General features: G+C 37.5%; 2 protein-coding genes and 3 long non-coding RNA genes across 6 annotated transcripts; 4 read left to right on the top strand and 1 right to left on the bottom strand.

Moving 5' to 3' along the window:
• Window positions 1-11734: 11734 nt before the first annotated feature.
• LOC125224661 lies at window positions 11735-16882 on the top strand. The gene is made up of 6 exons (XM_048128089.1): window positions 11735-11745; window positions 14888-14932; window positions 15169-15240; window positions 15333-15437; window positions 15546-15656; window positions 15840-16882. Exons 1-6 carry the CDS (start codon window positions 11735-11737, stop codon window positions 16222-16224), a joined length of 729 nt encoding a protein of 242 aa, XP_047984046.1. The 3' UTR covers window positions 16225-16882.
• Window positions 16883-59539: 42657 nt separating this feature from the next.
• On the bottom strand, window positions 59540-98822 carry LOC125224614 (protein timeless homolog). Of its 2 annotated transcripts, none has more exons than XM_048128035.1 (22): window positions 98480-98822; window positions 98211-98394; window positions 96895-97029; window positions 96198-96454; window positions 95604-95801; window positions 90290-90472; window positions 88202-88489; window positions 87861-87979; window positions 86633-86789; window positions 83509-83589; window positions 80509-80618; window positions 79852-79896; window positions 79699-79771; window positions 74610-74808; window positions 73810-73958; window positions 73177-73271; window positions 72605-72814; window positions 64621-64797; window positions 63279-63467; window positions 62901-63097; window positions 60777-61215; window positions 59540-60108 (listed from the first exon to the last, which is right to left on the bottom strand). In XM_048128035.1, exons 1-22 carry the CDS (start codon window positions 98731-98733, stop codon window positions 60020-60022), a joined length of 3828 nt encoding a protein of 1275 aa, XP_047983992.1. In that variant the 5' UTR covers window positions 98734-98822; the 3' UTR covers window positions 59540-60019. The 2 variants fall into 2 exon arrangements, with proteins under 2 accessions (XP_047983992.1, XP_047983993.1); XM_048128036.1 differs by having other exon boundaries at window positions 98629-98747.
• Window positions 98823-105680: 6858 nt separating this feature from the next.
• LOC125224860 lies at window positions 105681-106530 on the top strand. The gene is made up of 2 exons (XR_007176928.1): window positions 105681-105738; window positions 106253-106530. It is a non-coding gene; the product is annotated as an uncharacterized LOC125224860 (long non-coding RNA).
• Window positions 106531-131074: 24544 nt separating this feature from the next.
• LOC125224880 lies at window positions 131075-133728 on the top strand. The gene is made up of 3 exons (XR_007176931.1): window positions 131075-131185; window positions 131672-131725; window positions 133590-133728. It is a non-coding gene; the product is annotated as an uncharacterized LOC125224880 (long non-coding RNA).
• A 4683-nt stretch (window positions 133729-138411) lies between these two features.
• On the top strand, window positions 138412-139973 carry LOC125224881. Its single transcript, XR_007176932.1, has 3 exons — window positions 138412-138517; window positions 139327-139392; window positions 139925-139973. It is a non-coding gene; the product is annotated as an uncharacterized LOC125224881 (long non-coding RNA).
• Window positions 139974-144179: the final 4206 nt, after the last annotated feature.

Raw genomic sequence — 144179 nt, 5'->3', positions numbered from 1 at the left:
ATTTACGGAGATCGATCGCAGCACTAGCTCAGTCGCGGCACGTACGGACGGTACGGAGCTCCAAGACCACTAGTGATGCACTACACTTTTATTGTGCCGGTTTTCGTCGTAAGCCCGGCGTGGCCCGGCCAGGGTATGTAGCCAAAGGCACAAACGCTTACGATAATTTCGTTATCGTAGCTAGGCTCTTACGCGTTGACGCGACAGAGCCAGACTGCACTTTAGATCGGCGTCTAACGTCAACGATTGTCATTCCGGCTAGGCCGTTTGCGCGTAGTCATTGTGATCGGTGGGCGGTCAGCTGCAGTCCGCAACGAAGGTATTTATAGGCATAGGCTAAGCCACGATAACTCAAATACTGGTAGCAAGTAGCAAGATATTTTATTTAAGTCTAGTGCTTTATTTAGTTAGAGGGATATATTAGATGGATGGACACTGTGGATTTGGTTCCATGGATGGGTAATAATCAATTAATCAGACATCGTAACTTTTCCAGTAATTTTGGTGCAGCATCGTCCCTCTAAATGAATATATACCTATGTCCGAAGCTTGTTGACATACTAAAATTAGGATTGATAACAGTAAAATGAGTTATAGGTAATTACTTAGTGATGATCATTTACCTAGAATTCTTTTATTTGTAACATGCTGCAAAGAAATTGCCGGAAAAGTTAAGTAACTTACTAAACTTACCTAGATATGCAAATAATAAAGAATATGTTATGTTAATCCGTGTGGTGACGGGTTAAGAATTTCACCACCCCCTTTCTTCCCGTGGGTGTCGTAGAAGGCGACTGTGGGATATGGGTTAAATTGTGGTGTAGGCGAGAGGCTGGCAACCTGTCACTGCAATGTCACAGTTTCGTTTTCTTTCAACCCCTTATTTGCCAAGAGTGGCACTGAAACCTGAGTAGTTTCATGTGCTCTGCCTACCCTTTCATGGGACACAGGCGTGATTGTATGTATGTATGTTATGTTAATTCAATAAAAATATATTTTTTATAGGAACTGATTTTTAATTACAAGATACGTAGTAGCAAGGTACCGTTTATAAATCGTTCTTCTTCAGAGTGCGTCCGCTGCGATTAGGGTTTCTGATTTCTCGACCTATTAGAAGTCTCGAGTTTCGAGAAATCTCGAGCCCAAAGTCTCGAGTCTTCACGAGTCTCGAGTCTTTTTTTATAAATGGTAAAATTTTGATAAAAGATAAACAACAATATGATTAGTAGTTTTTATTGCACCACACTATTATAAAAAATGCGTAAGAGCAATAAAAATCTTCTTTGAAATAAACATAAATCAAATTTTAACAAGAAAACTACAATTATAGTCTTGAAAATAATACCTAATCCTTTAACTTCCCCGCCTGTGCACGGGTTAAGTAAATTAAAATGTCATGTATTAAATCATAATGTCATTGAAATTAAACGTTTAAAATAACTTCTTCTTCTTCCTCGTTTCCTCATTGCCGAGGATCGCGACCACAAGTAGCGTGTCTCCATTGAACGCGGTCATAAGCCATGTGGACTGCACAGTATACGCTGTCGCCACACGATTTCTTCACACAGTCAGACCATCTCTTACGAGCCCCACCCCAAGAATGTTTACCATTAATTCGCCATATTATGCATTGGTGCTCTCATAATGTGTCCGAAAAATCTGAGGGTCGCTCTTGGCATATTTTGGAGAGCCGTGTGGTGATATTCAGTTCTTGCAAAATAGAGATGTTTGTTAGTTCTTCTAGCTTTTCAAGTTATACTCGTAGCAGTCTTCGCCAGCACCACATCTCAATAGCGTCAATCTTAGCCACATCAAAACTTTTCAGGGTCCAAGTTTAGGCACCATACATAAATATCGAGAAGACAAGAGATCGAAATAATCGCACTTTATTTTGACATCGGATTCCTCTGTTCTTCCAAATCTTGTCGAATTAAGCCATAGCACTCTTCGCAGGTTATCAATGACCCAAGATACATAAACGCGCTGACTTTTTCGTAATGACGAATTGCTTTTAAATAACACGAGGCTGTCAAAACTAGCCAAAGTCGCTGCCAGCTTACGTTGGAATGAGAGGTTAGATCGCTTTATCTCGTTATAATTTATGGCCGCCGTTCGACACCGTCCCCACCGCCTCGCGATGAGACCGGGCAGAAGGTAAAAAGTTGCATTTCACTTCAGGTCGTACTTTACATTCGGGACTCGAGACGTCTCGAGTACCTGTCATTTTTTTCTCGTCTCGAATGAAGCCGAAATTCTCGAGAAGTCTCGAGTTCGAGACTCTCGAGCAGAAACCCTAGCTGCGATGAGCTCTCACAAACTATCTCATATAAGTAAAGTGTTCAAACTTGTCGCTCGTCCATTTTATTTCAATCTAACTAAACCAATCACGAGGGCGGCTTTATATACCCTCACATTAGAAGTACCTAGAATGTTCTACAACATACTAGAATATTATCGAAAACAATTAACTTAAGAAAGGAAATGTATAGAGTTTTGTAGAGTGTGTCATTACTTTTGTGCCAACCCAATACATTTGCACCCGAGTGTAACACAAAACTTTTCCCCTCACTATAGCGAGGAAACTATAACGCAAAAAATGCGTTTATCACTGCTTTCAGTAGTTCCACAGGTGGTAAATCATCTTTATTACTAGATTCACCTACTTTTATCAATTTTAAAGCAGTTAATTTGACTTTATTCAAGCTCAAATTACTTTACCCACTAGTGGATAAAATGCGTTTTTACCCGCTGCTATTAAAGGACAAAACACGTGTTTCCGAGCTAGTGAGGGGAAAAAATTTTTTTCGATTTGTTTTTTTATGACAAAGCCATAGGAGTCCACAAGCTCAGCAAAGCTAATAGTTGAGACGGTGGGGGTATAAATTAGCTTGGTTGTCCTGTGTCGACGCAAAGATGGTAATGGGAGTTCGAGACGAAACTAATGAATGAGCAATTCCCGTTTAGTTTGTACATTTGGATCACGTCTTCGATTTGGATAAAAATTGGTAGGCTGATAGAGTCCGTGATGCTGAGCAAGATCCACTAGGTTTCCCAAAATGTCCTATGTAGTTTGTATGAAACCTTCCTTTTTTGTTACCAGATTTCTATACATTTTCGGTAACAAAAAAGGAAAGTTTCATACAATCAACTTAGGACATTTTGAGAAACCTAGTGGATCTTGCTCAGCATCATGGACTCTATCAGCCTACCAATTTTTATCCAAATCGAAGACGATCCAAATGTACAAACTAAACGGGAATTGCTGGAATATGTATGTCGATACGTATGGTAAAATACTACTGGTTACACAGGAGCATAGGAATAGTACAATATTTAACAAATAAGGATGGAGTAAATGTGGTAACGATATTAAAATATTTGTATTATTATAATCTTTATTTATTTTAAGTCAGGCTAGGCTGTTTATTATCCGTACTTAATATTATAAATGGGAAAGTATGTGTGTCTGTTTGTTTGTCCGTCTTTCACGGCAAATCGGAGCGACGAATTGACGTGATTTTTTAAGTGGCGTGAGTTGAGGGGATGGAGAGTGGGAGGAGGGGGGGGGAAGAGTGCATGTGAATGGGGGACGTTTGTATGCATTCCGCAATGTTCGAATTTAACGCGAGCGAAGCCGCGGGCTAACGCTAGTTATTTATATAATTCGGGCAGGCAGTTGAAAAAACAACTGATATGGCCTGTATCCTGAATTCCTGATATCTTCTTCTAGGTTTATCTCGTATTATTTTGTTTGTTTGTTCTTAAAACTGTTGATGTTGGGTGTTGAGACAACTTCCTCTGGTAGCTTGTTCCAAAGCGTGACTACTCTGTTAGCAAAGAAGTGTCTATGTGGTTGTTGTTTGACATGCAGAGTTTTTGAGTTTTTGTGATTTTTGTAGTAGGTATAATATACTAGAACTTCGCCCAGAATTCAGAATTCGCATTCGCCAAAAACTACTGCACATCGTTACGATTTCATAAAAGTTCACAAATTATAAGCATCTTCCTCTTTCACTCCAAATAAGGCTTAATTATAGTGACAGAGAAGGATACCAATGTGTAACATCAGAACTTTATTGTGAGTCTTGCTAACGCCAATAGATGTTTGGTTAAGTACCTACAGCAGAATCCTTTGATATCATTTTGGTGACCGTGTGCGATATAATTCGCCTCTCACTTGATTTAAAGAGTCTTTGACATGACTTCCATATAAAATTCTTTGTAATCCCACGGAAATATTCCCGGTATTTCCCATCACTAATTACATTGTATTGTAAGGCGTCTGCCCTTTTAATTAGGCTGTCCATTAGTGTCGGGTACAAATAAAACTCGTGTCATACGCGAAGTCGCGTGCCTTGGTTTATATTATCATATCCTTATAGGTTAGCTTTGTGTAGTTTGGGCGTCACCGTGAATGAAACGATCTGTATTATGAGTGGCCCCGGAACTGTTACTATTAATGCGATTGCGATCCCTTGTCATACGTCAGCACTCTCGCCGAATTAAATGGAAATGTGAGTGAGTAGAGACCTTATTCGAAGTTTAATATATGTCAAATATTACGTACTTATTGATAATTTAAAAAATATATATTTAATAGTAATTTACTTCATGATTATCCGTTTCTCCCTACTCTTGCCGTAAGTTTTGTTCTCTGTCTTAGTGCATTTTCACATTATCCTATCCTATATCGGATGTGCGACCAATATCCTATATTAAATGCCATATTCGACATTTGCCAGTTTCCTACATCCGATATCGGATCGGAAAATGTTAAAACGCACTTATATTGTGTTTTTTGGTTTGGGGTATCAAGTACTATTTATAATAATTATGTTTGTTATTCATTTATTTTTAACTAAAGAATTCTTTCGACACTCTTCCCTATTATAACGTTCCAAAATTATGTAGATAGATGTTAAATCTTAAATGTTAACAAAAGCTGAATTACATACTAGGTATATTACCTATCTTTATATTTATTGGCTTTCACTTTACAAGGAACGGATTTGTCTCTTAAAAAAACGTCACTTTTGACGGTGATGTATCCGATCCATAAGATCTTATTTTTGACGTACACCATTGTTCGAATCAGGTCGTGAGTTAGACACTAGTGGAGTATGAAAGGGGCGCATTTGGTTTGTAGTTCAGCCGGGGCCTGCGGCTGTAGCTTTGGGTTATTGGAAATGCACTACCTTAGCGAGATTATAATGAACAGTGTGGCTTATACATTTGAGGATTGGTTTTTGTGGAGTTTTCTGTTTTTTATATACGAGTAATTTGATTGTTATTGAGTGTAATTATAATACAGTCGACTGTGGGATATGGGTTTAATTTAAATTGTGGTGAAAGCCGTGGATTGGCAAATACTGAAATATCATAATTCTGTTTACCTATGTAGGTAGGTTAATTTCCAAAAGTGGCACTGAAACTTGAGAAATTTCATATACTCTGCATACCGCGTTTGGGAATACAGTCGTGATTTCATGTAGATTATGAGAAATTATGGATGAATTCATTGATAAATTCACCATGTACTTTTGCAGCTCACTGTAGTGCAATAAAATTTATCCTTCCCTACAAAACTTTATGAACTGAAAATGTTCATCTCATAAAGTATAGCACATGACATGTCATTCACGAAGACGCATCGTATTGTCACTCCATTAAAGGTTATCGATCATCCTTAAAAGTGCCTACTTTACTGAAATGTGGGTCAGCTCCGAAGTTTCGAGAACATGATGCATATAAAGAGTAGGTACCTACGGTTGGTGCTTGCTCAATATATTGAGTGATGTGACAATGATGTCGGAGCCGAAAACTTTGGGAGACTTCGCTTCCGTACCGTAAAATAGCTAATGCATTGAACGCTTTGTTTTATTAAAAAGAAATAAATTATATTATAAGTTTGTGCCGGTGGCGATTGAGACGGCGGGGCCTTGGGGCTCAGAGGCTCGCTCCTTTGATACAGTGATACAGTGATACAGTAATTTATTGGTAAAAGATAAAATATACATTTACAAGTCATTAATTTCATTTCTTAAATACTATTTACATTCATATTTAATATCTGTAATCATTATATTAATTATATTAATTATAACACATTATACATTGATACAATTAGACATTAGGTACACATTAACATTCAATAAGTAAAAATTTAAGTAATGTAATAGTTACGTCGCTGGGTCAATAGCGCAGCGTTCATCTAAAAATGCATTAATATTATAATACGCCTTATCTAACAGGTACAACTTAAGTTTCTTTTTAAATATTGTGTTAGTTTTAGAGTCTTTTATGACATTTGGTACTGCATTGTATAGGTTTGGTCCCATGATACTGAGAGACCGTCTAGATTTTTCAAGTCGGCGTCTAGGAGCGAGTAGCCTAGGTCGCCTACGCGTTGGACACCCATGTGATTGAGAACTATATTTGTAATTATCAATATTTGATCTCACATACATACATGCAGTGAGTATATGCATGGCAAGGTGAGGATTTTATGTTTTTAATGTGAGGTGAGGATTTTAGGTCTCCATTGCCGTCCAGCGGGGTAATGCAGCGGGAATAATGGGGACTTTTGAGCCAGGTACGATCCAGGGAGGAATATTTTAGTCTTAGTGTATGACCTACCTGATTTATTTTGTATTGATTTAATTTATGTTACTTTTATATCATTGACACCAATAATATTATGTATTTGAATAAAGATTTTTTATAAGTTTCATAAACGAATAAGCATTTATTTTTATTTCCTATGAAAGAAGATTTCACCGTATTGAGATTTGAACTATTTGAAGTAACGAAGTTCTACTGTTATGTCATTGCATTCCGACTATTAATAAGTTCTAATTTTTATATTATTATAGCCATACAGTTTAGGTAACTTCCACCGTCCATACAGTTCACAGGAAAAGAAAGTCGCTTAGGGAATATTTGAATAGTTGCAGACGTTGATTGCGAAATAAGCCATGAAACCTCACAGCTGGCCTAGCCGAAGTGACATTCGTTGGCGTTACGTGGCGATCGAAACGGAGTTTGCTCTCTGTCGCATTACAGAAGAGCGATAGGGTTAGCTAGCTACGAAACGCTACGAAGTGTAAGCGGTTGACGTTGGCTAGGTACCCAGGTCCGCCGGGAGCCTCTTAAGTAAAGTCGCCCGAGTCGGCGGTACATTTCTATTGAGCGCCATTGAATGCCCGACGCGGTGACTTCACCTCCATACTAAAGATGCTGGAATGCTAAACTAAAAATGAATGGTAATGACAAACACGTACCTACTTTTATATATGGAAAGCCTAAGGGGGGTTGTCCGAGTAATGAACTCAACCGGATGAAAATCTCGAACATTTAATTAGTCTATGGTGTTGGTGATCCAACCGATGTGCTTGAGTAACATCCGTTCAAAGAAAAAATGAAAATGAAAATGAAAATGAAATATTTATTTTTCAAGTAGGCATATTACAATGCGCATATGAACGTCAAATAAAGCTACGCCGGCTCTAACCCTACGCCTCAGCCTCGAGAAGATTTCAGTCCCCCCTCAGTTGGGAGGGGGGTATCCACTATGGGACCGGCAAGAAACTCGGCGGGCAACTTCTTTTCAAAACATTACATCTTATAATTAACATGCATTAAATAACAACATACAATTTAACATGCAAAAGTATTCATCAAAGAATATGAACAGACTAGGTACTCTATGGAAATCAATTTCAATAAATTATATTATTGCTTAATAATACGTCGTTCTTCTTCAGAGAAAACATATCAAATTGTCATAGAAGAAAAAGATAATATGAATCTCAATATCATTAAATATGTAATTTACCTACACAACATAAAATATAAAATATTTGATGTGCTTTCTTATCTGAACTGTGTCCTCTATACATAATACAATTATTTTAATTGCTATTCGTTTTTTGTAGTTTCTGGTTCGGGCCATGCATGTTTGTCTGTCAAATAGTCCTCGACTCTGTAATAAGCCTTTAACATCAATGATTTTTTTAAGTAGTTCTTAAGAGCTGGGAGGGGTAATCTCAAAGCAGTGTCAGGTAACTTATTATAAAAATGAATGCATTGCCCAACAAATGACTTCTGTACTTTACGGACACGAAACTTCTTTATGGCAAGCTTATTTTTGTTTCTAGTGTTATAATTATGGATATCAGAATTCTTAGTGAAACAGTCTAAATTCTTAACAACATAAATTATACTATCATAAATGTATTGGGAAGCTACAGTTAAGATATTAATTTCTTTGAAGAGTTCTCTTACTGATTCACGTGTTCCTAAGTTGTAAATAGAACGAATGGCTCTCTTTTGTAATACAAAGATAGTCTGTATGTCAGCTGCTTTGCCCCAAACCAGAATACCGTATGACATTACACTGTGAAAATAACTATGATACACTAGGCGAGCTGTCTCAACATTAGTCAGTTGCCTGATTCTCCTAACGGCGTATGCGGCTGAACTTAATTTGCTTGCTAGTTTCTTTATATGAGGACTCCATTGTAGATTTTTGTCCAATGTTAAACCAAGAAACAGTGTTGTATCTACCATCTCTAAGCATTCATCATTCAAAAGTATTTTTGTATCGATTGGTTTAACATTCGGCAGAGAAAATCGAATACATTTGGTTTTCTTAGAATTAAGAAGTAAATTGTTGACAGTAAACCACTGCAGTACATCAGCTAACGTGCTATTAATTACATTGTAATCCGTAGATTTTCGGTCAACATTAAAAAGCAGTGATGTATCATCAGCAAAAAGTACTATTTCACAAAAGTTTTTCACTATACATGGCAAATCATTTATATAAACCAAAAACAGGAATGGACCTAAAATTGAGCCTTGTGGCACTCCTAATTGGACTACAGTCCCGCTAGAGCGAGTTTTGTTAACAACTACTGTTTGTGTTCTATTGCTAAGGTAAGAAGACATAAAGTTTAGGGCATTTATAGACAAACCATAGTGTTCTAATTTCAAAATGAGCGTTCCATGATCCACACAATCAAAGGCTTTTGAAAGATCACAAAATATGCCAATTGCATCACAAGAATTTTCCCAAAAATTATATATATGTTTAATGAGTACCGAAGCAGCATCGGTCGTGGAACGGCCCCTTGTGAAACCGAACTGTTTGCTTGTAAGTAATCTATGTCTGTTGAAGTGTCCCAGTAGATCATTTAACATTAGCTTCTCAAAGACTTTACTTAGTACAGGAAGTATTGATATGGGACGGAAATTGGTTATATCACTCGAATCACCCGATTTAAAAAGCGGTATGACTTTGCTACATTTCATAAGATCTGGAAAGGTGCCTTGTGAAATTGAAATATTATATATTACGGCCAAGTAAGGTGGTATTATATCTATGACATGACTAATTACTTTAACTGATGTTCCCCATAAGTCTTCCGTTTTCTTTAAATTGAGTGACTTGAATGTTTTAACAATATTTACAGAGTCTACTTGACTAAATTCAAATGAATTATTACATTTCTTAACATTAGCACAAAGTAATGAATGGGCTTGAGCCGCAGAAGAATGTAAACATTTTGTGGTGTTAACGGCTATATTTGAGAAATAATCTTCGAATGCCGAGGCAACATCGCTGTTCGACACTATTTGTTGATTATCTGATACAATGTTGACTTGACAATCGTGTGATTTACATTTACCAGCTTCTTTATTTATAATACTCCAAGTTGTTTTCACTTTGTTGTCCGACACTTTCAATTTAGAACTAATAAAGATAATATTACATCTCTGAATTTATAGGAATTGACCGAGAGCTGAAGAAGGTAGAGGTTACAATAAATCAGGAATGGCCGCAGAGGTATAGGTGCTATGGAGCCTTACATAGGCCCAGTAAAGAAGAAGAAATATTTGGCCTATTTAATGATTGATAATTGTCTTACGCTATTTACTCATTACGCTCGCTTGCTCGGGAACAAAAAGCAAACGACACAAACTTAAACCTTTTGTGTATTAGAGTGGAATAACAATTTAATAATAGTCACGCCGCATTTTATACATTCTGTCGGGCAAAGCTATTCAGGCAGTACGTGAGAGCACACATGTAACATACGTACAGTAGGCGTTTGACCGTACTTAAATGTAAGAAAATCTGATATAGTTTCTCAAGTCTCACAAAGCATGGTGCGAGCTACTAAGACGTCTGTTCTTCAGACACGGACAATAGAGCTGCATAGCAAACGGGACAGTAAAAAGTCGTAAATCCATGCAGTTTTCCTGCACATAAGGCTAGTAATAACTACGGTAAGTGTTCTTGGCTTGTGAATCTTTTGAGCTCCCTTCAGGCGGATACACGCGAGGTTTCGTGTGCAACTGTCAGTGCTGGGTTGATAACTTGACTTGCGATGCGTTTTGTAACAAATACGATTGCTGTACTCATACTTAGCTGCATGCAAAATTCACGCTTTAAAAATATTTATTTAACGCCACAAGTTATATTCTTCTTTGTTCACCGAATATTGTTCTTAAAACATAACGCTTACGACTCCATGACTTACGATGCATACGACTGCTAATATTCATTAGCAAGTTCTTTACTCGTATGTGTCACTGTGTCATACCATTTATGGGAGACTCTGTATGTAACAGAAAGCAACTGCACGTAAGTCGAAACCGCTTATTTGTACCAAAGTGCATACATTTCAGCTGGCCTAGCCGAAGCGACAATCGTTGACGGTACGTGGCGATCAATACGTAGTCTGGCTCTGTCGCACCACTATAGAAGAGTAATAGAGAGAGCTACGAACACTTTACGAAGCGTAAGGGATTGTGACTTTGGGTAAGTTTCCAGATATTGCCTCACGCCTCGCACGTCATATCGGTTCGTCCCCTGGGCCCCAATTGTGATCGAGCGCACCAATAGATGCAGTCAAACGGTTCGCTCGACTGAGCACGCGTTTGTATCGCTCGCTGGGTGATCACTTGATCAGTTCGAAATTTAATAAAGATGCATGCCGTGTTGTCAGACGTTCGTTCACCGAGAACATTTCCCTACAAACCGATGTGAATTTTAAGATACGGCTAAATATTAGCTCTAAATACGATATAGATCGGATATGTCTGTGTCAAAAAAGACTTTTTGTTGACATGTGAGAACTACAATACTAAGTCAAGTTTCGCCATTCGAAATTTTCCAGGTTGACTGTGATGACGATAATTACGGGGGATCACTACGTCACTTACGCCGGACGCATACATTTAGCATCGAATAAAATGGACAAATAATTATATTTAACACCTTTGTTACCATTAAAATAAAGATGTGTTCCGGTACATTTGGCGCTTGGGTTGTCACAATATATTAGCCGCTGACTGTACCTCCGACTGACGGATTAAGTTAATTTGTTTAAGTTCAGAGAACTCACGAGTACGACGTCGGAAATGAGAATTCTTCGCAGCGAAACCGACTGTAAATACCTGCCAGCGTCGACTTTAAAAGATTCCTAGATGTCTGAAGACTAGCTTTTAACTAAATGTTTTTTATTTGCTGCAGTTTAAAGGATTCGCGTTAAAGATGTTCACATTAAAGGGGTGATAATTTTAGCTTCAATAAAGATGGCAATTAGATTTTAATAACGCTGTTTATATTACAAATAGGTAAGATTATTAGATTCAACTAACTATAATACAATATTTCATTTCAGAATTCTATATTACGGCTGATTTCAGTAAATATTTGATTAGAAACATGACTGCACAGTAATTATTATATTATATCGGTGACAATGAAAATGGCGACCAAGCTTATCTTGCCAGCGTGCGTAGCCGAATGCACAAACGCTTACGAAATGAAACGCTCGTAGGTATCTATCTCTTTCGCTCTTGCGTATTGTCGCGACAGAGCCAGACTATCTTTCGCGGCGTTTCGTTTTCGTTTCGCGTCGTAGAAATGCCATTTGGCTACGGGGCCTAATTAGCAGTTACCGTAGCGCAAGGACACCATGGCCTGCAAGTCCTGCAACATCAGAGGTATTATAACTGTTATACATATAATTATTAATTATGTGATTTGTGGTAAGTTGGTAACACCTATTCGAGCTCTCAGGAGTACAAATATTGAGATTAGTAAGGACAGCAATGGCTTTTTGGTCACAGAATGTCGCTACGCCGTAGCAACATAAAACCGTAGCAATCATAAATCTGCCGTAGCACAATGACAAATGCTCGTAGCACTACATTAAATAGAACCAATCCGCATATTATATGTATGTCAAGTACAGTGAAACCTGGCAGGCAAGTATGGACGCGCGATAAATGATAAAATTGATAAAACATTTGATGTATGCACTCGCGCGCGACAAGGCAAGATGTGCTAAAGGGTTTGGATAGGATAAGTCAAAAATCTTTACAGCTGGGACCTAATAAGCGGTCTCGACACTGTATCTACTTGTCTGAAAAGAGACAGATCAATACATCTAGTGCGAATATCACTTGACCCGTATTAGTCCTGAAAGTCAAACAGAAAATACACATTTAAGGTCAGTAGGTGATTATTGGGAGTTTCAAATCAAAGATTTGAAAACTCCCAATATCACTTCATATTTAGGACTCGTACTCAGGTTTATTGGTGATTTAAAACTCCCAATAGGTTTTCAGATGATTTAAAACTCCTAATCGGCTTTCTCATGATTTGAAACTCTCAATAGGTTTTCAGATGATTTAAAACTCCTAATCGGCTTTCTCATGATTTGAAACTCTCAATAGGTTTTCTGATGGTTTAAAAAGCACACAAGGTTTACGATTGCATATTTAGAATTAGAACTTGTGAACTGTAAAAGCGCAATCAGATTTTTAACTTAACATTTCGGATTCGTTCATTTGATTGAAACAGATGAAGTATGGTGTTCGTTGTTAAATGGTCCATTTCGAAAATGTAAGCCGTAAAGTTAAGTTAGGTATGATATTAAATAGCAAAAGCTTAACGCAACACACTCTCCGAGGTGGCCAATCTCAGATGTGGTCTCTCTCAAGCGTTTGCTCGATTGACAGTGGCGTTTACACACAACGTGTCTGATCAGCTCGTCAGCGTCGCAGAACACGAATGGACCCCCAAAGTGTGAACTCTGGTGTAGTCGCGTTTTACATGCATCGATTGAGTTTGACCCCCTCCGGGTATGGGATTCCATATCTATCGACCGCGTAAATACAGAGATCCCCAAGTCTCGAATTCAACACTACATGCCTCGGTTGGCCAAGCCAAGGAATGGTTTACGTGTTGAGGTTGTCGGTCGTCACAACCCGACATACTACACATCACCATTTTTATTTATATGAAACATTGTAAAAACTTTATAAGTGTGATGTAGACCCAGTTATGCTATTGGCTGTTTCGGATTACGTACTCCCACGTCATATCTACTACGAATTTTGTAATATATGGTTTAAAATAACGTATATAAAATATGATCTTCTTTGACACCCATAACAAAGAGTTCAGTATAAATTAAAGGCTAGCGTATGTCATATACTGCACTTTGCAAAGCAGAACTTTTCATAAAGATATAAGGTTCAAATTTTGATTATATTAAAATCATGACATACATTGAACAGTATGCGAAATTGCAATTACTCATTTAGTTGTAATTTGAGTCAGTTTACCTGGTTGCTCACTCGCTATGTTTATCTTATAAAATGATCACGATTTACATGAATTATAAATGGTTTTGATATATAATAGATCTCAGTATACATATTTCAACTATATTGTGAGTGGTAAAACTCTAAAAATAATATCGTATTTATTCTCTATGTTTTAGTATGTTAAAAATAAAACAATTAATTTATTATGAAACCATTTTATTTAAGTAATGAGATATATTACAAGCACGACGACTAACTAAAAAGTAAAGTACATTTTATAACATAAAATTTTCTAATAATTACTCACTTCACTCAACTTTTTTACAATTTTTTCTACCAGACCTTCAGTTGCATTTAATAACTCATCATAGTCATCTTGAACAACATATTGTACTGTAACCCCATTAGATTCGATATTTGATTGCTCCAAATCGGATATACTGATTTTAATCAGACGCTTTCCTTTTGTAACCTTTCTGATGACATGGGAATTTAAACCCATTTCTTTTATTTTCCTCTTTCCTTTCTTAGCGATTTTCTTCTGACTTTTTGCTGGTGTACCTGATAATGGAATTTCTAAAGATGGATTCAGGAGCAAATCCTGGTATTTCAGGTACGCATCCATGTCTTGAGAATAATTGAGCGGATCATTCGGTTTTTCACAAACTTGCGAATAAAATGGTGTGGTTTCAGTCATTTCAGCAGCGTGGTTAATAGGTTGCGAGCCCTGTAAAAAAATATCAAGTTAAATATATTTCAACACCAAATAAAAGTACTCAAAGATACCAGAATATAATAAAAGTAAAATACATACCATTCTGATTTTGAAACTGATAATGCACCCGGCTTGAAATCTCGAACTGTTGTAATTTTAATTTGTTAAATGCTCTATTTATAACTTCGTAGTAACAAAATATAGTATAGCTATTAGCTATTATAGCTTGCACATTGAACGCGGTCTTAACGCGGCGACATTCGTTTGATTAGTGCCGGAACCTTTATGCGGATCTTGTTTCCGACAAAAGAAATATTACACTTTTGTTTTTCAATAATTAGCTGAGTTGAATATTATATTACAGTGATGATCAACCTTTGTATTATATTGGTTTCTTACTGTATTTTTGCAAATGTTGTAGTTTATGTTAGTTATAATTTGCTTTTAGGTTGTTAACTCATGACTTTACATCAGTTTCGTTTTATTAATAAAACCCCTGGCTTATTCATTTCCTGTACTATTTTCTAACAAGTGCAAGTGTTACAGTGCGAGTTTTACGTACACGGAGAAATTCACCTTGAAACAATGTTCGTAAGTTTGTAATATTTTATTTAGCTATAAACTATTCTGAATATGGTGTTGAGTGATGTTTGTTCTCGATTAAATTTACCGATAAGTATCCTTCTAAGCAGCAGTTTTATGCGAGTTAAGTGCGTATTGGTATTAACTTTAACTTAAAATTTATAACCCTCGCTGGAGAGAGGTACAAGTACAACTGTGAAATCTCGTTCGACTGAACATAACAGAATCTTATTTTTTATTTTCAGGTCTGACTTTGAGTACCATGTAATCCAGTCTAAGAAAGACCTCGACTCTGAGGATGAATCTGGATCATTAAAGTATGTATTTTAATTAAATTTAAGATTTTATTGACTTATTATTAATTTTTGTTATTATTAATGATCTGATGGATAATCACTATGTATTGTAGGACTCAGAAGAAAACAACCAAAAGGAAAAACGCTTCTCAGATCCCGAAACGTGACGCGGGCTGGTCGCTGGACAGAAACGTCGTCGAAGAATGTGCTAGTAAAAGGTAATTAATTAAAACTGTGTTTGAAAACTTGTCTACAAATGCGAACTTTTTATTTATTTCTCTTTATTTATGAGAACTGGAAGTAATATAAAGTTTTTAATATTACAGCAAGAAGATCAAACCAAAGAAAACTGTGAAAAAGCACGCATCGTCCGTGTTAATAACTGATACGTTGCAGGACAGTGACACTGACCTTGATGAAGAAGACAAAACTAAAAGGTAATTAATTCAATTCAGTTATTTTATATGTAATACATATATTTACTTAACTAATTGTAATTAGCCTTTGAATCTAAACATTTTAAACCATAGTATTTAAATTCTTAAATGTTAAGTACTTACCTAATTAACTAATTATATTTTGTTGTATTCGATAATATAAATAAGTTTTTAATATTCCAGTACGACAACCAAGTCGAAGAAAGAGACACCTGATTGTAAGCCAGGCTGGTTTTCAAACTGGGGTGACGAAGGACATGTTGAAGCCCAGCGTCGAGCATCCGCTGCCAACTCTCTGTCGTCCGTGCTGATACGTCGCGTCCCAGGCGGCTACGTGCGTCGCACAGCTTCGTTAACCGGTGATCTTTTTATTGATCTTAAACTGTATAACGTAGTAGATATTCAAAACGTTCCATCTGAAGCCCGTTGGGAGAAAGCGCTGGTTAATTTTAAATATCGTGTGGATTCCGTTTCGGATATAGTAGATGGAATAAATAAGATTCTAAATCGTTGTAAGGACGACTTTACAGATGAAGGAACCTTTTTCCCAGATAAAAAAAGCCAATAATCTTTAATCTTTTTTACGTCTAATTTAGTCTATTCCTATGTCAATAGGCAAAATGCCTCATAATAGCTCCATATTTTGTTCAGTGTGTGACATAAGTATTCCAAGTAAAGCCTTTTCTGCTCACTTGCGCACTAACTTGCATAAAAATAATAACTCTGTTCAATTAACTCCTGATATTGAAAAAATAAGCAGCGCTTTCCGTAGTAGAATAGCATCATACAGAGTGCGTGGACCAGAGAGTAGCCTCCATGACTCACCGGTAAAGTTTCTGTGCGCTCTTCGTAGACATATTAAACATATTCTCGAAGCGAGAAGGCTTGCTTTTGGATCTATAAAGGTTAACTTTGAACTGTTTGCTGAATTTGGTTTGCCGAAAAATGAAGCATGTGAAATTAAATCATTCGCTACGCAAAATATCATTTTACATCAAAGTTACGAATTTAAAGAAATATTTTCAACCATTTTGAAGACATTGAGCACGAAAATTGATGAATTTCAAGAACGGGACAGTGGCTGGAGCTTTCTACGAAACTTATATCTCGAGATAAACATAAACAAATATAATCCTCTTAGAGCGTCTAGATTTATAGAATTACCAAAGTTAATAAAACATCGAAGAGCTTGTGTAAATATTAAAAACAATGACAATTTCTGTTTTTTATGGAGCATAATTGCCGCATTATTTCCCGTACAAAACAATCAGGATCGTATAGCGTCTTATCCTCATTTCGATAACTTTCTCAATATAAAAAACATGACCTTCCCTGTTGGCCTCTCTGATATCAAAATATTTGAAAATAATAACCCAAATATAAGCATTAATGTTTATGGATTAAGAAAAAATGAAGTTGTTGGACCATTATACAAAACTAAGACAAAACGCAAACATCATGTTAATTTGTTAATGCTGGAAAAGGGTAACCAATCACATTATTGCTTGATAAAAAATTTAGGTAGACTTTTAAAGACACAGTTAACGAAACATAATGGAAAAATTTATTTTTGTGATGAGTGTTTATTATTTTTTAACAACGAGGATAAATTTAATAAGCATGTTTGTGGTGGTGTTGCAACAGTATTACCCGATCCCGGCACTCACATCCAGTTCAAACATTTTGAACGAATGCAATTAAATCCGTTTGTAATATATGCCGATTTTGAATGTATATTACAACCTAAAACAGATGATGAGCTTAATTCAAAGTGTACTACCACGTTACATAAACACGTTCCGGCTGCCTTTGCGTATTATATTGTGTGTTCTTATGATAGCTCACTCAACAAATATGTTAGTTATAGGGGGCTAGATTGCGTTAGTAAATTTCTCACCTATCTGAAAAGTGATGTAACTAAGATAAAGGAAATATATAATAGCCCTGCTCCATTAAAGCTTACAAAGGACGAAGAAAACCAGTTTAAAAATGCGAAGTATTGTTTTCTTTGTAATAAATTGCTGTTAGACGATGCAGTTAGAGATCATTGTCACCTCACAGGTAGCTTTAGAGGCGCTGCTCATTCGTTTTGCAATATTCAATTTCGTTTACCAAAGTTTATACCGGTATTTTTTCATAATTTATCGGGCTATGATTGTCATTTGTTTATTCGTGAATTAGGAGAAATGACTGGTAGGTTAAAGGTCATAGCAAAAAACAAAGAAAATTATATTTCTTTCACTAAGTTTTTCCACATAAATAAAGACGAGTTTGTGCCTGTACGTTTTGTCGATTCATTCAAGTTTTTAGGAACCAGTTTAGAAAAACTAGCGACTGATTTGAATAATGAAGACTTTGTTCATTTACGAAGTTTCTTTCCTGATCATATTCAATTCGGGCTACTTAGAAGTAAGGGCATTTATCCGTATGAATATATTACCTGCTGGGATATTTACAAAGAAAACAAACTACCACCACAACGTTATTTTTACAGCTCAATATCTGATAGTCCTATTTCTAACTCTGAATATAACCGAGCTAAGCATGTCTGGAACATATTTAATATAAAGACATTGGGTGACTATACCGACCTCTACCTCAAGTCAGATGTGTTGTTATTGGCTGATATATTTGAAAACTTTAGACATACCTCTATGTTAAACTACAAGTTAGACCCCGCATTTTACATGACAACTCCATCTTTAAGCTTTGACGCAATGTTGCTTATTACTAACGTTAAATTAGAACTCATAAATGATCTTGAAATAATTCGAATGATACAAAAAGGAATTCGAGGAGGTGTTTGCCTTTGCTCTACGAGATATGCACGTGCTAATAATAAATACATGACCGATTATGACACATCTGTCCCGGATTCTTTCTTGTTTTATATGGACTGTAACAATCTTTACGGTTTCGCAATGTGCAGTAATTTACCGTATGGCGATTTCAAGTTATTGAGTAAAGATGAAATTGACAAAATAAATTTTCTAGATGTGCCAGATAATAGCCCGTACGGTTTCATATTAGAAGTAGATTTAGAATATCCAGAATACCTACATAACTTACATAATGATATTCCATTTTGCCCACAAAGATTTGTACCCCCCGGTTCGAAAAATCCCAAGCTGATTCCGAACTTGTACGACAAATATGAATATGTTATTCATTATATGCATTTAAAAACTTGTTTGAGTCATGGTTTAAAATTAAAAAAAATACATAGAGTTATCCAATTTAAGCAAAGTCGATTTATACAGCAGTATATTGAATTGAACACGGAGTTGAGAAAAAATGCAAAATCAGAATTTCAGATGAACTTTTATAAACTTCTCAATAACAGTCTTTTCGGTAAAACGTTAGAATCTGTAGAAAATAGGACAAATGTAATGTTAGTTAATCAGTGGGTTGACGACAAGAACAAAACTAAGAAAAAAGCTAGTGCCGAAGTATTAATAGCACGTCCTAATTTTCATAGTGCAAGTGTGTTTACTGAAGATTTAGTCGCCATTCAAATGAATCCTGAACAGATTACGCTCGATAAACCAATTTACATAGGATTTACTGTTTTAGAAATATCTAAATCTCACATGTACAACTTCCACTATTCTCATATGAAGCCGTTTTATGGAGAAAATCTTAGTTTGTGCTATACTGATACCGATTCATTTTTGTATTTAATAAAAACAGATGATTTGTACAGAGATTTAAAGTTACATTTTGGTCGGTACTTAGATACAAGTAATTACCCAGCGGATAATATATACGGCATATGCCAAAAAAAAAAAAGGTGTTAGGGTTATTTAAAGATGAGGTAGGAGGTAAAATAATTGATCAGTTTGTGGGACTTAGGTCGAAATTATACTGCTTCAAAACACAAGAAAAACAGTTCAAGAAAGCAAAGGGCACAAAAAAGCATGCGGTCAGAGATCTTCAATTTAGTGATTATGAACATGTTTTATTCAATAAAGAATTGTTACGAAAAAATAATGCAGTATTTAAGTCTATCAAACACGAAATTTTCACACAATCTCTTAATAAAGTAGCACTATCTTCGAATGATGATAAACGAGTAATATTAAAAGACAATATTCACACACTTGCGTGGGGACATGCTTCATTTTTCTAAATATAGTTATATAGTGATATTTTAAAGGAAACTTTGAACTAATTTGTAAACACCTACTTTACTTTTTAAGTTAGCTATGCCAGTATGTATATTATTATTAAATAAACTTTAAAAAAAAACATTAGTTTTTCTTTTTTAAACCCACCATATTTATGTACAATGTTTAAATCAACTCAGGATACTTATGTTATGATCGTATACCTGTATTATGAGTACAATATCGTATCATGAGTTGATTTAAACATTGTTTTCAGGAGTATAATTTACAGGTTAATAAAATGCGTCTTATTTAGCACATTCATTTATTCAAAGAGGAACGTGATTTTCTAAATACCATTTTTTCATACATATTACATATTTTAATGCACAAGTTTTTTTATGGTACACACAATTAAAAATACAATCATTAATACAATATTTTTTATACAGTTCTTGTAAATTCGGTGCACCCTTTTCACTTAAATCTATAACAGTACAGTTTGAATATAATTCTTTAATCCATTTAATTTTTTCCATACCTTTAACGAATATTATCTTATCTTTAATATGATTATAAATAAGTCTTCTAAATTCTCTATAATCAACATAACCTTCGTGCCACAAAATACCTAAATGTTTTTCAATCCATTTTGTCTGCCTCTCTTCACTTTCCGTCAATTTAGAAAATCGAAAAGGGGGTTTTATTAAGAAAACTTGAGTGTATTCTAGCGTGCTGTATGCAAATTCTTTGATAATAAATTCGTTTTCTTTTGTTTTAAACCCTTGAAGGTCTACAAATATATGCTGCATTACGATACTTTTTTCGTAATATTACTTAAAGGCTTATATTCAAATACACTATCATTTAAAATCAGACAGTAAGCTGCAGTGTTCTTTGGTATATCAGATTCACAATCCAATTCAACTCTCACATCTACTGAACCGGTTTTTAAGGTTTCGTTTTGACGAGAACAGTTGATAACAAATAAAGGAGCTTTATCTTTAAAATCTTTAGGGCTAAGCAACGGCGCTTGTAGACGATTATAATAAGACTGTTGAAATTTCGCATACTGTTCGTATAATATAGCAAACTTTTCACCCGAAAAACTAACATCAAAACTTTCGTACGGAAAGTAAACTGAATTCAAGAAAACTTTAACATCTCTCAAATTACAGTGATCAAAGTGTGATATGTCTTTATTAGCTTCATTTTTTCGTCCCGTTTTCAATCCAATTATAATATAACGCGGCTTTTCAATTGGCGATGAAGTTTTGATAGACCAAGAATGTTTTGACGTCTCAGGCAAGAGCGGATATTCATACAAATCCCAAGTCCTAAATGCTATCTGAACAGCACGATCTCTTTCTAAACATTTGAGTAAATTTAATCTTTCACGATCAGACACTTTAACATGAGGCATGCGCCATACTATTTTAGATATAGTAATATTGTCTATATATTCATTCGCATTTAATTTAACACTATTCAAATTAGTATTGGATCTTAAAAGAATAAGTTCATGCTTGCAATTAATTATGATTTTGCTGTAATCCTCAGCAAACCCGAGAATCTTGTTTAAAGGTACAGACACAGAAAATGTACCTTCCGTGTTTTTTATACCATTGACATCAAATCCCCATAACTTAGACATGGATGCTTCCATCCCATTCATAGATACAAGAGATTTCATAGTTGTTGTAACTCCATGATCCGCTCAATTATTCTCAAGACATGGATGCGTACCTGAAATACCAGGATTTGCTCCTGAATCCATCTTTAGAAATTCCATTATCAGGTACACCAGCAAAAAGTCAGAAGAAAATCGCTAAGAAAGGAAAGAGGAAAATAAAAGAAATGGGTTTAAATTCCCATGTCATCAGAAAGGTTACAAAAGGAAAGCGTCTGATTAAAATCAGTATATCCGATTTGGAGCAATCAAATATCGAATCTAATGGGGTTACAGTACAATATGTTGTTGAAGATGACTATGATGAGTTATTAAATGCAACTGAAGGTCTGGTATAAAAAATTGTAAAAAAGTTGAGTGAAGTGAGTAATTATTAGAAAATTTTATGTTATAAAATGTACTTTACTTTTTAGTTAGTCGTCGTGCTTGTAATATATCTCATTACTTAAATAAAATGGTTTCATGATAAATTAATTGTTTTATTTTTAACATACTAAAACATAGAGAATAAATACGATATTATTTTTAGAGTTTTACCACTCACAATATAGTTGAAATATGTATACTGAGATCTATTATATATCAAAACCATTTATAATTCATGTAAATCGTGATCATTTTATAAGATAAACATAGCGAGTGAGCAACCAGGTAAACTGACTCAAATTACAACTAAATGAGTGATTGCAATTTCGCATACTGTTCAATGTATGTCATGATTTTAATATAATCAAAATTTGAACCTTATATCTTTATGAAAAGTTCTGCTTTGCAAAGTGCAGTATATGACATACGCTAGCCTTTAATTTATACTGAACTCTTTGTTATGGGTGTCAAAGAAGATCATATTTTATATACGTTATTTTAAACCATATATTACAAAATTCGTAGTAGATATGACGTGGGAGTACGTAATCCGAAACAGCCAATAGCATAACTGGGTCTACATCACACTTATAAAGTTTTTACAATGTTTCATATAAATAAAAATGGAGATGTGTAGTATGTCGGGTTGTGACGACCGACAACCTCAACACGTAAACCATTCCTTGGCTTGGCCAACCGAGGCATGTAGTGTTGAATTCGAGACTTGGGGATCTCTGTATTTACGCGGTCGATAGATATGGAATCCCATACCCGGAGGGGGTCAAACTCAATCGATGCATGTAAAACGCGACTACACCAGAGTTCACACTTTGGGGGTCCATTCGTGTTCTGCGACGCTGACGAGCTGATCAGACACGTTGTGTGCAAACGCCACTGTCAATCGAGCAAACGCTTGAGAGAGACCACATCTGAGATTGGCCACCTCGGAGAGTGTGTTGCGTTAAGCTTTTGCTATTTAATATCATACCTAACTTAACTTTACGGCTTACATTTTCGAAATGGACCATTTAACAACGAACACCATACTTCATCTGTTTCAATCAAATGAACGAATCCGAAATGTTAAGTTAAAAATCTGATTGCGCTTTTACAGTTCACAAGTTCTAATTCTAAATATGCAATCGTAAACCTTGTGTGCTTTTTAAACCATCAGAAAACCTATTGAGAGTTTCAAATCATGAGAAAGCCGATTAGGAGTTTTAAATCATCTGAAAACCTATTGAGAGTTTCAAATCATGAGAAAGCCGATTAGGAGTTTTAAATCATCTGAAAACCTATTGGGAGTTTTAAATCACCAATAAACCTGAGTACGAGTCCTAAATATGAAGTGATATTGGGAGTTTTCAAATCTTTGATTTGAAACTCCCAATAATCACCTACTAAGGTCTGCGCAGAAAATATTTTCTTCAAAGCCTCATTTCACTTTCAAAGGCTTTGAGCTTCAGGGAACGGAATTAAGATAGCATTATCAAACAATTGTTAGCCACAAGGTACGGGACAAAGAAATTAGTACTGTAAAAACGGGAATAATATACGTAAAGGGGAAAGGCTTACGCCGGGAGCGATTTATTCAAACGACCAATAAATATTCAAGAGTAATTAACCGGTGGCGCCGATACAGAGTGGGATATTTTTCCGGCGTCGATTATACGGTAATCCCCGAAAAGGTGGATTACCGAAGTGTTGCTAACTCCGTGAAATGCGGTCGGGAAATTCATAAATTAACCCGGAATGAAATAAAAATGATGCTTTAAATATTAATCGGTTTATTTCATTCGGTTTTAAAGTCGTTGGTATTATGCTGAGAATGATTGATTTCTTTTTAATGTTAAAAAAATTATATTTATATTATATTTATTTATTTGGAGATCCAACAGCTATGACATAAGTATATAAAACATAGTAGATACGGGAAGCCAATTACAGGAATTAAAAGCATTTAGACACAAAATACGTTTTGTGTCTAAATGCTTTTAATATGTAGGTATATGTGCTATGTTTTGGTATGGTGTAAAAAATATAGGACGCGAGACACACTCATGTATTATTAAAAAAAATCCAATGAGGAGGCACACTCAAAGGTTATGACAGATGGCGCCACCCTATTACTCCATTGCACTTACTTGCATTGCACTGATAAAGAATTTCATACGTGAGAGCTATAAAATGATATGTTTTTTCTGTCTCTCACATATGAATGACAGTGACATACCTAGACACTTGCACAGGCACCGCCTGGCGGGATAAAATGTCAGTGTGCCTCCTCGTTGCGATTACCCTTTACATTCGCAATTAGCTTAGTAATCGCAATTAGTCTCCACTATCTTCGTTCAGTTGCCACTATAGTACTCGTGATTCTTGGCAGCTTTGATAAATGTAGTGACTTTAAAGTAGCATCACTAAAATATTGTAAGAGCACTTAGTCCTGAACTGCACTTTATTGCTTCTTAGGTACATAAACATTCAGATATCTCAATCGAGTATTTTAAATTGCAAATCTTTCGCTGAGTCAGCGCGAGAATAAATGTAGTTGGCGAACTTTTAGTGTCGAACTGGGACTTATTTGACACGAATTTAACTGTAATGTCGCAACATTGTCAAACCCACAGTAGATATTATCGCAGGTTGATTCTATCAAGTCTTGATTCGATCAAGTCTTGATTCGATCAACTACACAACTACTACGTATTAAAGTATGAATAAACAATGTAACATAAACCAACTTTGTTTTATTACTACTAAGTAGGTATGTGGATATAATAGCTTGGTTTAGTAGTATTACATTCGAGTATCACCTGCCAAAGTAAAACTACATACATATTCGACAGCAAACGCTTTTATTTATCCCACGAAGAATCAATATGAAACTTCAGTTTTGTCATGTCGAAGAAAGTTTCTGAAGTCACAGAAACGAATGCAAAGCGAATTACTTTCGCTGATCCATGGAACTTTTACTATATCGAGGGGTGTTATCCCTTTGATGGTGCACAGACAATGCTATTGGCACACCTCGGACACTGGCGATTAAATATATGAAAGAGGCGCGTTCCTAGCACACAGTCTAAGCTCGTGTAGGTGAACGAGTACTATGCTTGTATGAGTGACATATGACAGGTCGACTGTTCGCGTTTTTGACAGACGGTAACTGTGAGGTAACCGAGAGGGGGTGGGTGGCACTTTCAGCGGGGAGCGGAAGTGGCCATACTGTACGATAATACTCTTTATTATACTGTGCTATTGGGTAGAGATATGACTAGGAATCAGAAACATAGGTCATGTCACTGCAATGCCACAGTTTCGTTTTCTTTCAACCCCTTCTTTGCCAAGAGTGGCACTGAAGCTTTAGTAGTTTCATGTGCTCTGCCTACCCCTTTATGGGATACAGGCGTGATTGTATGTATGTATGTATGTAGGTCATGTCACGAGCTCATGAGTATTTTACAAAAACACCGACCACATTTCATTAACTGTGACATTATGACCATGGTTGTTAGAATATAAAGGCAAGGTATCAAAAAAAACCGGCCAAGAGCGTGTCGGGCCACGCTCAGTGTAGGGTTCCATAGTTTTCCGTATTTTTCTCAAAAACTGCTGAACCTATCAAGTTCAAAACAATTTTCCTAGAAAGTCTTTATTAAGTTCCACTTTTTATTTTACCACTTTGTCGGCGTGATTGATATACATATTGGTACCAAATTTCAGTTTTCTAGTGCTAACGGTTACTGAGATTATCCGCGGACGGACGGACAGACAGACATGGCGAAACTATAAGGGTTCCTAGTTGACTACGGAACCCTAAAAACGCAAGGTATCCTTAAAATATTGTGCAAAAAAGGCAAGGTATGCAGATGCATATCCTTAAAATATTATTTTATTAAATTAGCATTAAAATTAAATAACCACTGGACACCCAGTTTAAAATTGAAAAAAAAAGTGACACATGGAATTAAATCGAGTGGCCCGTTGTACCTTACTATAAAATTCTTGAAACCTTTCTCTTACCTAAGACCGAAATTTCACGATATTTTGCGCTATGCAGCCAGCGTTTCTGATTAATTATTAATTTGAGAGTTCCCGCTCGTTCGCTTCTCACGCAACGCGCGATCAAGAATGTCGTGTCGTGTCCCTGAATATTAGGTTTTCTGTGCAATTTGTAAGTCGACGAGACGGGCAGTTGTGGAGACCTATGGTAATGTTATTGAGCTCATCTTCTCTCAACATATCAACATTGCGCGCTTCTATCAATATTGCATTTTCTAGTATTGGCGAGGGAAAATGTAAAAAGCATTTCCATTTTTTGATGAGTATTACTCATTTCCTGTTTTTGCTCAAAGGAGAAAAAGTCGGATTTTCAGATTAGTTTATGCATTGTGAAAAAAGTACCTTTTTGGTACGGAACCCTAAAAAGCAATAATGTTCAGAAGTATATTGTAATTGAATGACCAGTATAATCACTTACCAGATCTAGTTAATATCGTTTTCACCTACCCACAAGACATATGTCTTAGGTAAGTAAATCCACAATAATCATTAGTGGACGATTAGGCTACGCTGCTATTCGATAGTGTCCACCGTTCTCTCATAATATTATCTTCACCATAAGATACTTACCTACATTTATATTCTTAGGTTTTAAAAGTAGTTTGTGAGATAAATCATTTTAAGATATATGTGACCTATAGAGGTTTCTAATACCTACTACCGAAGCCTACGATTTGTGATGTTTTCTTATAGGAACCTCTAAAAATGTCTCCACGTAATTTTGGGTTGATCCATATTTTGGATATTTTTCAAAATACAGGTTTGCAGGCTAACTTTAAATGCCAATAACACAAAATCAATAAACGAACTAAGTGTTTTCACTTTCACATTTTTTTAGCTTGTCGCGAGTTCTAAATTCACAGCTCACAGAGTCACTATAATATTTTGTAAATACATTAATTCGGTCGGTAAATATCTTTGGCGGGATACGCTATTAACTATTGATGTTGAATTTACCAGCATTAGGTCTCATCGGTAGAATAAATTGATTTTAATGAATGTTGTGGTTATTTTCGATATAGACAAGTACTTAAAATGTTATTTTGCAGCTATGAAAACCAACCAGCGTTAAAACGTCAGTAATAATTAACGGGATAATGCTACCAAAATTAACAACATTATATTACAAACCGCGAGAGTTTATTAATAATTCTCGTCAATATTCTGTTACACAAATAATATAAGTATAATAATACGACTTCCTATGATTTATATATTAATGTTTTCGACGTGGTTGAAGTTCGTGGAACTTAGGTATATATAAATAATTGAGAAGGTATTGTACTAGTATGTATATAAATTAAAGTAGGTACTTAAATGATAATTTAAAACTGAAATAAATTACACGTACCTATGAAAGAAAAATTGACCAAGGCCTCAAGTCCAAATATTTTCATTTAATTTTACTTGTGACAATTATAATTATTCACGTAATTATTCATTAAAATAAGCGCTTCCGCTTTAATGCTTAATTGTTTCTTCCTCCACATTTAGCTCGTCGTAATCATTGAAATAGTCAAAATCATATTATATTAGACACAATTTCTAGCGTGAAACTTCTTGGTCCAAACAACCATAAAAACGAAAGCGCTTGAAAGTCAAGTATGAAAATAATTGATACTAATTGGTAGCTAGCATACACTACAGTGCACCATACAAGTATGCACCGGGACAGCAGACTAATTCAGGCTTTGCGTGTATAAGTGGCGCGTGGCGCCGCGTCGGTGCTGCGTCTTGTTCTTATCGCTTATCGAGCACGGGCGAGTCCATTATAAATAGTCGGTAGCCCACTATTGGCTTTATCCCTTACCTACTTACAGGCATTATTAGGTATAGTAGACCCCCAAATTACTAGAATAAGGCTCCCCATAATGGGGAGCGATCTGTGACAGCCGTAGTGATCACAAGGCGGGTATGGCATTCCTTTCAGGGGGTATCGAACGATATTCATCACTACTACAAGAAATGGGTATTAATGAGGTCAGTATTGACAGTATCAGATGTCAGTCCTGTGCGATGCGTACGAGATATTCGTTCATCAATTAATTGGGTTCTTGCGCACAATTCGACAGTAAATGAGAATGTTAACATAAGTGTGTAGGTACATTACTTTTAAAATACATACATAAACAATTTTATTTTATTTATTCGAATACACAATCTCAAATGAGGACGCTACCAGCTTCCGGATGACGTAGTTTTAACAGAAAAGTGGTACATTATTCACCGAGTAGGTATTTAACTATTTTATTTAAAGATGTAGGCTATGGACTTATGTAAATGCTATATATAGATTATGAATGCATATTGTGTTAATGCGTTATTGTCGATACTAAAATTATATAAGCATAAATTATCCTCATAGAAATACCACTGGAGTTTGTTCTGTAATGCACCTCTTCATTCCAAGCGAATCAGTAAATAAAGGTACAACCGCTACATGAATATCCGTAAAACACATAATGCCTAACAGATATCCCAATTATGAAGGTTATTTCTGAGTAAACAGCTACGGAAGTGTTGGGATCATGAGCCGGGGCCGGCGTGCGGCGCGCGTCGCACTAATGAATCAACTTCGGCCTTCGGCCCTGGCGCGATGCCCGAATTCAACTTTTAATTGATTTGACATTATTCCGTTTGTGGATCCCGAGCGATTGCGACGCCCCTTCAATTATAACTCATCTCCCAATGAAATGATCAAACGAAAATTAATTTACGAAAGTTAAATGAAGTTATTAAAACAATATTAAGGCGTCTGGGAAGATGTCGCACGCCGCGTTCGGTATTCCATATTAATAATAATATTGTCTTTGTTAACACTTTCGAAACCGGGCTCTACGCGGCGCTACGACATTTTCGCTACATACGGGGAAACCCATGTAATCGGCTACGCTTCTACGAGCGGTGTACCCGACAGTCGGGTTCTTGGTAGCGAAAGTGTTAAATCTTGCGGCAATGCTTCATAATTGAAAGCTTATTAATTTTATTAAATATTTTGTTAACATTGAACTTGTGATCTTACCGTATTGAGGATATGGCAATCAGTATTTTATGAAACTTCAATGAGATTATTAATAAATACAAGTACCTTACCTATATTACATAGTATAAACTTATTAAGAGCGATGTTAGCGTAATAGTCCCAATGGCGCAAGCGGAATTTGCTGGATGGGGGTGGGTTCTTGTTGTGTTTCGGTTTTCGTAGTTAAATTTATTGTTAGTTTTAGAATATTTATACCTGTTTTTAACCTAGAATTTTATGTAAGACCTGAAATAACACTTTTTCTACAAACAAGCGATGTAACATTATTAGTTGAAATTGAAATAACCAAATATCCACAGTAGGTACCTAAGTTAAATAACAAATGTAAATATACACACCTTTAAATCAATCATTTCAAACGTTATTAATTGACTTGATTAAGTTTTTAAAACCAGCATTTTATTACACTCTACATACCTGTAAGTTTCCATTTCTGTTTACTTAGGTACTCTATGAGATCAGATACAACCTTAAAACTATCCCAGTATCAAGTACTGGAAAAATAAAACTCACCATTTAATAAGTTTAATTATCCTACGCCGCCTGCACGATATATCCCGCAAGTAGGAGCCACGAAGTTCGCGATAGCTTGCGCGGTTCGCTCCAACTTGTAAATGAAAAGTTAATGCACAACTTTCTGACAGCTGCGGCCGCTAGCGCCGACCTCTTCGCACCGCTGGAATGAGTCGAAACTTTTAATTATTCTACGACAATGCTCCAGATATGTCACAAGGAATACGATGAAGCTTTGGGTTCACAAAGCTTTGTCTATACTAAGCTCATATCTATACTAATAATATAAATGGGAAAGTGTGTGTGTCTGTTTGTTTGCCCGTCTTTCACGGCAGAACGGAGCGACGAATTGACGTGATTTTTTAAGTGGATATACTTAGTTGAAGGGATGGAAAGTGACATAGGCTAATTTTTGTCTCTTATGAAGTAAGTAAAGCCCGTTTAAGTTTTTTTTTAATATTAAGAGTTTTGAATGATTCACGGTTATTTTTATTAGACTTATATTGACCGGGATATAGATCGTGATTACCTTTTTGATTTTTAAATATTGTAAGTAATCCAGTAATTAAAAAAAACCGGCCAAGGATGGCTCTGTACAATTGTAACTTTTTAAATAATTTTTATTAATTCAACTTTTTAAATTTTTGTGTCGTAAAACAATTGCATATTACTCACAAAAAAAAATTGTTCTAGGTCAATTGGAAGTAATGTTTTATATGATATGCACCCGATCATGATTAATATGGAACGAACTCATATCCTATAATTAAATTACAAATACTACAACACGCCCGTAAGTAAGTAAGTACATAGGCGTAAGTAGTACGGAATGGCTGAACAATGAACATCCATGGCGTTAAGTCAATGATTCATGAGGTCCCCTAAGAGCGGTCCTCTTCGAATTATGGTGAGTTTATGGGACAACCTATATATCTAAATCTAAGGAGGGACGAGGTCACCCACTGGCTCGGTTAGGTCGATAAAGAAAGCCAAAAAATTGCTTAGTTCTAGAGTAATTAAGTTTCTTGATAATTATGACATACTCGTATTGGTATGATATTAAGTGAATATCGCCTGAATTGATGAGAAGAGATTAATGATCTTTAAAAAAACACAGGCGCAGAGTACCTATTTTACTTAGGTATATCCTTAAGTACTAATTATTCTAATTAGTTAGGTATTATTTTAGTTCTTATAATAGTGTAGGTACAGTCACCGTGTAACAGAACAAGCGTCTATGACGAGGAAATGGACTCGTTAATACATATAAAACTTACGGCGAATCAACTTTTCCTTGACCAACTTTTTGGTGCATATTTCCTTTGGGATTTCATTGGATATTTTGACAAATAATATCTTTGAAGCTTTATCACATGTTTAGTCATGTCTTCACTCATAAAATTCACTATTATTTGATGCAAAACAGGTTGGAAAAACGTATTTATCAACAAACTACGTTCACATGGACGGAATACTGACACTGACAGTTGTCAGCTGCGTAACGTTCCGATATTATGTCTTGGTTTCATTTACAAGTCAAAGAAATAATAATGACTGATATTGGTTATTATGCTTCCTGAGTATATCGTTTAATGTAACATTTAGTAACAGATAAAGTATTTCATTGCGAAATTACTTACAAAATAAATAAGAATGTTCCACAAAATAATATTTACGTAAAAATATTTGCGAAACGCTCCACTATTTGACTACGTAGGTATCAATATCAATAGCTCTGTCTCTCTCTAAAACACGTGCACTTGGCACCTGTTGATAAGCAAACATCCGTGTGTTAATCGTGAACTCTAATGCATAGGGCATAAGACTTAGTAAACAAAGCACACGATTGAGTAGCCATCTTGTCGGAAGTCGGATGTCGGAAGTCGGATGTCGGAAGTCGGAAGTCGGATGTCGGAAGTCGGAAGTCGGATGTCGGATGTCGGAGGTATAGGTTATAAAAGGGTCGGAGCGACCGACGCGCGTCATTCTTAAAATACTACAAGACTAACAGTGTCTCTGGCTTTCGTGTATTATACTGGTGAGTGAAGTTGTTCTGCTATTGTTTCTCTGTTTGTTTTTACTTGGAAATTATTCTAAGTGATTGTAAACTTTGAAATTGTGTCTCTGTTTGATTGTGCGGGGACAATATCGTCGTACAGTTAAACTTGGACCTGTGGTGGAATTGCTTTACCGTCAGTTGGGGGTTATTTTAGTGTTCTATTTATAGTGTAGTGTTACATTTAAATTAAAGTGTATAGTGAAGTTTTCTGTGCTTTGTTTTATGAGTGCCGTTAATTAAGCAATACAAAGACTGGGTCGATGTATGGCTGGTGTTTGGAGATAAGTCTGTGTTTGGTTTTGTAGGAAGTAATTCTTGCAAAACTAAGCTTAGATTATAGCACGTAAAGGAAACTTCACTCGTTTGTTTAGTTGGTCAGTAAAATTGAACTTAGTAATTTTCTATGGGGTTATTTTATGAGAGTTATAAGCCAGATCATTGTTTATGACAAACTGTTGTCCGGCTAAGCGCTTTATACCTTGCGGCTGTTAAACATAAGGCGTTTAGGAGTCTTTTTGTTCCAAGTGGAGGCTTGGGCGTTTTTTTATATTTGCAAAAGCGTACTTTCTCACCGGTCTCAAAGAGTCCAACTGTTAGATGGAAGTGAGGACTTTCACGATTGACGAAAGACATTAGGAGTAATCCTTGCTCACTGAAGTCGGCAGTATTTGAGGCTGGGGTCCTATATATATATATATATATATATATATATATATATATATATATTTATTTACTCGGTGCTCTGGTTCATGCTGGCGTTGGTCGCTGGGGATTTCGGTTGTGATCGATCCATATCTAAGAAAAGTTTGATCGCAGCTGGGTCTTCCATGTGGCTGGTACTGGTGTGTCCTAGAATACTGAATATATACACGGATAGGGCGATCTACTCTCTGCTACCCTAGCCTGCGGGCAAGAGCAAAGGGGGGGATCTGACCGACACAAGCCTATAGGTTGCCTATCTCAGCTTCGCTGGCTGAACTGTACAGCTCTAGTAGGGATACACTTGTGCATATTCTGAACTCAAGATCTATGGGAAGAGAAGGTCTGTGTTTCTGATATGCTAGAGTAGGGAAAACGATAGGAGTAGGATAGAGTCACACACTATTTCTATGAAAGTAGAGTTCTCTTATGATTGGTCTTAAAATATAATTGGTCAACGTGTATTGTGGAGAAATAATTTAACTACTACTATTTAGATGGTTTAAATGGATTTTAAATGTGGTGTTTACTATCTTAAAATATGTGGTAAAACTGGTAATTTATAAAATCTCTTATTACGTAATTTATCTGAGTGAAATTAATAATTGTGGTAGCAATTTCTGATCTTTTGGTGTGGCGGCGGGACGCTGTGTGTTGCTAACTAGTTTTTCAAGGTAAATTCTATCAAATTGGCTAGGGAAACAAACTGTCTTTGGAATAAAAGGATTTGTTTGTTATAGGGTCCAGTGGCATGCGAGCGCCGTCCACTGATGGAAAGTCAAAAGCTTAGAAGAGTTAATAGACTTACTTAGTTTTCATAAAAGTTAGCGACTGCTCGGTGTTTCGTTAAAACATTAGAAAGATCGAGAAGTTATGGTCTATTAGCAGTATTGGGGAAAAGGGGGGTTTTAGCTAGGGAAAAGAAACAAATAAAAAAGGGGGGTAGTTCGTAGCCCTTCTGGCTTACTAGCTTAGGTTCCCGATAAAGTGGTTTGGTCAGGTCAGGGGTCCTATTCCGCACCGCAAGTTCTCACTCAAGCCAGGACCACTAATAAGGCGTAGCGGTTGATTAGCAAAATATTTTTTAATATTTATTTCATGTATGTTTCACTCACTAACTTCTATTCAAAAATTTCTTCATTTCGTCATTAATTTTCTCACACATAACTTTCTAGGACTAAATCTGATAAAATACTCTTCTATAACACTATATTATTATGCTACAATAACCTTTATTCTTCTTTAAAATATAAATAAATAAAATTTTAAATATTAGTCAAAAATACAGCTGATACTCATTAAAGGATCTAGGTTATCGCGGTTCACATCGAAGGGTTCTACTTATTCAGGCTAGACGACACGAGGCCAAATTTACGGGGTATATTTAATGGGGGGGTTAGCTATACTGTTGGTTAGTCAAGTAAGTAAGTAAATAAGTAAGGTGAGCGGAGGTTTAGTTACAACCGGCAAAAATAAGTGATGATTTCTGTACCTTGTCGCTTTTAATCATTTGACAACTTCGTAGGACATTACAAACAAGATGTTAATGTGACAAGGTACAAAAATCAGCACTTATTTATGCCGGTGACTGTACCTACTAGTCAATTATAATGTTATAACTTCCAGAAGAGTCCAACAGAAATATTACCTATCGGGAAAAAAACTCCACACAACCTTCTTTAAAATACAGTTCCTTTTTATATTATAAAAATATTTTTCACCACACTAACTGGTAAAAGCTTACTTTGCTATTCGAAAACATAGCAAAATTGCATTTTATCCACAAGAGTGCAAAGTAATTTCATACAAATTTTAACTTGATGTCTTAAGCTGGCTGGTAGAATTTACCTATAAATTATGATTTTGAATCATAAATATTTGATTTAGTTTGATGTTTTATAGTCAGTATTTGGTTCGTGTTGGCGTGGTGAAAAATTTTGTGTTTCACTCGGCGGCAAAGTTTGTTTAACCTTCGTGCCTTGAAACCCTCGCAACGCTCAAGATTCCACTTTTTGAACCACTCGCAACGCTCGCGGTTCAGTATTGGAGTCTTTCGCTTGCTCGGGTATCAATATTGGCACGTGCGGTTAAACAACAACTTTGCCACCTTGTAAAACAAATATAACTATTATTAAACCGATTAAGAAAGGAAGAAAAATGAAGACAAATAGGTAATATATTTGATCATGTCACGTTCGATGCAGAAAGCTCAACTCATCATTTAACCACCATCCCGGCCAAATGGACCCCGTAACCGTAACCGTAACCATAATATATAGGTATTCAAACATATTCGTCAATGTACCTATTTATTTAAATCTAATTTTGTTCAAATAAAACGCATAGTTAGCTTATTTTCACAAAGAAAGCTCGACTTTGTCTCAGTCTGTTCATCGTTAGTCAGAATTTTCCATTGAATTCGGAGTTCAACCGCAAAGGAACACGACTGTCTTTTGTGTTTTAAATGTAAAAGATACCTCATTTATACGAGGATTTATTTATTTAACCATATCTGTTGAATATACTTTGTTTAATTAATTAAACATTTCATTAAACTAAAATGTACATATAGTTAATATAATAGTAACCACCTGAAGTAGATTTTAATTGCAAGTGTTCAGAATTTCATCATCCAAGATTCATTCAGAAACAGGGGGCCGATTTTTGAATCTCACGGCATTCGAATTCAGAAAATTGTCACCGAAATTGCCTACTATTTTCAGTGTCAATTTTCTGAATTCGAACGCCGTGAGATTCAAAAATCGGCCCCCTATCAAGATTCATGCGTGACAGTCTTCACGTTTGAACAAGTTCGCAAACGGAATCCGTCAAGCTATGTAGAGTAGAGGTAAAACATTGTATTATTTTGGTCATTCTACTTTTTAGTGCAGGTTTTTGTGTCCCCCAGACAAAAAAATGTCGATCTGCCATTTTCTTAATGAAATAAAAAAAAATTGCGCAACACATGAAACTTCCGTAATATTTCCTTAACTTCTGTTAACATTTATATTTGAATATTTTGCCTATTTTAAGATAATTTAGGGTAACATAGTGGAATTTTATGGTAACATAGTTGTTTTCCATAGTATTGCAAAGTGTCCCCGACCCAATACGCGGACTAACTTAACCAAAAAAAGTATTCTTCTTACAGTGTAGTCCTATGCTTCAAAAATTTATTAAGTTTATTTAATATGTTTGCGTTTTTTATGTAGGCCCCATATATTTTTAAAAGCTTTATTTTTTTTCAAAATAATTACTTTAGTTTTGTCCCTAAGGAAGAAGTGAAATACGGTACTACTGTGTTACTGGTATTTTCAAAAAAATCGTTAGATGTCACTGTACCGTCACTGGTCGGCTCGATTGGGTAGGTTGGGCATTACAAGAGCGGGGTGGAGGGGAATGGCAGTAAGCCGCGTGCCGCCACTTAATCGCCGCCATGTTGTGAATCAAGACGCGTGTGTTTATTTGGTGTGCACTTTGTTACCCGGCGAAAAGGTAAGTTTCAGAACTTTTACGTTATGTTTTAACTATTGATACGTGGCATTTATGTCACTGAATTGTATTCTATTGTTGGATTTGCAAATTATATGGTAATTTCGTAAATATCAGGTAGCATCATGTTATTTTACAACTGTGTTACCGGCCCACTTTGTTACGCTGTGGTAACGCAGTTGTAAAAATGGTAACGCAGTTGTAAGTATACTCTGTCACTGATTCTTTCTAATTTTATTTAGGTTGATTTTTTCGTATCGACCTAATATTGGTTTATATTTTAACAATTTCACATTTGTTACTTTAATTACTGACGGTAAAATTAGTACTGTAATGCCATGTTTTTATCTTTTACAGAAGATCATGTCGCTAACACCAGCCGAAAAACAACGTCGGTACCGAAACAAGCGAAAATTAGACCCTGTTAAAGATGAGGAAGCAAGAAAAAAGGCTCTAGACAGGTACCACAAAACAAAACGCCTCGTCAAAGACTTAGTTTAACATCATACAATTTATGTTTTACAGAGGTGTAAATGATACTGGCAAACTTTTTAAAGCGGTCGAAACAGACACTTGTTGTGAACCTTATGATAACATTGTTGAAGTGGTTTCTGCACCGAAAAAGATTTTTAAAGGGAAACGCGAATACTACGAATTCCCTAATCCTCTGGAAGTGTTTGAACAATGACTGCAATTATTTATTAATTTTTAAGTAATCCAACCTGCATAAGTGCTGTGATTTTGGTAAAACGGATATAATAGTAGGATTAAATTATTATCTTCAACCTTTGTGGTAACTAAGAGACTGATTAGCTATTTTTGTAGAGAAGAGAATTGTCTATTGAAACAACTTTGTTACTGTTGCACAACTGTGTTACCATTATGTCCTTATTTCTAAGTATAGGTTTTTCAATTTGAGTTGTACAATTGGCATAATAAGCTACATTACAGATATATCAGATGCAAGATAGTATTTTTTAATATCAATGTTAAATACGTTGTTAAGATATTTTTACATATATACATTTTATGTCAAATCTTTGTAAACAAAAGTGCACAACGGTAACACAGTTGTCATTTAATGTGATTTATAAATGACTTAATTAATGATAATTTCTTATTATAGTTATGGAAGAGAAAGATTTATGTTCCTAAAATACGTTTTGTTAATTGTTTGTTTGTAATGAGTGACTGAAGCTGCTCAATAAAAATATTTAGATTGGTAACAAAGTGGTTTGATTTTTCTACCTTGGTCTACAAAACCTTCATTTTCAGAAAGAAATATGTACAAAATTCGCTGCTGGCAGTTAATTTCAATTGTCTGGATATAATTACGCATAAAAACAGTTAATTTACTTCATTTATCTCTGATGATAAAATTTTTAAAACCCATTTTTAGCAGTGCAAAAACCTGCACTAAAAAGAATGACCCATTTACACTCGAATGACCCCACATTTATGTAAATAGTGTAGGCGTCTAATTACAGATGTAGTGCGTAAAGATTTGCTTGCGTATTGTTACGGAAACGTACGAACGTGTCATGCTATTTCATTCAGTCTCAGAACAAGATGTAGGTACTGACATTGACTGAATTAGCATGACAAATACGAACGCTTCCGGAAAAATACGAAGGAAACCCTTTTCGCACTACATCTGTACTAGTATTACATACTAAAGTATGTTTTACTTTTCAATGTTTTTGTTGTATCTTACATTCAGATATTTTACTATAACTGCAAAACTGTTCCTTCACGTCATAATAATTATGAAATAGGAAATTAGGAACTTCATTTGTCAAATTATAGCTGGCGAAGTATAATTTTAGTTAGCCAACCGTACAGTATTGGCAGGCAGCTTGTGGTATTTGTTTTATTGTAAGAGCTATTTAAGCATTTGCCTCGGAGGTCATTTCATTTCATTTCATTTCATTTCATTTATTTAACATTCAGACCTTCAAGAAAAGGTAACGCACTTCCAACTCGGGCGGCAGTAATTGCTTACCAGGCGATCAGTCTGCTTGTTTGCCGCCTATATCATAAATATGGGACCAATAGATATGCGAAAAAGATATCAAAATGTAAGAGATGGATTTGATTGAGAGAAATACCTAGTCAAACATTATAAAAAAATGAGATATGTAGGGGGTGTAACCTACCTATTAATTGTTCTATATTAAGCGTGCTGGCACTGAATAAATTATAATTTTTAAGAAAAAAAAACCGCCGCCTTTGGGGTTCTGGTGAAAGCTACTTGCGAATGTTGGATTATGTAGAAATGTGTCGGTAGTTTTGTAAACTGCTTTTAATGCTTTAATTATTTGATGGCAACAAAAAACAATATACGTATACCGTTAAGGTTTGAGGAGTTTCCTGAATTCCTCATGAATCCGATTATAAGAAATCGAAGCTTGACAAAATTTGACTAGAAAACTCAATATGCTTAACAAACATAACTAAATAAATGTTACTGTTCTGAACTTAAATGCATGCTGTTCTTATAAAAATACCAAATTCACTATAAGTGTGCCGTTCAGATGTGAGGAGTTCGGTTCTGACCATCATCAGCACTTCCACTGCACCAAATGTCACTGTTCTGGACGTAAGTGCATGCTGTTCTTATAAAAATACCAAAGTCACTATAAGCGTGCCGTTCAGATTTGAGGAGTTCGGTTCTGACCATCATCAGCACTTCCACTGCACCAAATGTCACTGTTCTGGACGTAAGTGCATGCTGTTCTTATAAAAATACCAAAGTCACTATAAGCGTGCCGTTCAGATTTGAGGAGTTCCGTTCTGACCATCATCAGCAGTTCCACTGCACCAAATGTCACTGTTCGTAAGGGCATGCTGTTTTTATAAAAATACCAAAGTCACTATAAGCGTGCCGTTCAGATTTGAGGAGTTCCGTTCTGACCATCAGGAGTTCCACTGCACCAAATGTCACTGTTCTGGACGTAAGGGCATGCTCTTCTTATAAAAATACCAAAGTCACTATAAGCGTGCCGTTCAGATTTGAGGAGTTCCGTTCTGACCATCATCAGCAGTTCCACTGCACCAAATGTCACTGTTCCGTACGTAAATGCATGATGTTCCTTTAAAAACACAAAAATCACCATATGTATGCCTTTCAGATTTGAGGAGTTCCCTCGATTTCTCCAGGATCCCATCATCAGAACTGGGTTCTGAGAAAAATGGGACCAATCTATATGCATATACTATCAATAAAAAAAAAATACAGACGAATTGAGAACCCCTTCCTTTGAGATTTGAGGCGGCGGTTAATAATATAGTATTTTATGCAACAGGCGTTTACAGGAGGTCAAAAAAGACGAGTAGCGTGGGTAACAATTTGAGGGGAAGCCGAAAATTGTTATTAAAGACGCCACGAGCATTTTTTTACTCAGTTAAACATCGTTGCATACAATACCCAAAGCCATCCCGCGCACGCGCGGAGCATCGTTATAACAATGCGTTGCCATGGTTACAGAGCCTAAGAATGCGTTTACAATTTTTTCGTTACTGCGCGCATGCGCGGGAAGTCGGCGGGGCCGGGCTTTGGGGAATAGACTTTTATGTAGGGTTTTAAAGATCTATGCACGACCCTGTAAATGACGAATAACAGTTCGGGAGTAGAAAAAAATATAAATAGGTGTCATGTCCGTATCTGTACTACATAAACAAATTATTACTTACTTCATGCCATATTCGTATTTGGAAGGCGATAGATCGTAATAATTTCTTGACCAAATCATCTGGCGTCTATCATTCATCATACACAGGTTGAGTGGAGGCTAGACCCCGTTAATCCACCGTAACAGCTCGTGCTCGCGGTCGCAGCCACCGCATAGCTCAAATTAAACACACGCCTAAGACCCCTTATAAAATTACATTAACTTTATAATACCGTAAAGCGCGGTTAGGAGCAGACTCGATTAAAAGGGCCCATATAAAGATAATTATTCCACAGAACAGCGACCTCGTTAGACATGATATCGGTTTATGTCTTTCGCAAGTGGCATGATATAAATTGCCTAAATGGTCGGGCCTGGTAGGGATTTCCAAGCGGTTCCTATTGTGTGACGCCGCCGGTGAAGATATGTTATTTGTAATGGCATATCGTTAAAGCCTATTTATGTCTAATAGTGGTCTTGCCCTGTGGATCTATTGTTGGGCTAGGCTGACATTAAGCAGACGTTTTATATGAATTTAGTGGGCTCTTTACTTGACAGAAGCCTGATTGTATTCGTGTATAGGACGTAAGTAGGCATAGTTCACGTTAAAACCTCAATTGTACAATTCGAAATTATTTGCTATACTTACCTGACTAATATGAACTAAAAATTGTATTTCTAAAATCGCTTAATACCTACAATAATAAAATATACAATGCTACAGTAATAATAAACGTACTTAGGTTCCTATCTACAATCCTAATTTTTAACTAAGTACCACAGATAGATATTGATAAGCATATACTGTAGATGTATAATAATAACTGATTAACAACATTCCTAGTACTTTATCACGCGAATGGAGGACCGGCTTCATAATTCGAGTCACTTCCAAGGCCAGACCGTGTAACAGAACAAGCGTCTATGACGAGAAATGGACTCGTTATTACATATAAAACTTACGGCGAATCAACTTTTCCTTGACCAACTTTCTTGGTGCATATTTTCTTTGGGATTTCATTGGATATTTTAACAAATAATATCTGTGATGTTTAATCACATGTATAGTCACGTCTTCACTCATAAAATTCACTGTTATTCTATGCAAAACAGGTTGGAAAAACGTATTTATCAACAAACTACGTTCACATGGACGGAATACTGACACTGACAGTTGTCAGCTGCGTAACGTTCCGATATTATGTCTTGGTTTCATTTACGAGTCAAACAGGTAATAATCACTGATATTGATTATTATACTTCCTGAATATATCATTCAATGTAACAATTAAGAACAAATGTGATCTTTCATTGCGAAGTCACTTACTAAATTGATTTAAACAATCTTTCACAAAATAATATTTACGTAAAAATATTTACGGAACACTCCACTATTGGACTACATAGGTATCAATACCAATAGCTCTGTCTCTCTCTAAAACAGCTGCAATCTGCACGTGTTAATAGGCAAACATCCGCGTGATGATCGTGAACTTTATTACGTAGGGCGTACGGCTTAGTAAACAAAGTAGTTATGATCTTTTTCTTATCGTATCCCAAGTCCCAGGTTTGTCCCAGTTATATCCCAAGTCCCAGGTTTGTCCCAGTTATATCCCAGGTATGTCCCAGTTATATCCCAGGTATGTCCCAGTTATATCCCAAGTCCCAGGTATGTCCCAGTTATATCCCAAGTCCCAGGTTTGTCCCAGTTATATCCCAGGTATGTCCCAGTTATATCCCAGGTTTGTCCCAGTTATATCCCAGGTGTGTCCCAATTATGTCTCTTATAGAGAATCTATAAAAGGGTCGGAGGGAGCCGACGCGCGTCATTCTTAAAATATCTACAAGACTAACAGTGTCTCTGGCTTTCGTGTGTTACTGGTGAGTGAAGTTGTTCTGCTATTATTTCTCTGTTTGTTTTTACTTGGAAATTATTCTAAGTGATTGTAAACTTTGAAATTGTGTCTCTGTTTGATTGTGCGGGGACAATATCGTCGTACAGTTGAACCTAGACCTGTGGTGGAATTGCTTTACTGTCAGTTGTGGGGTTATTTTAGTGTTCTATTTATAGTGAAGTGTTACATTTAAATTAATGTGTATAGTGAAGTTTTCTGTGCTTTGTTTCATGAGTACTGTTTAGCAATACAAAGACTGGGTCGATGTATGGCTGGTGCTTGGAGATAAGTCTGTGTTTGGTTTTGTAGGGAGTAATTCTTGCAAAACTAAGCTTAGATTATATCACGTAAAGGAAACTTCACTCGTTTGTTTAGTTGGTCAGTAAAATTGAATTTAATAATTTTCTATGGGGTTATTTTGTGAAAGTTATAAGCCAGATCATTGTTTGTGACAGACTGTTGTCCTGCTAAGCGCTTTATACCTTGCGGCTGTTAAACATAAGGCGTTTAGGAGTCTTTTTGTTCCAAGTGGAGGGCTTGGGCGCTTTTATTTACTTACAAAAGCGTATTTTCTCACCGGTCTCAAAGAGTCCAACTGTTAGATGGAAGTGAGGACTTTCACGATTGACGAAAGGCATTAGGAGTAATCCTTGCTCACTGAAGTCGGCAGTATTTGAGGCTGGGGTCCTATATATATATATATTTATTTACTCGGTGTTCTGGTCCATGCTGGCGTTGGTTGCTGGGGATTTCGGTTGTGATCGATCCACATCTAAGTAAAGTTGATCGCAGCTGGGTCTCTCATGTGGCTGGTACTGGTGTGTCCTAGAATACTGGATATATACACGGATAGGGCGATCTACTCTCTGCTACCCTAGCCCGCGGGCAAGAGCAGAGGGGGGGATAAGAACACAAGCCTATAGGTTGCCTATCTCAGCTTCGCTGGCTGAACTGTACAGCTTATGGTAGGGATACACTTGTGCATATTTTGAACACAAGATCTATGGTAAGTGACGGTCTGTGTTTCAGATATGCTAGAATAGGGAAAACGATAGGAATAGGGTAAAGTCACACACTATTTCTATGAAAGTAGAGTTCTGTTATGATTGGTCTTAAATTATAATTGGTCAACGTGTATTGTGGAGAAATAATTTAACTACTACTATTTATATGGTTTAAATGGACTTTAAATGTGGTGTTTACTATCTTAAAATATGTGGTAAAACTGGTAATTTATAAAAACTCTTATTACTTAATTTATTTGAGTGAAATTAATAATTGTGGTAGCAATTTCTGATTTTTCGGTGTGGCTGCGGGACACTTAGTGTTGCTAACTAGTTTTTCAAGGTAAATTCTATCAAATTGGCTAGGGAAACAAACTGTCTTTGGAATAAAAGGATTTGTTTGTTATAGGGCCCAGTGGCATGCGAGCGCCGTCCACTGATGGAAAGTCTAAAGCTTAGAAAAGTTTGACTTACTTATTTCTTATAAAAGTTAGCAACTGCTCGGTGTTTCGATAAAACATTAGAAAGATCGAGAAGTTATGGTCTATTAGCAGTATTGGGGAAAAGGGGGGTTTAGCTAGTGAAAAGAAACAAAATAAAAAAGGGGTTAGTTCGTAGATAGATAGCCCTTCAGGCTTACTTGCTTAGGATGCCCGATAATGTGGTTTGATTGGGCCTAAGGATTCCAGACGGTATCGCAAGTTCTCACCCCAAACCGGAATCGAAAATAGAGCGTAGCCGATGTTTTCTAAAATATTTTTTAATATTTATTTCATGTAAGTTTCACTCACTAACTTTTATTCTAAAATTTCTTCATCACGTCATTAATTTTCTCACATATAACTTTCTAGGCCCAAATCTGATAAAATACTCTTCTATAACACTATATTATTATGCTACAATAACCTTTATTCTTCTTTAAAATATAAATAAATAAAATTTTAAAAATTAGTCAAAAATACAGCTGATACTCATTAAAGGATCTAGGTTATCGCGGTTCTCATCGAAGGGTTCTACTTATTCACGCTAGACGATCACAAGGCCAAATTTACGGGGTATTTTTAAAGGGGGGTTAGTAATACTAATGGTTAGTCAAGTAAGTAAGTAAATAAGTAAAGGTGAGCGGAGATTTAGTTACAACCGGTCATTTGGGTAGGTACTTACTTACCAAGTATTATGTATATAAAATAAGTATCTATTTACTAGTAACATCCTACACTGGCACAAATTATTTCCTCGGCTTGTCGAAACAATTAGCTCTCGTAGTAAAATTCCGCCATGAATGCGTTAAACCACGAGAACATTTGGCATTATTGACGATTTAAAAGTCGAAATCTAAACTCGAAACGTCGGAAATCTTCGCAAATTAAAACTTCCAACATTCAGTGTTTTCGCGTTTACTTTTTCTATTAAACTTTGTTTTTCGTAGGTACGGGATGAGGCAGCTTCGAGATTTATCTACGCGATACCGTCCTATTTGGCTGGGGAAAATTCAATTTGGTTTTTACCTGAGGCGGTAGTGCGAACCCTCGTATCCTCTCCTTAATGTTATGGAATGCCCTCTACCAAAACGCTTTTTAGAGCCGACTTTAAATTATATCTTAGCGTTATCCGTTTGTGAGTTCGGGGGCGCAGAATTTAATTTTGAGATGGCACAATAAGGTACTTTGAGTAAGCTTTTGCAGTAGCGGTAGTCGGTGGCGGTAAAACAAATAAGTTGTGGACAAAACTAAACTGTACTTAAGTACCTATGTTATTCATAATTGAATATGCCCTATAACTGGACAGCGTACGAACAATTCCGACTAAATGGGTCCGAAATTATAGTCATGATTTCAAAATGAAGGTTTTCCGAGCCTTGCTGATTCCCCTCGGCTATGTAAGCCATGTTGATAAACAAAATAATCTAATTACTTTTTTTGTAGGTATTATAAGGCGCATCAGGCGAACGAGCAGGCAAATCGGCTGATAGTAAGCGATTATAGCCGAAACACCAGTGTGCGTAGCAGAATGCAGAAACGCTTCACGAAACGTGAGCGAATCGTGAAGCGTTTGGGCGTTCGGCTACGCAAACAGGGGATGCATGTACGATTGTACGTTGTTGCATTTGAAAGGGAAGCAGCTACGCTCTTTAGAGCATTTTCAGAATTTGGGACCCCCCAATTTAGTAGAGCGGCGAGAGGGTCTCGGAAAAAGTTGATGTGACTGGAGAGTATACTGCTGACAAGTGGTATCGTTGTGATCGGTAGACTTTACTGAGTACGAAATAATGACTTGTCACATTCTCAGACTGTGGGGGGGTTAACTATGACGTCACAAAGATCGCGGTCCCGGGTTTCAATTTTTTGCCAATTTGTCTAGAACCCCTTATCCAATTTTGAAAAATGAGGTGTCGATTGAAAGCGTATAACATGCTGATTAAGATTTGTTATAAGTGAAAAGTATAGTTTTGTTAGTTATTTTTTAATTAACAATAATGCAAAAAATACTTTTTTTACTCTCTTTTTTTATTTTTGTGACTCAAAAAGGCAATGAAAACGGCCACTTAGCTAAAAAATATGTTATATAAATCATTTAGCTACATTATTAAGCTATCTGTTGCTTTTGAAATTTCTACGATCGGATAATAAATAAGCAAACTACAAGCACATACCTGTAGGCGGGGAGTACCGCTTGACGCGCGTTCCCATACATTCGGCGTCTACCAAATTACACCTCGCGCAAAATTCGTTTCAAGCAGATATACCTCTAATCTTATTCATTATAACCTATCAATATTGGTATCATTTGAAAGTACAATTAAAGTACTTTAAGAAACAATGTCAATCATTTTCTTAAAATCAATAATCGCCAGTCTGCGGTGGTTACAAAGGAAAAAAGTGGGTATGGAATTTGGCTGGTTTCCTAAGGTTTGATACCCTAGACGAGTTTAAAAGGGGAGGTAAAGGTGACATATGGGTTGTTCTCTGGCCTAAAAGCTACACAGAGGGTCAGGGGAGAAAAAACTAGGGTTTAAGTTTAGTTTTAAGTTATTTTTTCTTTTATTTGTTGATTTTATTGTGTTTAATTTTTTTTGTAATTTTATCAAGGATACACGTTGGTTTCTTTTGCTGAAAATTCACTTTTTTATGAGAAATGTGATGAATTTCATGGCATTTTTCGATAGAGACTAAAATTAACTTTCAAATAAGGCCACATATACATACTTTTACTTATATAATATTAAGGGTAATACCAAGTAATACCGTTTGAACTCAAACGACTTAGAGGTGCGGTTTTTTGACCCAGTAGGTATTAAAAAGTAATCTTAAAATCAAAACGATTAGACTTCGGTCGTTATACACATTAAATCACTAAAATGAAGTTACCTTTAATGTTTTAGTAATTATAATCATTACTTTTAGCCACTTTTCTCAGAACATAATTATTCAACAGAAGTCAAGATCAAGATAACATTAAGAGCATATTTATTATTAATAATGCGTTATAAACATGAAATAGTTGTTGGGGTACACTTGTTAAGTACATGCAGCTCCTGCAAATACACTCAGTGTCAAAAAAATCACACATCTCAATCGTTTGCGTTGAAGCAGTATTGACCCACATATTAGAGAGCAGGGCGCGCAGGGCACCTCGTAACACTATGTGTGGCACTGAGGAACCAGTGAAGTCAGGTTTATGGATTGCTACACTGCTGTCCCGCTTGCACTACTCCGCCGGGGCTATTTCCCTTAATATTATATAAGTAAAAGTATGACTATGTGGCCTTATTTGAAAGTTAATTTTAGTCTCTATCGGAAAATGCCATGAAATTCATCGATTTTCTCATAAAAAAGGGCATTTTCACAAAAAGAAACCAGCGTGTATTCTTGATAAAATTACAAAAAATTAAACACAATAAAATCAACAAATAAAAGAAAAAATAACTTAAACCCTAGTTTTTCTTCCCCTGGCCCTCTGTGTAGCTTTCAGGCCAGAGAACGACCCATATTTGTCACCTTTACCTCCCCTTTTAAACTCGTCTAGGGTATCAAACCTAGGGAACCAGTCAAATTGAATCCCCGCTTTTTTCTTTGTAACCACCGTAGACTGGCGATTATTGATTTTAAGAAAATGGTTGATATTGTTTCTTAGAGGACTTTAATTGTACTTTCAAATGATACAAATATTGATAGGTTACGATGAATAAGATTAGAGGTATATCTGCTTGAAACGAATTTTGCGCGAGGTGTAATTTGGTAGACGCCGAATGTATGGGAACGCGTGTCAAGCGGTACTCCCCGCCTACAGGTATGTGCTTGTAGTTTGCTTATTTATTATCCGATCGTAGAAATTTCAAAAGCAACAGATAGCTTAATAATGTAGCTAAATGATTTATATAACATATTTTTTAGCTAAGTGGCCGTTTTCATTGCCTTTTTGAGTCACAAAAATAAAAAAAGAGAGTAAAAAAAAGTATTTTTTGCATTATTGTTAATTAAAAAATAAATAACAAAACTATACTTTTCACTTATAACAAATCTTAATCAGCATGTTATACGCTTTCAATCGACACCTCATTTTTCAAAATTGGATAAGGGGTTCTAGACAAATTGGCAAAAAATTGAAACCCGGGACCGCGATCTTTGTGACGTCATAGTTAACCCCCCCACAGTCTGAGAATGTGACAAGTCATTATTTCGTACTCAGTAAAGTCTACCGATCACAACGATACCACTTGTCAGCAGTATACTCTCCAGTCACATCAACTTTAAAACTAGACGACTTTTTTCAATTCCGCCGCCTTACTAATTAGCGTAAATTGTTAACAAAAATTAACTCGCTGTCAGTTTTGTGACGACAATTAAGCATAAAATCTGTCTAAAAATTTACTTTTTTCGCATTCTGAATGCAGATTATCGCTTAAAATTTATGTAATTAACACAAAAATAATATTTGAATTGAAATTACATGCTTAATTATCGTTACAAAACTGACAGTGAGTTAATTTTTGTTAACAACTTAGACCGTTTTCACATTATCCGATCCGATATCGGATGTCGGAAGGACTTCAATAGAAAAATCCAAGATGGCGCCTGTAATGTATGGGATATCGGTCCGACATCCGATATCGGATCGGATAATGTGAAAACGCACTTACGCTAATTGGCGTGTCCCAAATTCTGAAAATGCTCTTTAATACTAATTAACGATGAATCAAAATAATTAGGTAAATTAAGTACCTACAAAATTAGACAATCATAGGATTACTTTTATTATTGTTCGTTGATTCTTTGTATCATTTTAGAATTGTTAAATAATTATGTGTGATGTTTATTGCTTTTTAATTTTGGCTTAGAGGGGGGCTCTGCGCGTGGCTCCATTTATAATAAGTAGAAACTTCTTCCTCGAGAAACTTTTCAAAAAACGCCTAGAATAAATTCATGCGGTGAATTCGCAAGAAGGTTATTATAACTTTGCCTCGTTGTGTACTTACGGAGTTTTTTAAACATTTTTGAATGACGACAATGAAGGAGGAAAGCGGTTGACAAAAGTGATTTTGCTGTTTTCATTTACTTTCCATTATTCTTTCGTCTCGTTTGTCATCCTTTTCTCTCCGCCATCGCGAGTAAAGAAGAAGAATGACACTCGTTTATATTTACGTAGCTAAGTGACTATGCCTTTAGATCGCATTCTCAACCACGTAAACTAAACTGTTATAACTGAGCTAGAAACCCGAGATAACTATATCAAATCAGGGAGCGCCTTTTTACTTTTTTTCTCGCCAGTGCTCGCGTGACTTATTGGAAAAAATCGTCAGAAAAGAAACATTCAGTAAAACGAGCTCGGGCAACTTCTGTTCGTTCCTATATCGAGTTAAAGTTTAAACGTTTGCGCGTAACAAGTTCAGAGTGTGCTCACAATTGCATCGGGTGTTATTCCGGGAACTAGAGATTCAATAACACATGATGCTACTTTGAAATTGATCCGTGCCAATTTGCAAGCTTCACGAGTCAAACAGGTAATCATTTTACCTTTATGCGTATGAGCTTTCGGAATTGCGGGACAAAGAGAATTAAATATTTTTGGAAATACATTTTACCGCCACTGTTGACTGTTGATCACCGAAGTTGACATTAATGACAAATGAAAGTTTTAGTGTGCGAGCTAGGTATTTAAAGTTGTATCATGAATACTAGACGTTTTCGGAGGTTCTACCACTTCAAATGTGAGTTTTTTAGTACTGATGAAATTGTTCGCATAGCTACCTATAACCCTATCAATGCTTATCACGACACGTTAGCGTTCTGCCACTACACTACAACCCATTTTCGCTATATACGGGAAAATCCTTGTATTGTAGGTATCTTGTATTACTGTTTCTGATTTAAAAAAATGTTTGTAAAATTAAAATATTTTCGACCTTGTCATTCTAGTGAAGAAAATATGGACTAATATACATTCTTAAATTACAACCCATGGTAGGTATAGCTACTCGCCTATCATATCAACCAGTACATTTTATACTTGACTGTATATAACAGGTGTAGAATGGAGCATAGTAAACTATATTACTCGTTTGATCCACTTAATTTGTTATGGCGAAAAGCGAAATTTGTTACGAAATCCACTTAGAGATAATCTGCACTGTGCGCGTTCGCTTCATGCATAAAATCAGGTGACCAGTAATTACGTTATACAAAATAGCATATGTGGTAATAATCTAACGTAACATACGATTAAAACAGACGATATTTGGCACGATAACCAGGTAATATCCGTGCGGTTGACGCAGTTTGCTGAATGCGTGATTAAACGGTACCCATGAAATTGTATTACCTGTTCACATTCAACTCTACTGGCATGGAAAATCTGGTTAAAAATGCTCCTGATGAAATTTGCTGACGGAATTATGTGACAAAAATATAATACCAATCTACTTTAGTAGGAACACACAGGGAGATAAATAATGAAGTAAAAAATAGGATACTCTAAAGCAGCATAGAACGATCAGTAGAGTAGGCACTACTAGGTACCGAGAGTAGTGATGTGCAAGTTGCGGAAACTTTCCAAAAAAATCTTAAACTTAAAAAATTCAACGAAACTTTCACGAAAAATAAAGGGAATTTAAATTTATGAAATGGAAAGTTTCCATCCATACAAAGTATGGAAAGTTTCCGAAGTTTTCCAATGTGAAAATTTCCGTCGACACATCAGTAACCGAGAGCATTATATGTATACTTAAAGGAGTTAATTTATAATGACAAAATGAATCTGTGGATTTTAAATATCTGTGACACAACAGGGGCGAAAATGATAAAATGGAAAGTCTCCTCTCAATTTGGGAATTTTAGTTAAATATACTAGTGTTATTAACCAGATTTATCGAAAAAAAAATGTCCATTAAGAACAACTCAGTTAAAAGATATTGCGAAAAAATCTTTAAAATCGAGGTTCCGCTCTCGACTGCTTCCTCCTCCAAAACTTAATCAATCGTAACGAAATTTGAAAATCTGAATAATAATGAAATAATCTGTGTCAGACCGTTTAGTTTTTTTTGGCTAATTGTTACCAATTTTGAATACCACAGCTTTTTTTGCACCATAATCAATAAGGCCGTTTTTGGAAATTTTTGATAGGTTCTAGGCGTCTTCAAAAATAAGAATATAAAAAAAATCAAAACGGTCCGACACTTAAAAATAATAACAATCTGTGTTGCAGTTGAAAAAAATCATTGATCTGTCTTCAAAAACCAGGGAGGAAATAGTCGAGAGCGTTTGTATGGAGAATTGACCCCTCCTGTTGCGTCTTAAATATCCAAGTATAATGTAATAGGTAAGTACTTATGTCATAAATTATCTAAAACCGTTATTTTTATGAAATCGCATCAAGTACTCTCCTTAAAAAGCAAAAAGGAACAGCAAAAGTTTCATGTTTTTCAATTTTATTACAGCTGAACGCCTCCTCGAAAATTTCCGTAGATGCTGCAACTCCCATCGAAATATTTTTAAATATATACTTTATTAGGTAAATCAAACTCAAAATAAACAAAAATAAATCTTTTAAGGTGGCTCGCCTAGGTTACCCGAAGCTCAGGCTGCGTTAGATGGCGTTAATCTGCAAATTACCAGTCTTATTTTTTTTGTGGAGTCGTACAGGCATTTATATACTTTCAATTATGCTTTGCGAACATTTAATATTAAAATTAACGTATTACAACAAACATTCAACTTCTCATTGTAACGTTAATCCCCTTAATGTAAATAAATTTACTATTTACACTATTTTTAAGTACCACTCACACATACAAACAGTGTTTTTGTATTCCTTCTAGTCGATAATTTCACGCGGCGACAGCTTGTTTAAATAGCCTTGCGGTAAATACGTGCCATCGCATGATTTGCATGGAAGTACTGGGTTCGAATCCAGGACTTTTTCTCTTTTTTTTTAAATACTACGTCGGTGGCAAACAAGCATACGGTCCGCCTGATGGAAAGCGGTCACCGTAACCTATGGACGCCTGCAACTCGAAGAGTGTCGCTTGCGCGTTGCCGCCCCATTAGAAACTTGTACACTCCCCTTTGCTGCGTATGCACAGCAAAAAGGAGTGTACAAGTTCAAAGGAGGGTTTGGGTTGCCGACGACTCAAAGGACAATAGACGGAACAAATTAGTTCCGTAAGTCCTCCCGTCGTCAGCACCCCGCACCCTCGTTGAGCTCTGGCAGCCTTACTCACCGGCAGGAACACAACACTATGTGACACTATTTTTTGTTCGTCGAACTCAGAATTTCTAACATAATTATCCTAATCTGATATTTTAAAAAAAATCCAAAAAGTATAGATAAATTTTAGTTTCTAAACTACGATCCGAATGATTTTTTTTCTAATTGTTTATTTTTGATGGATTGGATGGATGGATTCAAATCGCTTTTGAAATCTTAAATTAGTAAATGAAAATGCAATAGTTAACTGAGTAACGTAATGCTTTAAAAACTCAAGTGGACTTTTTTTATCTAAGGAGTGATTTCGATAAAATATTATATTTAGCGAGGGTATTAAAAGTTGTGTTTTATATCTCAACTTAATAAATAGAAAATCAAAATGACAATAAAAAAATCAATATGTTCTCTAAGACAAAATTGATACCTTCGGCTCTCCATTCTTGCTCAGTCAATAAAAAAAACGAAATTTATATCCAAAAAAATACAAAAAGTTTATATAATCCTGGGAATCGAACGCACCTTCACGGCGTGACAGACGATTGTTCCCCAACGACGCCATTACATAACACGCTGTTATCGACGAAATTGGGCTATACATATATGTATAATTATTTAAATATAAATAATAATGTCAAATCCATACTAATATTACAAATGGGAAAGGGTGTGTGTCTGTTTGTTTGTCCGTCTTTCACGGCAAAACCGGAGCGACGAATTGACGTGATTATTTAAGGGGATTTAGTTGCAGGGATGGAGAGTGACATAGGCTACTTTTTGACTCTTTCTTACGCGAGCGAAGCCGCGGTCAAAAGCTAGTTTATTATAAATGGGAAAAGCTGGTTACTCTATAATCTGAAGTGGAAGAATTCGTTGTTTCACCAAAGATAATTTGTGTTTGTTTGTTTGTCCGTCTTTCACGGCCAAACGGAGCGACGGATTGACATGTTTTTTAAGTGGAGATAGTTGAAGGGATGGAGAGTGACATATGCTACTTTTGTCTCTTTCTAACGCAAGCGAAGCCGCGGGCTAAAGTTAGTACAGCACGGGAAGCATGGTCGCGCGATAGACGATCCGTCAGCCGTCCCTGTCGCACTATTAGTAAGTGCGATTATAGGGACGGCCAGATGTTTTATCATTTATCGCGCGGCCATAATTGCCTGCCTGGATCAGATTATATTGATGATAATTATTATTTGTAACCATTTAGTTAATATTGTCTTCAGTTACCGCGATAGTTACTCATGAAATAAAAACTATGAAAACGGATTAAATCGTGTATAATGAATTTACAATTTATCCCGACGTTTCGAACACTACAGTAGGCTTGTGTCGTTCACGAACTATGAACTGTTAGGAATAAAATCACATCAATGACCGAAATGAACTGAATCTTTCCGTGCTCTGTGAATCGGTCTTTGCTCATTTAGTTCAGTATAGGATCGGGCATCGGCGAGCGCGAGCGGTTTGGATCGAGAACGAGTGTCTGACTGCACCGACCGAGAGCGAGTTACTTAGCAGAGCAACACAAAAACGTCAATTTTTCATATTAAGTAGGCTTGTGTCGTTCAAGAACTATGAACTGTTAGGAATAAAATCCCATCAATGACCGAAATGAACTGAATCTTTCCGTGCTCTGTGAATCGGTCTTTGCTCATTTAGTTCAGTATAGGATCGGCGAGCGCGAGCGGTTCGGAACGAGAACGAGTGCGACTGCGCCGACCGGGATCGAGAGCTACTTAGCAGAGCAACACAAAAACGTCAAGTTTTCATATTAGGTTTCGGTTACTTACAACATTTCGGCCCGGAATGTCATTATCTGTTTACTATTCGTATCATTTTGACACTATTCGTTACCATTCGTTCTGATCTTTCCGACCGTAGTGGTCGCTGGTCTGGCTGAACTAAATGAGCAAAAGACCTAAAAGAGCGAACTAGTTCGTGAGAGCGATTGAACGAGATCGGAGCGCTCCGATCAACGAACGAAACGGCACAAGCCTACACTACAGCGTTCGTGGTCTCTGAGCTCAGCGGGTGACTGAGGAAAAATTACAATGTGCAAAAGCTACCCACATACCTACATACATATTCATATATATAACTATTTAGTTGTTGAAGAAAAACATTCACACAACAATAACATAGCTCAGTAAATGTAAGGAAGTCAGCACATTAACTAATACTAATACTATGCCACACTATGACCTATGTACCTGACCTGACGTGTAATATTTTATTTTATCAACAAAGGCATAATAAAGATTGTAATGTATTTTTGTATGAAAATAAAAAATAGGAAAGAAATATTATAGTAAGAGTCTTTTTTAATAGAATATTTATTCTATTTTAGTTTAATATGACAAGTGTTATTAACTAGATTTATCGAAAAAAAATTGTCCATTAAGAACAACTCAGTCAAAAGATATTTCAAAAAATTTAATTTTTATTTAATTTTAAGTTTAATTTTAGATTTAATAGTTTAGTTTTATTGTAAGATAATTTTGTGTCCCTAATGTTTTAAATATAAAATGACGAAATAAAAGCTAAGTGCAAAAAAATCAATTCTCAAATAAATCTTGGTAACAACATAGGAATAAAAACATTTAATTTCAAAAATATTTTTAAAATCGAGATTCCGCTCTCGACTCTTTCCTCCTTCAAAACTTAATTAATCGGAACGAAATTTGAGAATCTGAATAACAATGAAATAATCTATGTCGGACCGTTTATACCGAATTATTCACCGCCTAGCTTTAGCTCGCCTAGCAATAAATTTGCTAGCATTAACAAAAATCTGTAATAATAGATAGAATATTAAGTAAGGGTCGTGCTTAAGATCTCACTATCCAGGAGGGTAGGAATTAATCACTTAGTCAGACAAGCTCAGCAGAGATATCGTTAATTTAACACTTAAAACGTTTTTATTCGACTGGATAATTGTAAGGGGCGGTCGTAATGGGCACGATCGAGCGCCGCAAAGATTGATGATGTGCTGTGTTGAAACATTAAAAAAGCTGACTGAACATTTGAATAAGAAAGCCGCGGCCCGGGGGATTACGCGATCGTTTGTGTTTTTTTTGGAGTGTAAATATATTCAGATTGGTACACGGCTCTCTATTTCGAGTGGTTTTTCAATACCGCCGATAGCTCGCCTTAATACTGTTGTAGGCAACCTATCGAAATCGAACTAGTTTTAAAGTGCAACTCGTACATCATTCGGGATTGGCTAGCATAAGTGAGGCAGAGAGAATTTATGATACTTTAAATCTCCGCAGGCATTCTGAATTTCCAACTGACTCAGCTACTAAAGTTTAATTTTTCCATTTATCTGTCAGGTATGTAAGCATCGTTCCTTTCTGGGAAAATTAATTAAATTAATTTGCTTGCTCGAGGCAATTTAATTTAGGTAATAAGTGAATGGAAACCAAGTTGTTTGTGTGCCTGTGTATGTGTGTAGGTTCTCATATAATTAGATAATTATGTTGGATATTCCGAATGACTGAGATCTGGAATTAGTATTTTAAAAACGACGAGAGCTCTGATTTCGTCCGAATTTTGTTCCCCAACTGTATTTGAATTGGTAAAAATACCTTCTACACTTGAATTTACTTTGGGACCAGTCTATTTACACAAATTTTGCTCTGTGTACAGTAATAATTAGGTAACGTATAGCAAATTATGCGGGGTCCGCAGATTAAATGCAAAGTAGAAATAATTTGAATGTTATTTTAGGCCGGGCCTGTTTATGGAGCTAGATAATGTTAGAAAAACACCGATACATTTCCGGGAGGGTGGTAATCTGATGGCGAGTGAAAAGATTTAGTGTGGGCCGAGCGAAATGAATCTCGGCAAGTTGTATGATAGGTATAATAGGGCTAATCTCTTACGGTACGAGGTCGAGGGGAATTTATTTAATTAGTAATGGGCTGCGCATTGCCGGGGTTAAGGAAACTACATTAATCCGGCAGGATTAAGAGTAGGGTTTCTGATTTCTCGACCTATTAGAAGTCTCGAGTTTCGAGAAATCTCGAGCCCAAAGTCTCGAGTCTTTTTTATAAATGGTAAAATTTTGATAAAACAATAAACAACAATATGATTAGTAGTTTTTATTGCACCACACTATCATAAAAAATGCGTAAGAGCAATAAAAATCTTATTTGAAATAAACATAAATCAAATTTTTACAAGAAAACTACAATTATAGTCTTGAAAATAATACCTAATCCTTTAACTTCCCCGCCTGTGCACGGGTTAAGTAAATTAAAATGTCATGTATTAAATCATAATGTCATTGAAATTAAACGTTTAAAATAACTTCTTCTTCTTCCTCGTTTCCTCATTGCCGAGGTTCGCGACCACAAGTAGCGTGTCTCCATTGAACGCGGTCATAAGCCATGTGGACTGCACAGTATACGCTGTCGCCACACGATTTCTTCACACAGTCAGACCATCTCTTACGAGCCCCACCCCAAGAATGTTTACCATTAATTCGCCATATTATGCATTGGTGCTCTCATAATGTGTCCGAAAAATCTGAGGGTCGCTCTTGGCATATTTTAGAGAGCCGTGTGGTGATATTCAGTTCTTGCAAAATAGTGATGTTTGTTAGTTCTTCTAGCTTTTCAAGTTATACTCGTAGCAGTCTTCGCCAGCACCACATCTGTGTCGTTGTCGAAGTTAGCCATAGCACTCTTCGCAGGTTATCAATGACCCAAGATACATAAACGCGCTGACTTTTTTGTAATGACGAATTGCTTTTAAATAACATGAGGCTGTCAAAACTAGCCAAAGTCGCTGCCAGCTTACGTTGGAATGAGAGGTTAGATCGCTTTATTTCGTTATAATTTATGACCGCCGTTCGACACCGTCCCCACCGCCTCGCGATGAGACCGGGCAGAAGGTAAAAAGTTGCATTTCACTTCAGGTCGTACTTTACATTCGGGCCTCGAGACGTCTCGAGTACCTGTCATTTTTTTCTCGTCTCGAATGAAGCCGAAAGTCTCGAGAAGTCTCGAGTTCGAGACTCTCGAGCAGAAACCCTAATTAAGAGGTTGGCAAACGGATTTGTTAAATTAACAAGTCGGGGACATGTGTAATAGGGGACATACCGAAAGTAGTTCAAAACCACAGCCACGTGTAGTTGACTGTCAAAGGGACTTTAAAGGTAAAGCGGTTAGTACCCTTATACTTGGCAACACACTGTTTAAATACGTTTTGATATATTTTGTAGAAAAAAACACACTCAGTCACGTGCAGATGGTAAATTTTTCTATATTATGAAGTTGTAATAAAACTATGGAAACGCATATATGTAAAGCATTATGTATAATTCATTTATAATACATATCGACGTGTCGAACCTTTTACAGCGTTCATGGTCAACGGGTATCAGTCGGGATGTATTAAAAATTCATAATACGCGATTAGGGTTGCAAAAAAATGGTTTTTTTCTGGCTTGAAAAAAAAACATGAAAAAAAAAGTTTTTTTTCTGGGGTATGTTTTTTTTTCCAAAGGACGAAATCTCAAAATTTGCGAAACAGTTAAGTGTACAGTGTGTGTGTGTAGTGTGTTAAGTGTACGTTATTGTTATTGAAACGTTACAAATCACGAAAAACCGTTATTGTGGTATCATTTGTTCATCTGAAAAAAAAAACATATTTCGAAAAAAAACCACGGTGCTTGGCTTTTTTTATGTTTTTTTTCATAATTCTGAAAAAAAAAACATGGTTTTTTTTCTATTTACAACCCTATACGCGAAATACTCCGTTTCGATAGTTTTATTTCATGCATGATCAATGATCATGGATGACTATCGCGTTAACCGAAGACATCATTCACACAAAGTAATAGCTGAAATAATACAACGGACCCAGCTAAACTTAACATTGTCGTGTTCCACAAAACTACAATAAAGTCAGTCCAAAAATCCGACAATCCAGTACATCCTCCAAAAGCTCCATTTACAGATACCTTCATATATTTCCAATTTGCAGTAACGCTTGGTTATACTGCAATTGCAGAGTATTTGCAATATCGGGCGCAGGCCGCCCTGGCCGAACTGACAATCGATGACGCTACGTGGCGATGCAAACGCAGTCTGGCTCTATCGCTCCACTACAGAAGACCGATAAGGAGATAGCTGCGATACTTTTACGAAGCGCAAGCGATTGACGTTGGCTAGGCAACCGGGCGCACGGTCTCGCAATGGGAAGAAAATACCAACAAGTGCGCGGACTGAATCGACATATCGCTAGCTTCAATGATATTCCATTCCTGCGTTTAATAATGTTTTTTGATATTTGTATCGGCACAAATGTCTGTTACGAAATACTAAATAGTATTTTTTAAATATCCAAGAGGAAAATGGGGACGCAAAGACTGCCTATGCTTGTACAATAATCTGTTGTCCCGTATCCTCTTAAGCCGTTTCGGGTTTTTTGTCCAAAACGGAGCAATTACACAAGCGATAACCCATTATACAGCTGTACCCACAAACCAATAGGAACAAAGGCCGCCAAGAGGCCACCGCATAAACACCATTGTCCCTTTTGACACGTTTCAAGTGTGATTGTGCTGCGTTTACAAGCTTTACATATGCTGGTCCGAGGTAAATTAATTTGCATACAGATTCGAATACGCCGCATTCGGTCGGCTACAAATATGCCTGAATAAACAGGAATTAGTGAATGAAATACGCGTCAATGGACCATTGAGCGGTAACTGCTATCTCTAAATATTTATTAGTTAATGCTTTGGATTTGTTAATAATAGTTTATTTATGCATGGTTTATCCGTTACTTCTGTTTGTGGCAGTTTTAATTAAGTCAGTGCGTAGGTGTATGATATTGATAATCAGGGAACAGAATACAGAATGACGGTACAGGATGCTGTACAATCAGCAACAAAGCTATGTATTCATTTGTAGCCAGTGCCAAAAATATGTATACAGAACTTTATTGCCTGTACATTAAGGTTTGTGTACATATTTTTAGCAGTTTGTCTGTATTCACAGCTTGGTTGCTGACTGTACGAATGTAATATAAGTTTCTGATATCCAGTAAATATAGCCTGAGCTGACGAGCAATGATTCTAGCCAAATTCTACAAATCCCAATTAAGTATGAAGAATTTTCAAACTCCGACAACATTTTATAAGAACCGTCGAAATGCCACCATAGGAGAAAACTCAAATATAACTCCCACCCAAAATACCTCGGTGTTACTTTGGACAGATCCCTGACATACAAGGAGCACATCACCAAAACGTCTCTCAAGCTAGCCACACGCAATAACATCCTGCATAAACTTAGTGGCACTTCATGGGGTGCATCTGCCGATGTGCTCCGAACTACAGCAATCAGTCTCGTGTATTCTGCAGCAGAATACTGCGCGCCTGTATGGTGTGAAAGTGCGCACACAGAAAAAGTAGACACAAGACTGAATGACGCCATGAGGTGTGTCTCCGGCACCTTAAAATCTACGCCAACTCACTGGCTACCAGTGCTTAGCCACATAGCGCCGCCTCACTTACGCAGAAAACACGCACTTTTGAGGGAAACAGAAAAAATATACTCCCGTCCCGATCTACCTACCCACCAAGAGTTTACTAACCCACCACCGCAGCGACTCAAATCGCGCCGACCTACGAGCGAAGCAGGAAGAAAACTGAGGGCTGTCGGGTTCCAGCTAGAGCAGGCATGGAAGGAAGAATGGTCGGAGATGGCAACTGGCCATTGCAAAAGTACCCAAAATCCTACTCAGAAGCCGAAGGGCTTCTCGCTGCCGAGGAAATACTGGTGCCGCCTAAATAGAATTCGCACGGGTCATGGCAGATGCAATCACATGCGATACAAATGGGGTTGGAACGAGAGTCCGTTATGTGACTGCGGCCTTGAGGATCAAACTACCCAGCACATAATCGAACGATGCCCTAAGAGACGTTTCCAAGGCAGCCCGGTGGATCTCTATACCAAATTGACACCTGACGTGATCGGTTGGTTGCGTAACCTGGATGTCGACTTATAATACTAATTGTCTGCAAATATACGTCATACGCTTAAATATATAAATATATAGGAGAAAAGGTGGACAGACATCAGACACACTCATTTAATTTGTTTGCGTAGCCACCATGCCAATTATTTGCCATCCGAAACCCTCCGTGTCGAACAAAAGACAACGGTCACTGTCGAAATAATATGGATAATTGATAGAGGCACAAAACGTTTCGTTGTCATAGGACAACAAGTGATTGTTACGTTGGCTAGACAATTTTAAAAGATTGCTCGGTCAATTATACACATTTAACTGTTTTTACTAATTTCACCTATATCGCCCAAATTGGCGCGCAAAAAGATTGAACCTCAAATATTTGTTCGTATAAAAATGTAAATATTTAACGGGCGGGATTTCTGTTTGATATTTCATTCAGGCTCGCCACGGTAAAGATTGCCTCAGCAAAAACAAACTTAAATTATAATACCCGCAGAAAATACTTTTTGGATTAAAATTAGATTCCCTAAGGGCCAGCGAATCCAGTCAATTAAAAAAATAGACTTATTAGGGGCAGGAGGAATTAAAAAGTTCTTGCTTTGTTTTACAGACATTATATTTAATGGAAACAAAATAATTTTAACAATACAGTGCCAGCCAACAAAATTCTAATATTTTTTTAAATACCGGATCTGGAAGAGTGCACTATTATTACGACCTTATTAATATTTTAGTGGGATTGAATGATGAAATAATAATTACACACGACACGACACGGATAAGCCACTTACTTATACATTATCAGACTTTACAACTTTAGGTTTAAGATGTGGGAAGAATCAGATGGTTTCTAGTTATTTATTTGCAAATAAAACTTTAAAACTTATTTATTTTACACCCAGTCCTGGGCCGGAGCCACGGCTACGTCTAAAGGGCGATACAACTGCCCCTCTACCTCAATTTGACTTGTCGCGCGCGAGTCCATACTTGAAGTCGCGCTTGATGTATCGGCTCGCGCGCGACAAGCCAAGTTGTGCTAAAGGGTCTAGTATCGTGTCGGTTAGTCATTGGTTAGTCTGAGTCATCGTCGATGATGACTCTGCGCCTCTTCTTGTCCCGGTTTGTCGGCAATACTATCTGATCTTCTTCTTCGCTGTCATCTGCAAGTTACCATGTACATTATTTTTTAGTAAGTAAATATATTCAATTATTCAGGACATGAACACGTTAGATCCGAACATTAGAATTACAGTTTATTACTATTAGCAAAGCCTAAAATATGGGGCGGTCAGAATGCAAAAAGAAATAAAATTGACGAGCCTTCAAAAAGTATGAAAGTATAGTGAGATCTATATAAAAAAACTCATACCTATCTCATATATTGCAAACGGTTAGAATAAAGAACTTGTATGGGAAATAATTACTCCTGTTATCCTTAATAATAGTCACCACCCTCCTTGCGTTATCCCGGCATCTGCCACGGCTTATGGGAGCCTGGGGTCCGCAATGTCCGCAGACAACTAATCCCAAGATTTGGCGTAGGCACTAGTTTTACGAAAGCGACTGCCATCTGACCTTCCAACCCGAAGGGTAACTAGGCCTTGTTGGAATTAGTCCGGTTTCCTCACGATGTTTTCCTTCACCGAAAAGCGACTCGCAAATATCAAATGACATTTCGCATATAAGTTCAGAAAAAATCATTGGTACGAGTCGGGTTCGAACCCGCGACCACCGGATCGAAAGTCGCACGCTCTTACCGCTAGGCCACCAGCGCTTAGTAATAATAATTTAATCCTCCTTAATAGTAGTAATTTTCAATAAAACTCACCTGAATCTGCTTTAGGCAAGCCACTTAAAAAGTCCTCCGTATCCGGCAGTTCTGTCTGCAATGTCTTCTTAGCAAACGACAGCAGGTCCTCCCCGTCATCATTCACTTCCTCCTCGATCCTCTGCAGTTTCCCTCTGCTATTTGATTCCTCGGAATCCACGCTCCGACTTCGCTTCTGCCTTATTTTCACTTCCGTACTTGGAGCACTTTTCACTGTTTCAATATTATTTTCTCTCATCTTTCTCAAATTAGCGAACAAATCGTCATCATCACTAGATTCCGCGTTCGCATTGTCATTTGCGACTTCAGGTACGTTTTCGGTGGCAGTTTCGTCCGCTGGATCTATTATTAGTTCTTTGTTTACAGCCTTGATTATAATTTCGCGCCTTTTTCTTATTGTTTCGAAATGGAGACTGCTGGGTATCCTCCAATATGCTTCCTATGAAATAAACCAAAGCATAAGGAATGGTAACGTGAAATGTGCGATGTTTAACGAGATATAATAAATAACGAATATAATATACATCACAGACATCCAATGATAACAGCTGAAGAACGTTCTAAGAGTATAGCCGGCTACATGTGCTCCATCTGACCGAGTGAAACACATTAAATTTATGGACTGAAGTTAATTGTTGTTGTTGTTAAAACTTGATAAATAAACGTATGCACTAATTTACAAAAGGTAACAATCACTATTGGGCCTGCGTATTTGAAATGGAGTATGATTCCTGTGGTAGATTTATTATCTGTCACACAGGATAAATCCAAATTCATACTTTTTTTCTATGGCTAAACTTAAGTACAGTAGAACCCGGTTAAAACGATCACGTTTAATACGATTTCCCGCATTATACGCCATTTTACGCCGGTCCCTACAATTTGAGACTTGTTTTCAGACATTTTTTCACGGTTAATACGACTCGCGTTCCCGCTTAATACACCATCTAAAACCACTCACCTTGCATTACTTTACAACTTTATTTATGCGGGTGACAATAATCGGAACTAATTGTACTGTACTAATTACGCGATTCTGGCGACATCGACACCGCCACCCGTAAAGATTAATTTGTAATTTGTCGTCCTAACTCAGCGGTTAGTGCGATAGTTCGTACCAACCTACATACACTTCGCTCATTATCACTGCTGCGGTGTTGAGTGTCGGTGTTGAGTCTCTGAATTCTTTGTCCCATCTTTGGTTCAGTGATGTCAAAAATAAGAAGAAAAACATTAATGCTCCAAGAAAAAGTAACCATATTAAAAGTTTACGATGAAAAATCAAATTTTTTTCTCGTTTAATACGATTTCCCGCATAATACGCTTTTTTGGCTGGGTCCCCTCAGAATCGTTTTAAGCGGGTTCTACTGTACTTGCTCATCACTTGGCGGCATGAACCCGTCCCATTAACACCTTCTTGTCAAAGTCAAAATATTATTTATTCAAACAGGCTTATAATAAGCACTTTTAAATTGGATAACTCATTCTCTATGGCTTCCACGCAATCGCTGGATAGCGGTAGTGGGATGCCTTCGGCGGTGGGGTCGAAACCTGTTACCTGGTCTTCACTTACTTGCTCATCGCTCGGCGGCATGATTCCAATTCCCATCAACACTTTTTTGAATAGTTCGTTTTCCATGGCTTCACGCAGTTGCTAGACCGAGGCAACAGTGGGACGCCTTCGGCCGCCGGGTCGAAACTATTTGCTTGTTATACAGATTTGTTTCATCTGCTTCGTAGTCCAGTGGAAGAGAAAACACTTACTTGCTCATCGCTCGGCTGCATGATTCCAATTCCCATCAACACTTTCTTGATTTGCTCGTTTTCCATGGCTTCCAGGCAGTCACTAGACATGGGCAACAGTGGAATCCATTCGACGGTCGGATTGAAACCTGTAACCTGGTCCTGTGCCAGAGAAAACACTTACTTGCTCATCGCTCGACGGCATGATTCCAATTCCCATCAACACTTTCTTGAATAGTTCATTTTCCATGGCTTCCACGCAGTTGCTAGACCGAGGCAACAGTGGGATGGGACGCCTTCGGCCGCCGGGTCGAAACCATTTGCTTGTTATACAGATTTGTTTCATCTGCTTCGTAATACAGTGGTAGAGAAAACACTTACTTGCTCATCACTCGGCGGCATGATTCCAATTCCCATCAACACTTTCTTGAATTGCTCGTTTTCCATGGCTTCCAGGCAGTCGCTGGAGAGCGGGAGTAGTGGGATGCCTTCGCTAGTCGGGTCGAAACCTTCTGCTTCCTGGTCCAGTGCAACTTCTTCTAAACTTTCTGCTACCCACTTTAGAGGTTCGGTGAGACCTTGAGCAAAAAAAGTAGTTCAATAGGGTACTGTAATTATAATTAAAAAAATATTATAATTCACCGCTGTCTGCCGATCATATAACAGATAAAAATACAGAGGTAGGTAGTTACGTTATACATAATATTACGTAAGTTACGTTATACATCTATGTTAGTCAATTTAAAGTTAAAAACTTACCAGCTTCGACAGCTCCGACCAATAACTTGGCAATTTCGCTGGCGCTGAGTTGAACCTGTTTCTTCGCCGGTTTTTTCTTCGGAGCTTCCTTGGCTCTCTCGGTCTTCTTGATCGGCTTCTTCGTAACGGGGGACGACGGTCGAGATCTGTCGGAGTCTGAATCGGAGCGAGCAGATTCGGAGGAAGAATCTAGGATGGCAGTAAAAATATAGAGTAAATAATATAATTGGCTAAAAACAATTGGCAACTGGAGTTTTGAGAGGAAATATTTTGACTATTTTGAGGCTTCTTAGGTTGTGGCAGGAATTAAATAAGTCTAAAGAGCATTTACGAGTATTAAATAATATATTTTAACATGAAGGTTTTATATTTTTATATTTTGTATAGGAAAAATACGTCTCAAACTGGCTAGAATACTTTTTTATTTTTAATGTGACAACACCAACACCGCCTTTTTAGAACAATTGAGAAATAGGCCATGTAAATTTTTACTTAAAACGAAATATACGTTTTTAATTCTCAAAAAGCTGTTTTTCTATAACAAAGAGGATGCGCAGATTTATCAAATCTAAACTTGAGTAGTATGACAATACGAACCACAACGTGCACATTTGCGAATAAAGGACTCTGTGTACTGATGGTTAGACGCTGCAACTCTCACACCCTTACTCACCGCTTGACTTGTCATTATCGCTGCCGCCTCTCTCTTCGCCGTTACTCTTCATTCCCTTCTGCCTCTTCTTCCCACACTGTTTCTTGTCCTGTATAATACCCAGCTCCAGCAACCTTGCGACGAAGCTTCACTTCGATCGCTTACAAGTCTTACAACCCATGATTATACACCAAACCGGGTTTTGAAAGACTTACTTTATCTAAACTTATATTGACCGGGATATAGACCGTGATTACCTTTTTGATTTTTGTCGAGCTCCCGATATTTCGACGCAGTTGCATGCATCATGATCACGGAAAACTGACGAAGGCGGGTGGATGTTGAACAAACGTAGTGACACTGTGAGTGTAGTGTGTTTGGACAGACCATCGAGTGTGAACGCGACCAGTGGTAACGCTGAAAGTGAACGCAGCCGACGCGCGCGAAGGAGGGTAGATCGCGCGCTGTCTATACAACTTTAACATCCACCCGCCTTCGTCAGTTTTCCGTGATCATGATGCATGCAACTGCGTCGAAATATCGGGAGCTCGACAAAAATCAAAAAGGTAATCACGGTCTATATCCCGGTCAATATAAGTCTAATGAAAATAACCGTGAATCATTCAAAACTCTTACTTTATCTAAGGCTAGCTCACTAAGGACGCCCATAACTTTAAGACTACTACTCACCACTTGACTTATCATTATCGCTATCGCCTCGTTCTTCACCGTTACTCTTCATTCCCTTCTGCCTCTTCTTCCTACATTGCTTCTTGTCCTGTATAATACCCAGCTCCAGCATCCTTTCGACGAAGCTTCGCTTCGGGCGATTGCGAGGCATACGGCCCATTATTAACATCATCGGATCTGTAATGGAGAGACCTGAATAGAATGCTTTACAATAGATATCGTTATCCGTTTATTGTGATCTAGTTAAGGTACCACGGCTTATACACCGTGTTTCACTTAACACTAAAAACCTGAAAACTGTTTGTTCAGAATCGAGAGTAGAATCGATTGAGCTATATCTTGATGGGGGTAATATTTTTTGTTTTAATTTATATTATTAGTTATTATTTACGTGCCCATTCTACAAATTTGTAATTCAACATTGTGCATATCATATTGTTAGAGGTTGTATACCTTTTTCAGTATTTAAGGGTATTAATTAATACTGGCTGGTTACTTGGACGATTATTTTTTCCGCTACGAGATAGACGTTGTGCGTCAGTTTAATTTTAAAGTTTATCATAAGCCATAACAAATTGAACTCGTACCTAATTACAACCTTGTCATTTTGAATTTTAGGTTTAAATTTGCTTACTGAGTCACCTGTCCAATTTGAAGTTTACTGTGACACAGGTTAAAGTGCTTTACATTGACATAGCTGTCTATTGGTAAACCTTATGTCGTTGCAGTAACGTACACAATTAAACAGTTTGAAGGTTTATGATGGTAGCTAGAAATTATTTTATTGAGTGTAGAGTTAAAAGCCGAGTAGAGCTGCACAGAAAATTTAAAACTCAATTTAAAAAAATAATAATCATCAGATTAAAAAATGAACATTCTAGATACGTTTAAAAAAATAAAAATCAGTTGGGGTGTCTGAGCTTTTGAGTGATACCGGAAACACCGTGTATAATTTAATTTGATAATAATGGTTTGATCTACTGTTATTTCGTATATGTACACATACATACATACATACATACAATCACGCCTGTTTCCCAGAGGGGTAGGTTATCTATCTAAATATATAAAAGAAGAAGCTGACTGACTGACATATCAACGCACAGCCGAAACCGCTGATCCTAGAGATTTCAAATTTGGCACGTAGGTTCCCTATATAGTGTAGAGGAGCACTAAGAAAGGATTTTCCAAAATTCACCTCCTAAGGGGGTCAAATGGGGGTTCAAAGTTTGTATGGGGAAACAAGATTAGTTTGACTATTTTATTCGAAACTTCACAGGAAGATTCCTTAAGACATATGACTGACTACGTGTTTCAGGTTTTTTGAAAATTTAACCCCTAAAAGGGTGAAAAGGGGGTGATAAAGTCAAAAAATCAATATGGGTATCGTTTTTATGGTTTATCGGGTCGCTGATCACGATAAACACAACGTTTTTAAAATCTAACGAGGCGGAAGTGAAATACCTTCTCCCCTGTTGTGGTGCAATGGGGTTTAAATATATAAAAGAAGATATTGACTGACATATCAACACACAGCCGAAACTGTTGGTCCTAGAGATTTCAAATTTGGCACATAGGTTCCTTATATGGCGTAGAGGAGCACTAAGAAAGGATTTTTCAAAATTCTCCTCTTAAAAGGGTGAAATGGGGGTTCAAAGTTTGTATGGGGAAACAAGATTAGTTTGACTATTTTATTCGAAACTTCACAGGAGGATTCCTAAAGAAATTTGACCCCTAAAGGGGTGCAAAGGGGGTAAAGTCAAAAGCACAATATGGGTATCGTTTTTTTGGTTTATCGGGTCGCTGATCACGATAAATACAACGATTTTAAAATTTAATGAGGTAGAAAAGAAATTTTCTCCCCTGTTGTTGTGCAATGGGGTTAAAATATCCAAAATAGCCATAAGTATAGCTTTAGTTTTTATCTTTACTTCTGGTTCAAGAGATTTCAAATTAACACGGAAGTTCCTTAGAGGAGCACTAAGAAAGGATTTTTTAAAGTTTACCTCCTAGCATGATAATTTGACAGGGGCAAGGACAGGGACAGGGCCAGGGATAGGGACAGGGACAGGGACAGGAACGGGACAGGGACAGGGACAGGGACAGGGACAGGGACAGGGACAGGAACGGGATAGGGTTAGGGATAGGGATAGAAATAGGGGACGGGGACGGGGATATGGATAGGGATAGGGGAGGGACGGGGACAGGGACAGGGACGGGACAGGGACGGGACGGGGACGGGGACGGGGACGGCGACGGGGACGGGGACGGGGACGGGGACGGGGACGGGGACGGGGACAAAGATAGAGATAAAGACGGGGATAAGAATAGGGATTGGGGTCGGAATAATCGGTCGGCAATCGATATCAAGGCAGTGTAAAATGCAGGTGGCTCAGTGGGAAGGTATTAATAAGTAGGCATCGGCGAGTATAGTTTATTTTTTACATAATTGTAACAGTGTTTGACGGTGTATGATTAGTACCAATAAATGTATCTATCTATCTATCTATCCTGCATCCGTAATAACTATTACATTCAATGTGCTGTAAGAAGATCGTTGTTTGCTTGCCTTTTATATGTTTACGTTTGCAATAAGTATAAGCAAAATGGAAAAAATTGTAAGCGATAATGCAAGGAAGTACTTTCTACCCTACCGACCATAGCGTCGAGATACTGGCTATGTGGGTTGTATGAAGTTTCCCCAGTATAAATATTTAAATAGGTAAAATACATACATATTCGTACCTACTACCTACGCTGTGGTCGCTTTGTAACAATTCTACAATCATTGCAAGAATTTATTTTAAAGCAATAGTAATATGTGTAAGGTACAGTCAGCCAAAACCGGACCGTACAGCAAATAGATCAGTTACAATGGCCCTCCAGTCGAGAATGGCCCCGCTTTACCTTAATCGAAATAATCGCGGACATCTGTACCTACAAAGAAACCTAAGGATCCAAATGAAAATCTTATTTTTTGTAAACGTTTCAATAAGAATACTTTTATTACGCGGGCGAAGCCGCGGGTAAAAGCTAGTTTCGTATATGTATGACAATGAATGGCCCATAATTACATATAATACCTACGTATTCAATGGAAGGGAAAGGTAGCCTCTAAAGTTGATTCCAAAATTAAGCACTGCACTTAGCACTGAATGCATGTGTTACCACATTTTTGATAGGTCTCTCGAAGCTGTATCTGGCAGGCATAATATTCACAGCTAATAAAGTTAAAAATTCTAACATAATTTTATATTACGTGCGCTAAAGAGTTACATTTTAAAGGGACAATACAGTCAACCTAGTAAAAGACTGTTGATGTACTGCAAAAATATAACAAAGTAATATCACTTAACTTTCCAAAAACAGGTATGTAAATAACAAATAGGGAAAAACAATAGTTACGAATATTCGACAGATGTAATTGTGTACAAGCCAACTAAACAACTAATTCAAACAGTGATATCACTATAGAGGTACATTCAACAAATGATGATGGAGATAGTAAGTTGTCAACTAGGTAATTATTATTGAGGACAAACTGCGGGGTCAACAAACTCAAGTGGAGTGGCAGTTTGTACGGACATTTTAAGCCCGAGGCTTTACGACATTCATTATTATCAATTTTAATTTCATTATGACGTTGAATATTAAAATATTGATAAATATTGTAAAGGAGTCTTTGAGAACCTTTGTGGTTTATCATTACAGAAATAAGGCCTTTTATTAAAAGAATTTGTTTTTTCCGTATTACTTATACAGGTGGGCCTTGTAACAAAAGAAAAAAAAAAACTGTAGGCTATAGGTACTCCTTAAACTGACCAACATTTTGTTCAGCGACTTTAAAACATAACACGTACACACCTATAAACCTCCCGTGAGACTCATACATATTTAAAAATATTTTAAGCGGGTTACTCACGTATTAAGTCGATATAGCGTTCGACATGATTCGGTTCAATTTCGAGAACCTTTCTCGCGTATGCGTCGCGCTCTCGACATGTAAAGGCGGGGTGTCGCTACTCTTGAGAAAGGTTCTCGAAATTGAACCGAAACATGTCGAACGCTATATCGACTTAATACGTGAGTAACCCGCTTAAAATATTTTTAAATACGTACACACCTATTTAGATTAGTATCAACCTTGAAAGGTTTTACCAAGAGGTAATGCTTTGAGTCAATGAATTGAAATAATAATGGTATAATGGTGTACATTGAAGCTAATATTTCTATTGTATGAAAATAAAAAATTAAGACTTCATACATTTTAAAAGTAGCTGAACTATTGTTAGTTAGTTTAAGGTGTAGAGCCTACAGTTTAATTTTTTGATTTTGTTGGAGAGAACGTATGTGAGGAGACTGTTAAATAATTATTAATTAGTATAAAAAGTAATAATTATCTCAATGGACGGACCATTATGAGAAGAAATGTCACGGGCATGGCCCAGCAACCTTTAAATATTGATGATGAATAATATCAACAAACTTTTTTTTTATTTAATTACCTACATATTCGTAATTTTACGCATTCACAGCTGGTAACCCGAACAATTCATAATCGCTTTTTACTAGCTACATAGGAGATAGCGCATAGTTAGGTATAGGTCTTTACGGTCGTAGACTCGTAGATCGTAGCACATAGCACTGCACTGACTTGTGATCTACGGACTGCCAGCCGGTAGTCGAATAATGCTACAGCGAAGTCACTGAGTTACGATATTCAGTCAGCGTCGTTCATACATTCGAAGAGTTTAAACATACATTTATTATAGATATGTAAATATGCGACGTTTTCAAACAAAAGCTACCACATTGTCGGTTGTCGATAATATCGATTTCATATAATAAATAGCGCCTTATTAACAACCGACAATAAGTACCTTTTGATTGAAAATCACACAATTACATACAGAGTACAATTGTGTGCATACACAATATTTAACTGTACAAACACAAAATAAAATGAATAACTAGCTTATAAGGAATTGTATCAAGAATTCTGACTACATTAATAATATACCAAAATTGAATATTAAAACATTACAAATAAATTATTCAAATACCTAATAAAGAGTTGGCAACTAGTAATTACGGAGGGTTTCCAAAGGGGAATTTTGGCGTCGAGTCGACAGGCACGGCTGCGGTTAAAAGCAGGGGCCGAACGAGTATCATTCATAATTATTGTAATTTAATTACGTCAATTAATTATGATTAAATGGTATGACGATATTATTGAATACTTCTGCTTCTGATGTAGCATGCAGTTTTTTGTAGAATGTGGTAATGTGATCACGATCAGATATCCATACCTAATGGTAATGATATTATAAATGAAAAAGTGTGTGCGTCTTTCACGGCAAAACAGAGCGACGAATTGACGTGATTTATTTTAAGTGAAGATCGTTGAAGGGATGGAGACACTTCCCTAAAATGGAGGGTGGAAGTTTGTATGGAACATTCCGCAATTTCCGAGTTTAACGCAGGCGAAGCCGCGGGTAAGTGAAGCAAACATACGCTCAAAGGTTTATATACAAAACGCAAAAACTATCACGAGGGTTGGCAACGCGCATATGACACCCCTTGGTTGTAGGCGTCTATAGGTCACGGTGACCGCTTTCCATCAGGCAGACCGTATGCTTATTTGCCACCAACGTAGAAAAAAAATTAAAAATGAGGGACACCTTACACAGATCAACTTAGCCCCAAACTAAGCAAAGCTTGTACTATGGGTGCTAAGCGACGGTATACAATACATACTTAAATAGATAAATACATACTTATATACATAGAAAACATCCATGACTCAGGAACAAATATCAGTGCTCATCACACAAATAAATGCCCTTACCGGGATTCGAACGCAGCGCGCAGGACCGCGGCTTAGCAGGCAGGGTCACTACCGACTGAGCCAGACGGGTCGTCAAAAAAAAAAAATAGGCGTGTTTCGATATGTGTGAGAGCTTTGGCAGCTCTGATTTTATTATATTTAGAGCCAGTTGCATCAACCACATTTGACAGACACATCATCGTCACGCAGCAGACGTCTATGGAACTTCCCAAACAATAAAATTTAACGAACGCTTTAACGGTGACAGATGGTTTGATGCAACCGGCCCTTAATTGCGAATATGTACCTAAGTAAGCACCAAATAGAATTATTAGAATAACGGACTGAAATCGACATCTGTCATTACAAAGCGTCGAATCCTTCAGCAATTTACCCGGATTTCGGATAATTTGAACATTCGTTTGAAACTCTACAATCAAATTTCGACGTTTGCGGTTCCTTGGACAACATTTCGAGGTCCGAGGAGATAACTTAAGAACTTTTGCGTTGACTCAGTTTAACCGACGGGACAAAGGTTTGCGCCAAGTGGCAGGTAAAATATATGTATTCTGGTGCATAGTGGCCTATGTGTGGACCAGTGGCCTATTTGGGCCATTTTTTTTCAAAGTTGTCGACCCCATTTTTTTTGTAACATGGGTATTTTTTGGGTAATCGTGAGGTCTTTCGATTTTGATAGGAGAACAAAATCTCCCAAGATTCCCATACATTTTCTAAAAACCTTCCATTCCGTTACCGCCATACAAAATGTACGAAAAAATGGTAACGGAATGGGAAACAAACCTTAGGACACATTTTTATCCTATTAGGATAGAAAAAGCTCGCAAATCTGAGTGGAAACGACATAAAACTTTCCAAATCCAAAAAAAGTGTGAAGTGACACTTGACACGTTGACTTGACTGGGTCGATAAACAACATTGCTACTTATCGTCATTATTTCCTTGTTGGACAGACACGGCGAAGTGTCATTGTTGGGCGACAATTGTCACTGTGTTGAGACAGGCCACAGGGGCGGCAGGTTGCTGCTGGTAGTACAATGTTACACGAAGATTTGTGTTAATCAAACTTCGGTGAAAGGGGCTATTGTATGTGTCTTATACAAGCGCGGATCCAGCTTGGGGGGGGGGGGGGGGGGGGGGGCACGTGGTAAAGGCCCAGGCCCCAGGGGGGAGGGGGTTATGACCCCCATGGATCCGCGCATGGTCTTATATATCGGTCTACGGCATTTCATCCTCCTCTATACTGAACTCCTTTGCCACTTCCTCCTGCTATCATTCTTTGTTGCTTTATTTGGTGGAAAGGCGTAATAAGAGACCGAACCTCACCTTTCTTATTTAATGATGCTCTTGTACAAACGACTTCAACACATAAACTACCAGACCAAAAAATGGCGCACTACGCCAGAAACCGGACGTTATTTACAACTGCCAGGCCGCCCGCTTGTACAGCGAGAGCACAGTATAATAAAGAGTACTATCGTACAGTATGGCCACACCCGCTCCCCGCTGAAAGTGTCGCCCACCCCCTCTCCGTTACCTCACAGTTACCGCCTGTCAAAAACGCGAACAGTCGACCTGTCATATCTCACCAATACAAGCATAGTACCCGTTCACCTACACGGGCTTAGACTGTGTGCTAGGAACGAGCCTCTTTCATATATTTGATCGCCAGTGTCCGAGGTGTGGCGAGAGCCTGCTCGGCGGTTTGTCCGGCATCTGAGTAAAGATCACGAGTGCCTACCGGGCGGGGCTCTTGGTTGCCAAAGTGTTAAGTGAAATAAAAAAACTTTTTACAAAAAAATACAACCGAATTCAAAAAGAACAATCTTCATCATGAGGTAGACTTTATGAAAGTGCTAGTTTTCGAGAGAAACTGCTCAAGTTTCTTAAAAAAACAGCGAAATCACTATACATGTGTCTTTTAAATTTGAGTTCCCTCAACTCTTCATGGATGCCATCATCAGAACAGCTCCAGATTAATATGGGACCACCTTGGAGGTAGCTCCTTTCAAACAAAAAAATAATTATTGAAATCAGACCACGGGTCTCGGAGTAATCAGGTAAAATACATAAAAAAATGATCCCGAATATATAACCTCCTTCTTCTTTCGGTAAAGAAGTCGGTTAATAAAAACTTACCAGTAGCACCGCCAAACTCTTCCCAAAGCTGCCTAAGCATTTCATCCTCTTCTTCACTGAATTCCTTAGGCACTTTTTCCCTATATCGCTCTTTATTGCTCTTTTTAGTAGGAGCGCGGAATATGAGACCCAGCTCTTTGAGTTTCTTGATGACGCTTCGCCGAGTTCGGGTCTGGTCGATTAGGTTCTCCAGGATCCAGTCGATGACATCTGTTAATTGTTATATGAATTGTAGAAATGAAAACGTGTACAGACTTAAGCTTAGCCCATATATGCCCATTGGGTCGTTTGTAACCCACTGCAGAACTCGCTCCAACTCATTAATTAGTAGAGAATTGAGCCTGGCGCCTCAAGGAATACATAATTAAAAATAAGTTGTGGGCATGGTTTAAAGGTGGAAAAACTGCCTTAAATGAGACTTCACTCACGGTCTTTGGCTTGACACTTCAGCGTTTTGCCAGCTAAAAGACCTCTCCATAGCCAGTGAACATTTTCACCAGTCCATATAATATATACGATATGGGTATGGTAACAGACAGTCAAGAAAAATTATGATCGTAAATTGTATATACCTTGATCAGTTTGTGGATTGGACTGGTTCTCCATGTACAGATTTCGTAGTTCCTCCTCCTGTTCCTCGCTCCACGTTCCTTTTCCCACTCTATCCCTGTCAAAGAATAAACACATGTGTCGTTTTGCAAGCAAAATAATTTAATATAATAATGGGATTGGGCAGTAAACATCTGTCGGATGCATCCAGACAGATAAAAACAGCGACCGAATGGGCACCACCAATTACCCGAGGCCGAGGTAGGCCAAAAATGAGATAGAGGAAAGACCTGGGTGCGTAGCCGAATGGCACAAACGCTCACGAAACGAAACGCTCGTAGATATCTTTCTCTATCGCACTTGCGTATTGGCGCAACAGAGCCAGACTACCTTTCGTGGCGTTTCGTTTTCATTTCGCGTCGTAGAAATGCCATTCGGCTACGGGGCCTGGACTTATTTTGTGCGGAAAACAGGAGAGGCCTTTGCCCAGCAGTGGGATTCAGTATAGGCATTATATGTACTTAATTATTGAATTCTAACATGTTTACAACTTTTTAGAATTGCACTTGTGTTGTGACTTGTGAAGATAATTCATATTAACAACTTTTGCTTAGATACAGATATCTGAAAGTAAAAATCAAACAAACACAACTTACTTTTGATCGGAGTAGAGGTCGTATCCGCACTCTATATCGATAGCATCCTTCGAGTTAGTCCAAAAAAGAAGCTCAATAAAAACTTTGGGATTTTTCTTCGCTACTTCAGTAAATTTCCTTAGTATAAATATAGCGAACTTTTCTAACTCCTGAAAAAAATATAGCATGAGTAATTTCCTTGGTTGTAATGAAACGTTGAACTTACTTTTCTTAGAAGTAAGGTAAGTTTCAATCAATCTCTGATTTTCTCAGTTGTAACTTGTAAGCTTTCCACGTGGGAGAAATTAATCTCAATTTAATATTAAATGAAGGTGGCTTGAATTAATTCCAACATTTTCAACCAAAAGCCCAATCTGACATCGGTGTACCTCTTTCCTAAAAACATAACAACAGCCAGCAAACAGCAAATTGCTGAAATTTAATATTTCAAAAAAAAATTTAAATAGGTAAGTATAGAATTCACAGGTTTAGTAAGTTAAGATGAGACATTTACGGTATACCTACTCGTATACCGTAAATGGGTATCTTTGCCCATTAATATGACGTTGCCGATCGATTCACAGTTCAATAATTGTATTGAACATGCCTGTCGCAAATTCGCGAACAAGTAACGAGTCGTGTCATCACGCACGCACACAAAGACAACAGGGCGTCAATGAGCTAACAACTGCGACATCTATGTCTGTGTACATGCGAAAAACTAACGAGTCGTCATCACGCACGCACTCAAAGACAACAACTGCGACACGGCCCCCGGGCGATTATCGTTTCTCTAGTATCATATGCTCTGAGGAACAAACCTTAAATTGAGGAATAGGGTTGTTAAGTATCCTCTGAAAGACCAGAAACAGGGACGCTTGGAACATCATGGCGGGCCGTTTGCAGTCCCACGCTATCCTGTGTAGCATCTTCGTGACGCAGTGGTTTGTGTGCGGTAGGTTCTTCTCGTAGCCGTCCAGAAGGGCCGCACATGCGCTTACTACTTTGGGGCTGCAGAACCTGTGAGAATTATATCGTGCTAGTTTCTGTCAAGTTGACAAAAAAATTAAAAATATATTTATTACATTTTTAGTAGGGACTGCCCGCCGGGTACCCGTCCGCTGCCCGTGCTCAAAACCAACGGATCGGGCAAGGGCCGGGCAGACCCGTCGGCTGCCCTCGCGTGTGCGTGTAGCGCGGATGTGCCCGCCGGATCGCACCTTAGTTAATAGCAAGGATTTGTCCGCTGGGCAAGCCGCGGCCGAGCCTTGCCCGGCAGACCAGTCCGTATGTGTATGGCTAATCGCGGATCAGATCATTCAGATCTGAAGCTTGCCCGGCGGACAAATCCGTAGGTGTATGGTGTCGCAAACCATGAAATAATACAACAGTGAAAGTTGGATCTGCACGATCATACTGACATGCTTATGATCGCTTCTCTCGCAGTCCCACGTATTTTAGCTTCAGCATTCTGTCAGAAGGTCGTGAAAATAAATATTAACTAGTGGAATAATGTTTTAGTAAAAATAGTTAATTATAGTTAGAACAGCTAATATATAAATTAATAATAGTTTCTACGTCGGCGCTATGTAACAAATGGTAAAACAATTAAAGTACAGCGGGGAAAATATCGACTGGGAGGAAATTATAACTGATCCATTTTGTCCATTATTACACTATTGAGTTCCACATGTATCCACTGAACACGCGTGCCAAATATAACCAGTGGACACTCAATTTGATAATGCAAACATTTCAAAACATGGAAAAAAATGGATCAGTTGCATTTGTCCCCCAGTCGAAATTATCCCGCTGTACCTTAACACTAATTTTAATTGAACCACAAAACCAGTACCTGAACTAGTAAATTCGTGCCTGAATTGGGAGATTTGGAAATTGATAGGGTTCGATGCATTCTAAAACGGGTTTATAACTTTATATGGTAACGTAGCGTAACTCAATCAAGGAAATCGATGCTCAAGTAGTGCAATTTAGGATTCGGGAGGTGCACGTGTACCTATTAGTATTTAGTGCATCGAAAATCATAAGCGCCAGTCATGCAAGCAATAGCCTATCTACTCTGATCGGGTAAAGTGGGTTGTTAATAACTAGTGGCTCTGGGAGCTGTAGACCTTCGCGAAATGCTTAGAGAACGCAAAACTGAAAGCTAATTAAGTGTAATCACTTAGTCAAGTCATGACCTCATGACAGCAACAGTTTCAAGCGACATATACTCGTACGCTATAGGCACTCAACTCAAGCCCTTAACGGCAATTTCTGCATTTAACATATAAAAACTGTTGGGCTATCATGCTTGCACTTTTATCACTTATCAATGTGGATAAGACATATGTCAATCTCACACTGACTAACTTGCCACAACGTGACGGATGCTTTATCCGCGTAGATAAGTGATAAAATGGCAAGTCCTGCCCTTGGTTTTGTTATCATCTTTTGTTTTGTAATCGTGTCGACGCTAGCCCGCAAAGTGGGCTTTTCGCTTCTAAGCGTCACACGAAAATCCTAACCTAACTTAGTTTGGATATTTAATAGGTCTTTCTTTTTTCGGGGGCTGGGCCCCCCAAGACCGCCCCCCCCCCCTTATAATCACTCTTGTTCGTCGCAAGAAAACCTTAACCTAACTTATTTTCAATAGGTATTACGTTGGTACTTCGTGGGGGCTACTACCCCCCCCCCCCCCCCCCCCGAGCCCCGGGGTGGGTGTTTCGCCGCAAGAAAACCCTAACTTCTTTTCAATAAGTACAACGGTGGTATTTCTTTCTTCGCCCCTCGTCGTCCACAATTTGTAAGCGTGTCGACGCTAGCCCGCGAAGTGGGTTGCTTATTTTCGCTTTTCAGGGTCACAAGAACACCTAACCTTACTTAGTTTGGATACTTAATTGCTGTTTCTATTTTGCGGGGGCTGCGCCTCCGAGCCCCCCCTTATTTTCGATCTTAAACTTCGCAAGTAACCCCTAACCTAACTTATTTTCAATACGTACTACGTGGTATTTCTTTTTGGAGCCCCTCTTGTGGGTGCTTCTCCCCTCGTCGTCCATTTTGGTATTATCAATTTTCGATTTGTAAGGGTGTCGACGCTAGCCCGCGAAGTGGGCTGCCTATTTTCGCTTTTCAGGTTCACAAGAAAACCCTAACCTTACTTAGTTTGGATACTTAATCGGTATTTCTATTTTGCGCCGAGCCCCCCCCCCCCCCTTATTTTCGATCTTAAACTTCGCAAGAAAACCCTAACCTAACTTATTTTCAATACGTACTACGTGGTATTTATTTTTGGCGGGGGCTTGGCCCCCCGAGCCCCTTGTGGGTGCTTCGCCCCTCGTCGTCCATTTTGGCTTTGTTATCAATTTTCGATTTCTAAGGGTGTCGACGCTAGCCCGCGAAGTGGGCTGCCTATTTTCGCTTTTCAGGGTCACAAGAAAACCTTAACCTTACTTAGTTTGGATATTTAATCGGTATTTCTATTTTGCGGGGCTGCGCCCCCGAGCCCCCCTTATTTTCCCTCTTAAGGGTCGCAACAAAACTTTAACCTTACTTAGTTTGGATACTTAATTGATCTTTCTTTTTTGGGGGCTGCGCCCCCGAGCCCCCCTTATCTTCGCTCTTAAGCGTCGTAAAAAAGACCCTAACCTAACTTATATTCAATACGTAAGACGTTGGTATTTCTTTTTGGCGGGGGCTTCGCCCCCCGAGCCCCCCTTGTGGATGCTTCGCCCCTCGTGGTCCATTTTGTTTTTCATATCAATTTTGGATTTGTAAGCGTGTCGACGCTAGCCCGCGAAGTGGGTTGCCTATTTTCGCTTTTCAGGGTCACAAGAAAACCCTAACCTTACTTAGTTTGGATACTTAATCGGTATTTCTATTTTGCGGGGGGCTGCGCCCCCCGAGCCCCCCCCCCTTATTTTCGATCTTAAACTTCGCAAGAAAACCCTAATTTATTTTCAATACGTACTACGTGGTATTTATTTTTGGCGGGGGGCTTCGCCCCCCGAGCCCCCCTTGTGGGTGCTTCCCCCTCGTCGTCCATTTTGGTTTTGTTATCAGTTTTTGTATTGTAAACGTGTCGACGGTAGCCCGCGAAGTGGGTTTCCTATTTTCGCTTTTAAGGGCCGCAAGAAAACCCTAACCCAACTATTTTAAATACTACGGTCATACGATGCATCGCCAACTCACTAATTCAATCTATTTGAAAGTGGCTGCACATAACACTTAAATTCGCACCGATTAGTACAAACCACGGTGGTGCAGTGTCATTCATGGTACATTTTTGCCCTCACGCTAGTCATATTTCTAGGTTCGATTCCCGGCAAATGCAAAACTTTTTGTATTTTTATTTTTATTATTTTTCTTCTTGTTGCCAACAGCTATCATAATTATGTTACGAAGTTTCACTTATGCCGCGCGGAGGGACTCCACGCACAAATTTTTAATGTTTGCGTCCGTTTTCTTTAGTCAAACCAGAGAGTATAGAGTCTTAGTCAGACGAAGTTATATAGGTCTTTGGTCAGACACAATTTTGTTGATTTTTCCGAGGTAAGTTTTTATCTTCTGTTTAACGCCATCTGTGAGAATATTGTGGCGTGACGTTGTAGGAGAGGCATCGTAATTATTTCAGCTCATCCTTTCTATATCAAATTGGTTAGTACTTATTTTTACCATCTTCGGCACTACATTTATTTATAAATAATAAGTTATTTTTGTACTTCAAAATTATTAAACACTGGATCATAAAAAATAAATATAAATAGTCTTGTTACATAATTAAATTTTACGAGAATCGGTTGAATAGAGGAAAATATACGGACATAAAAATGCAAATTTCGATCATCAAGCAAACAGGATTTTACTTTCTACTGAAAAAAAAAGATTATATGTATATAAAATGTATATATCGCTTAGTTGGTTAAAATATAATTATTATAATAAAAAAATCAAATGCAAAAAAAAATACAAAAATTATGGCACCTGGAGGATTCGAACGCAGAACTTGGTGATTAGAAATTTGAAAAAAAAGCACGGTGACTTACCACTGAGCCACCCTAACACATACGTAGATTGGCGAAATTAAAATGCTTATTCTCATGCAAAATTACATATTTTTACATCTACCGTCTAAACCTGTGTTCTAAAACGTCTGATTTTTTTGCCAATCACTCTATATACATGCATCTAAAAGACAAGACTTTTAAGATATCGATACGGCTAAAAGTTAAGGCGTGAGGCCCCATGACTTTGTAATTTTTTACAATTTCCAAAATCTGGGACGACAAAAAAAATTTATTGAGTCATAGAATCTGGTCACAAAATTTCACGCGAATCGGTTGGGAAATGCGAGCTGTAGAGCGAGACATCCGGACATACAAAAGCAAACTGCTTGAGTTAAAACGTAGCCCTTGCTTCGCTGCGGTCAATTAATGCTTGAATGTTCGACTGCTAGTCTGTAATTTTGCAGTAAGGCCGCCTATACACCTGTGAGTTTTACCGCTTACGTGAGCGACTTATGCAAAACTTTCAAATGTAAAAGCGACTTATGCAAAACTTTCAAAAAATTACAATGTGCAAAAGTTACCCACATACAAGAAATATTAATGAACCATGGTCATGGTCAATAATATAGATTTTTAATGGTTTGATATGTGTATTCGGTGCGAGTTTCAATAACACACAGAATATTTAGACCCAAAGGTCACCTGAAATGGCCGCCTTTTTATTTCGAGCAAAATTACTCGTCATTAGAGGGTTTCTTTTTGGTTTATCCACTTAAGTTTGTATAATAAAATTTTATCTGAATCGTTCCAATAGTTACAGAGCAAAGTAGCTCATTAAAACAGAATGATAGACAGATTATGCACACGAGAGACCCAAAAATATTTTCTTACTAAAAATACTTACCTTTGCACAAAATCATTGAAATCAAAATCTGTTTCAACTATGGCCGCACTTCGTTCTTCTTCTTCCTCTTCATCTAAAAAGAAAACATTATTTTATAATATAATATAATATAAAGTTTAATTTTTTAACGTAATTGCAAGAGGGCTGTTTTACCTTCCTCGTCGTCCGTAATTTCTTCATTATTTTCCTCGACCACCTCTGAAACATTAATTAGGATTTATTTCATTGTATTTACTCCAAGAAGCTATTTAAAAATAAAAATAATGTTGGTCAAAGTATTCATGAAATCTCTTTGCGAGTGCGTTTAGTAAAACGTGGGACTCTGTCGATTGCTATACAGCCGCTTTGTCAGTTTATTCATATAAAGATAAAGCAAATCTCGTCTTTATGGTAAGCGACAAAGTTGGACGTTTTACTAAACACACTCACATTTAGTCAGTAATTCCTTTTTATCAAAAGTAAGGTAAGGAGGATCCGTGTGGTGACGGGAATTTCACCACTCACTATCCTCCCATGGGTATCGTAGGAGTCGAATGTAAGATATGGGTTCCAAATTGTGGTGTGGACAACGGGCTCGTCCTCGACCTGTCGGTGTAATATCATGATTTCGTTTTCTTCCAAACCCTTAAAACCGTAAGTGGCACTAAAACTTGAGCAGTTTCTTGTGCTCTGCCTTTCCCTTGTGGTAATACAGGAGTGAGATTATGTACCTACGTGTAAGGCGGCTCGATGGAGATAGATGTGTTTCCACCCTAAGGATAATCTTCAACTGTCAAGTGACACGTTCACCAGCCGCCACTGGGACCTTACCTGGTACTTCCACTCCTAAATCGGTCCCGTAAATGGTCTCCAGCATTTCTAACTCCTCCTCTTGCTGTATGTCGCTCGCGCCGAATATTCCTTCCTCCGGCCACACTTCTCTGTTCAGTAAAAAGGAGTTTAGGTATATTGATTTAATTATTCACGGTGAGTACCGGCCTGAGGCAAGGCGATGCCCTGTCCCCTATGCTCTTTAATTTGGTTTTAGAACACGTTGTCCAGAAACTACTCACGCTTGAGGTTGGAGTTAAACTGAACGGAAGACATAGACTGATAGGGTATGCGAATGACTTAGCCTTGCTAGGGGAAAACCGTGAACAGGTGGAAATATCGGCAAGAATCTTGGAACAGGAAGCAGCGAAAGTGGGGCTCAGAATCAACCATGACAAATCGGAATACCTCCACATGAAGCGGTACAAGGACAGTCGCGCTCAAAGGCAGAACCTACTTGTGGTTGGAAATACCTATAAGGGAGTGTCTAAGTTTAAATACCTTGGGTGTACTGTCACTGATACTCATACAAGGGAGGACGAAATCAACATCCGAACCCAAAATGCCCTACGTTGCAGTGCTGCGCTTCATAAGGTGTTAGTGTCCAAGCTTCTTAGCAAACGTACTAAGTTACGGATCTACAAGACCGTGACCCGCCCCATCCTAATGTATGGGTGTGAGGCTTGGACGCTTACACTTAAGGAGAACAGCCTGTTAGTCACAGAGCGTAGGGTATTAAGGAAGATTCTGGGACCCGTTAAAAGAGGCGATGGCAGTTGGAGGATCCGCAAAAATGACGAAATTGAAAAACTGGTAGCCGAGCCAAATATAATAGGTGAAACCAAAGCACATCGTCTCCGTTGGCTAGGTCACCTTGAGAGAATGGGAGAAGCTCGGGCAGTCAAAAGGGCCTACTTGGGGAAACCGATTGGACGCCGTCCTGCTGGACACCCAAAATACCGTTGGGCGGATAGAGTGGAGGTAGACCTCCGTGAGCTCGGCGTCGGCGAAAGCTGGCGCGATACCGCTCAAGACCGAGTCAAATGGCGTGCTCTTGTGCAGGAGGCCAAAACTCATTTTGGCTTATTGCGCCAACCAAGTAAGTAAGTAAGTAAGATTTAATTATTGGGCTAAGTGTGTTGTGGTTATAGAAATAGATAGTGGAATTTTTGTTTAAATTTGTATGGCGTTAGAATAAATTTGAACGCCTTGAATCGCTTATTTAAATACTAGCTTTAGCCCGCGGCTTACGAAACGGCGAAACAACCAGAGACCAGAGCCAGTAACTCAACAATTAATTATATCAGTTGTTTGGAATTTTGAAATACACTAATAGTCACGTCGAGTTTATAGTCAATCACACATTTTAAACAAAGCAGATAGGCGCTGCCTTTCGGTTTGTTTAAACTCTGCTTTATTCATAATAAAAGCTCGCATTTAACGAATCCATCGTTAATGAACGAAAATTTCACAGGACTGGACATGTTGGCATGTTAAACGTACCTACGTCAGTAATTAACAAGCACGAGGAGCGCCCGTCGCAGATTACAGAGACACAGAATCATCCCTTAATAAAATAATATGTTCAACGAAGGACCAAAACATTACGAAAGACTTCACAACCCGCATCGTACATGAAGAAAAAAATATTTCTAATTTCATATAGGCAACGATAATACAGAGCTATATCGATTAGACATCTTATAAGATGCCAGTCCAACGTTTTCTGTGTAAATCGCGACACGTGTAAGTCAATTTCTGTCATAATTTCTGTCATTTTTACTTAAATTTTCTTCGTGTGACATTCCAATTGAGAATGGGTTAAATTGCTCCTGACGTTTTATGAACTATATTCCTTTTATCCCTTTACACCTGAGCTGATACGATCGTTAGGTTGTTAGCGGGTTGTTAACATAAATATAACAGGGAACTTGACTGTAGTTAAAATAAAATATTTTATACCATGCACGAAATAAAGCATCATCAGAAGCAGAAGAAAAACATGCGCGGAAGTTATTTTTAAATCGAATTTCTATTTAGTAAGTCAGAATTATAAAGTAACTGTGTTGACCGTGACGTCACTCAATTCGATTTCGTTCAAATTCGTTTTGAAAGTTCTTAAAAAGAAGCTGATTTGACTAGGAGGCAAGTAGCCTATTGTCAATTTTAACATGTCATTAAAAAAACAAATTAGCAAACCTCGATTTCTTCGGTCGGAAAGGGGTAAAATTCGCTCAGATCATATATTTTCAATTGTTAATTTTCTGTAATTTTTTTACGTGTAAAAACGCCTCTGTGGCCTATTTGCTGAATAAATTTGAATTGATTGTATTTGTACTTGATATTTAATAGGCCGGTTTGTTTAGGTACATTGTTAACAATTTCTATTGATACTTGATACTTGCATTGATTCGTGATACAAATATATCAGTACCTACGTATCTTCAATTTTACATCGAAGCTGTTATTCGGTAATAATTTTCTGTGTAAACAATGTACCTACTCGTGCGTATGGTGCGGCTCGATGAATCCCTATAATATTATTATACCGCAATAAATGGTATTCGTACGTCTGGAATCATCTATTTAATCGAATATTGAGTAATGTCTTATATAAAAGAGATGGAATATAATCAGAGAACAGTTCTAAATTTATCAAAATATGTATCAGTTGTAACGATATAATACCTAAGCATAACGCATACCTATCTTATAACCAAGGGCAAGGATGATTTAAATATGGTTTACAATCTTCATACTAAGATTCGTATATCATTTTTTTAGCGCCACCTATTAAATACTATCATAACTACACTGATGATGCCTACAGACACACACAGACAGACAGACAGACAAACAGACAGGCAGTCACACAGACAGACACACACACAGACAGACACGTCAAACTTATAACACCCCATCGTTTTTGCGTCGGGGGTTAATAAAAAAGTTTGAAAAATGCACACGCAAATTAAGGAGTGAATAGAGTTAATGACATACCTCGCGGTGCGAAGCATTCCGACGGCGTCCTCGAATTTGTATTCCCGCATCAGCTTTTGAATGTTCTTCATGCACGTTTCCCTGCAAGCAAATCATCGTGTTAAGGTCGGTTGCACCAAACCGTCATAGGTGATAAATAAACGTTCGCATTTTTTTTTGTGACGTTAATGTATGTTAACTGTGGATGATACATCGGGTCCTTCTTTAATCATAGTAGTGTAATACAACTTGGCCTCTAGCGCGACTTAAAATATGAATACTCCGTTTCAATCGGCGTCAAGTCAAGGCCACTCTCCTCCAAGAGGAAAGGGAAACTGAGAGCTATACCTAGGTTTAAATCTCTAGCCTGTAGTTTTTATTTAGGTACATGTTGTATTTATGTGTACAAATGATCATGAGAAACATATCTTAGTAAACTAAAAATAATAAATTGTTAAACTATTGTATTATATTATTCATATCGGAATACAAATCAATTTATATTAATATAAGAATATAAATTGATTTGGGTGCCAATAGGCAACTTGAATGTACTTTAAATATTTTAGACCATGCATGATATAAAGCTTCAGATAATTATAAGAAAAACAGGGATAGAAGTTATTTTTAACTCCAACGTATATTTACAATCAAATCGGATACTTAGCAATATGTATAATATACATATACATTGTATATATGTACAGTAAATTAGTTTAGCGTGATGTCACTCAATTCGATTTCATATTAATTACATATTAGCAAGTCGTTCAAAATCGTCTTGACAGTTCTTAAAAAGAAGCTGATTTGAGTAGGAGGAAAAGTGTCACACACAGTGTGAATTTAAATGAATAATGAATCCGGCATTTATGTTAATGTCAAATTATCAAAAGCTGTAAATCCGCACGCCACACATGATCGGTTAATGCACAAATTGCAATGATAAAATCTAGGAATCGAAATTGTGGTAGTTCAAAATAAAGGACAGGTACCTATCGGGAAATTTCATCACTTCGCATTAGCAAAATTAAGTGGATTTTTACCGGAATTTCATCTGAATTATTTGAGTTAAACATTACATAGTACCTATACTCTCTGAATCAGGCATAATAGGGAAGTTGAGTGTTCTTAAAATAAAATATTTTATACCATGCACGAAATAAAGCATCAAATAATTATAAAAAAAAACATGGACAGAAGTCATTTCTAAATATAATTTCTATTTAATAAGTGAGGTAGAAATGTATAAATTAACTGAATTGACCGCGACGTCACTCAATTCGATTTCATATTAATTCCATATTAGCAAGTCGTTCAAATTCGTTGGGACAGTTCTTAAAAAGAAGCTGATTTGACTAGGAGGCAAGCAGCCTATTTATTTTGATTTGTGAATCTATAACTGAAATGGTTCATATCACAAATACTTTCTTTATACTGATGTTGAAGGTTGACATTTGACAACATTTCATATTTTCGACTAATACTTTTTATTGTTTGGTTTGGAAGAACTCAATATTTAAAGATACACGTATTTTTTTATTTTTCCCAAAAACTGCTATTTTAATGCGAAAATCTCTTTTTATTACTATTTCGAACCGAAAGAGCGTAAGTTACAAACGTCAAGACACAGCTTTATGACGTCACATGTGTTGTTTCATACACCTAAGAAATAGACAAAATTTTTAAGTCAGTCAAAAAAAAAGTTTTAACAGTCAGCTTAAACAGTCCGAGATGTCTGTCAAGTGTCACTGGCAACAAATATTGAATAACTACGAGCTATGGAATGTAGAAGTATAAGGAGAGAAATCTGTCAAAGTAGAACAGTCGAAAATGACGTGTCAAACCCTTATGTACCTGCAATTGCAGCGCCACCTGGTTTTATATCTGCACTTCTGAAACTTAAAGCTTTCGCTCCTTACCTCTAATCTCCATACAACTAGCGAGTTTGACTGTGACACTTTTTTTTTTCTCCGTCAAAATCTCGTCATGGCTTTTACTCCTCGCTAATTTAAGCGGGGTCCCCATAATAGCTTGAAGGCAACTCCTGCTATCAGAGAAAATGATCACTTTTTGTATATTATGGGAGTCAGCATATGCTACAGCCTCTAAGATAGCAACAGCTTCACCTGTAAATATCGAGGACTGTGGAGGGCACTTGAACATTAAGACAATGTTATATTTGGGAATCACTACTGCTGATCCAGCACAATTTGCGGAATCTATTTTGGAAGCGTCAGTAAACACTGGTAAGTAACCTGGCCATTTTTTTAACAGATTGTTGAATTTACTCTGCGCTCCTGGGTCATCCTTGTATATTCCCAGATCCAAAATGATATGAGGGGAGAAAATTAAAGTTTCAAATTTTGATTCATACATGGGGTTTGTTCCTGAGCTGTACATTATAAAAGGGTTTAAATTATTTAATTTAGAAAAACTTATTATGATGTTAGGGAATGGCTTATGCATCCAATATGGGTTTTCAGTGACCGTTAAAGCAAGAGACCGCAAGAGTGGGATCAGCAGGTGATTGGAGTTGGAGAGAGCCTTTATGAGGAACCTATCGGCAAGATACTGTCTACGAAGTGCAAGTGGAGGCTCGACACATTCCACCTGCATGGCGTTCTTTGCAGTTGACTTCATAGCACCAAGTATGATTCTTAGGCACTGTGACACTTATCCACAGTCAAACTCAAGTGACATCCCAACCGGAAGATTTTTTGGTTATAGTGGCAGCTCTGAATAGTCTGACTCAACTATGTAACGTCACTTCCCCTTTAAACTATTTTTTAAGAATTTTTTACTAAAAATAAGGAAAAAAAAATTAAAAAATATAGTTTTGTGATCTACAGGCGTATATCTCGAGATGGTTTTCGATTTAGGGACATTGAAAATGTTGAAACGTTGTCATTTATAACCGTTTAGTCGGAGGCGGCATAAAATGGCAGCAGTTAATCGCCGACGAGCACAAGTTAGCTGAGCGCGCAGCTCTTCTCGCTTCAGCCTTCCGTCCCCACATCTGCTATACCTAGTAAACTTTAACCACTGGCGTTTTTTGGAGTGCGCAATAGTCACGCAGCGTCATAACAACCACGAAGATCCCCTTACATTGTTACGTCACTTATATTTAAGGGATCGTGATACTTACTTCTGTTGGTCGATGGTTTGGTCGGAGGCGGCGTCGAACGGCGGCGGGCACTCCTCAACGCCGGCGGCGAGCACAACGGCCAACTGCGCTCGCAATTCCTCCCATTCCGGTATTTCAACTCGGCTCGGTTGAGGCTTTTCTACTGGTCGCTTCTTTTCTGTCAATTTTATCGAACCTTTACAAATCATAGGCTGATAGTCCGCTATCATGTTTATCATAGAAATATGATTATAGGCAACATTCCGTCCTTTTTCTTCATGTTGGAGAAAAAGGGAGCCATACAGACCTATGATCATATTTCTATGATAAACATATGATAGTGTACTTTCGGCCATAGAGGACTTTAGCAAGGCAAGATTCGGTTGCGTTGTTTCCGTCATCATATAATAAAATTCGAATATTTATTGAACACACGTAAAAAAATCATTAATAACTGTTTTTTTTTTCATAAAGTCCGTGGATTCGCTAAAAACCGGGATGTTGCTCTATCGACGGAGTTATCAAGATTTACCCATATGTATAGAATTTATATGCTTTTTGTAGATTTTTATATACGATTCCAGTAAATCCCTTATTCTATCGGATTTCAGTGGAATATCATTTTCGCAGCCGATAAACTAGCTTTATATGACGTAACATGTTTGTGATAAAATTTTGCGAGGTCGCCGTAAAATTAAATAAAAATAGCTCATATATAGGCATCAAAGCTTTTTGTAACTATTTTCCAACGTTGATATTGCGGTCCTGCTATTGTTACAGAGTTTTTTCTATGCAGGTTTTAATTAATTTAGATACTTTCAACAAATGTACCTAGTTCTGTCGAAGTCGAATATAAATTCGATTTTAAAGATAAAGGTGAAAAAAAAATAATGATACATAACATAAAATTCGTTTTGGTAATTTCGAGTTGAACATTAATGTTATTTACACAATATATGTTATGTTGTTTCGTGTATTGAGGTGTGCAATAAAGAGTATTTGTATTGTATTGTATTGTATATACTTGTTTTTTTTCTTTTACGTAAAATGTTGCCATTGCAACATACTTAAAACAATTACATAGTTCAAAAAACTCGGACAGCTAGAAGATCTCTCTGACCACGGGGACAATGCAGTCCTTGAAACGTCGGAGGTTAGTTAAAAACTTAGGAATACTCGATTAAGTCCCAATTACAATATTAAGTACCTATAATTACAACTATTATCATAAAGTCAATAAAGCACTTACTCTTTGATTTCGCTTTCCTCTTCACTTTTTTCTGCACGACTAGTCCCGTCTTCTTCACGTAATGTTCCAACATTTTCAAAAATAAATGGACCGTTTCTACTAAATCCACGAGATAAGTCCTGAAAATGATATTTCATTAGCAGACGTTTAAGAATTTTATCTAATATATTTCGGCACTCAATTAGATACCTACTTATTGCCGATTGTCCTCGGATTATTGTACCTATTTTAACTTGAGAGCATACTACGAAAAATGAATATTGAAGTTTCGAATAACCGCAATAAAATACTGAAGCACTTAATTCTACAAAACTTGTTTTAATATCTCTCCTTATAAATACCTTGGCATTTTATTTTCGTCGTAACTTAGACACGTCGTCAGAATAAACTCTCTATATTCTAAGACGTAGAAAATGTTGCTTTTCAGTACTTTAGCGGACTCTTTGACTGTATGATCCGTACTCTTATCCATAGCCAGTAGCGTGTTTAGAAGTTCTTTATAAGCCCGGAGGGCTAGATGCAGTCGACGGACCCAGACTGCGAATTTCTTCTTTTCTACTTTTATCATGTCGTAATATTTCTCCATTTGCTGTTGGACGTAGTGGAATATTGGAACTGACATAGTTTCACTAAAACAAGGAAATGTTGAACTTAATTTACAACTGTTACCTACGTTTAGTTTGTTTTGAGATGGCCATTAGCGAGCCAAGTGTACAGTGTATGACACCAATCACGCGTGTTATATTATAGTGCTTATCATCCAATCGCGTTATATGTATAAAGTTGCACTGCGCATCAAACGAATGTCCTGTCGAAATTATATGAATTTACTTAGGGATCATCCATAAATTACGTCACACTAAAAATCATGATTTTTGACCCCTCCCCCCCTCCTTGTCACAGCTGGTCACATTTGTTAGACTCCCCCCTCCCTAGTGTGACGTCACATATTTACACGTAGCGATTATTGAATAAAAACAGCGGTTAGAAATCAATCTTATTTTCATTTATGTGCTTGAATTATTCTTTACCACACCAACAGGTAAATGCTCTCTTGATAGTCTTGAATTCTTGATACTTCAAAAAACGAATGACAAAGTTTCATTTTATCCACAAGAGTGCAAAGTAATTTCATAGTCATTTTAACTTGATTTCCACGGGTATGGCTAGTAGAATAAACGTTTAAATGATGATTTGGACTCTTAAATGTTAAAAAATGAATCAAGCTACATTGTTTGTTTTGCAGTTAATATTTTCCACCTGCTGGTGTGTGTGTGTGTGTGTGCCTTTATATAACCTACGTGCTTTGAAACCCCTACAAAACAATTGGTATCTTTTATAACAGGATGCGAAGCCGAAAATAGGTGATAGTCTAGTCCATTTAAATCATTTTTTAGCTATATGGTAGCTTAGACAAATTTTAGTTTATTTATCGACCCAAGTAATCACTCCAATCATTTTGTTATGTTATTCAATGTTTAAATCACTGTAGTTTGTTTTTCTTTAGACACATATATTTCTAATATATTTAATGGTATACGATAGACATTTTACAATACGAAATAAAACCAAAACAACTTAATACAGTAACAAGAGTACGTTTATCGATTTAGTCTGAAATTTTGGAGTTTTCATCGAAAAGTTAAAAAAAACGACGAATCAAATTTTGTCCAAGACATTTATAGCTAAAGAATGTTCTAAATGGCCTAGACTATCGCCTACTTTCGGCTTTTCATCCGGTTAACGAACTTCCTGTATTTGTAATTTTGTTTATATGCTTATGAGGTTTTCATAAAGTAACAGTATAAAGTTCGTGTTTTAACCCTTAGATTATGATAGATTTTGAAATGTGACGTCACGAACTTTAGGACCCCTCCCATCCCCATGTCACACATTGTCACACTTCGCCGACCCCCTCCCTCCCCCTTAACGTGTGACGTAATTTATGGATGATCCCTTATCCAAAAAAGAATTAAAATGTAAAATAACAGGAAAGGAAATGTAAAGGAAAGGGTTAAGAATTTCACCACGCCCTTTCTTCCTGTGGGTGTCGTAGAAGGCGACTGTGGGATATGGGTTAAATTGTGGCGTAGGCGAGAGGCTGGCAACCTGTCACTGCAATGTCACAATTTGGATTTCTTTCAACCCCTTATCGCCAAGAGTGGCACTGAAACTTAGTAGTTCATGTGCTTTGCCTACCCCTTTATGGGATACAGTCGTGATTATATGTATGCATATATGTACTTATCCAGATATATCCAGAGGGGTTCTTGTAGCTTACTATAGATTTTTAAAGCGTCGGCAAAGCATTTGACATCCTTCCGTTGCAGCCGCCCGTAACATTTAGTGATTGTATACCGCAAGGCACGGCACGCCATATGATTGTTTGCCACCAGTGTTCAGTGTTGTTGTGAAAGTTTATTTCTCACCTGACCAACCCAACTTGGAAGTCATGTCCCCTGTTAAACTCCATGAAGAACTTGACGACCCACAAGTAATAAGATTCGTCGTTTTGCTGGGCCTTGGATCGCACCAGCACATCCTTCACGTAGTGCATTAGAGGGTTATACGCGCTGTTTAAGAATTCTATGCAGAATTCCTTCAAAAATAACCTGTAATTGATGATTTATTTACATATTTTCAACTCAACATTTCAAAGAGGGTTTTTAAAAAATACGGGGGGAATACACAGGTCACACCAGCTGGGTAACTTTTACTATGGCAGAAAAAAGGCTATTTCATAAGTTTTGGATATTGGAACTTGACAATCTTGACATATTCCAAAGGAGAGTATTTTTTTTCGCGTTTTCAAGCTTGTAAGTGCGTTTTCACATTATCCGATCCGATATCGGATGTCGGAAGGATTTCAGAGGCAAAAATCAAAGATGGCGGCTCAAATGTATGAGATATCGGTCCTACATCCGATATCGGATCGGATAATGTGAAAACGCACTAAGACTTAAGAGTTATAAGAAAGTTAAGTTTTTTCCAGAAAGAGATGAGTCAAGGTCCAGGAGAGTACTGTTGGATCCCATATTGGATCACATTTCCGCACGTCTTCTCTTAGTACCTAATGGAATTTCAATTAATGAAGTTTAATGATACAGGACTAGGACTAGACTAGATAACCCATGACTGAAGAAAATTCGAGTTTTTAAATGTGGATGTACTCACGATAATACATCGAGTTCGGCGACATGTTTTGAGTCATATTATGGAGATGATATTTGAATAAAATAATATAAAAAGCCTTTCATAATTGCACTTAATACTTATTCTATTGCATTACATAAATTGTGATTTAATTATGTTGGTACATTAGACCCTTTTTTTACTTTACTTATCAATCTTATCATGTCAATTTTTTAACACGCTTTTATTAGGTCGTCGTGTATGTAACTATGTATGTAATGGAATCTAAGGAAGCTAATTTAACCATCTTCCAGGAGTCGTAGCGTAATGAAAATTGGCAGCTATATGTAGTTCCGATGACAATACAATACTATGGTACTGTTGAGCTGATCTGATGATGGAGTCGGAAGATATGAACTGGAACTACATGATGGAACATCGTATCATAGCCGTTTTTGGGTTTCTTAGAAAAGTCTTGTAATGAACTTTGACTACAATTAGGTTTCAAGGTCTGATGATGAAGCCGAAAGATACGAACTGGAACTACATGATGGAACATCGTATCATAGCTGTTTTTGGGCTTCTTAGGAAAGTCTTGTAACGAACTTTGACTACAATTAGGTTTCAAGGTCTGATGATGGAGCCGGAAGATATGAGCTGGAACTACATGATGGAACATCGTATCATAGCTGTTTTTGGGCTTCTTAGAAAAGTCTTGTACTGAACTTTGACTACGATTAGGTTTCAAGGTCTGATGATGGAGTCGGAAGATATGAACTGGAACTACATGATGAAACATCGTATCATAGCTGTTTTTGGGCTTCTTAGAAAAGTTTTGTAATGAACTATGACTACGATTAGGTTTCAAGGCCTGATGATGGTGCCGGAAGATAAGAACAGAAAAAAGGGGGGGGGGGCTCGAGGGGGGAAGCATGAAAGAAAGATCAACGTAGTATTTAAAATAAGTTGGGTTAGCGTTTTCTTGTGACCTGTCAGAGCAAACAAAGGGGCTCAGGGGTCGAAGCCCCCCGCATAAAAGAAAGATCAACGTTGTATTTAAAATAAGTTGGGTTAAGGTTTTCTTGTGATCCTTAAGAGTAAAGAAAAGGGGGGCTCGGGGGGCGAAGCCCCCCGCATGAAAGAAAGATCAACGTTGTATTTAAAATAAGTTGGGTTAGCGTTTTCTTGTGACCTTTAAGAGCAAACAAAGGGGGGCTCGGGGGGCGAAGCCCCCCGCATAAAAGAAAGATCAACGTTGTATTTAAAATAAGTTGGTCTAGGGTTTTCTTGTGACCCTTAAGAGTAACGAAAAGGGGGGCTCGGGGGCGAAGCCCCCGCATGATAGAAAGATCAACGTAGTATTTAAGATAAGTTAGGTTAGCGTTTTCTTGTGACCTTTAAGAGTAAACAAGGGGGGCTCGGGGGCGAAGCCCCCGCATAAAGAAAGATTAACGTAGTATTTAAAATAAGTTGGGTTAGCGTCTTCTTGTGACCTTTCAGAGTAAACAAGGGGGGCTCGGGGCGAAGCCCCCGCATAAAAGAAAGATAAACGTTGTATTTAAAAAAGTTGGGTTAAGGTTTTCTTGTGATCCTTAAGAGTAAAGAAAAGGGGGCTCGGGGGCGAAGCCCCCCGCATGATAGAAAGATCAACGTAGTATTTAAGATAAGTTAGGTTAGCGTTTTCTTGTGACCTTTAAGAGCAAACAAAGGGGGGCTCGGGGGGCGAAGCCCCCCGCATAAAGAAAGATTAACGTAGTATTTAAAATAAGTTGGGTTAGCGTCTTCTTGTGACCTTTCAGAGTAAACAAAGGGGGGCTCGGGGGGCGAAGCCCCCCGCATAAAAGAAAGATAAACGTTGTATTTAAAAAAGTTGGGTTAAGGTTTTCTTGTGATCCTTAAGAGTAAAGAAAAGGGGGGCTCGGGGGGCGAAGCCCCCCGCATGAAAGAAAGATCAACGTAGTATTTAGAATAAGTTGGGTTAGCGTTTTCTTGTGACCTTTAAGAGCAAACAAAGGGGGGCTCGGGGGGCGAAGCCCCCCGCATAAAAAAAGATCAACGTTGTATTTAAAATAAGTTGGGTAATGGTTTTCCTGTGACCCTTAAGAGCAAATAAAGGGGGGCTCGGCAAAAAAGAAATACTTAAATTTTGTTTGAATTAGTTGAAATGTGACAATATTTTCTAATCGAGTCAAACAAAATCCCACTAGCTGAGAGCTTCAAAACAATGTATGGCGAAAGTATGTCTCTCAAATGTCTTCAAAAAGTCCGCGATGGCACAAGGTTGACTGGAAGAGATCCCATTAAGGGATAAGTCCGCCTACATTGTATATTACTGACTCTGTAACTGTGTCTCTTTTGTTTCCTTTATGTACAATAAAGCTTATACATACATACACATGTCTATATTGTCTATCTTTTACGGATAACTTACTAGGTATAAACATTTTTATGATAATACCGTAATAAGAAGGTAGCCGCTAGTTATTATTAAGTAGCAATTGGCAATAAGTACACGTTAAGCCACAAATGGCATGTAAAATCCGCCTACTTGAAATAAATTTATGTATAAATGTTAAAAGTATTTCATTATTAATGACTAAAAAGTATAAAATAAATTAATAGTTTAAAAAACACTATAAAACACGCTTTTATAAATGCACGTAAAAGCCAAAAATAAATTATGGATCGTTCAAGTTGTCTCTATTTGTGAGCTGAAGTTTAAAAACTATGTGCTTTTAATTATAATATTTGATTGTAAAAGCGTGGGGCGCTGGAACAGGAAAGACTTTCTTGTAAACAAATACTAATCCGAACTTCCTGGCGAATGAAATTGCATAAGAACATAACGTTTACATATCGTCCCCTTGGGGCAATAAAGCCACATCTGCAAAGTGACAACTTTTCAGGAGAGAGGTTTAAAGATTTTGTCAATGAACATTCGTAAATAACTTTTTTTTGCCTAATGCTAGATTTATGAAAAGTTACAATTGTTCTTATAATAACGTTCTCTATGGTATACGATGGAAGTTATTCTAATTATTTAATTATTTACGGAAATAGTGGGTTGCATGTGTACTTCCGACTTTATTGTCCCAAGCTACAGTAGACGTAAGTAAACATGCGTCCCTATTGCATGAATATCTGCATGAAGTATGTGTACATGCATCTTTATTTACTGAAATAATATTTTAGAGGAAGGACGCAAGTGCAATAATAACAGCTGTTTTATTGGTTAGTTTTTATTTTAAGTCACTAAATGATTAAATTACCAGTTTTAATAAAAAATAAAAATAAAAGTCTTCTAAAACATTATTAAGGTTCCGATTAAATTAACAAAAGTAAAAACGAGATCTTAGGTAAAAAATAAAAGTCTTCTAAAACATAATTATAGTTGTGTTAACATGATACAATTATAGCTTTTCTATCTAATCTAATCTAGTCTCACTATATTGGTAAAAAAAACTAAAGAAATGCCCTCTTGTTTGCAACAGTAAGACAATTGGATGGATAAATATGAATTGTTTTGTAATAATATTATTTTAACGATCAATTTCAAAAAGTATTTCCTTTATCCATGTTTGGCAATTTTCGTATAACTCGCGAAACATCCTCCTCGCCCGGTGACACTGACGCAACTGACTTTAAATCGCCGCGTGCGCAGCTAAGGCGTTCGCGGTAGCAACGGGAAACAACGACGGATGTGCGGAAGTGGCTTTGTTTCATGTTCAACTAATCACATGCGTCGGTTTTCGCTTGGTTTATTTCACAAACTAATGAAGATACAAAAAAAAGGATTTTTGTTTTGAATAGTATAGAGCATTTGTGTAACTTTTGCGAAATAAAATCGATTTGGGCATATAGTCACATATGGCTTTATTTCCCCAAGGGGACGATATGCCGCCTAAGGGTTACCAAAGAGAACCAAAGATATCTCGTCCACGAACAAGAACTCTGCATCCTGTCACTGTAGACACTTTCCCCTTTTGTACTTTGATTAGCGGAAAAAAGCGGCGTTCTAAGTGTCGGTGACTGTCGACTCTCCTCGCTACTAGCGCATATTTTGTCTGAGTTCGACAAACTGGTACCTACTTTGAACACTGACTTTTAATTGATTTGACTGCTTAATGTAGAACCTACTAGTCATGCTGCAACTCCAGTTAGCGCGTCAATCTGTGTAACCTCCTTCCCGTAACATAGCATAATTTGATTTATAAGCAAGTTATACAAAAAGTCTTTCCTGTTCCAGCGCCCCACGCTTTTACAATCAAATATTATAATTAAAAGCACATAGTTTTTAAACTTCAGCTCACAAATAGAGACAACTTGAACGATCCATAATTTATTTTTGGCTTTTACGTGCATTTATAAAAGCGTGTTTTATAGTGTTTTTTAAACTATTAATTTATTTTTATTTTTTTTCAAATACGGAATACACATTAAATTAACATAATCACACATACATCAGTTTTAATATCTAGAATTTCCCTTTAATATCTAGAAAACTAAACTATCATATAAAATCTTCCAAATACCTTTTTTGGGTGAAGGCCTCCTGCGTCGATATTTGAATATTAAAGTTTAACGTCTAAATGTTGAGTTGTTTGGTCTTACCTAATAGCGAAAGCTGATCTTCTTTCCATAATGCCACTTTCGGCCGGCCTGCGGTTTTTTGGCTTCACTAATTTAGACTTTTTACCTCCACTGAAGTCTAGATTGGAAATCTTGTTCAATGGCTTCAGACAGATGATTTCATTGTCCGATATAGATTTCATGTTTTGGACTACGTAAGTACCTCCAAAACGAGAATGCCTAAAAAAGTATATAATAATGTATTAATTTAACAAATAGTTGCGGTTGCCTCGCTCATTGTGATTGGAACTTGCAAATGCGAATCTCTTAATGTGATAAGCCTAAGTTTCATTTTACTACATTACAACAAAAAGAAATTAACAGTGCTATTTAAGACAACGGTGGGCCAAAGTGACGACTGAGTGGTTATCGCAAATTAGCCGGGGCAGAGGACGACCAAATAAGAGATGGCAGGACAACCTCGACGTATTTTGCAACAACTGGCAAGAGCGGGCATTAAACCGTAAGGAGTGGAGAAAGGAAGAAGAGGCCTTTGCCCAGCAGTCGGACACCATTTAGGCTAATATAAAAAAATATAAGACATTACAGCAAAATAATATTAACTTCCATGCAAACCTTGAAGCGGAGAACTGCTTTACTCTATTCAGCCTCTGTTTGTTCTCCGACATCCTTATCGTAAGTAACTCTTGTTCATCCCTCAGTTTCTCGTCTGCACTCCGCTGCAATGCAGCATCAGCCAAGCTGGTCGGGTTTTGTTCACGTAGCAAGTGGGATATGATCTCTAGGATGTGCATGAAGTATTGCTTTTCATTTTCTGACGACATGTACAGGATTATGTCTAGTATGCCCGATTGATTTAATGCCCACAATACCTAAAATATGTAAAGAAATAGAAAACAAATTTTATACACAGTGTAACATTTTTTTCTCATTTTATCTGCCATAATGCTCAGCTATGTTCAGCCATAATCAGATTTTTTGTTCATATATTTTTTTTTATAAGTCAGATAGGTATTCCTTTAATAACCTCTCATGATGTTTTTAGAATTCATCTTCTAGTGCCTCTGGTCCAGACGCAGTATCTCCCATCTTTTAAGCCTACTTGGATTGTCATTAGTGTTGTCACTCATACAGTGTAACATGAGGAACTGAAAGATTTTAACCAAGCTTTTCTGAAGCAAAGGTAAAAATGTTATGGGCAGATTTGCAGTGGTATCTAAAAAGTAATTAACCCCTTTGCTTGTTAAAATTTGATCAATTTTATTGTCACCAATCTCTTTCTAAATAAAGTTAAAATCACAGTTTCTCTTACTTGATCATGGATACTGGCATCATTTTCCGGGCGCCGTTCCTTGTCCAAGTCTGCAGGCACATGGAGCACATTACGGATCAGAATTAGTATTCTCTCAATAATGAGGCCTGTGTCCTCGTCTCGTTCACTCCAGTCCTGTGCATATATGGACAAATTTAAGTTGCAGGAGAATAAGAAAAAATAACTGCTAAAAACTCATTAGTACAATTAGATAGAGTTAATAGAAAGGTAGGTACTTATGTTGTTGTTATTATAACCAATGTAATGAGGACAGCTAAAATTTTATAAGTTTACACTAAACACATCTAGAATAATAATCAAAACGGTATTCATGTTAACCTTGAGTGCCACTTCTGAGAATGATAAAAAAGTTAGTATACGCCGTGTTTCCGGTATCACTCAAAACCTCAGACACCCCAACTGATTTTTATTTTTTTAAACGTATCTAGAATATTCATTTTTTAATTTGATGATTATTATTTTTTTAAATTGAATATTTAATTTTCTGTGCAGCTCTACTCGACTTTTAACTCTACACTCAATAAAATAATTGCTAGCTACCATCGTAAACCTTAAAACTGATTAATTGTGTACGTTACTGCAACGACATAAGGTTTACCAATAGACAGCCATGTCACTGTAAAGCACGTTAAACTGTGTCACAGTACTCTTCAAATTGGACAGGTGACACAGTAAGCAAATTTAAACCTAACATTCAAAATGACAAGGTTGTAATTAGGTAATAAAATTAAAGTGACACACAACGTCAAACTCGTAGCGGAAAAATAATCGTCCAAGTAACCAGCCAGTATTAATACCCCTAAATACTGAAAAAGGTATACAACCTCTAGCAATATGATATGCACAATGTTGTATTACGAATTTGTAGAATGGGCACGTAAACAATAACTAATAATACAAATTAAAACAAAAAATATTACCCCCATCAAGATATAGCTCAATCGATTCTACTCTCGATTCTGAACAAACGGTTTTCAGGTTTTTAGTGTTAAGTGAAACACGGTGAATAGGTGAATCAACTTTTCGTGCCTGTTATTGACATGGGTCCCCTGTGTCACACTGGTTTTATGCAAAATTATGCTACTTAAACTATGCACACCTTAATTTGCCACCTACAAACATGGACTACATGCATGCTTGAATAATTTCAGTAGCATAATTTTGCACAAAACCAGCGTGACTCAGAGCCCAGGGGACCGTAACCATGGCAATAACAGGCAAGAAAAAGTTGATTCACCCATGTTCTGTTTGCTGAAACTTATAAATGTCAAAAATAAACAAACATAACAACTTACAATTTCCAGGATTTTAGTCAGTTTCTTTGCAAAAACATTCCAAGTATCAACTTTGGTGAAAGCTTCTTCTTTATAATACTGCAAATGAAGTAATATTTGCAAATAATTATGTCTGGCAGTTCGCTCAGTTGGCACTTCTTCTCTGTACAGCAACAGCGCTGGATTTGTTAGGTTAACAAGAAGTCTGAAACAAAATGACTATTAACTAAAATTCATAAATTAAATCTTGATAGTGAAAACTAAAATAATCATACTATTAGAAGTATTACCTGAGAGTAACGTCAAATAGTTCTGTATTCTCCCAGTGATCGATCAACATAGGCAACAGATCAGTTTGCAACACTTTTGTTTGTCCGAAATGTCTGCGAATCTCATGGTCCTCACCATCGCGACGTAAGTATCTTATTAAGTCTTTTACCGTATTAAGAGTATAGTCATCTATCAAATACTTCCCAGTTCTCTTGTCGAAAGTTCCCAATGCATTGCAGGTTGCAGAAAGTTCCGCAGAGAGAAGTGAACTCATTTTCCTTAGATTCCACTAAACCGTCACTAATAAATAACTTAATTTCTCATTATTCGCATATCAACTACACAGTAATAGCTTTTAAAACCACTTTAAAAGAATTTATTTTGCACATTCTTATTTCAATACAAATGGCATTAAGTATGACATTTATGACAGAAACAGATTGACGTCTAAAAGCCCGCGAAATGAGACAGGCATGAAGCTAGGAACATACTACGCGGACGTCCGTCGTGAATCGACCGCGGACGGGAATCTGGACAATGACATTACACATAACCGTGCAAACTATCGGTCGACGGACGCGGACGTGGCCTTGAGCGCACGGACGTCCGATCGAAATCTGGCTCTCTGGATGTTTTGTTCCGTGCACACTGATAGGTCGCGGTCGCGGTCGTTTTACGACGGACGTCCGCGTAGTATGTTCCTAGCTTAAAGCGGACGTCCGTCGTAAATCGACCGCGGACGGGAATCTGGACAATGGAAATACACATAACCGTGCAAACTATCGGTCGACGGACGTGGACGTGGCCTTGAGCGCATGGACGTCCGATCGAAATCTGGCTCGCTGGATGTTTTGTTCCGTGCACACTGATCGGTCGCGGTTGCGGTCGATTTACGACGGACGTCCGCGTAGTATGTTCCTAGCTTGAAGCTAGGAACATACTACGCGGACGTCCGTCGTAAATCGACCGCGGACGGGAATCTGGACAATGAATATACACTTAACCGTGCAAACTATCGGTCGACGGACGTGGACGTGGCCTTGAGCGCATGGACGTCCGTTCGAAATCTGGCTCGCTGGATGTTTTGTTCCGTGCACACTGTTCGGTCGCGGTCGCGGTCGATTTACGACGGACGTCCGCCGTCGAGCGACCGCGACCGCGACCGATCAGTGTGCACGGTCTTCGGGACGTGGCTTCGGCTGACCAAAACATCCAGCGAGCCAGATTTCGATCGGACGTACATGCGCTCAAGGCCACGTCCACGACCGTCGACCGATAGTTTGCACGGTTAAGTGTATATTCTTTGTCCAGATCCGCGTCCGCGGTCGCGCTTCGACGGACGTCCGCGTAGTATGTTCCTAGCTTTATGCATTATGCGACAAGATGTACTAATATGTATTCTGTGACAAGAGTTGAAAAGGTAATCATTACAGTTTTCATTGTTTCAACAAGTATATTGTAAATTATTAAATATTTCTTGTAAAATTTTTTACTGCGTATAAATAGGCAGCAATTACTACACATCTATTGGTACATTACTTCAAATAAATCATATTTTTAATCGTAGTCGTGATCATACTCTGCGTGGACCGGAGCGCTGTCTAAATTACGTTCCGGGTTACGAAAGTTGCGGTTCACATTTTGACAAAAATATAAATAAACTGGCTTTTGCCCGCGGCTTCGCACGAGCAGAAAAGTGCTTTTGTTATTTTTATGCATCCTTTGTACCTACTTAATTTGCAAGAGTGGCACTGAAGTTTCACGTGCTCTGTCTAACTCGTTTGGGAAAACAGACGTAAGTGTGTGTGTAGGGTTTGAACTTTGAACGAACGACAATTGTGCACAGTACTGACGTAAATTCTGGTAGGATTACAAATTTTGCTCTCCGTTATCGGATATTCACGGAGGGGTCATACATTATATCTGATTCTTTTTTCGCGAAAATGCCCCACGACGTCAAACATTACAGGAACGGGACAATCGCTTGCGGAACGGAACAATGACGTCAACTTTTTCGTGCATGCAGTCCGTAGTAACGAGTTATTAGAAGTTGTCACGTCAAATAAAAATATTTTGACTAACCTTACTGCAGGGAAGGTTTTAAAGAGGCAGATGGCTCACTGGAAATGACTAGAGAATACCCGTAGGTACCTGTGTCTTTTCTGACGCTAAACAAGATCTAGTTCCTTGTGAACGAAAGAGATACACTGAAACTTCGACAAATCGACATTACACGATTAAGTATGTCGATTATAGAGGATCATACTACATAATCGACATAATCGTCATTCATACTGATAGCAGAGTTTTCTTAAATTAAATAAGTAGGTATTTTCCGCAAATATAAAACTATCTAAACTATGTTTGTGTGGATTCCCCATTTTCGTTATTTTTCACTGGGCAATACTCAAAAGTATTTTTTTTAAATATGGCAACATTTAATGAGATACCACTGAAGTTCCCCGTCTCGTCTGAGTCATTGTAGCACTTTAAGACGATTTCACACTGGTAAATAAACAGCTATTGGTCTACACAATTTTATACAAAGTCTTTGTCTTAATGATTAAATTGGAGCAGCCAAGATGCCCAAATATTTGTAAGTACACGTTTTTCTCTATTTTCCTATTTTTTGAATACCTAATATAGGTATGCACTTAGAGCCGGATCTAGACTTTTTTCGAGGAGAGGGGGGACAAAAACTAAAAAAATGTCGAATCGCCCCTAGGACTTTACCGAAGTTCGCATTTGGAGTTCCCTTGGACTTGACGCCCGGGCATGGGCCTCGGCTCGCCCGCCCCTACGGGCCGGATGTACCATGTACCATGTCTAAGTGCGTTTTACATTATCCGATCCGATATCCCCTACATTTAAGCATCCATCTTGGATTTTTGCCTTTGAAATCCTTTCGACATCCGATATCGGATCGGATAATGTGAAAACGCACTAACAAGGCCCATTGGCCATTATTTATAGGCGTAGGGGAATGGGGCGCGCGTGTATGCTTGCAATAAATATATACTCAAGTCTGAAATCGCCCTAATACAAAGTGACTCAGCGCCAGCGCAGCCACATCGACATATCCATCCAGGTTCGTAGTGTTTCAGACCGAATCTAACCGCGCGTGAAGATATACGCTGATAAAGTGCAACAGACTGAATATAAAATAAAACGAAGTAGGTAAGTGCTTAATTTACACACAGTTACGTATTCCATTAGTATTTATAAATTGAATTGACACAAAGTTTGCGCATTTCTAATTTGTTATTTCGTTTTGAGATCTCTCTTGATTAGCTTTTGTGAGGTGGTACTGGTTTATGGTGGCTTTTAACCTAATGTATAATGTCCTAAATTTGTTTTAATTCATTTAAAATGGACGAATTCAGTGTAATTGTTTTAACTAGTTTTAAGGCTATGACGTGTAATATGTATATTTTATATTTACCAATAAAGTCTGTATATCTGTATATCTGGTGTACCTAAACAATATTTTATTTTGCATATTTATGTATAAGTCGCCCAGACATAAACACTAGTATAGGTAGTTTCAACTCAGTTGAGGCCACGCACACTATAACACTGTCATGTAATGACAACGAAATTTTGAAATTAGTGTTCTTACCGTGTACCGACTGCAAATTCAACAGTGAATTGCAAGAAAGACCAAAAAGTTTCTATTTATTATTTTGTTAAGAATTACGTCTATATAACAATTTTCAAACAAAACAGAAAATAAAATATCTCGTATGTGATTAATTAATTGTCAGATTATGATTGTAATATAAATCGTAGAAATCAAAGATAATATGTAATAAATTGCCTTATTTTATCATCGTAGCTGTTAAAATAGTGTTTACCTATTTTTAACCGCCTTCCAAATCTCAAAGGAAGGGGTTATCAAGTCGTCTGTATGTTTTTTTTTTTTTATGTTTGTTCCTCGATATCTCCGTCGTTACTAGACCGATTTTAAAAATTTTTTTTTTGATTGAATGTATATGCATACAGATTGGTCCCATTTTTCTCAGAACCCAGTTCTGATGATGGGATCCTGGAGAAATCGAGGGAACTCCTCAAATGTGAAAGGCATATATATGGTGATTTTTGTGTTTTTAAAGGAACAGCATGCATTTACGTACGGAACAGTGACATTTGGTGCAGTGGAACTCCTGATGATGGTCAGAATGGAACTCCTCAAATCTGAACGGCACACTTATAGTGACTTTGGTATTTTTATAAGAACAGCATGCACTTACGTCCAGAACAGTGATATTTGGTGCAGTGGAATTGCTGATGATGGTCAGAACGGAACTCCTCAAATCTGAACGGCACACTTATAGTGACTTTGGTATTTTTATAAGAACAGCATGCACTTACGTCCAGAACAGTGACATTTGGTGCAGTGGAACTGCTGGTGAAGAGTGAGCCGCCCCTGGTTAGAGTTCCGTTCTGATAATCATTCTCATCTGTAAGTACTTCAGAATCATCCAGATTTCAAAATTGGTTCAGAAATGACGGAGATATCGAATAACAAACATTAAAAAATATACAGACGAATTGATAACATAATCCAACATTTGAAAGTATTTATCACCAGAACCCCAAAGGAAGGCGGTTTTTTTTTCTTAAAAATTATTTCATTACTTATTAGCAGACATAGAAGTCGCAGTAGCAATAACGTCACTTAACATAGGGACATCCTTTCGATATTAAATATATCGATAAGTAGCTGAATACTTATTTGGAAGTGAAATTTCATATGAGCTATAAAGTTCACCGGATAATTTAATTTAATAAAATAATATCGTTTGTCCTTAGCAAAATTTTATTCGTGCCACCGCGACTTCCAGCTAGTAATACTGAGTTCACATTATTACAAATTTAAACGAAGAAATAGCAGCACTTGATAAAGAAACGAACGTTTCACAGTATTTTCAGAAAAACCCAAGAAAACGAAGAAAGAAAGATATAGGGAAAGGGAACCTATGATAGATGATTTAACCGAAAACCAAAACCTTATAATCAATCCTAACGAATCAGATGAAGATATGCCAAGTGACGGTGGTTTATAAAAGGATTTGTGCATTATTTTTTACTGCTTTTAATACCATTAATGATAAGTATATCAATAAATAATAATGTTTTTCAAAAATATATTAATCGTTTTTAGGGTTCCGTAGTCAACTAGGAACCCTTATAGTTTCGCCATGTCTGTCTGTCCGTCCGTCCGTCCGTCCGCGGATAATCTCAGTAACCGTAAGCACTAGAAAGCTGAAATTTGGTACTAATATGTATATCAATCACGCCAACAAAGTGCAAAAATAAAAAATGGAAAAAAATGTTTTATTAGGGTACCCCCCCTACATGTAAAGTGGGGGCTGATATTTTTTTTCATTCCAACCCCAACGTGTGATATATTGTTAGATAGGTATTTAAAAATAAATAAGGGTTTACTAAGATCGTTTTTTGATAATATTAATATTTTCGGAAATAATCGCTCCTAAAGGAAAAAAAAGTGCGTCCCCCCCCTCTAACTTTTGAACCATATGTTTAAAAAATATGAAAAAAATCACAAAAGTAGAACTTTATAAAGACTTTCTAGGAAAATTGTTTTTAACTTGATAGGTTCAGTAGTTTTTGAGAAAAATACGAAAAACTACGGAACCCTACACTGAGCGTGGCCCGACACGCTCTTGGCCGGTTTTTTTTTACATTCACTCACTCATTTCATTCATTCATTTTTTTGCAATCAGTACTAATCTTCATTTAGAATTACCTATACCAAGATGAATGCAAATCTAGTTTGTCAAAATAAAGATTCAAATTGCAAACGAAACAAATGACTTAGGTATTGGTATATATAGAGATCGTTCATGTAAATTACATACATATTATGTGGAAGTCTAAGTACCTACTTATACAGCGTGTTTTTTGTTTTCCCTTAAATACGACTCGTTGTTAGGTTCATTATCGGGAATCACCTGATATTATCAGTTGTATTAGTTAAATTCCCAATGGTTAGACTTCACGTCTCATTTATTGTGATTATTATCTTGTTTCAGATATGGGAGATAATAAAGAACAAAACCAAAAAATGAAGACTGGTGCACAAGTTGGTAGGTACTATTAATACTAATTTCGAACATTACCAATTAATATTACCTTCATAAATAGTGTGCTTTTCATACATGTAATAAACATAGGAATGACAAAAGTTTTGACAGACTTTAACTTACTTAACATTACGCACAGTTAAGAATATCCTTAGGGTTTTCCTTGCAAATGCACATATTGTAATTTAAAGTCTTGCAAAAAGAGTAGATATTAAAAAGTGGCAACATCGTATGTTCGTCACGTTTTCACACGAGCAGTTTTGCAATGTTGCCTTTTTAATTTCCATCCTTTATTCCTTCATCTCGAGACTGGTATAAGTACTCGTAAATTAATTGCGTCATAAAAAAGTAAAAATAAAATAAAGCACAACATAATTTTTTGTTGGTGATTATTGCGTTTATATATGAAATTATTGCGTTTTACATCAAAAAGTGACAGCAGAATTAATTTGCGCATTTGAAAGTGATACGTGATTTTAATTTTACATATTTTTTCAACCTATTTGCGATAGGATTTTTTTAGAACGTATTTTATTTTGCACAGGCCAAAGACCGTCTAAAGTACATAATTGATAGTCCAAAACAATAGGTACTCAGTTTATGTGATGCTGATGTCTAATAGGTACCACTAAATATGTAGGTATACACATTGAAATCACTTACTAGAATCATACATAATCCCCGTACTTTAGATAATTTAGTCATTGATAAAGTGAAGTTATGTTTATTTTATAAATTTAAAGTGTAATTGTAGACTTCGTTTTACATATTTAAAATATTGTACGCTATATATGCGTAGATATAATTATCCATACTAATATTATAAAAAATGGGAAAGTGTGTGTGTTTGTTTGTTTGTCCGTCTTTCACGGCTAAACGAAGCGACGAATTGATCTGATTTTTAGGCACTGTGGAGATAATTGAAGGGATGGAGAGTAACGTGGTCTACTTTTGTCTCTTTCTAACGCGAGCAAAGCCGTGGGCAAAAGCCAGTAGTTTATACGTCGACCAAAATCTTTTGTAAACAGAGTGCATTAGGTTCCCAGGGTTATAATACTGTTCAACCTTTGATATTGGTACTCTTTCTATCCTAGACTTTTGACAACTACTATCCGGATCCGGAGGATATAGTAATGAAGAAAAAGAAAGAATAAAGACGGGAGCCGCAATTGGTAGGTCCTATCCTAATACTATTAAAGTTAAACGTGATAGTTTTAGTCAAGTTTACTACCTATTAATATAAGTAGGTACTTACGCCACTTATTAATACACTGATTACGTGTACAACACATTGATATTCTTCAACAAGAAGGACGCTTAATCTTTTTCCCTTTTTCTATTCCCTGTCACTTTTAAATGTGCACAGAAAGTGCTATTTTCTGTATTAGTGCGGAGAAATAAGATATGCTCAATTCGTAGTATACAATTTATACCTATGTATATTTTTATATGTGTCGACCCGACTGGCTTATTCGGCAGTGGCCCCGCTTTGCTAAGCCGATGGTTCCGGGTTCGAATCTCGGTAAGGGCATTTATTTGTGTGATGAACATTAGGCAAAGTTATTGTTTAACCGCACGTGTCAATATTGATACCCGAGCAAGCGAAAGAGTCCAATATTTATCAATATGTAGTTACTTACCTACCTACTATTTCGATGTTTTAATTACTTTTTTTGGTGTGTTTAGGTGCAACACTCGGTACAGTTGCCGGCGCGGCGGCGATCGGGAGTATGGCGGGCCCGCCGGGGGCAGTTCTCGGGGCTATCTGGGGATTAGGGATGGGTCTTGGCACAGGCTTCGCCAGAGGCGCCAACTTTGGCAGTAAAAAATAAGGATTCACAAACTCTGCGTAGGGTACTTAGCCAACGTCACAATCGCTTACACTCCGTAGCTATCTATGTCTATCTGGGCCATTTTCCTCCATTTGACTCCTTTTTAATACATTTGTACTGGAATATAATATAGGTATGTAGTTTTATTTCGTACCTATTCCCTATTTGATTTTTAACCCCCGACGCAAAAATGACCGGGTGTTATAAGTATGACGTGTCTGTCTGTCTGTCTGTTTTGTCTGTCTGTCTGTCTGTCTGTCTGTGTGTGTGTCTGTCTGTGGCATCGTAGCTCCTGAACGGATGAACCGATTTAATTTTTTTTAGGGTTCCGTAGTCAACTAGTTAGGGTTCCGTAGTCAACTAGGAACCCTTATAGTTTCGCCATGTCTGTCTGTCTGTCCGTCCGTCCGTCCGTCCGCGGATAATCTCAGTAACCGTAAGCACTAGAAAGCTGAAATTTGGTACCAATATGTATATCAATCACGCCAACAAAGTGCAAAAATAAAAAGTGGAAAAAAATGTTTTATTAGGGTACCCCCCCCCCCCTACATGTAAAGTGGGGGCTGATATTTTTTTTCATTCCAACCCCAACGTGTGATATATTGTTGGATAGGTATTTAAAAATGAATAAGGGTTTACTAAGATCGTTTTTTAGGGTTCCGTCGTCAACTAGGAACCCTTATAGTTTCGCCATGTCTGTCTGTCCGTCCGTCCGTCCGTCCGTCCGTCCGTCCGTCCGTCCGTCCGTCCGTCCGCGGATAATCTCAGTAACCGTTAGCACTAGAAAGCTGAAATTTGGTACCAATATGTATATCAATCACGCCAACAAAGTGCAAAAATAAAAAATGGAAAAAAATGTTTTATTAGGGTACCCCCCCTACATGTAAAGTGGGGGCTGATATTTTTTTTAATTCCAACCCCAACGTGTGATATATTGTTGGATAGGTATTTAAAAATGAATAAGGGTTTACTAAGATAGTTTTTTGATAATATTAATATTTTCGGAAATAATCGCTCCTAAAGGAAAAAAAAGTGCGTCCCCCCCCTCTAACTTTTGAACCATATGTTTAAAAAATATGAAAAAATCACAAAAATAGAACTTTATAAAGACTTTCTAGGAAAATTGTTTTGAACTTGATGGGTTTAGTAGTTTTTGAGAAAAATACGAAAAACTACGGAACCCTACACTGAGCGTGGCCCGACACGCTCTTGGCCGGTTTTTGATAATATTAATATTTTCGAAAATAATCACTCCTAAAGAAAAAAAAAGTGCGTCCCCCCCCCTCTAACTTTTGAACCATATGTTTAAAACATATGAAAAAAATCAGAAAAGTAGAAGTTTATAAAGACTTTCTAGGAAAATTGTTTTGAACTTGATAGGTTCAGTAGTTTTTGAGAAAAATACGAAAAACTACGGAACCCTACACTGAGCGTGGCCCGACACGCTCTTGGCCGGTTTTATAATAATAATAATAATGATTTGGCGTAGGGATGTGACGACCCCATCGCCCATTGGTTTTACCAGTGCAATCAGTCAACGCAGGGCAGCTTGTGGCGAGCTGTTGGGGAACAGCGACCCCACGTACCCGAGTGCTCCTGGGGAGTTCTGTTACCCGTAAGGCGGGTGGGTGGGACAGGACTCTCTACCTCTGGCTTGCCTTGGCTGGCCGTCCAGAGTGGAGTCGTTAGGGCTACATGCCCCAGGGGTGGAAGTGAAAATTTGCATAAGACGCGAGTTGGTACAGTGGCTTAACAGCCACTGGGCAGAAAGCGGTGTACACCTCTCGACACCCTTGAGTTCTCACACCGGTGTTGCCCTTGAGCCATCTTGGATGTCGCTTTTTGTGGGGGCCCATCTTGTGGGGACGAGTCACCGTCTGCCGGAAATAAAATTGGATACCGTTTTATTAGGCAGGCGTCCGGTTTTTTATCCATAGCCCAGTATTAAGTCCATCACTTTCATCAAAGTAGACCAGTTCATTTTAGATTCCATTAACTCTCAAATAGTCCTTACACCCTGGCGGGTGTTGCCTCTGCGTGTGTCCCATGATACGGGCAAGGGCAACATCCGCTAGGTGTACCCCTTACATTTCATTAAAGTGTCGAAAGGGCCTCTACGCGTTGGCTTCGGCCCCGCGCACGCCTCCCAAAGGTCCGGAACACCATTGTTCCGTGATGGGAAAGACATACAAATATAATAATAAGTGCGGACAGGGATAATCGCTGGTTTGTGTCACATTACATTTAGATTAAACTGTTCTAAAGGGCCTCTGCGCTGTTGGCTTCGGCCCCACGTATGCCTTACAAAGGTCCGGGACCCCATGGTCCCGAGATATGTAAAGAACAAACATAATAATAATATTCTTTATTTGCGAAAAATATGGTACAATAAGGTGTTATTTTAACAATATTTCTGAACAGACATATTTTGCTAGTTAAGCATGCAAATGTTTAGGTACTTAAAATTAGGTAATAATGGCATTTTTGGTTAATAATAACAATACTTACAACATTATGATAAAACTTACTTACTATGTACTAAATAATTATTATTTTAATATTTACACGTTGAATAAGTCATTTACTGAATAAAACATATTTTTTTTGAGCCAGAGTTGGAGTTGTGTCTTAAATGAGTTTAAATGTAAAGGTTTTATATTTTCTGGAAGGGCATTAAATATTCTCATACACATATAATAGCTGTTTTTCATAAAAATTGAGTTGTTTGGGACAAAGTCTAAAACTAGTTTGTTAGGGTATCTCGTGTTTCTCTTATATACATCTTCGGCCTTTTTAAATAGATGCGGGTATTTTTTAACAAAAACTGCTGCCTCGAATATATACATTTCTGGTAGTGTAAGTATTTCGTGTTTTTCGAATAGTGGTTTACACGATTCCCGTGGACCTACACCACACATGGCCCTTAAACATTTTTTTTTGGGCTATAAATGCCCTATTAATTTCACAGGAGTTGCCCCATAAAAGGAGGCCATATCTTAAATTGGATGCAATGTATCCATGATACGCCATCAGGACTGTGTTCCAAGCTGAAATGTTGCGTAATCTTCTCAAAACGTATGCGAATTTTATTAGTTTGTCACACACAGAATTTACTTGGTTTTTCCAATTACAGTTTTTATCAACTGTGATGCCTAAAAAATTTGCTGAATCTACTTCTCTAATTTGGACATCATTATATGTAACGTTTAAAATTTGATCTCGGGGATTATAAAATTGGATATATTGGGTTTTATTCAGGTTAACCGATAAATTATTAAATTGAAGCTATTCTATTGTAGATTTTATTGTGTTATTAATGTCATTACTGTATTCTTTTTCATTTTCACAAGTAACTATGATTGAAATATCATCGGCAAAAAGGGTGCATTGATGAGAAGTGATATCTGGAAGGTCATTAATGTAAATTGTTTAAGAGCTGAGTTAGTCGGGAGTGTTCTTAGCCATGATTCATGAAAATTGGTCCACTATGTTACGGTCGGGGGTCTTTTTCAAAATTTTAATTTTGTGGTTAGGTTAGTTATTCTAACCGGTATGAGTGAGATCTTATTCATATTTATTATACGAAACAATGTTGTTAAAATGTAAGATAATGTTACATAGGTGCATGTACACTATTGTCTAAAAGTAAAGCAAATTCCAAAACCGTGTCAGTGTCCACTAATGGCTATTGGCCATTCAGACCCGTTCATCACCCAAACAATCGCTCTAATTCAAACAGAGTGCATCGACGGGCACAAACATAAACTATTCTGAAGCCCAATCGACCAGCTATCACGGCGGAATACGAACTTTCTATTGTATTATGGTGAATACATTGATATACAAGGTATAGAGGTTAGCTCACATCTTATAAATGTCGGCGGCCGATCGTAAGTAAGGTCACTATCAGGCAGATCGCAATGCCATGTAATGTTTTGACGCCTAGACACATTAAGCCAATTAGATATCGTAGATCTGTTAGGTTTCTCCAGATGCCCGAGGGGAAACTGCCCAGAAGGAGGAGGCAAAGAATCATAAGGTACCTAAGTTTTAATAGTGTATGTACAGCAGTGGCGGCTGGTGAAAATTTCTGCTAGGAAACACCAAAGCAAAAAGAAACCTACCTTACCATTAAGTACTTTACTAGTAATCAATTTTAGGCCACCCGGTGAGAATCGGCTTGTATGGACCAGCCACTGCTGATGTACAGTGGGGAGACGGTCAAACATTATCACTAATTAAAAAAAATGCGGAATCCAAATGGACGATAACCCTTCGCTACTACATTTTCAATATTTTTTAAAGAGTTAAGACTCGTCGATAATTCCATCAAAGTGTAGGAAGACACGCGCTTTATGTAAGACTAATATACTTAAATTAAATAGATAAGTCCGAACTCTAGCTGTAAACAAGCCATTTCTGGCTTAGCAGTTAAGTAACACGAAACTCTGCGCATAACTTATAAAAAAAAAATGAAGACAATTGACCTGTATTTAGTGACAAAATTTGCTCGACCATCTATAGTCACTAAAGCCTCTGACCGAAGGTTCTAGTGTCACGACACTCATTGATCCCGTTTAAGCTCGCATTAAACATAAATCCAATCAGTTGTCCCATGGCCGACGGCCAGTGGTCGCCAGGACACCATTTGGCACGGCACGAAACCAGGGGATTATCTCGCTGAACCCGATAGCTGCAATAGTCGCGTATATAAGTAAGCCACCGGAGCTGGGATAAGTCCATCTTTTCACCTAGTACCTACACCTATCAGTGCTTGATTGAATTTTTAAGAGAAATTTATATAACCTACCTACATTTTGTGAATTTTGGGACACACAAATTTGTATTTCTTCTTCAAATTGAAGAAAAAATAAAATAGAGAATACTGTATCAACTTATCTTATAAAACAATATTTACGTTCTTTAATGTTCATTTTAAAATTGCAAGTACTTCAATGATACGATCCCTTGTAAATATCTGGACCTTTTAATTGCTTCTTTTGATCTCTTTAAATTGATATTGATTTTGCGGCGGGCCTGAACAAACTGATCAATGTTTTTGGGTCCACTCAGTAAAATGGAAACCTCAACGTGGATCATGCCAAGTCAACAAAGAGTAGGTAACTCAGCAACAATATACAATTCTGAAGAGGCCCGCAGAGTACCAATTGAATTGTGGTTACTTTTACACAGAATTGGGAACTTGACTGTAGTTAAAATAAAATATTTTATATCGTGCACGAAATAAAGCATCAGATAATTATAAGAAAAACATGGACAGAAGTTATTATTAAATCCAATTTCTATTTAATAGATGTAGATGTTGATGTAGTGTAGGGACGCCCGGCCGGAGGCAGGCGGGCTGTCGATCACTTGCTTGTGTTCATTCAGCCCAATTCCCTGGAGTTGGAGCTGCAGGTTACTGTTCCGGCAGCATTCCCACACTTCCTTCTTCAAATCTTCTTGTTTTCCTGCAGAACAAAAGGACATCTTTTAGTTCGACATCCTTGAGTTCTTCTGCTTTTAGCCTATCTCTACCGAATGTATTGTATCGCGGTGCCGCATACATAATACATTCCGCTAACAAATGTAGGCTAGTTTCCTCCATACCACAGTGTGGACAGGATTCGACATCTCTTATTCCTATTACCTTGAGGTGCCTATTGAGAGTGTTGTGCCCAGTAATTATACCTGTCAACATTCTCAGACTGCTCTTACCTAGATTCAGCAGATACCTGGTTCTTCTTTGGTCCATGCCTTTGATCATCATCTTCGACTGTCTACATCCAGTCTCGTTCTCCCATTCCCTTTGTGCCTTTGCTTCGTTGACCTTGTCTATTACTCCTTTCGTGACTTCCGCTGACATGGGCAGTGCCGGTTCAGGCCCTACGAATTCCATTCCCGCCCCTGCCCTTGCCAGTTCATCAGCCTTCTCGTTGCCCACAACTCCCTGATGTCCCGGCACCCATGCAACCGTGACTTCTCTCTGCTCCCCTACCTCATTTAGCTCCTCCCTGCATTCTTTTACAAGCGAGGGCGTAACCGATGTTCTGTTTAAAGCTTTTAGTGCGGCCTGGCTGTCTGTGTATATCACCACATCACCTTCTTGTCGTTTTTCTTTGATTAGCCTCGCACAGTGTGTTATTGCATACACCTCTGCTTGGAACACGCTTGCATATCTTCCCAGCGGTATTGAAACCTTATCTCCTGTTTTGGGAACGACTATCCCCGCTCCTGCTAGTTTTGTCGAGCTTCTCCTCGAGCCGTCCGTGAAACAGACCGTTGTTGGGGGTCTAATTTCCACTTTCCAGCTCTCCCTTTCACCTATATGTATTCTATACTTTTTATCAAAAATCTCTTTCCTTTTTATTAGGTCATTGTAGCCCATCACCAACTCAAGTTTTGATAGAGCTTCTCTTTGTATCAGTGCATGTCTCTTGTCCACGCAGCTTCCTCTCCACTCGTTGCATGCCTTCATTCTTGTCTAGCCATGTTTTTATTCTTGTCATGTTTTTTTAGTTTTTAAATTTATGCTTTTGTTCCTTATGTTTCTTCTTTTGTATGTTACCTTCCGTGATTTTTCTCACTTAATGGTCTCACCGGAAGACCAGCGCTAGAAGTCGCCAGCAATATGCTGAGGTGAGGCCATTTCGTGGCACTTTATTACTATTCTATGTCAGTGTAAAATTGTTTATTATCTGTGTGCTTTCGAATAAAAAATATTCTATTCTATTCTATTCTTTATTCTATTCATTCTATACCATTGTTCCGTGGCTCTTTTCTCAACCTCAATCCACAGAGGTTTTAGACCCATCAGCACCTCCATGGCACTTGTCGGTGTAGTTCTTAATGCTCCCGTTATCATGAGGCATGCGATTCTCTGTACTTTGTTTAGCTCTTTCCTGTATTCTTTGACTTGGGCTTTGTGCCACCATACCACTGCGCCATAAAGCACCCTCGGAAGTATGGTCGTCTTGTATATCCAGTGGATCACTCCAGGCTTTAGCCCCCAGTTCCTTCCTACTGCCTTTTTGCATTGAAACAGTGTTCTCATGGCCTTTGACGCTTGCTGTTTGATGTGAGTCTTATATCTGAGTGTACTGTCTAGGGTCACCCCCAAGTATTTCAGTTCCTCAACTATTTCTATTTCTGTACCTTGTATTTTTATGGGTTCTAGCTCTCTCATCCTCTTGTTTGTGAAAAGTACTAGCTTTGTTTTCGACGGATTTAGATCTAGTCCCCTCTCTCTACACCATCTGACTATCTGTTTTAGACCTCTGGCCATCGTGTTTCTCATGACACCAAGAACCGTCCCTCTCACTAATAGCACTCCATCGTCAGAGTAGGCCTGCATGTACACGCCCCCCCCCCCCCTAAAGGACACACTCCTAAAGGACTTAAGTCCTCCTGGTACGTTTTCTTCCCTGGTTTTGGCAGAAATACTGCCCTTACCTCCCTCCACACCTTTGGGACGTATCTTAGTGCTATGCTCGCCCTATATAATTCCCTTAGGTCTTCTTTTATGTGATCATATCCCTTTTGTAGTAGGACCGGTAGGACCCCGTCCGGCCCCGCAGCCCTAAAGGGTGCAGAGGAGCTAATCGCCCACTCTACCCTATCTGCCTCCACCACCTCCAGGGCCGCCGCCCAATCAGGCTCCTCCAGTCCTGCCTGTTCTATTCTCTCGCACACTTCCCCGCATCCCGGAAAGTGTGATTCCAGCATGACGCCTAACATCTCCTCCGGTTCCGTAATCAGGACTCCGTTTTCTCTCAAACTACCTAGTTGACACGCTCTTTCCCCCCAGAGTACTTTTACCACCCGTGCCCCCTCTGAGTAGCTGTTTATATCTCCCGTATACCTCCTCCAGCCCTCTTGTCTGGCTTTCTCTCTTTGTCTCGTGTAGTTGTTCCTAATTGCTCTGTATGCATCCCAGCTTTGAGGGTCATTCCTCTTTACGGCTCCCCTCATCGCTTTCCGCACTTTCTTTCTTTCCTTTTGCAACTCGTTGTTCCACCATGGTTGCCCTCTCCCGGCTTGTACCACTTTCTCCGGGCAAGCCTTATGGTAAGATTCTGTTATCCTTTCTTTCATCCTCTGCGACCCGTTTTCAAGCTCAGACAGCCGAGACTCTCAGCTTCTCTTCGTACTTTGTCCAGTCTGTTTTGCGCGGATTCCTTATTTTCATCTTTTCTATGCGACATTCAATACTGTAGAGTATCCTGCGGTGGTCGGACATGCTGTCCTCTTCGTCCACCCTCCAGTTCCTTATCTTGCCGCTTATTTCTCTTGATGCCATGGTTATGTCCAGCACCTCTCACCTGACCCTAGTTACGAACGTTGGCGTATCGCCTATATTTACAATATCTAGGTCATTACTCGTTACAAATTCTAATACCATATCCCCCCTGTCGTTGGTGTCGGTGCTACCCCACACTTCATGATGTGCGTTAGCATCGCAACCAACAATCAGGGGTATTCTCTTACCTCTGTACCTCAGTACCGTGTCTTCAAGCTCCTCCGTGGGTGCCACCCTGTCTCCCGGCAGGTAGCAGGACGCCAGCGCCACCTTGTGTCTACCACCTTCTCCATCCATGAAGTATGTTTCCACCACAACAAGGTCATTGCAACATATGGTCATTACACATCCCATATTTCTTACGTCATTGCTCACATATATGCATGCTCTAGGAGGTAGCTCACCATTTCCCTCATAGTAAAGAGCTCCCCCCAGATGTCCCAGGCCTGTCACCTGATTCCTCCATGCATAAGGTTCTTGCAGCAGTGCTATGTCTACTTTGGCCCTCCTAACATATTGTCCTAGCTCGGACATTGCATCCTTGCAGTGTTGGAGGTTTACTTGGCATATGTCTATGTGTGTGTTTTTGTGTTTGTGAGTGTATAATGTTCTGTGTGTGTCTCTCCTTTCGTGTTCATTCGTGTGTGTTTTGTGGTTTTCTCGCGAGCCTCTACTCGAGGAGATTTCTATTTAATAAGTCAGGTAGAAATATATAAAGCAACTGAGTTGACTGTGACGCCACTAAATTCGATTTCATATAAATTCCATATTAGGAAGTCGTTCAAATTCGTTTTGACAGTTTTTAAAAAGAAGCTGATTTGACTAGGTGGCAAGTAGCCTATACACGTAGACTATGACGTAGACCATAAAAGTATCTGATACAAAATACAAGATGAAGTACATGAAATGTTATTTGAATATGTTTTAAGATAAAATAAATACTTTTGGAAATAAATATTTTTTTTATGCTGATTAATGATTTCTTTATAAGGAATTCTCAGAATTCAGTTACCAAACAGCCAATATAAATAAAGACAACAAAATTAAAACACAACCGATTACATAATGGAATTAAAAAACTTGGTTGTCTGTAAAGTCGGTTTAGGACAGGGCATTTTCGCGAGAACAATCACCAAAAAATTTTTTTCTAAGGTAGGAAATGTTTATGTTTTTCCTACTCAGAATCACGAGGCCTTTCGGTCTAGGACACAAAACAAGAGACAAAAAAATGGTCCCAAAATTTTCTATCATTTTGCATACATTTCACTTTGTAACCTCTGGACAAAGTGTTTGAAAAATGGTAACAAAGTGGAAAAAATAAATTTGAGATGCTTTTTTCTGCCTAGTAGGTTCGAAAGGGCTCACATTATATTTACCTATTTTAGAAAAAAAAAAGTTTTTGAATATTTTTTCGCGAAAATGCCTGACAACGTCAAACATTATAGGAACGGGACAATCGCTTGCAGAATGGGACAATGATGTCAACTTTTTCGTGCATGCAGCCCGTAGTAACTCTGCAGCATCATAACCGAAGAGTTGCATATAAATATAAAGTCATAAACGATTTGCTTCATAGAAACAATAATTTAATTTTTAGTGCCCGTATGTTGACGGGTTAAGAACTTCACCACTTCCTTTCTTCCCGTGGGTATCTTAGAAGTCGTCTATGGGATTCGGGTTAAATCACACTCTTTAAGGCATACTGCTTAGGTGGGTAACGTTTACCTCCCAGCTGTGGCTAACCAGCGGGGCCTCCTTCTGGAGAAGACTGGGCCACTCTAACAACAAAATACTTGTGGTTGTCTCTGGCGATTTAAGAAGTCCGATGTTCAAACACTGATATATTTCATTTACATGGACCAGAACAAAAAATGCCACAGTACTAATCTAGCACTATATTATTATTAATTTTAATATTAAACGTGATTATATGTTCGTTCAGCCTCCCTCACATTCCACTATATACCACAGGAATGCATATAACATGTGTATAGTTTTATTTAACAGCCTTCCTGATGAACTCAAAAAAATTGATTGTAAACAATTTAATAATAAAATTACCAAATGGCTATCCGAAAATTGCTTTTATAGTGTAAGGGAATTTTTGGAACATAAATTATTAAACAAGTAGTATACTTCACATATGTGTACGTTTCTTGACATTTAACTTTTATAATTCTTAATTATTAATTCATGACTTCCATTTTGTATATTTTTTAATTTTAACGACTAGTATTAATAACGTTTTGACAGTTGCATTTTTTTTTTATAAGTGGATGTCTTTTTATTATGTAAAAAACCCACCAACCATATTATCTTGTTTTAATCTTAATTTAAGGCTGCTTTCAAAAAAAACGTCAAAAGAATGTAAAATTGATAGTTTTAGTCGGTGAAATACTACACTTTCCGTTATCCAATAGATTTATTTAATTCAAGTTCCAGTTAGAGCATCTTATTGTCTTGATTTTTATAAGACTGGATTTTTGAAAACTAACTCACTAAATTAATTATTATAATGCAACGTAAACAGAAACCACCGCGCGTAGTAAAAATATGAGCGATAAGCGCTCCTCAATGAGCCCGGTACTAGTAACCCGCCTTACCCCGCGCGCGCGCAGCCCGCTCGTTCGCCCGCGCCAGGCCTTTATAAGCCACCGCGCGGCCGGCGCTCGCTCAGTTGGTCTCGCGCAGCGATCCGATCACATTGACATGGGACGGAGTAGCTGACTTGACGAGCTAAGCATCGCGACCGCCCGGTATTGCTTCCGTAGCACGGTACGTGCCGGTCAGCCGCGAGGTATTTTTCTAAGTGCTAGGACGTACACTTTGTACTTAGGTGTAGTTGCGCTGAGCGATACTTCCGTAGCACGGGATATCTGTTTGGCATTGCACTACGTTTCGTATGCATATTAGTATTAGAACCGTAAGTTCTAATATGTTTTAGTTTTAGTTGTAAATGCTAAGTTTAGCTTGTCGCTTAATTGTTAAAGTAAAATTATTAGTTAAACTCTGTTGCTTTGTTTTTGCGCATGTTTGATTTTCGAAACGCTTAGCTTTGTTAAAGTTATACTTGCACTGTATTATTATATTCTCTTGTAAACTTTTATAGTTAGTTTTCTCATTTGCTAACATTGTTTAATGTTAATATTTGCACAATAATAATTTACGCTTGTTGCTTATTGTTTAGCTTTCTTATTTCTCACTTTTGGTACTAGCTTGCCGTACTGTTTTGTTAATATTTACTGTGACGCATTCAACTCATTGCTTTTAGTTTTTTTCCATTTCTTAGTTTTAGCTAACGCTTGCCTTACTGTTTGTGTAATATTTACTGTCGTTCGGTTTTCTTGACAATAAACGTCTTTAAATCTGCCGTGGTGGTTTCTATATTCGAACCTGCATTATAATCTGGCGCCCAGCCGTGGAGGCCAAACGGTATAACTTAAGACCTAGGACTGTTGAGAAATCCATCAAGACGAAGGTCGTCAAGGACGTCAAGCTAGAGATGTCAACCGGCACGTCTCCGACGGAGACTTCACAAATAATGAGTCTAACGACAGAACAGTTCAGGGAACTTCTACAAGCGGTTGGTAGCAGTAGCAAAAAGAAAACATTACTTAGCAAATGTCCCGCAAGATTCAATGGCACTCGAAGCCCTACAGCAGTGGAAGCGTTCATATCAGGCGTTTCTACCTTTATGCAAGTTGAAGAGTTAGAAGATAGCGCAATCCTCGAGGGGCTACCCTTGATATTACAAGACGATGCTGCAGTTTGGTGGCAAGGTGTTAAGCATGAGATAGATACTTGGAAGGAGTTTGAAAATCGCTTACGACACGCTTACGCACCAAAGAAGCCTACCTATGCAATCCTACAGGATATCATTGAGATTAAGCAAGACAAGAATACTCCAACAGAGATTTTTATACAAAAGAAGCGAGCACTTATTGCACAGTTACCATCACCTCGGTTCACAGAGCAACTCGAGATAGATATGGTTTTTGGACAATTACGTTTTGAGATCAGGGATAAAATAAACAGAGACACAATAACTACTTTTAAAGAGTTATCTGAAAAGGCCAGACATGTTGAACGCGGTTTAAGTGAAAAAGCGGCGAAGATGGACAAACCAGTAGCCAGTCACAACACAAAATTGAAGTCACGCTGTAATTACTGTAGAATACCAGGTCACACAGCTGACGTTTGCAGAAAGCTATTACGAAGGAACGAACAGGCTACTGAGAAACCAGAAGCAAAGCCTAGTCAATCAACGACGTCGTCGATTACTCCTTTGCACCCTGCAAAGCCAAAATTCAAGTGTTACGGTTGTGGTGAGCCAGGCGTTGTCCGAAGTCGGTGTCCGAAGTGCAATACTGAGAAAGTTAAGTTAGAGGAAATCTGCTCAATTAACTTATCCGGAACACACCGAAGGCCTACAGTTCCTATCAAGATTGATAACATAGAATCAATTGGCTATGTTGACACATGTGCGAAATCCAGTGTCTGCTCATATCAGTTGTATCGAAGACTTACAGACGAGGGATACAAGTTTAAGCAAGAAAGGAGATATATAACCCTCGCAGATGGTGTACCGAAGATGCAAGACGTTCACACCATCACTGTTCCTATATGTGTGTATGGTAAAGCCGTACCCACTTTACTGGTTGTACTACCAGGACCCAGTAATACGAAAACTTACCTAGGGGTTGACTATATAACCGACTCTCTGATGGTTGTGAACATTCCCCAGCTCACATGTCGATTTTTAGATGAGCCATCCAAAGTTTTCGACTTGATGATGGAAGATATAGGAGAAACTCTTATTAGCCAAGTAGTATCTGAAGTTTCGTTGCCAGAACTACTCTCTCCAACTTTATCACTTCCAGAGAAGTGTACGACTCCGAAGAAGTCTACATCAACGACTGAAATGAGTCTTGAGCGTCCATATGGACCGTCCTTCAGTATTGGGTTGACTGTTTCCCCAAAGATGGCCGTTAAGCGACAGCTTGAGCCACAACTAGCTGATGAAGCCCCTTCTACCTCTGTTCAAAGCATGAGTTCTAGCCAGCTACCACCTGAAGAGATTCTTAAGAATTATGGACCTCTAATACCAATTGAACTGCGCACTCCACCTAAACGTCAACGTAACATTCTGCTCGATGGATACTCTCCTATCATAGATGTCTTGAAGCGTGATGCGATGAGAGCTATTGACGAAGATGACATAGAGTTATCGCCTGTTTCCAGAAACCTTTTTGGAACTCCGAGCACAGATATTGCCTCTATTGACGTAGCTGAACGAGTTCTCAGTCTCGAGGAGGATCAGCAGTTGAACGAGTTGATAAGTCAACACGAAGACATTTTTATTCCAAACGGAAAACCAACGACGCATACAGAGCATGTCATCGACACTGGAAGTCATAGACCCATCTCTGTACCACCGTATCGCTTACCGCCAGCAAAAACTGAAATTTTGAGAGCGGAAGTCAGCAAAATGCTTGAAGAAGGGATAATCAAGCCATGCCAGTCACCATGGTCCGCACCTGTTGTTATGGTTCCTAAGAAGGATGGAGGGACTAGAGTTTGCGTTGATTATAGACAATTAAACGCTATCACAACACCTGACGTGTATCCCTTGCCTCGTATTGATGACCTTCTGCACAACGCTAAACGAACGCCTTTCATGTCTACCATAGACTTGCGTGCTGGCTATTGGCAAATCAAAGTTAAAGACGAAGATCAAGCTAAAACTAGCTTTGTCACGCCATTTGGCATGTATTTGTTTCTCCGTATGCCATTTGGACTCCGGAACGCCCCAGCCACATTTCAGAGGCTTATGGATGGTTTCCGTATATCACTGAGTCATATAAAACTCTTAGTTTATCTCGACGATCTTATTATCATGTCAACATCGTTTGAGCAACATTTAAAAGATCTTCAAGATGTATTCGCTCGTTTAAAGGAGTACAACTTAACAGCGAATAGAGAAAAGTGCAACTTCTGCGTCGCAAAGATAAAGTATCTTGGCCACTATATTACAGCGGATGGACTGGAACTCGATTCAGACAAGATCAGTTCTATTTTAAAGATGCCCGCGCCTTCTAACCTTAAACACTTACTGTCTTTTATACAAACCTGCTCTTGGTACCGAAGATTCGTGCCAAACTTCGCTAAAGTTGCTGAGCCTCTCACACGTTTGACAAAGAAGAACACAGAGTGGACTTGGACAAGCGAACAGCAGACTGCGTTTGAGACTTTAAAGAAACTTCTTGTTTCAGCTCCCGTTTTGGCACAGGCTGATGATTCTAAGCCTTATATAATCAAATCAGATGCCAGCAGCTATGCCATCGGTGCAGTTTTAGTGCAGGGGAGGGAGAACAAGAGCATCCCGTGGAATACGCTAGTCGGTTGTTAAATCAGGCAGAGCGCAACTACTCGACTACTGAACGAGAAGCTTTGAGCGTCGTTTGGGCAGTAAACAAATTCCGTGGATATATAGAAGGTACGAAGATTACGATCATGACTGATCATCAAGCTTTGAGATGGCTTATGACGCTAAAATCTCCAACCGGTAGATTAGCCAGATGGGCTCTACAGTTGCAGCCATTCGACTTAACTATAAAATATATACCAGGTCGGACTAATGTTGTTGCTGATATGTTGTCACGTCCTAACTGTGATATGGACAACAAAGAGAGTTGTGGAATATGTAGCGTTGTAGTAGATGCACCTACGAAAAGTCCAAAAGAGATAAGAGAGAAACAGTTGAAAGATGAAGATATAAAGAAAATTATTACAGCTTTAGAAGGAAGCTCAGTAGAAGATGCAAGATACTGGAGTCATAAAGGATATATCATGAACAACGGTATATTGTACAGATATAACCCCGACAGTGACGCTGAAAATAGTCAGCTTGTTGTTCCAGTACAAGAGCAGAAAGATGTTATCTCTGTTTACCATGACGAGCCTACAGCAGGACACTACGGAGCAGAGAAAACCTATAATCGTATCAGTATGAGATACTTTTGGAAAGGCATGAGAAAGGACATCGAAAATTACGTCCGCAACTGCATACCGTGCCAAAGATATAAGCCTTCTAACATGAAGCCAGCTGGACTACTCCAGACCACAGCTATGAACAAGAGGTTTGAAGTAATTGCCTTTGATTTGTTTGGCCCGTTACCGACATCATCTGATGGCAAATCGTGGATTTTGATAGTCGAAGACTTGTGTACTCGTTGGGTTGAACTATTTGCACTAGAGAGTGCAACAGCGGAAGCTTGCGCAATGGCACTTATCAACGAGATCTTCTTGCGCTATGGAATGCCAAGAAGGATGATTAGTGACAACGGTACCCAATTTGTCAGCGCTGTAATGCAACAAGTAACGTATGTCCTCAAGATTAAACATGCGTTTACTCCCGTGTACCACCCTGAAACGAATCCTGTTGAAAGGAAAAACAGAGATCTGAAGACGCAATTAGCCATACTCGTAGGTGACAATCATCGTATCTGGTCTGAGCAGCTACCGAGTATTCGTTTCGCAATGAACACTGCGACAGGTTCAACCACTGGCCACTCACCTGCTTATCTAACCTTTGGTCGTGAGTTGAGAACCCCTGATGACAATGAGCATGATCTAAGAGAGATTATACTGTCAGAAAACTTCATACCGGAAATAACACCGAAGTTACTAACTCTAGCTGAAACATTGAAACGAGTAAGAGAAGTTCAAGAAATGAAGGAAGAGAAGAGAAAAGAATACGTCGACAAGAGTAGAAGAAATTGTCCAAATTATAAGCCTGGAGATCGAGTGATGGTAGAAACTCATGCCGTCAGTAAAACCGCTCAAGGATTTAGTGCAAAGTTCGCACCTCGAAGAGATGGTCCATATACGATCCTCAGCAGCCATGGACCAAGTTCCTTCCATATTGCCGACCCTAGCCATCCTGACTGTAGTATTGGATTGTATCACGCCTCAGCATTGCGCCCATACCAATGCGATAAAGATAGCCCACTGCCATTACCTGCTATACCAATCCGCAAAAGAGGTCGTCCTCCAAAGAAACCTGCAGCCAAGGAAGCACCCCAATGCACTTCGCGCCCGCGTGGTCGTCAACGTCAACCCCGTCAACAAGATAATCTGGCTTCCTCGCCGAGACGTCTTCGGAGCCAGAGGGGGAGATTATAATGCAACGTAAACAGAAACCACCGCGCGTAGTAAAAATATGAGCGATAAGCGCTCCTCAATGAGCCCGGTACTAGTAACCCGCCTTACCCCGCGCGCGCGCAGCCCGCTCGTTCGCCCGCGCCAGGCCTTTATAAGCCACCGCGCGGCCGGCGCTCGCTCAGTTGGTCTCGCGCAGCGATCCGATCACATTGACATGGGACGGAGTAGCTGACTTGACGAGCTAAGCATCGCGACCGCCCGGTATTGCTTCCGTAGCACGGTACGTGCCGGTCAGCCGCGAGGTATTTTTCTAAGTGCTAGGACGTACACTTTGTACTTAGGTGTAGTTGCGCTGAGCGATACTTCCGTAGCACGGGATATCTGTTTGGCATTGCACTACGTTTCGTATGCATATTAGTATTAGAACCGTAAGTTCTAATATGTTTTAGTTTTAGTTGTAAATGCTAAGTTTAGCTTGTCGCTTAATTGTTAAAGTAAAATTATTAGTTAAACTCTGTTGCTTTGTTTTTGCGCATGTTTGATTTTCGAAACGCTTAGCTTTGTTAAAGTTATACTTGCACTGTATTATTATATTCTCTTGTAAACTTTTATAGTTAGTTTTCTCATTTGCTAACATTGTTTAATGTTAATATTTGCACAATAATAATTTACGCTTGTTGCTTATTGTTTAGCTTTCTTATTTCTCACTTTTGGTACTAGCTTGCCGTACTGTTTTGTTAATATTTACTGTGACGCATTCAACTCATTGCTTTTAGTTTTTTTTCCATTTCTTAGTTTTAGCTAACGCTTGCCTTACTGTTTGTGTAATATTTACTGTCGTTCGGTTTTCTTGACAATAAACGTCTTTAAATCTGCCGTGGTGGTTTCTATATTCGAACCTGCATTATATTATGAATTTTTCTCTAATGCACGTTTAGAAAAACGCACGTATAGAGCTGAATCAGTCGATCTTATTTGTAAAATTTGGACAATTTTGAATATTAAAACGGGTAAATTTATAATTCGTATATCCTGTACCACAATCATTTCAGACTAGATTTTTATTTTAAGTTTTTGAAAAAGAGTAAACTAGCCTAAGGCGAATTCAATTTTTTTCAGAAATTACCTAAAATTAAGTGACAATTTCTTTGAAAATCTACATCACATCGAAGTAAGTTTTGTACTAAATTAATCTGCAACGTTTACTTAAATTGCTGTTATGCCTTAGTGATTATAAATTGCTATTATTGATTTTTGCCAATTTTTTGAAAACGAGCCTTCACCGGTACAATTATTACCACTTTTGGACATTTTCTCATATTTTGTTAGACCAAGTAGAAAAAGTCCTATAATGTGATATATATTTGTAAACTACTCGCAAAGCCCTTTAATTTGATACCACACACGGTATGATCGAGCGCTCGCACAGTGGATCGAAATGAATAAAAAATGGACATTCGCATTTTTTTCCAAAAATCCTATTTTAAAAAATGCTCTGCGGTTGAAAATGATATGAGAAATAAAAAATGTTATATAAAATTTTTCAAAATGAGGCTTATTTTAAGCAGAAAAAAATAAAATGTGTTTTTTTTGTATGAAACTGAAAAATAGGTATCTTATTGTAAGAAAACCGTAACCGATCCCGCTTTCAAACCTTTACAGTGTCATTGTTCTACTTTAGAACAGTAGAAAATAGTAAAAACCTTATCTGAGTAGGTGCCCGTTATTTTTTGTAGTCCAATCAAAAGTCAGTAAATACAACATTTTTCTTAGTGCTTTATTTTTTTATTTTCATAAAAAAACGGTATATTCATGACAATTTAGTATAAAAATAAAATATATATGACATTTTGATACAGATAAATACAAGTTTTTACAAGGAAATGGTTAAAAATTACATTGAAATCGAAACATTTATTGCGATGTTTTTAGTAACTATGATAGTAACAAAAAGTTAAAATTTACTTGAAATCAACAATAACAATATAAGTTATAAAAAAAATACATTGTATAGATCTATTTTATTCACCACCTTCTTCTACACTTTCAAACATTTCTATATTTTCAGTATCATCAGTGCTTATGTTTTCTATTATTAATAATTCCAAAGCTTTAGAAGAGAGGGTCTTTTAGTCGCTTTACTTAGCGGTGGCCTCAAAAAAGACAATCTTGGATCAGATGACACCAAAAAATTGTTATTGTTGATTTCAAGTATATTTTAGCTATTTGTTTACTATCAATAAAAACACCGCAATAATTGTTTCTCTTTCAATGCAATTTTCTTGTAAAAAATTGTATTTATCCTTAATAAAATGTCATATATATTTTGTTTTTATACTAAATTGTCATGAATACACCGTTTTTTTAATATAAATAAAAAAATAAAGCACTAAGAAAAATGTTGTATTTACTGACATTTGATTGGACTACAAAAAAAAACGGGCACCTACTCAGATAAGGTTTTTACTATTTTCTACTGTTCTAAAGTAGGACAATGACATTGTAAAGGTTTGAAAGCGGGATCGGTTACGGTTTTCTTACAATAAGATACCTATTTTTCAGTTTCATACAAAAAAAACACATTTTATTTTTTTCTGCTTAAAATAAGCCTCATTTTGAAAAATTTTATATAATATTTTTTATTTCTCATATCATTTTCAACCGAAGAGCATTTTTTAAAATAGGATTTTTGAAAAAAAATGCGAATGTCCATTTTTTATTCATTTCGATCCACTGTGGCTCGGTTGCGATTTCACTATTTTTAACACGAAAGCCCTCTTAAGTTTGGTATTATTTTTGTAAAGTTTTCATATTGTAATATTGTCAATTATTTGCATGTCGTGTTTTCGACTGAATACTGTAGCATTACCATGAGTTGCTATCGAAAACATACATTACGTTACTACGCTCGCTAGCGTCTAAACGCGGTTCGAATAGATTTCTATACAACTGGTACCATGAGTCAATCACTCGCTTACTATACTCGCTAACGTAAGCTCGATCCATCGTGTAGTTAACGTTTCGATAGGGATTGGCCTTGGAGTGGCGCGCCTAACTTCACATTAGAACCCTATCTCTTTTTCACTACACTGAAACAACGGAATAGGACGATATTTAAAAAATGTAAACATAACCCTGCTAATTTAAAACGTCATGAAACAGTATTATTATGTAAAGTGTTAGCGGGTTCTTGTATTAGTATTGGTTAGTTTGCCAATCAAGTAAAAATATTATTTATTGAAGTAAGCTTATAACGTAAGGAATGAGCAAACAAGTGTCGTTGTGAAGGATGAGGAATTAGAACTGGTAGATAGTACAGTTTTTCTTGGTATAACTTTAGATTCTAAACTTCAGTGGGGTCCCCATATTGTTAACCTCTCGAATAGACTTAGTTCTGCAGCTTTTGCAGTGAGCAAGATCCGTCAGTTAACAGACGTGAAAACAGCTCGATTAGTTTATTTTAGTTACTTTCACAGCATTATGTCATATGGTATTTTACTTTGGGGCAGTGCTTCAGAGATAAATACCATATTTATTCTGCAGAAGAGGGCTATTCGAGCAATATATAAAATGAACCATAGAGACTCACTTAGAGATAAATTTAAGGACATTAATATAATGACAGTGCATTGTCAATATATTTATGAGAATATTATGTATGTACATAAAAACATTTGTAATTTTAAGAAAAACTGTGATGTACATAATATAAATACTAGAAATAAACATAAACTCGCGGTGCCCTTCACACGGCTCTGTAAAATTAAAAAATCATTCATGGGTAATTGTGTTCGATTTTATAATAAACTTCCGAATCATATTACTGACTTGTCAATTAATAAATTTAAGAATCATGTAAAGCGTGTACTCATTTCCAAAGCTTATTATACAACACAAGACTACATGAATGATAAAACAACGTGGGATTAATTGTTATTCGAAATGGTTTCTTATTTTTACGTTTATTATTATTATTATTATTGTTGATGAAATTAATATTGTATTTTTTTGGACATTGGATTTTTCCTAAAAATATTCTAGACATGTATTTTTATATATACATATACCTAATTATATATTTTTTGTTTAACGATTATTTTTATATGAAATTGTATATTATAGACTCAATATTATTATGAACAATAATTACAACAATAAATTGCTCTGATAATTAGGTTAGATTAAGATCATAATATATATGTAATGAACTATTCATAAGAGCTTGTAACTAGGCCTACATGAATAAAGATATTTTGAATTGAATTGAATTGAATGGTACAATGAACAATATTGTTTTTTAAAAATTACTTACATTAAATTAATAAAATAATGTCAATCAATGTTCAACAGTTCTCAACTTAAGTTTATTTTGAGTGAGTGTTTGAGTGCTGAAGTATCCGATGCGTCCTCCGGCTGCTTACTGCTGTTCTGTGATCTTTTGTTTCTTATCGTGAACTAAAATGCGTATAGTAGTATTTCACAGTTTCGACTACTAGTCGACTTTATGCAAAAGTAAGTACATATCTACTTTAAATAGGCATTTCAATTATGTATATAATTACTTTAAACTGTAGGTACTACAGTCGCCCTAGTTTATTATGATGAAATATTTTAGTTTCAAGTGGCTAACAAAGTATTCTATATGTTTATTCTATTCTATTCTATTATATTTTAAGTACCCTTTGCCTTTGTATTAACAGGAACAATGATGACCTCTGCAAGTCAAGTGACCTTAGCTTCTCATATTCGGCTTTTTTTTTGTTTACGTCATATACCTAGGCAGCCTTCGCTAGCATATCCCAAATAATGCCTTTTTGACATTATTTCCATAAATAATGATAAGAAAATATACTTTAACGCGAGTTCTAATAAGATTTCACGCTCCAAAATGCCAGTGAAATAGATTACTACAGTCGATAACGTATTGCTCGATAGCGTATGTCAAAAATGTGACTCATGGTACCGATTTCTATAGGCAGCCGTTACAAACTTAGTCGCTAGCGAGCTAAGTAAAATACCTATCGAAAAGTAATCGCTAGCGTTGAACTCATACTGCCGATTTTTAGTTCCACGAGTGACCGCCGACAGCGCTGTACTATTCTCCATAGAAATCTTTTACGCAGACGCTAGCGAGTATCGACTGCGTAAACTCATGGTAATGATACAGATACTTTAAAAACCTGTTATCATCCTGTACCATACGTAGTCTGGCATATAAAGAAATTCTATTCTATTCTATTCTATTCTATGTATCTAATGTATGTAATAATTTAGTAAAATTTGAATGAGTCCCTGTTCAGGTAATCTGTGGGTCTGCAGCATCAATGTTTAAAGATGAAAGTCGAAAATATTAATTAATATGTAAAATAATCGTCACGGGAACTTTACACATATCACAAATTCGTCGACATGGGTTACTTAGGTAGGTACAAATGGTTGGTTAATTTTATCGCTGACTGTACTTTCGTTGTACATGCAGCTAATACTCATAGAGAGAGTTCTAAAAACCGTAAAATCTGAGTACTTAGGTACGCATGTAAATTTTCAGTTCAAATTCAGAAAGTAGGTCAAATCACCATACAAAGTTTCATCCCCTATTTTACCCCCTTATAGGATGATTTTTCCAAAACGCTGAAATTACTTTTCTTCTTTCATACTTAACTACCTTTTTACCAAGTTTCAAGTCCATAGCTTAAAATAAAACTTATTTTCCATATAAACTTTGATCCCTATTTTAACCCTATTAATTAAAGGAATTAAACCAAAAACGCTGAAAATTGTTTTCTTCAATTTTAATTTATTACCTTTATACGAAGATTCAAGCTCATATTTCTAAATAAAGTTAGATCCCCATACAAATTTTGGAGACCAATTTCACCCCCTTGGGGGGCGAATTTTGAAAAATCTTTTCTTAGTGCGCCCGTGCCAAATTTGGAACCTCTAGCACCAGCGGTTTGGGCTGTGCGTTGATTTAAGTCACTCAGTCAGTCAGGACTTTGCCTTTTATATATATAATAATAATATAATATATATAGAAGGTAGGAGACAAATGGTTAAAATAGACTACATAAGCTTAAAAACGAAATGCGAGGTTACCTTTTCATCTAAATACAGAGATGTCACACGTGGCGTTCCACAAGGAAGCGTATTGGGGCCATTACTATTCCTCATCTATATAAATGATCTCCCACAGTCCGTTGAGCACCCAATGGTTCTCTTTGCCGACGACAGCACAGTTATATTGACTGGAGAAAATCCACAGCAATGTCAAGAGAGTATAAATCATACATTGGAATTAATAATCAATTGGTTGAATTGTAATAATCTACATATAAACTTGGAAAAGACGAAAATTATGAATTTTTACCAAAAAAAAAATGATATGATTAATAATCTTACTGTGACATAATAATAATCGTTTAATTGAGGAAACCGATTGTACAAAATTTTTAGGATTAAATCTAGACAATAAGTTGACATGGGAAACCCAAATTGACATTATTTGTAAGAAGTTAAATAGTTTTTCGTATGCATTGTATAATTTGAATAAAATCGTAAATCGCACTCAAGTACTTACTGCTTATCACGCATATGTAACATCTACACTGCGCTATGGTATCATGTTCTGGGGTAACTCAACTGATAGGGAATTGGTATTTAAGGTTCAGAAAAAATGTTTGCGCTCTGCATGTGGGCTAAAGATACTTGATTCATGTAAACAATATTTTGTGAATTTGAAAATATTAACTGTACCGTGTTTAAATATTTTTGAAATAGTAATGTATGTAAAATTAAATATAAATCAATTCCCTGCTTACAATAGTGCGCGGCAGCGACATAAAATTGCATATCAGCAATCCAAAACAGCCTTGCGTGCAAAGAGTGTTTACGGGATGGCGCCTAAAATTTACAATAAGTTACCTAACTCAATAAGGGAATCTGAAATGCCGCTATTTAGGAAATATTTATTGGATTTTTTGATGCAAAATGCTTTTTACTCTATAAAAGAATATTTAAACTATATGCCGCACATGTATTAATTAAGTATAAGTAATTGTAGGATGTTTATTATGCATGCTGCATGATAGTCATAAATTCTAGTCATAGTTATAAGAAACGCTGTATGAAACTAGTTTTCTATAAGATTTTGCATGCCCTCTAGCTGGCTGAATACACTGCACTTTACATTTGTTTGATACCATCTACTTGACTGTATTCTTGCAAATAAACGATTTGATTTGATTTGATTTGATAGAAGATAATATATAGATTATACTGATACTGTTTTCTTAAATTAAATAAGTAGGTATTTTCCGCAAATATAAAACTGTCTAAACTAGAGGTATGTTTGTGTGGATTCCCCATTTTCGTTATTTTTCACTGGGCAATACTCAAAAGTATTTTTTTAAATATGGCAACATTTAATGAGATACCACAGAAATTCCCCGTCTCGTCTGAGTCATTGTAGCACTTTCTTGTATTTAAGTAATGTTTACAACAAAGTATCTACGCGTGATTGGATTTATTAATAATTTATCGTAAGACGATTTCACACTGGTAAATAAACAGCTATTGGTCTACACAATTTTATACAAAGTCTTTGTCTTAATGATTAAATTGGAGCAGCCAAGATACCCAAATATTTGTAACTACACGTTTTTCTCTATTTTCCTATTTTTTGAATACCTAATATAGGTATGCACTTAGAGCCGGATCTAGACTTTTTTCGAGGAGAGGGGGGGACAAAAACTAAAAAAATGTCGAATCGCCCCTAGGACTTACCGAAGTTCGCATTTGGAGTTCCCTTGGACTTGACGCCCGGGCATGGGCCTCGGCTCGCCCGCCCCTACGGGCCGGATGTACCATGTCTAAGTGCGTTTTACATTATCCGATCCGATATCCCATACATTTAAGCATCCATCTTGGATTTTTGCCTTTGAAATCCTTTCGACATCCGATATCGGATCGGATAATCCATTAAGGGATAAGTCCGCCTACATTGTATATTACTGACTCTGTAACTGTGTCTCTTTTGTTTCCTTTATGTACAATAAAGCTTATACATACATACATACATAATGTGAAAACGCACTAACAAGGCCCATTGGCCATTATTTATAGGCGTAGGGGAATGGGGCGCGCGTGTATGCTTGCAATAAATATATACTCAAGTCTGAAATCGCCCTAATACAAAGTGACTCAGCGCCAGCGCAGCCACATCGACATATCCATCCAGGTTCGTAGTGTTTCAGACCGAATCTAACCGCGCGTGAAGATATACGCTGATAAAGTGCAACAGACTGAATATAAAATAAAACGAAGTAGGTAAGTGTTTAATTTACACACAGTTACGTATTCCATTAGTATTTATAAATTGAATTGACCAAAGTTTGTTATTTCGTTTTGAGATCTCTCTTGATTAGCTTTTGTGAGGTGGTACGGTATATTTGGTACTGGTTTATGGTGTACCTAAACAATATTTTATTTTTCATATTATGTTGTATAAGTCGCCCAGACATAAACACTATTACTAAGATGAATGCAAACCTAAGTTTGGCAAAATAAAGATTCAAATTGCAAACGAAACAAATGACTTAGGTATTGGTATATCTAGAGATCGTTCATATAAATACATACATATTATGTGTAAGTCTAAGTACCTACGTATACAGCGTGTTTTTTGTTTCCCCTTAAATACGACTCGTTGTTAGGTTCATTATCGGGAATCACCTGATATTATCAGTTGTATTAGTTAAATTCCCAATGGTCAGACTTCACGTCTCATTTATTGTGATTATTATCTTGTTTCAGATATGGGAGATAATAAAGAACAAAACCAAAAAATGAAGACTGGTGCACAAGTTGGTAGGTACTATTAATACTAATTTCGAACATTACCAATTAATATTACCTTCATAAATAGTGTGCTTTTCATACATGTAATAAACATAGGAATGACAAAAGTTTTGACAGACTTTAACTTACTTAACATTACGCACAGTTAAGAATATCCTTAGGGTTTTCCTTGCAAATGCACATATTGTAATTTAAAGTCTTGCAAAAAGAGTAGATATTAAAAAGTGGCAACATCGTATGTTCGTCACGTTTTCACACGAGCAGTTTTGCAATGTTGCCTTTTTAATTTCCATCCTTTATTCCTTCATCTCGAGACTGGTATAAGTACTCGTAAATTAATTGCGTCATAAAAAAGTAAAAATAAAATAAAGCACAACACAATTTTTTGTTGGTGATTATTGCGTTTATATATGAAATTATTGCGTTTTACATCAAAAAGTGACAGCAGAAAGAAAGTGCATCCATCAGATTGGCACTGTTTTGGACCCAAGTAGCTTGAGAATAGCTATATGCTTAAGGCTTGGGTCCAAAATATGTATCCCTCACAAGTGCTCCTGCGGCAAAAATGTCGATGAGCTGGGCCGACACGGACTTTCATGCAGCAAAAGCGCCGGTGGCCTGTTTCGCCATGGCACCATTAATGATTTTGGTCCGTCGCTCGCTTGCCACCGCCTCTGTGCCTGCAGTTCTCGAACCCACAGGCATGGTAAGGGACAATGGCAAGCGTCCCGACGGAGCCACTTTGGTGCCGTGGAAACTAGGCATAGCCCTGGTATGGGACGCTACTTGCGTAGATACCTTCGCGCATCCTCTTCCCATATCCAGGTGACCCGCACTCAGGCCGGTGGTGCGGCTGACCAGGCCCAGATTCTCAAGCGCCGCAAATACTCGTCCTTGCTTAAGGACTACGAGTTTGCGGCGCTTGCTATGGAGACACTGGGTCGTTGGTCGGCCGACATGAAAGCCTTTGTGGGAGCTCTGTCGGCACTGCTTATCGACTCTACTGGAGACCCTAGAGCTGGCGCGTATTTCTCCCAACGTATCGCAGGAAATGTAATATACTCGTATTCGAGGAAATGCTGCCAGCATAATGGGCACCATGCCGCTGGCGGATTTGTTAGATGTTTTTTTTTATAATTGGGTTCTATTTTTTATTATTTTCTAATTATTTCATTGGTATTATTTATTATAAGCTTATTTTTAACCCCCGACGCAAAAACGAAGGGGTGTTATAAGTTTGACGTGTCTGTCTGTCTGTTTGTCCGTCTGTCTGTCTGTCTGTCTGTCTGTTTGTCTGTCTGTCTGTCTGTGTGTGTGTCTGTCTGTGGCATCGTAGCTCTCGAACGGATGAACCGATTTAGATTTAGTTTTTTTTGTCTGAAAGCTGAGTTAGTCGGGAGTGTTCTTAGCCATGTTTCATGAAAATCGGTCTACTACGTCGCAGTCGGGGGTTTTTTCAAATTTTTAATTTTGTGGTTATTAAGTAGTTGTTTAGTTATAATTTAGTTTGATTTTATTTGTAGGATTTTAATTTAAGCGTTTTTATTATGTTTTAATGATTATTTATAAATATATCTGTTCAGTAAAAAAAAAAAGAAAGTGCACTGGACAAAAATTATTGGCATTGTGTAATTACTTTGTGTAGCATTTGTTTACCCATTTGCAAGATGAGAGTTTTAAATGATTTACGGTTTCATTAGACTTATAGGTATTTATATTGACTGGGATATAGAACTTTTCAATTTTTGTCGAGACGTTACTACAAGCCTATAGGTCCTGTGTATTTATTTATCCCAGTATTTCCCATTCAATATAAGTCATCTGCAATCTTAATCTATTCTGTATTTCATTTTTTTTTTCTTGGTGTGTTTAGGTGCAGCAGTTGGTACTACAACCGGGATGGCAGTTGGAAGCCTCTTGGGCCCGCCTGAGGCAGCGGCTTTTGGTGTCATAGGCTGCAGCCTTGGCATGGCTACCGGCGGCTTAATTGGCACCTTGGCTGGCAGAAAGAAGTGAACATTAAGGAGATAACGGTGGCGAGTAACGGGACATGAATATAACATGTATGTTGCGGGCTGCGGCAACGCCACAAATGTGTTGCTTAACTTTAAATTTGGGTTGGGTTAAGCAGCACATGGATTCATCCATTCTCCTATAAGTTTGATTATATGAAAAAATATAATATGGTTTGAAATATAATAAACCTTATAGCAGAATGGATTTACCCAAGTTTGAAGTTAAGCGACACAAGTACTTAGTAATATATTTTTATTTTTTAATACTTGTGTACCTATTAGTTTTTTAATCTTCTTCAATTGAAAATATGTATACTTAGTTTAACAAATATAATAAAGGAAATAAATATTTGTCAAAAAATTGTGTTTTCATAAGCAACTACACTACATCAACTACCGAAAATAACTGAATGGGTAATTTTAGCGATAACTGTATTTCAAAGTTAAAATCAAAAACGGTATGGGGAATTCGCTATGAAATGGACACTATCGATATCTTTAAAAAATCGAAGAGAACATGTTCATGTCTTATGGTTATTGGCAACGCTGATGACCATAGGTAAAAGCCCACAATAATGACAGATCCCGGCGGTCATTACTTAGTTCACTACTTCGCACATTGTAGATCCGCGCGAGTTTAGTAAAAAATGTCGTATATTTGCAAACTGATTTAAAATTTCATAAAATCTTAAACTACAATTGTAATAAATAATAAATATTGGGGACACCTTACTCAGATCAACTTAGCCCCAAACTAAGCAAAGCTTGTACTATGGGTGCTAAGCGACGATATACGTACTTAAATAGATAAATACATACTTATATACATAGAAAATTGTAATGGTTGTACTTAGTTGCGATACAAGTATATTCTCAAGAAAAATACGGTATGGTGAGACATAATCTTATCAATACTTCATGATTTGGAATTTGGGTAAAATGTTTAAAGGTTAGATGCGCAATGAATCGGACAGGTACCGTCGCATTGAAACGGACGTACAATAATATACCAGTCAATGTCAGATTCATTATTCCTGCATAATATTATAGTTACTGTTGTTTCATAAAACTGGTTTTATTTATTTTCATCACTATCAGAAGCCGCCAAAGACGAGGTCCAGAAAAAGCTGCAGTAGAGTCTGCTGTGGAGTTTTTGTAGTTGTTAATTATATGACCTCAGTTTGGGTTCTACCAAAGTAATTGCATTATTAAAATAATTATCATTATGAAAAAGCAGTAACTTTGTGAAACATTGAGTGTTTATGTGCCTCAAAGTAAGACATTGGTTATTTGTCCGTTTCAAGACACCCACTGTCCGATTCACTGCTACATGCGTTATGAAACGGACATAAATGAGATAAATAAAATATAGATTTTTCTCACTAAAAATGAAGTTTCATTAAATATGGTGTATTAACAATTATACTATATTATAGTATATCCAAAATGTATAAGGATAGTTAACAATTTTCTAAGTTTTTAACTCCAGTATGTAATCTTGCTTCAAAGTTAAATGTCCGTTTTATGGCGGATCTCCCCTACAACTATCATAAGCCAAAAACGTATTGCCATAGTATAATCTAATTTGGAATTATTTATTTATTTATTTACAATGTATCACAATCTCCTCTAATTATCTAAAAGCTCACGACTGTACTAGTCAGAGTCACGCCAGGATATGTTGGCATAGATATTGACAGCTCCGCCTTCGATAGGGTTAAGTAGACGTCATAGGCTCCCCACAGACAGTCTTAAAAATTCATAATCTTAAAAAAAACTTGTATGCAATCTGACAGTTCAGATCTGTCAGTGTCTTGTCAGTGTCAGTTTGAACTGTCAGATTGCATACAAGTTTTTTTTAAGATTATGAATTTTTAAGACTGTCTGTGGGGAGCCATATAATTTCATCGAAGATAGACGCTTAATAACAACATTCACACCGGCGAGGCTGACAAAATAGTTGCCAGCTTATTTTGGACTGACTCTCTAAATATTTATGAAAGTAAGTATTGGTGCATTAGGGTAATTGCGAATGACAGAAATGCTCGGGTAATTTCGAAAGGGGAATCTTGGTATGATGGAAATAATGGTGATTTTTATGCGACTTTCGAAATTGGACGACTTTCGGAATTACCCTAATGCATCTTACATATTTATGTTTACATAATTGTTGGTACTTAAGTACTTACCTATGTAAAATGTAAAGCATATCCCAATCCATGTTACTAATGGCTACTGGCCATTCAGCCTCGTTTATCACCCATACAATCACTCTAATTCAGAGTGCATCCAATCGCGCAGACATAAACTAGACTGGAGCCCTATCGATCACCTATCACTGAATACGAACTTACCATTGAATGGTGAATACAGTCATATAGGGATTCGCTACACATACCTATCGCAACTAGGTGTTTTCTGAAAAAGTCAATATTTTGTCAATAATTAGTATTATAGATTTAAATTCCTTTTTTGGGGAGGTTAATCTAGGGTGGTACTAGTGGGAAAGCCGATTATCCGGCCACATTTGTGGTCGGCGATTAGTCGGCAAAAAAGTCGGCACTTAGTTGTGACAACGTTCATATTTCACTGACTAAATTACCCATATCTCACAGGAAAAAAAATCTTCAGCTCCCATTATAACTTTGATACTAAAACATAAAATATTAAATTGGTTAACCAATTTTAACACATATAAATCCGTTTTATTTAAGTATTGGTGGATAAAAATATAATAAATCTAAATTAGCGTAATGTTCCACGATGCACATAAATATGATTTTTGAGTATAGCAACATTTTCTTAAGATACCTTACGATTTCCCCGACTCATCTGGTAAAGCTATTTCTCTTATTATGTACACATACGCAGTATTTTATTTAAAGTAAGGCGAGTACACATTGGTAATAAAACATTTATTGCATTTCCATATCAATTTGATATTTAAGGCACTTTTTAAATGTTAACAGCATACGCATACTTTGGTGTTTTCGTCAGACAAGTAAAGCCTTTCGCAGTCGACTTGGACTTGGAACCGGAACCGGACCCGAACCCCAATTTAAGAGGATACGGTAGCGAAAATGCTAAAATGGAAAGGAGCCCCCCTTTCAACTTGGGAAGTTTAGTTAAATATACAAGTGTTATTAACTAGATTTAACGAAAAAAAATTGACCATTAAGAACAACTCAGTCAAAAGATATTTCAAAAAAATCTTTAAAATCGAGGTTCCGCTCTCGGCTCTTTCCTCCTTCAAAACTTAATCAATCGGAACGAAATTTGAGAATCTGAATAACAATGAAATAATCTATGTCGGACCGTTTAGCTTTTTTGGTTAATTGTTACCAATCTTGAGTATCACACCTTTTTTTGCGCCACAATGAAAAAGGCCGTTTTTGTAAATTTTCGATTGGCTCTAGAGTCTTTAAAAAGCAGAATATCAAAAAAATCAAAACGGTCCGACACAGATAAAAATAATAACAATCTGTGTTGAAAAAACCGGCCAAGTGCGAGTCGGGCTCGCGCACAAAGGGTTCCGTAGCAGCAAACCAAAATTACAGTTAAATCAACCTATCTCAAAAACTATAAGAGATACTTTGATCAAACCAAAAATCGTTGAAAGAGTTAATTAGCATGCATCACCTCTATTTTTTTTAGAATTTTATACCCCGTAGTTATAAAAATAGAGGGGGGGGGACATACTTTTTACGACTTTGAGAGCTGATATCTCAAAAACCGTTCACTTTAAGAAAAATGTTTTTTAGAAAACTTTATATCATTTTAAAAGACCTTTCCATTGATACCCCACACGGGTATGTACATCGAAAAAAAAATTTTCATCCCTCAGTTACATGTATGGGGGCCCCACCCCCAATTCTTTTTTTTTACTATTTAGTGTCATAATTTTGTAGCGGTTCATACAACACATATTCCCATCAAATTTCATCACTGTAGTACTTATAGTTTCCGAGTAAATCGGCTGTGACAGACGGACAGACGGACAGACGGACAGACGGACAGACGGACATGACGAAACTATAAGGGTTCCGTTTTTGCCATTTTGGCTACGGAACCCTAAAAATCATTGCTCTATCTTCAAAAACCAGGGAGGAAATAGTCGAGAGCGTTTGTATGGAGAATTGACCCCTACCGTATCGTCTTAAATCTAGATCCGTACTTGGAGTCAGTACTGGACTAAGAATCGGAACGTGACTCAGATCCAGACCCCGACCTGGCCCCGTAGCCGAATGGCATTTCTCCGACGCCAAACGAAAGCGATACGCCGCTGGCTCTGTCGCGCCAATACGCAAGCGCGATAGAGATAGATATCTACTAGCGCTTCGTTTCGTGAGCGTTTCGTGAGCGATTGTGCCATTCGGCTAGCCACCCTGGCCTGCTAGCCGAATGGCATTTCTGCGACGCCAGACGCCGACAGAAATGCAGTCGCGCCAATACGCAAGAGCGATAGGGATAGATAGCTATGAAAGAGGCACACTAGACTCAGACACCGTATTAAAACCAAGACCTCAACCTAGACTCGAACCTGCGACCCGCGAAACTATAAAGGTTAAATCCCTAGAACACGAAAAATAAATTTTCCATTTAAACCTGTAGCTTTGTAAAACTCGAATTTCTCACCGATGTGTACTAGGCTTAAAATGAGTCAGCGCCCATGCAGTCCATGCGCAACACTTCGACATTGCGAGGTCGTTCGTACTATACCGATCCCAGCTGCGCGCGAATACACTCACCGATCGAGAGCTGCATAATCGAAAACAAAACACAATCAGTAAGTGTTTATTGTAATTGTGTTGCAATTTTTAATACAAAGTGAGAGTTCTCCTGATTGTAACTAGGTATGTTTCGTAAATTAAGCAAAATAGTACGCAGAATTAATTTGCGCATTTGAAAGTGATACGTGATTTTAATTTTACATATTTTTTCAACCTATTTGCGATAGGATTTTTTTAGAACGTATTTTATTTTGCACAGGCCAAAGACCGTCTAAAGTACATAATTGATAGTCCAAAACAATAGGTACTCAGTTTATGTGATGTCTAATAGGTACCACTAAATATGTAGGTATACACACACATTGAAATCACTTACTAGAATCATACATAATCCCCGTACTTTAGATAATTTAGTCATTGATAAAGTGAAGTTATGTTTATTTTATAAATTTAAAGTGTAATTGTAGACTTCGTTTTACATATTTAAAATATTGTACGCTATATATGCGTAGATATAATTATCCATACTAATATTATAAAAAATGGGAAAGTGTGTGTGTTTGTTTGTTTGTCCGTCTTTCACGGCTAAACGAAGCGACGAATTGATCTGATTTTTAGGCACTGTGGAGATAATTGAAGGGATGGAGAGTGACGTGGTCTACGTTTGTCTCTTTCTAACGCGAGCAAAGCCGTGGGCAAAAGCTAGTAGTTTATACGTCGACCAAAATCTTTTGTAAACAGAGTGCATTAGGTTCCCAGGGTTATAATACTGTTCAACCTTTGATATTGGTACTCTTTCTATCCTAGACTTTTGATAACTACTATTTCAGTGCAAATAATAATGTGTTTGTACTGTTTGTTCTAGAAATGGGTGAATCCGGAGGATATAGTAATGAGGAAAAAGAAAGAATAAAGACGGGAGCCGCAATTGGTAGGTCCTAATACTATTAAAGTTAAACGTGATAGTTTTAGTCAAGTTTACTACCTATTAATATAAGTAGGTACTTACGCCACTTATTAATACACTGATTACGTGTACAACACATTGATATTCTTCAACAAGAAGGACGCTTAATCTTTTTCCCTTTTTCTATTCCCTGTCACTTTTAAATATGCACAGAAAGTGATATTTTCTGTATTAGTGTGGAGAAATAAGATAATTATGCTCAATTCGTAGTATACAATTTATATCTATGTAAATTTTTATATGTGTCGACCCGACTGGCTTATTCGGCAGTGGCCTCGCTTTGCAAAGCCAATGGTTCCGGGTTCGAATCTCGGTAAGGGCATTTATTTGTGTGATGAACATTAGTTATTAGTTTCACAAGGGGGCAAAGTTATTGTTTAACCGCACGTGTCAATATTGATACCCGAGCAAGCGAAAGAGTCCAATATTTATCACTATGTAGTTAGTTACCTACCTACTATTTCGATGTTTTAATTACTTTTTTTGGTGTGTTTAGGTGCAACAGTCGGTACAGTTGCCGGCGCGGCGGCGATCGGGAGTATGGCGGGCCCGCCGGGGGCAGTTCTCGGGGCTATCTGGGGATTAGGGATGGGTCTTGGCACAGGCTTCGCCATAGGCGCCAACTCTGGCAGTAAAAAATAAGGATTCACAAACTCTGCGTAGGGTGCTTAGCCAACGTCACAATCGCTTACACTCCGTAGCTATCTATGTATATCTGCACGGGAAGCATGGTCGCGCGATAGACGATAAAATAGCAGGCCGTCTCTATCGCACTATTTGTAAGTGCGATAGGGACGGCCTGATATTTTATCGTCTATCGCGCGACCATGCTTCCCGTGCTGGTTCATTTTTTTTTCAAAGTTGTCCCCCCACCTTTTTTGGGTTTGGAAATTTTCATGTGGTTTTTTTTTCTCCTATCAGGATCGAAAGATCTCGCGCTTCGGAGTATGAATCGCGTAAAAAATACCCGTGTTACAATAAAAGTGGGGTGGACAACTATGAAAAAAATGCCTCATCTATGTCTATCGCTCTATCGTATTGGCGCGACAGAAACCAGCAGCCGGCGTATTATGCTTCCAATTTTATCACTTATCCACGTGGATAAAGCATCCGTCACGCTTTGGCAACTATTTCAGTGTGAGAGTGACAGTTGTCTTATCCGCGTGGATAAGTGATAAAATTGGAAGCATGATAGACCGGCTGCAGGGCAATCATGGTCGCGCGATAAATGATAAAACATTGACGTACGTTTATCATTTATCGCACGACCATGATTGTCCTGCAGGGTACGTAGCCGAATGGCACAAACGCTCATGAAACGGAACGCTCATATCTATCTCTATCGCTCTTGCGTATTGCCGCGACAGAGCTAGCCTACCTTTCGAGGCGTTTCGTTTTCGTTTCGCGTCGCAGAAATGCCATTCAGCAATGGCGCCGTTGCGTTTGGATCGCCACGTAGCGTCATCGATTGTCAAGAGGCGGCTGACCCCTAGTGTAAATTACGAAAAAATGTAAGCAATCTTTTATAAACCATGTGAAACTATAAGTGAATACGACTCCTTTTTAGGGTTCCGTAGTCAACTAGGAACCCTTATAGTTTCGCCATGTCTGTCTGTCCGTCCGTCCGTCCGTCCGTCCGTCCGCGGATAATCTCAGTAACCGTTAGCACTAGAAAGCTTAAATTTGGTACCAATATGTATATAAATCACGACAACAAAGTGCAGAAATAAAAAGTGGAAAAAAATGTTTTATTAGGGTACCCCCCCTACATGTAAAGTGGGGGCTGATATTTTTTTTCATTCCAACCCCAACGTGTGATATATTGTTGGATAGGTATTGAAAAATGAATAAGGGTTTCCTAAAATCGTTTTTTGATAATATTAATATTTTCGGAAATAATCGCTCCTAAAGGAAAAAAAAGTGCGTCCCCCCCCCTCTAACTTTTGAACCATATGTTTAAAAAATATGAAAAAAATCACAAAAGTAGAACTTTATAAACACTTTCTAGGAAAATTGTTTTGAACTTGATAGGTTCAGTAGTTTTTGAGAAAAATACGGAAAACTACGGAACCCTACACTGAGCGTGGCCCGACACGCTCTTGGCCGGTTTTTAATACATTTGTACTGGAATATAATATAGGTATGTAGTTTTATTTCGTACCTATTCGGGATATTTGATTTTTAACCCCCGACGCAAAAATGACGGGGTGTTATAAGTATGACGTGTCTGTCTGTCTGTCTGTTTTGTCTGTCTGTCTGTCTGTCTGTCTGTGTGTGTGTCTGTCTGTGGCATCGTAGCTCCCGAACGGATGAACCGATTTAGATTTTTTTTGTTTAAGAGCTGAGTTAGTCGGGAGTGTTCTTAGCCATGATTCATGAAAATTGGTCCACATGTCACGGTCGGGGGTCTTTTTCAAAATTTTAATTTTGTGGTTAGGTTAGTTATTCTAACCGGTATGAGTGAGATCTTATTCATATTTATTATACGAAACAATGTTGTTAAAATGTAAGATAATGTTACATAGGTGCATGTACACTATTGTCTAAAAGTAAAGCAAATTCCAAAACCGTGTCAGTGTCCACTAATGGCTATTGGCCATTCAGACCCGTTCATCACCCAAACAATCGCTCTAATTCAAACAGAGTGCATCGACGGGCACAAACATAAACTATTCTGAAGCCCAATCGATCACCTATCACGGCGGAATACGAACTTTCTATTGTATTATGGTGAATACATTGATATACAAGGTATAGAGGTTAGCTCACATCTTATAAATGTCGGCGGCCGATCGTAAGTAAGGTCATGATCAGGCAGATCGCAATGCCATGTAATGTTTTGACGCCTAGACACATTAAGCCAATTAGATATCGTAGATCTGTTAGGTTTCTCCAGATGCCCGAGGGGAAACTGCCCAGAAGGAGGGGGCAAAGAAGCATAAGGTACTTAGGTTTTAATAGTGTATGTACAGTGGGGAGACGGTCAAACATTATCACTAATTTAAAAAAATGCGGAATCCAAATAGACGATAAACCTTCGCTACTACATTTTCAATATTTTTTAAAGAGTTAAGACTCGTCGATAATTCCATCAAAGTTTAGGAAGACACGCGATTTATGAAGACAATTGGGTCAACCTGTATTTAGTGACAAGATTTGCTCGACCATCTATAGTCACTAAAGCCTCTGACCGAAGGTTCTAGTGCCACGACACTCAGTGATCCCGTTTAAGCTCGCATTAAACATAAATCCAATCAGTTGTCCCATGGCCGGCGGCCAGTGGTCGCCAGGACACCATTTGGCACGGCACCAAACCAGGGGATTATCTCGCTGAACCCGATAGCTGCAATAGTCGCGTATAGAAGTAAGCCACCGGAGCTGGGATAAGTCCATCTTTTCACCTAGTACCTACACCTATCAGTGCTTGATTGAATTTTTGAGGAGAGATTAATTTTGGGACAAACAAGTTTGTATTTCTTCTTCAAATTTACATATTTGAAGAAAAAATAGAATGGAAAATGCTATAATTATTCAACTTATCTTAAAAATATGTACGTTCTTTGATGTAATTCATTTTAAAATTGCAAGTACTTCAATGATACGATCCCTTGTAAATATCTGGACCTTTTGCTTCTTTTGATCTCTTTAAATTGATATTGATTTTGCGGCGGGCCTGAACAAACTGATCAATGTTTTTGGGTCCACTCAGTAAAATGGAAACCTCAACGTGGATCATGCCAAGTCAACAAAGAGTAGGTAACTCAGCAACAATATACAATTCTGAAGAGACCCGCAGAGTACCAATTGGCCCGTCAGTTATAAGGCACAGTTACCTTTATTAACTGACAAGCCTATATCGTCGGCGAACTGTTGTCCTAGCCAAAATGACAATCGTTGACGCTACGAGGCGATCAAAACGCAGTGTGGCTCTGTCGCACCACTACCTACACAGGAGCGATAGGGAGAGCTAGCTATGAAACTCTACCCTTAACACCTGATAATCTGGTGGTAATCTGTGGGCACCTTTGAATTACCTAAAGGTAATTTCAAAGTTGCCTAAAGGCCATACTGTGGAAATGCCATATTATGTCTAATAAGTTTTAATACATATGTATTTCCGCATATTTTTCTCTTTATCACTTCATTTTGTTTACATATATCTGTGCATTTTGCAACACAAGCCTTCTTGAGTTTACCGTGGGCCTCAGTCAATCTGTGTAAGAATGTCCTATAGTATATTTATTTTACTTAAGTAACTAAGGTATTGAACATAACGCAAGTTTAATATATCATTTTCTTATGCTGCAAATGTATTAACATTAACATTATCATTTATGTAGGTACTTATGCATTTTGTTTGTTATTATGTCAATAGATACTTTTAAGATTTTCAAGCATTTTTAACTCCTAATATACCCCATTTTGGATTCGAGCTTTCATTGTTTGCGTTCCCCTTATTCGGGCCCCTCAGACAGTTAAGAGCACCTAGACTTTATGCGACGTGTTCAACAAGTACCGGCTCATTAAAAGTCGTTGGTGAATCAAATGTTAAACGATAGACACTGAAGGGTGCCTCCCTCGCACTAACTGCCACCATTCTTGGGTGTAATTGAAATTGGGTGCCGAGGGAGTGCTCGACATAGCCAGTATAAGCACGTTTTTCATTTACATACAGTTGTTACAGATCTCCAGGTCACGTAATAATGGTACGAGCGAACTTGATGTTTCCATTCAGGTGAACACTTTGGTAA

This window comes from Leguminivora glycinivorella, chromosome 3, assembly GCF_023078275.1.
Source record: "Leguminivora glycinivorella isolate SPB_JAAS2020 chromosome 3, LegGlyc_1.1, whole genome shotgun sequence".
Classification (NCBI taxonomy): domain Eukaryota; kingdom Metazoa; phylum Arthropoda; class Insecta; order Lepidoptera; family Tortricidae; genus Leguminivora; species Leguminivora glycinivorella.
The sequence above is the reverse complement of the archived record's forward strand: the minus strand, read 5'-3'. Positions and strand labels throughout refer to the sequence as shown.

What these genes read in the sequence shown, in the direction of transcription:
- LOC125224614 (XM_048128035.1), bottom strand. Translation starts at nt 98,733, where the DNA reads ATGAGTTCACTTCTCTCTGCGGAACTTTCTGCAACCTGCAATGCATTG. An exon ending in CTATTTGACGTTACTCTCAG is followed by an intron (nt 98,395 to 98,479) that starts GTAATACTTCTA and finishes ATTTTGTTTCAG; the next exon opens with ACTTCTTGTTAACCTAACAA. An exon ending in GGTCGGAGCTGTCGAAGCTG is followed by an intron (nt 63,098 to 63,278) that starts GTAAGTTTTTAA and finishes TTTTTGCTCAAG; the next exon opens with GTCTCACCGAACCTCTAAAG.
- LOC125224661 (XM_048128089.1), top strand. An exon ending in TTCACCTTGAAACAATGTTC is followed by an intron (nt 14,933 to 15,168) that starts GTAAGTTTGTAA and finishes TTTTATTTTCAG; the next exon opens with GTCTGACTTTGAGTACCATG. An exon ending in GAAGAAGACAAAACTAAAAG is followed by an intron (nt 15,657 to 15,839) that starts GTAATTAATTCA and finishes TTAATATTCCAG; the next exon opens with TACGACAACCAAGTCGAAGA.